Source organism: Pempheris klunzingeri, chromosome 3 (genome assembly GCF_042242105.1).
Source record: "Pempheris klunzingeri isolate RE-2024b chromosome 3, fPemKlu1.hap1, whole genome shotgun sequence".
In the NCBI taxonomy this organism is placed as follows: Eukaryota; Metazoa; Chordata; class Actinopteri; order Acropomatiformes; family Pempheridae; genus Pempheris; species Pempheris klunzingeri.
In genome coordinates this window covers 8598261-8742439 of record NC_092014.1, presented here as the reverse complement: position 1 = coordinate 8742439, position 144179 = coordinate 8598261, and the positions used below count along the sequence as shown (strand labels likewise).

The window sequence follows — 144179 nt, the reverse complement described above, 5'->3', positions numbered from 1 at the left end:
CCGGAGACTGAGATCCCTAATCTAAAGTCTGTTATTAAAATGATATCTTCTTTGCACATCATGACTCTTATAGTCATGGAAATCCAACTTTTTTACTAAAAAAAAGACTTAAAAAACATCACCCTCCCAACACTTTACACAGAGTATAACTTTTAATACAATCGCAAAAGAAAAAAAAGAGTAATATATATAGACGGACAGAAGCAGAAATGCATCCCTATCCATCTCAGATATCATTGCCTCAAGGTCATTCGCTACCTGTCAAAGGAAATTGCTTTCATTAACACATCATCATCACTTTTTCTGTTCTTCATTATATATTAATGATCATTTTTCAAATTTCTCATTATTTTCTTAATAACAAATTAGATTTTATATCGTCAGGTAAGGAAAAGAAAACCCTCAGATTTTCCTCCCAAAGTTGGAGATCAAATATGCACAGAAAGCTTGCATGTATTCAATGCCCTGCTGGATACATTTGAATCACAAATAACATCATAAATTTGCAAAGCACCAGGAAGCCAGGGATACACAATGAACCATTGATTGGAAGCTAAAATCCCTGAGACAACATTTGCATCTCAATAAAAAGCCCTTACATAGCAGGTTAGCGCCTCTGTCTATCTCAGCATGCACAACATCAAATGACAACAAATTGTTGACAAATAATTTGTCGACTAGAGTAGCAATTATAGAGACATATGCTCATAAACACTTCACAGAATGCTGCTTCTCTACATCGTTACAGTTTTTATTTCTTTTCTATGGCCTTTTCTGCAGCCTCAGTCTGGACAGATGAAGTATACCTGCCTAATTTACATCAGAATAAATTTAAGAATTGTGAAATGGAAAGAATAAAAGTAATAGTAGCCGTTCATGGATGCTGTCATTGCTCTCAGCGCACTGATAAAATTGAATAAAACTGAGAGAGGCATAAACATTAGCAGGAGGTGTTTTTTGATATTTGGAAAAGTAAATTTAACAACAAATGTATCACTTATACAAAGAGCTTCAAAGTAAGTGAGCAATATTTTAGGAAATATATTAAAATGTGAGCATCTTTTGTAATGCTGCATTTAACTTCTTGGGTCTGTCTCATCTTTCTTTATGGATTATGTATTAATTTAGTCTTGTTTTATACTTATTTGTTTCTTTTTTTGCCATAATATACATTGGTTGTCATTAGTTTTCTCCTGTAACTTAATGTCTTGTGTGTATTCATGCACAAAAACCAGAAACTGTAGAAACTAATCAGGATCCAGCAAGCAGTAAGAATTATTATGATGTGATTTATAACAAATTGATTTAAAACAACAGAAAAGTCTTCCACAGTGTCTCAAACCAGGTCCAGCAAGTCAAAGTAAAACATGATTTATTGTGAAGAACCTGTGCTGGATTTGATCATCACTTTGTCCTTAGCAACAATGTTTTCTCGTAGGAATGAGCGAATGAGTGTGCTGATGATAAAATATTAATATGTGTGGAAAGGTATGGCTTCCAACTCTCTCAAAGGAAACCGAGCACATGCTGCAGGGGCTTCATTTCAATGCCTGCCACTGCCATTGATTTAAGGCCCGGCGTCAGCAGAAGCCTCATTTAGGAAAGTCATCTGTCTCGCCTGCCTGGGCTCACTAAAAGGTTATTTAGCTGCCCGATGCTTAGTAGCATTAGATAGAGGCTACAGACGAGCACCGTTGTTATGTGTTTGTATTTGCTATTGATTGCCACGCTTGTTTGTGCAGAGCTGTTTTGCCGGTGCGTCCACCTCATGTGTCTGGAGGGAAGCGGGACACAAGGGCCTGATTGGATGATCAGCGTTAAACGGTAAATGCTGATGATGTCGCCCATTTGCAGGGGTTGGGTTCTGATGAGGACCGGAGTGGAAACGGCATATTGTTCTGGTGTGAGCTCATTACCGCTCTTATCTACAGCTGAGTTTTAAAATGACTTAAAATGTAAGAAAGGCATCGGTGGCTACCGAGAGGATCGCGTTAAATTATGCAGGAAGTAATACAGAAAATCCAGAGCCACAACAGGAAGGCATTAGTGTCAGATAGCACAAGGAAGGAATCCGTTCTCGTCTTCATTAATAAAGAAATATGTGCTGGCTGTCATAATACACTGAGTGCTAATGGATTAAGTTTTAAAGTCTCTCGAAAGTGTCATTTCTCAAAAGGCAGAGGAGGACTTTCACTCATTTTCATTCAGTAATTACTGCCTAGTGTGTCTTTTGCTGCAAGTAAAAAGGGAAAGCTGACAAACAGTTTACACATTAACCGGAGAATACTAACTTATAAAATATCTGTTTCAGTCAGAATCTGAACTATGCATGAACCTCTGCTACTAATTATAAATATTTAGATTCTGTCCTATAAAACAATGACAAAAAGTTTATGTAATGACTTTTCTTGAATGTAACTAGCCAATACCTGTGCACTAAAGCATGGATCTACAATCAAAGTCAAATGCTTTGCCTAAGTTAACATAAAGATTTGAGGCAGGTAAAACTGGCACTTTTCCATGAATGGAAAAACAGACATACCAACACCTTTATAGCTCACTAATGCACGATGCTCCTAATTTAACCTTAACATAAAAAGAAAAGTAACACCAACAGTTTATAGTTTTATTTAGTTAACTACCGGAGCTACAGCGTCGGTCTCAGTGAGAAGTGTTTCTGCTTTTAGTGGCACTGAGACCAACCTGGCAAATTCACTTTGATGGCAAACCTTTGGGGTGCTGAGCTTTTGTTCACTCACACGCAAAAATTATGTTTTTAGATTTCTGTTTGTGTAGGGATTAAACAGGGATATAACTTAATTAGTGAGCTGTATATACAGTATGTTGGACTTTATAGAGAGACAGTTTCACTGTTTCCGCCATTTACAGCCTTGAAGATGAAGATGATACGCCGAACAAATTCTGTTCCTCTCATCTAACTCTTGAACACAAAACAAATAAGCATACTTCATACAGTTGAACCATTCGTCTAACTGCAGCGTGTTGCTTTTTCTTTTCTTTTCTTTTTATAAATCAAGAAAAGCAATCTTCCACGGCTTGTTTAGTTAACCAATTGGATTCAATATACATGCATGTAAATTCATGTTGATGAACTCATAAAAATTCACCGTGAGTAGCAGATTCTTCTATTAGTGTAATCAAAATGATTTGAGCAAGTGTTATGATTAAAAAAAAAGGAACCCATTAACCTCCTTCATTTCCTCAGAAGTATCTGACACCACACATCATTTTAAAGTAATTGAAGTTCTGCAACTCAAGTGCAGGAAGGAGCCACCTGTGTCTAACGCGCTGTGGTGTGCAACAACTCATGTTAATACCAGCTATTTCCTCTTTTTTTTTTTTCAGCAGATAATCTGCAGACATGTAAACTGAATCAGTGAATATCATAACTTATACAGGATGTCAGTATTTTCATTGTGTGTTGCATTGTGGTGCTCTAGTTTCCAGGGATAGCACACACCAATTATTACATTCAGCGTTACTTTTGTAAGTGTTAAATCGGTCATATTAAATTTTTTTTTGTCTAAAAATGTCCCATGCTATCAGTACTTCTCTGCTTGCTGTTCATGCTGTTATGATATTTTTTCACTGGTGGGAGCTAATGATTAGTGCGCAGCTGAGACGCAGCTGCTGTATCAGGATTGCTCACTTGCCACCTCTCTGTAGAACTACTGAACGTCAAGATTATTTGCATGAACAACTCAGTTATTAGCAATTAGATAGATTAGACTAAAATCTGTTCTTGGACATAAGGAGATATTTCTAGTAGTCAAGCTGCACCTGAAACATTTATGAAAGCTTCTCCTGTGATTTTAGCTACCGCAGAGTATTGACAATTAAATGCTGAGTCCCTGTGGAGCTGGTGAGGTTTGTAGTTCAAGCTGCATGTTGTAATGACCCTCTTCGCTTTGCCCCATCAGCTATAGAATCTAATCAAAGACTAATCCGTCCCCCAGCATCCTGAAGGAGCAGGTGTACATTCATCTGTAAGTGAAATTAAGCCTCTTGTTAAACGCCTGCTGTATTTATCTTTTAATTAAATCCTGATAGATAGTTCTCAACATTAATATCACACGTGCAGTGCGTTTGCGCTTCAATTACTAAACCTGTGTGTCCTTGTTTAGCAGGGATAAGAGGTGTCCTATTATGGTACAATTCCTGCAAAGCTCGGATTTAACAGGCTTTTCTGATTTGAGAGGCTCTGTGTCTGCATGGACACTGAATGTGCATGCACATGCTCGCTGTTTTGACAAAGACATTTTCTTTGTGTCTCATTCTGGCAAACAAGTCAGTCAGTGTTGCACGTACTCAATGCCAATATCCAGATGGATACTGCACTTGGACGGGAACGCAGGCTGCATCATACAATCAGCTAATCACTTATTTTGCTAAATATGAAATGACTAATAGGATTAGATACCACAATGCACAATACAGCAAACACAGCAATAAAGTTATTAGTTGTTTTTAGGAGCGGCAATATGGATAAAGTCATCTAATCATAGTATCTCCTTTCATATTGTTGTATTGATATATTATACCAACCTTCCTGCCGTAAGGTTTCTTAGATAAAACACTGAAAAAAGCTGATGCGAGTCTGTTTTTGGATATTTCAGTAAACTAAATGCCAAACTACAGGTCTTGTGTTTATTTGTTTCCTGTTAACACTGTACACAGAGAGCTGTTGGAAAACAGAGTCAAATTCCTTGTATGCCAATAAATCTGACTCTGATTTTGAGTAGTTTTCCAATCGTGCTGTGTTTTCTGGTTGAGCATAATTTTGGTTAGCCAGGCATCAGAGAGGTAAGTAGCTGTCTGTAGTTGGGTTTAGGTTGAGGCTCGTGTCATGCTTGAACAGAACTAATTTGTACCACTGGAAATCATACAAAAGTGTTTACAGCTGCTCTATGCAGCTACATTCAAAGACGGAGCGAGAAATCAGTTGTCTTAGTAAGAAGGGGACAAGTGATATTATTTTAATATGAAGATAACAACACACATTTTCTTTTTCCTGTCTGTCCTGGAAGACATTCATAGTGTAGCACTCAGTTGTTCACATGAAAAGTGACAGAAATAGTTGTGTAAAAAAAAAAAGAGATTGTGAGAAACCCTGGCTCCTTTCTCATCTCCTGCAGAGATGGCCAATCATGGCGTGAAGTGAGTGTGAATGTAGGCTAGTCGGTTTTGGAACATTACAGAAATGGTCAGACTCCAATCCAACGTCGAAAGGGTGTGTGAAGAACCCCAACAAGCAGTTCTGTAGAAGGTGGCAGCTTAAGCATCACAGAAGTCGACAGGTTGGGGTTTGGTTAAGGTTAAGGTCCCCCTAAGGATAAATTAGAATACTTTTTTTGTTAATATGCTAAACATTACATCTGCTTAAGATCAGCATGTTAGCATTGTCATTATGAGCATGTTAGTGTGCTAATGTTAGCATTTAGCTCCAAGCACTACTGTGTATGTTTGCAGTGGTATTTGTGTGGCTGCACATGAATTACCATCATTTCTAGTTTGTATTCTGATTTAGTTACTATCCGTAAATTAACGGCTCTTAAATGCAATTTGTGTCCCCAAATGCTGCATGTGTATATTATAAAAGGTGGAAGGTAAGAGTGCTGGTACGTTTCTTATTCCAATTCAAGTAATCTACCTTTTACACTGAAGACATTTTGACATGTTACAGTAAGAAAAGCAAAGGTGTAAATAATAAAAAAAATGTATGATGGCTGAATTTCATTTTGAGGCAGCAGTTTCAGGGTTGTGGTATTGTTCATGTTGGCTCACTGTCACGCTGTCGGGGTTTACTGGGACACTTGAATAAAACGGAGCCTTTGTGAATGTTATTGCTAAAACCTGTGCTTTTCCTGCCTCGACAAGTCAAAATGTCTGCTGTGAAAAAAAGCCTGTGGCCCAACCGAAGTTGATTTCAAAATGTCAGAGAAAGCGCTTCAAGTGCCATTACTCAGCCTTGTTTTCCAGCTTTGTTTTGCACAGAACAGCTAAATCATCCTTCAAGTCCAATAAAAACAGAAGTAGCTGAATATTTACATCCAGCGATGTTCCATATTGAAGCCAGCACTGCAGATAGACGCTGACTTTGTTTTACTGCTGCTCTGTTCTGGAGGCGGATGTGGTTTGTGGTGGACAAGCCGTACCCTGCGACTTCCACTGATGGATCATGGGATAATAAGCTTAGTGACAGTTATGGGTTTAGGACGAGAGAAAGGGGGAAGGGACGGATCTGGGTTTTGATTGGTGGATGGAGGGGAAATCTTGTTTGTTTGTTTTTTTTTGCTTCCACATCTGACAGCCTTAAGTCTGTCATACCTTTAAAATAAGCAAATAATGATAAAACACTTCACACATGTGTGAATCAAAGTGTATCGAATTCACTTCAACATGAGTGAAAAACTGAAAAGGATGTTAGTCTGGCTGTGGCTCATTAGTTCATGTGGGACCAATGTTTTCCAAATGTATGAATATTTAATATTTTCAGCACTTGCTCAGTAAGAAAAAGTGTGAATTGAACGACTGTAATTAAGGATGTGTAATAAAGTACTTACAGAGCATGAAGTTTTTAACTGCAGACTTTGAATTGGTACCACCACTCTAACGATATTAGATGGCAGGAAATTTACAGTGGATCTGGAAATAGCTCACAATTAAAGTATCGTGGGAATAAATGAATTGGGCATGAAATTGTTCTGCAGTATATCAAAAGAACTGCTTTCAACTTGGAAGGGAGCCTTGGAGCCCCCCAACCCCCCCCCCCTTTTTTTTTAAGATACACTCAAAGATAAGAAGTAGTGTCATTTTTCATTTTTGCTGTTACAGACAGGAAGTGGGAAACAAGCAAGGAAGGAGAAATACGATAAAAGCAGGGAATCAGGGACAGTGAGGAAGATGCATCCACTGTGTGAGAAAGAGGAGAGGGGAGCTGGTGCAGGAGATGCTCACACTTTTGCTCATTAAAACACAGATGTGTGTCTGTCATAGAAATGGCTGCCTTCTAGAATTTGTAGGACAGATTTTTCTGTTGCTCACTCGTTCTGATGATTAATGTTCAGCTTTGACTAGTCCAGGTTTTTGGCCTTCATATATTCCATCGCATTTAAGCATCTGCTCTCTTTTTTTTTTTTCAAAAAAATAAATAACCAGGGATCTTTGAAAACCCAGGATGTTGTTTAACAACTCTTTCCACCATTTTAAAAGTATTTCCAGAACCCTTCGGATTAGAAAACAAGCAAGTTCGGTTTCTTATTCCAAGTAGCCGGAAACAACATCTCTTCTTGCTTGTTTCTGTCGACACAAGAAAAATAGAAACACAGTATTAACAGCGGCAGCTGATGGGAATCTAATGAGTTTTCAGGTATTTGGTTATATAGTATTGGTTATGTATGATATTGGACAAACATTTGTGATCTGATGATGATGTAGGGTCGAGGGATCAAAATGATCACAGTTCACTCTGACCACTGATGTCCACCTCATGGTAGCGCTATTGGTAAAATCAGTGGGTTCTCCAGAACCAGTGGCATTAATCTCCTATCGTGCAGCAGCTGGAATATTTTTTCAGCCAGATGGTGGAGGAAATACCTTCACAGTATTTTGTCAAATGACCTTTGTCAAAGATTGCCAGGCGTTTATATTTTGGAGAATTGGATGCTTAGCTCTGTGACTGGAATCTAATGGCATGAGAAGCACAAACTGGGCCAAGCTTTGACCATCTGCTCCTACAACTCAAACACTTCCTCCTGCAACAACAACGTGCAGATGTGGGAATGTGTGTGCAGACACTCGCGGCCCCTTACACCCTTAATGAAATTAGCGATGCTGGAGACCAGGGCCTCATGTCTTTGCAGTGGCCGTCGTTGCGTCAGTGGAAGTGGGCTCCTGTCAACAGATGGCTCACACAGCGGTTCAGACAGATTCATTTGTTCCCCTAAACAAAGTTGTCGCCATCAACCGCCGGACCGCTGACACCAGAACCCCATTAGTGTAGTTTAGTGGTCTGGGCGGGAGACTGAACGTGAACTGACACAGCAAAATGAGCAAAAGCAACATCCATCTGTTCTTTCCCTCTTGTGCCACAGTGAGCGCATCCATCTATCCTTTCATCCATCTACCCTGCTTTCCATTATTTATGAGACATTAGCTCTGTATGTAATTAATTGGTGCTGTTAATAGTGAATGCATCAAGTTAATGATTTTTAATTAAGGAGATGTTTTGGTGTTGTTGATTATGCCTACAGGGCACATATCTGCTGTGGTTTATGTAAACTGTCAAGCCCTCTTTTGTCTCCATTTAATGAGCTAAGTCATGGTTCATGCTGCCATACTGTAGGTAATACAGCACAAGGGTCTGTTTAATCCTGCAGCAACCGTTTATGTGTGAGTTATAAACCATTCATTTCCTAAACCCCTGAAAAGCCCTGTGATGTCTGGTCGCAGTGGCGTATGTCTCTATTTTTTTTCTCAGCGGGAACGCTCTGACCTTTTAGCAATAGACAACCAAATAAAGTCATGCACACAAACATCATGATGACTGTATTTCTGTTCCTTGCATCATCAGGGATAAATTCTCATTCTTCTGCCACAGATCAAAGACTCCTGTCAAATACAGTCACGTCCAGAGTCGATCTTTTTAACCTTTCAGACCTCGTAGCACAAGATAAGACAAGAATGGACCTGTATCCTAACAGCAAAGTATCAATTAGGCTGTTTTACATGAGATTAACCATTTCACATCTGCAGGTCTGTTAAGCTTAGAGTGCAGATCTGACCTGTTTTCCCTGGGCTTAACAGAGAAGCTGGATCATAGAGTAAGCTGTGGGCTTTTCATCTGTGTCTCTGTGCTGTAGCTCTGTGCCTGCCTGCCTTTTTTTTTTTTTCTTCCAGTGCAGCAGCAGTAGTAGTAGCAGCCTATATGAGGACAGTTGGTGCATATCAATCAGGACGCAGGGTGCTTTTCGATGAATACCACGTCCTTCTATCTCTCGCTGTCGTCGGTACGTGCAGATGCATCACAGGTCCAAAGAGAGAGACTTTGTTCCCGGTTGCTTCAAAAAAAAAAAAGAATTGAAGAGCAGGAAGAATACTATAATTTTGAGTTGATAATAGCGCTGTCAGCATGTGCAGAGTAAGTATTAAGTTAGCTGGTGCAAAAAGGCACCGTCGTGTTGGTAAATGATGGTTCTGCATGGCGGCGTGGTTGCGGCTGGGAAAAGTCAGTCAGCAGTTTCCAGAATGTTCTGTGGTGTTGGTCTGTGGAGGTGGATGCCTCGACTCCCACCACACCCTCATGTGTGTCTGCAGGACTGTTTGTCTTTCTAGCATTTGAGGAGCATCAATGTTTAACCCAAAGCCAGACATTTTCTTCAACCAAGTGAGACATACACATTTCTCTTTGCTCTGCTATGATGTTTAAACGTCTGACTCCGATTCTTGGATTTTGAACCCAAGTCTCTAAAATCGATCTATTTGTTCCTGGGAGGAGACTTGGGCCACAGACTTTAAGTAGAGGTGCAGACGTCATACATGTGGTCCGGTATGTGACTCAGCCGTGTTGCCAGCATGGTGGCGACTGTTTATGCCCAAAGTGGCGACCACAGTGGGAAACCTTTCCATCGCTTTTGTGTCTACGTGCGTCATTCAGAGCCCTGCATCATTTATGCTGCACCTCAAATGAGAGCCTTCTCGGGCTAAATAAAGGCTACTGAGTCTTATGTAACTTCGGGCCAAGTGTGCAATAACAGTACGCTGAGCAGAAAGAAGAGACACAACTTGTTCATGTTGTTCTGAAAATATCACAACAAGGGCGGCACTCTGACAGACGCCATGGCTGCACTCAGATAGGGGGTGATTTAACTTTAATTCTTGCAGTTTCACAGGAACAGCTGAGTCTCTTTTCACAGTGGTTTATCTGCTTGTACATCCCAACCAGAAAAACATGGAAATGTAAAAGAACATTTTGGGGTAAACTGGATTGTTGGTTGCTTAACAAATCCTGAGAAGCTGGACTCGTGATTAACTGAAGAGCGCATAATGATGCTAAATGCTGCTAAATGCTGCTCTATCTTGTCTCCTTTCAAAGTTAGCAGGGGTGTCAGTATCAGAGAAGCTAATGCTAAGTGAGTAGCCAATGGGCCTTTGAACAACAAATGTAGCTGCAGGATGCCGTTTTAATGTGTTAATTCTGTGAATGAGATAAATGAGGGGTAGCGGCCGGCAGAAAGCTGACCAGATCACACACACAACAATTATACCACTTAGCAAGAGAAAAGGCCAGGAAGCAAAATCTGAGGAGGGACACGCTAGCTGTTATATCCATGACATTATGGATATGAGGACACATTTCAAGGCATCAGGCCTCAGGACAGAAAATATATTAAAGGCTGATTTCAAAGCATGCGCAAATAGAGTTTAAGTTTAAATGAAATTGCCTTGTTTTCTCACATTGTTGCAACGTTTTTCACATTAAACAGCCTTTAGTTTTGCCTCTAGAAATATTTTTATTGTTCCTTTTATTTGTTACATTAAAGCTGCAGTAATCTTTTTATAATGAAGTTGGATCAAATGACTGTGTGTAATGTGAATGGGGTTGCGCCGACAAACCCACAGTTATCACCCAGCTACATCCTGCAGCTTTTCTGTTTTGGTTCAGTCTCACAGCTCTTATCAACGTTGTTTCCATCAGCAGCTTTACACTTCGTGCCCCGCACCAAACAGCAGCAGACAATCATTAGCTGCTGAAACAGAAACAGACTATTTTCTTGAAGAGTTGGAGGAGACCAAAAACGGAGCTAAAAGGAGAGTGAATATTGGTCAGGTGGTCAGAAACACAACTCGACATTCATGCTAATGCTGCTCTGTGTCTGCTCGATGTGTTATTGTTTACTAACATGCTTTGCCACAACAACTTTATATAGTGAGTATACGCCAAAGTTGTGTTTACAGTTTGTTCTACAGCCCCTAAATGGCGAAAAGAATCAATTCACATTCACAGATTTTCAACATCACACAAACCTACAACTTCACCTAATTTAAAGAGAAATTTATTGCAGCAACAAATACCGGAAGCAACACAGGGCTTCTGCAAAAAAACCTGAAAGTTTCTTTCAATATTTGTTACGGTCCAACCCACTTACTTTTGAGCTGTCCCTCCCTATACTGCTCAACGAGAAATACACCATCAAAATACCATTTCCCTGTGACTTTAAACTGTCACTTTAATCCGCTATCTCATTGTTGACACACTGTCTTCGGGCTTTGTTTCATCTTTTTTGCTGGTGCTCCTTTTCCTTTTTCTTCTTCCACTTAGTATACAGTATTTTTCTACATAACCTCACATGCACTTGAATCGGGGCAATTGCTTGCCTGTCCCGCTGTAATAACAGTGGTTAAGACAGAAAAACAGGCCCTTTTCACCCGCCCGCCTTTCAGTCACACGATCAAACATGGCTCCAGAGGATGTGGATGGGAGCAGCTCTGACAATACCACAGACACAAAGAACCGAACTAACAACTCTGCACTGTCACCGCCTGGCGCTGCCTCACGAGGACAATCTGGCTCTGAAAACTTCAGGAGGTCCCGGAATACGCTGTGCACCCCAAAAAAAACACCTTGATGACCTCTCAACTCCTGGAATAGGTTGCTGTCACCTGGCTGGTAATTACCTGCCAATCAGGGCAGTGGATGGACCTGCAAAGAAAAGGGGGTGGCAGTCAAAGATCAGGACCAGTCACAGGGATAGAGAGGGAGAAAGAAATATATGAGGAAGAAATCGAGGGTGAGGCACAGGAAAAAAAGCTGAGACTGAAAGGCTCATAATGAGGCCTGTGAAACAGACACAGCTGTCAGAGCAGCAGAGGGAGACGGAAACGGCCGGGCTGCTAACACACACCCTTGTTCCTGATCTATAGATGCCAATTTTGTGGCTTTTATCTGGGGATGCCATTGTGCTCCATTTTAGGTCTCTGATACTGTATGCCTGCTATTGTACAAGACAAACAGCAAGGGATAGAGCACTGCTCGCTGCTATCGAGCATACGATTACAAAGGAAAAGGGAATGTGGAAACGAGGACTGAAAACGGGGCTATGTCTTGAATAATGTTTTGCCACTATTTTTGGAAATATGAGATGTAATTATGAATGGTCACTGATGGTTAATTGATTAGATTATTTTTCCTTTTTACAGGGTTGTCAGTTTCTCTCCTTTGACACCCCGTTGATGTGAAGCAGCAGCACATTCTCTTCTTCTGTTGGATTCATTATTTAGGCCCAACCATCAATATTTCATGGCTCGTAGTTCCTGGAGTGTTGATCCCGACTGCACATCAACTTTGACTTTCAGGCACTGTCACTGAGTTTGTGTTTGCTTGTGAAGAAAATGGAAGCTCTCCGCAGCGTGTTTGAAATCGAGGTTTTTATGGCCACGTGCAGTGAATTTCTGTGTCAATACTGACTTTACTCGAACACGAGAATGTGATTTTTTGCAGAATAAGAACACTAAACAAAAAAAATACAAACAGGGGCTTTCGTGTTTGAAACTGTGGATTTGCTTTTCTTTCTACAAGTCAAACAAAAGTCTTCAAGGAAAGACTGACTCAGAATGTGCACTGTTATCCCCATTTTCAACTGATTATCAGGTCTTGCTTCTCTATGGTAGCGGCACACTTTTCATGCTTTTTAGTGTGGCTGTTTTAAACACTTATACCTCCATACATGGTCGAACAACTACTTAATTCAGGCGGTTCTTGGCCTTTAAGGCTTTCCGGATGCCAGATCTCGGCATTGTGGTTGGTAGTACTATGAGAAATGTTACACGTCTGGAAACCTACATATCACAGGAACAAAAATGGTTTCTTCTGTCTTGATGATTGTCAGGTTAACAGTGGAATTAATCTGTGTGTATATATGTATTACAAATTACGAATTACTGCAGTTTGTTGTTGAATATGTTGCAGACAGTTGGGGCCAAAGACCTACTTTTCTGGACCACCCAGTGTTTTTGCCAGAGGCCTCTGCGTCACCACGCCAGCTATGCCAGCGCAGTGGTCTCACTGAAATGAATTTTTTTTTTTTATGTCATCCACGAGGGCTCAGGGCTATCCCACGGCAAAATTAGAAGGTGCTTGAGGGGCTCTCTGGTCAACTTCCGAGCCCTAACAGCACTTTGTGAAATCAAAGCATTGAATTCATAGTGTCACAATGATGAAAATTATGGCAATGGAAATCCAAAGTCATAAAAGGGCATTTAAAAAGTATGGAAAGAGATGGCATGGACATATCTACATGTTCATTGGAGCAAGCAGTGCCTATTATTTTAATATATCAAGGTATGAATATGGAGGAATGCAGTTATGCTTTGTCATGTAATTTTGACTAAACACTGTGCCTTTCTACATACCGCACTTGGAGTCCTTCAGGGTGATTCCGCATGTGTTGTCATTTGAAGACGGTGAGGGTTCACCGCTCAGGGCTTGGAGTAGACACTGGAGCTGGCCCACACTCTCATAAGAGGGCAGCATTTTGCTCTCTGACCTCTTATTTTGGCAGAGAGAGCAGCTTCCTGTTTGCAGTGTTTTAAGGTGGACGGACAGGGAGCAGGTGGACAGACTGCAGACCGGTGACCTGTGACGGACTGTGGATACACCTGCTGAAGCTGCAGGCAAAACAGACTGAGAGGTTTAGTGGTACCGCACAGATGAATCTGAGTCAAAAAGAGCAGACATGAAATGAGAGAGAAAAAGGGCAACTGGAGCAGGAAGGCTGGAAGCACAAGAATTGATTCATTTCAGTGCAGTGCTGCAAATGAATAATTTCATACCAGTGTTACAATAGCCAAAGGCAATAACACTCTGGAGAGAATTAGCAACTATGAGGTTCATTTCACCTCCCAGTTAATCACTCATCACTTCAAAATCCTCTTCACTTGTGGAGGCTATTTTAATCAAATAACACATAAAAACAAGTGTCAGTAATGTTGAATTTCACCAAATCGCCACCAGTTTGGTAAGTGGCCATGTTTAATTCATAGTTTTCTCTAAATGATGTAGAGCACAGTGCTCTACATTACTCTGGACAAGCGCGGACTGCTTGAAATAATGAAGAGCCTCCTAATTGTCATTTCCTTCGTTTTAAGTCGGCAGCTCCTTGTTGAAAATCAGCCCGTGACAAATGATGACACTTCATTTTCAGGCTTTACAGGCTGTTTAGATCTTAGCACCATCTCACTCCGTCACTGCCACCTCTCCATCCTCTGCTTTGTTATTGTCCATCTCATTATGACTGCCGTTCCTCCTTCCTTGTTCTGCTCGGCTTGCCAGCTGACAAGTTGAACGTAATGGAGATGGGTAGGAAAGGCTCAGAGCATCGCCCCCGAGCACAGAGATGTGAAAAAACTGAATAACTGTGAGAATTATGGTAATAGATTCATTTGGACTTATGATAGTTTGAATTTGCTGCTTCTCTGTGCTCTTCTCCTTTTCATTTTTTCCCGTCCCCTCTGGCGGGATGCCAACAGGATATTGGAGATGGGTTGTTCTGGATATCAGCAACAGACAAGCAATGACTCATCGTGATTTGGAAGATGTACAAGAAAACATTATGAATCCATTTAGCCTCCATTCTCCTGAGTGTCTTTGTTTTTCCAAAAAAAAAAGTCCAGTGAGCTGATGGGCACTGAAGCATGAAATAATATTTTAACAATATATTGGAGCTGAGTGCTCTGTAATAAGCTTTGCCACTGAGTTTATGTAACAATCATTCACACAGAAGAGAATCCTGTGGCTATTTTCTCGAGATTGACTCGTGCCTCTCTTTAGGCCTTTAACGTTTTGGCACATGTCTTATATTAAGTCTACGCCTCCTTCGTCCAAGAAAAAGTATTCTCAGTCTCTGTCTGTCTACACACACACACACACACAATTACTCCTCATCTCCTCCTCTCTCTTCCTGTTTCTTCCCCATCTTCTCTTGCTTTCCCTCCCTCAGAGCCCTTGGGTGCTCATTTTTCAACAAGCTATAGTTTGCTGTGACCGGCTAGTGCGTCACACACACACACACACACAAAAACACACATCTACACATGCAGCCGCTGCAGAGTGTTTGCATTATGGATCTGGAGAGGAAAAACAGCAGTGGCGGATACCTGGAGGTAATCATCGGGAAATTAATTTGAAGCGATACGGGCGAGTGGCGATTGATTGTCTGCCTCCTGTGTCGCTGTGATGCCCACAGGAAGGCAGCCAGTGTTCATCTGAAGCACCTATACAATAAAAAAAAAAAACATACATGCACGTATATATGTCTCAGAGCTAAAACAGCCAGATGTGACGCATGAGAAATACTAATAGAGCCTCGCTGGAGCTTGAGGTGAAAATAAAAGCATGCCAGCTGACATACTACTCTCATTACATCAGGGAGGGCAGAACTCATGCCTCATGTTTCTGGATGGAAAGAAATAAGCAGGTAGAAAAGGTGGGAAGTGTGCTAGTCCGACTAATGGATAATTTAACACACATTTTGGCTTCGCATCTTTCGCCACTTTGTAGCAATACTTTGTAGAAATAGATTGCTCATTACAAGTGTCCGCAGCTTTGAAAATAAGCGCTGGATTAACATTATGAGCCGTGTTTATGGATCTTTGATTAATGATGCTCCTCCCCGGCCGTCTGCTCCCTAATGCAATATGTATGCATTGTTTTTCTTCCGTTTCCTCTGTGACTCTGAATGGACTGTAACTAATTATGCACGCAGCAAAATGAAAAATACAAACAGCTTTCGCGCGTTCAATTTGCATTAAATCAGGCTTTAATGTCACTTCATTTTAAGCTTGATAAAAAATCGGAACAAACGCGTCCTGCAAAGATCTGTTTTCCACGGGAGCTGTTTGTGTGAAAATTCAAACAGCTGTGTCTTCGCTTTGTTCCGAGAGACGAGGCCAACGTTGAATCGGAGTCAAGCTGGAGTGCTTCAGCTGAGCTCGGCTGAACCTCATTATAACTTTTCAATTAGAGGCTGATTGAAGTCTGGGGCGTCTGCAGAATCAGAAACTCTTCAACCAATCGGGGCCTTTTTAATCATTCCCTTTGGTTCAAGGGGAAACTATGAATGAGAGAGGGTAATGAATGGCCCCTGTGAACTGCAGCGCCAACCGAAAATAGGGCGCTGACTTGTGTTTTTGTTAGAGAGGTTAATGTTTCTGATAAATAGGGATTGTCCCGATGTTTTTTTTTTAAGATGCAACATTGTCAAAACACTCTCTTCCTCTACATGTCTGAAAATGATGAAACATCCCGCTCTCTATTCGTTTGGGAGATACCAGCAGCAGCAACAGCATCTTTCAGTCCTCCTGATTCCATCTGCTCTGGGCCTGCCTCGTCTCTGTCAAAATATGTGATTGGCCACCCCCGGCACCCTCCCTGCTACAATTAAAAAACTGATAGGTAGTTGCCTTGTTACGATCAGAACCTGTGTATGAAGTGAAAGTTAACATTTCTCGTTTTGTGTCTCTGTCTCACTCCTACGTCGGAGGGGTGTGGGGCCTTTTACATGTCTGTGTCTTGGGACCTATTGTCTGAAAATCTTTCCATGGCTGAAGAGCTATTTATTGATATTATTGCACAATTCGAATATTCGAAGTTGTTTATTTGGCATTCATTTATTACTCTGAATGAATATTTTAAGTATTGATACGGTACAGTTTATTATTATCTTTGAGAACCAGGGCTTTAAATGTGGGTCATTCTTTCCCAAATGTTACCCCCTCTTCTTTGCGTCTGTGCCCCAGTCTGCCCCCCCCTCCCATCCCCCACTGAAAAGTTTCTAAACCCCAACCTGCCAAGTTCAGTCTCCGACAAAAAGATTTAAGTTAGGATTGTGTGCTCTTTGAGAAACAGCAAAACAGTCAGAAACCAGGACACTGTTCTGCTTCCTCTGTGATACAGACATGATACAGCGTGTTTGGTGATGTCAACTCGTCTCATCTGTTGGCAGATCATCTCATCCCACTCACTGTCTGACTGACTGACATCCCTCTATTCTGCTTCCTGTCTCTTCGGTAGCAGCGGGCCACATGGGGAAATCTAGCACGTTTTTAAGGCCGAGTGTTTTGCTGTCACACGTGGGTGTTTTTCTTTTCTTTCACACAAACCACCTCCTCCGCTTCTCTCCCGCCCTCGCCTCATCTGAAAGAGTCGTCCTCCGGTGCAGTTGGTGTAAGAGCCCGGCTCAGACGACACAAGCCTGCCAACAGTCTGCCACAGATTCCTCCAATCCCTCTTCACAGTCGTCTTATCCCAGGCCTCATTATCCCAAGGCTCTGGCAGTCATCAGTTGCACAGCAAACGTCCACTGAATCCCCTCTGAACGGGCCCAGAGCATCTTCATTATGTTTCGAGCAAACTGATCGCATACATCACGGTCCGCTGGGGAGGCCCTTATGCATGTCTTATTTCACTGGGGTTTGAAGGAGTCCTCCCTGAGAGAAAAGAGAGAGAAGAGTCTATTTCTGTAAAACATCTGATATGCATTCATTTGCTCATTTGCTGTTTCTATGGTGAAACGAGCCTCTTTTCTTCCAGGATCTCTCTGTCTCCCTCCCTCTTTCTCTGTCTTCCGCACTCTCATTTCAAACATTAATCTTCACATTTCATACTTTGGGGCTTTGATCAGTTTTGTGTGGTGCACATCATCATGCAAGTCGTTTCATACAGCCGGGGGCTACCATCATTATTATCAATCAAAATACAGTCCGGGGTGTTGCAACACGCCAACGACCAGCCACAGTTTTCCTAATTACAGTATACATCACAAACAAAGTCCTGCAGGCTTCAAAAGGTGAGAGTGTGTGTACGGATGGTGCACTGTACAGTCTTTGTAAGTGGACGTGACCACTCAGGTGTCTCTTTGACGGTGTTTGAGGGCTTTCAGCTGCAGTTCAAACCCCCAACCCTTTATATTCTGCTGCCTCCGACGCTCTCAGCCTGCTCTCTGTTCTGACACGTTATGCCTGCCTGTGTTTGCCATCTTTCTCTCTTCTCATTCGCCGCTTTGAAGTCAAGCTTTCTCGACAGTTTGAGCTCTCCTACACTTGTCATTAGGAGCAGCACCCCCCACCCTCCCTACATGTCTCCTCTCACCCACGGGGAGTTTAAAGCCTCACCCAGCGACAAGCTGATCAACTCCCCGGGGGGGTAAAAAGTGAGATATTGATGTGACGCAAGCCTGTAGTGTCACAGTGGAGGAATGAAAGCAGCACAGGCTTCTTCTTCATTAGTGCCTAATTACATTTCCTGCTTATAGAGTGAGACTGCTCCTTTGATGTAACACTAATTAATTGAGATTTCAAAAAAAAAAAAGAAAGAAATTTCAACATCTCTTCAGTAGCTTTGGAGAAAGATTAGCAGAAGCACCGGAGTTATTATGGTTGTGATTATCTGCTCTCTAAAATACTATTTTAGCAATTAAAGTGATTATACAAAACGAGAACAATGAGAATCAATAATGATTACACAATGTTTCAGGGTAAATGACTTGTCTTGGAAGCTTTGTAATACCGCGGGAGAAATGCATCACGTCCTGCAGACTGACAGAAAGCCGTTTGGTAGCAGGAATAATGTAGCAGAAGTGCAGAGACTTCAGGTCACAGCGAGGTCATGAGAGGGTTGAGATAATTTATTGGCCTACTGATGCCCTTCTGTCATATCTGGTCCACAGGGATCACAGTGTCGTCATAACAAGCTGTTAGATGGAGCATGAAGGTTAGTTTTTGACCTTGACAAAACAATCTTTGCTCAAGGTGGCGTTACCGGCTTTTCCCAGGGCTGTCCACCACATCTCATGGCCTTTTTAGAGGTTTGTTCTGTATTGATGCGACTGTATGAGTTTAGGTGATGTGATATCAAATGGTATTATATAGGGGGAGACTGTAACCTCTGTGTGTGTTTTAGTTATTCTCTAATCCTTCTCTGATACTACAGAGCATCATAAGTCGCACGAGCTTGGGGAGAAGGTCTGATTTACTTTTCAATTATGAGCCGGGGAACTGTGCGTCAAGTATCAGTAATCCAAGTAATCAATGTCAATAAGGAGACAGCTTTTAAACAAAGGATTTAACATTTGTTTTATTAAATCCTTTGTTTAAAAGCTGTCTTAAACCATTCTCTCCATTAAATTGGATGGTTGAACAAACAGAAAACCACTTAAGATCTTTGAATATTGGTGCATCACTTAACGAGCCAACAGAACCATCGGATGTGAAGGGCCTCCCTGATATGTCTGTGACCTCTACTGACTCCTGGTCACTGACTTTTACTCTTCCCAAGTTGACATGGTGACTGTTTTCAGTCTGGCGTTCACAGACTCCACCTCAGTCTTTCTCGCAGTGGGGTCCTGACTTTCCAGCATGCTGCAACAGCAGACGTCTTAAATTCTCCAATGGTTTGAGCTAAGTGCTGAGCCTGTGACTTGAGGACTGTCTAGATGTCACATAAGGGAGTCACACTGAGATGCTCCTGGTGGTTCGCGGCAATTTAGCAGCGTCCTTCCCGGCTTAATGTCTGGATGGGATCCTCACTCTGTGCTTCCCCTGGACCTGCCAGTCCTCCTCCTCTCTGTCTCTCTTTGGAGGAATGTTCCTCACCACTGGTCTTTGTTGTTTTTAAGTCATGGGGAGAGTTAATTGAGGTTTTGAAATATTGGTCTGCTAGAGTGGGATCCCTGTCACTGTAGTCTACTTACACAATAGTGAATTGACTTAAAGGGACAGTTTGACATTTTGAGAAATCTGCTTATTTACCTTCTTGCTGAGAGTTCATGCTTTGTTTCATTTCTTTACTTCATACACCAACAGAAATGTTAAATTGTCAATTTGTGGTTTTAATGGGAGTTTCGAAGTATGACCTTTTGTATGCTAAGCTATGGCAATTGCGTACTTAACTCACAGGCAGGAGAGTGGTATCAATTTTCTCATCTAATCTCTGCAAGAAAGCAAACAAGCATATTTCTCAAAATGTCAAACTTTTCCTTTTTGTCAAGTTTTGTTACATGTTTTTAAAAAATGTGATGCTTTCCATGCCATTTGGATTTGGGAGCTCCTTTCGATGCCCTTCATTTAGCTGGCTGTGTTATCCCCTCTTCTGCTCGTCATCCTCTAATGGCCATTTGAGGGCTTGGGGTCATTCCAAATGCAGCCTCTTGCATCTTAATTAGGACCCAAAATTTCAATCACATCACTCAAACATCTCCTGTCGCTACCTGCTAATTACAGAATTGACTTTAAGATCCTGCTCATGGTCTATGACGCTCTTAATGGTCTGGCTCCAGATTATATATCTGACATGCTTCCAATTTGTCGACCCAACAGATTTCTCAGGTCACCAGACAGATGTCTCCTTCAAATTCCCAGAGCTCATTCTAAATCTGGCGATTGAACATTCAGTGTTTATGCACCTGAAGCCCAGAACAGCCTGCCTGCTCATTTGAGGTTTGCACAAACACTATCTGCACTAACATTTGCAGGAATATGTGTGTCATCTGCGTGTGTCTATGTCTGAACCTTTTTATTGTTTTATCACTGTGTAAGCCACTTTGATTTGCTTTTGTATGTGATTATGTTCTTCACATCAACACGTGTATGAAAAGATTCTAATCATACTGTTAGACTGCAACACTTGACAGAAGCCATTGGCAGACTTGTGTTGGTCGTAGGTTGGATGGAAGCGTTTCCTCCTGGGGAAAATTGTGATCATGATGAAAGCGTAACAACACGGCAGTCTTGGGAATTGCTGCTCTGCAATATTTTGCAGATGGTGAGTGTAATTAGTGTCCTGGTATTGAAGGCACTTGCAGTACGTGCTCCATTGCATCCTTCCTCTCTCTCTGTGGAAGGATTTTTAACCTAGATCAAATTAAGATTTTTTTCTGTTATTTCACTTTCTTGAATCTTGGTCCATCTAAGGTGAACTTGTGAATTATAATTCTGTTCTATTGCAACTTCTGTCTTATCTTCATAGTTTCAACCGTCAGTTCTATCAGTGATAATAGCATTATTCTCACCACATTGGTAATTACTGAGATTTGGTAAGAAACCCAAGCAGTAGGGCAAATGCTTGAATTGGAATAAAAAAGATGCTTGTACTCTGGACCATTTGAAATGGGTTTTGGACGATTGCTTTAAGTAATAAAGTCGGCTGCGATCTCACTGTATAAACTTGGAGTCTTTTAGAGCAGCTCATTAGTGTGTAGAGGGTCAATTACCGTCCTGGTTCTGTGTTGGAAAATATAAATAATTAATGAAACTAGCCACGCTGTGCCAGCTATGCATAAGTCTGACCCCATTCACACAAACGGACTCAAACACTGGAGGCTCGACAGGCTGCCGCTCAATGTGAACGTGACCTTCAGATAACATTGCGGCACTGCGCTGCGCGATTCAAGATTCAAAAGTCGTGCAGCGGTACGAAGTGGAGAAAATTTCCTCTGACGTGCAGGAGCGATAACCTGGAGATCTCCGGTCATGCTTGCTTTGATCCTGGAAGCAGAAAAAGCAGTTTAAACAAATGTGGAGGAAGCGGATCGTCACAGTCAATGGCTTCCTCATTCAGTATCCTATAACTTTAATTCTAAGGATTTAAAGTACGGCCGAGTTCAATCACTGAGTCAGAGGATCACTCAGATTTCAAACAAATCCCTGTGTTAGTCAAACGTGTTTGGAAGAGAAAGCAAAGAGAGACATTGTAGTCATCCCACCTACCAAATTCACAGGCAATGGCTGTAGTCACTAAATAACTTTAGTGAGTGCGTTATCATTACTGATGGGTTAAAATATGACACTAAAACCCAAGTTTAATAAGCTGGGAGTGTCCTTGAAAGGGTTAAAAGCTTTCAGCACAGGACACACATAGTTAGAGAATTATGCAGGAGGTCAGGGCATCAGGGACTCGAGTATTTTTTGTATCTCGGCTCCGTTGAGTCATAAGCGTGCTCCAAAAGGGTTTGTCATGCCCGATCTCTGCCTGCAGCACTCTCCTACTCAGGAGCTGTCAGCGGCAGCGTTTCCCTGCCAAGCCACAGCGGGCGAAGGCAGGCACAGGAAAGCACCAGCAACAACACACACAAACACAAACAGGAGCACACAGCTGCTTAAACATGAAAAAAATTAGCAAATACAACTGCATTTTTCTAGACTTCCCAGAAGTCCCAGAGATTTCTGTTCCAAATCCATGCGGACATTATAAATCTGCCTGTGAAATGCTCACACTCTGTCCTCTGTTGCAGAGAATTGACCGCGTAATTAGCACTGGAGGACGACACCACAGGTGAATTTGCTTACTCATCTTCTCTGCAGACAAATGGGAGCACACACCGTTGCACACCTTGTGCTCATCAGTTACCCAAGTGAGACAGGTGGTGCTGGATAGTCGGCGTGTATGCCCTCTCCATAGCAGTGTGTGCTGGCATCCTCCCCTGCCATACTCTCGCCGCCCACGCACAAGTGTTGCAGATGGGCTCTGGTGTAGCGTGAAGCTGAATGCTCCTTTACAGTCCTCCACGGTAGGAAAACACGCTTTCACTTTTCCAACTTTAAATCTGACACACTCAAGGTCACAGTACAAAGAAAGGGTGACTTATAAAACAGAATGCTTTGGGGAGCGGCTGAAACAGTCAGTACATGTATTAGACGATCAACAGAAAAGTAATTGGTTTGTCATTCCATCATCTCGCAGACAAAAATGACATTCACTTGTTCAAGCTTTTCTGTTTTTATATTGCAGTGAATTTGGTGAGTTTCAGTTTTAAGACAGAACTTTGAAACTGTGGGGTACATTTTTTACCTTTTTCAAAAGTTTTCTGTGCAAAAATATCAAGAAAATAGTAGATTGAATAATGAAAACAATCTTTAGTTACAGCTAGACCAGAGAAAACAAGCAATGAGAAGATTTGACCTTGGGCTTGAGGGAAAGTGTTGGAGAGAATTTTTCGCTCTTTTCTGACATCCTTATTCCTCCGGCAGTTTCAAACCAGTTCACAGCATAACTCATGTAACCTCAAGACTCGCGTGGCCTCGATGACGCTCAGCTGACGGCAATATGCAAACAACCAAACAAAGGTTAAAATACCTGTGACGGAAACAAAAAGCCTCTTGACTTTAAGAGTGAACCAACAAACCCAGTTTCCTTTGATTAGACCTGAGGAATACACTGGTTCAAAGATGACGCCATCATTAGATCAAACAGAAATCTTTAGATTGGTCTGCTACATTATTTTATACGTTTCTCTATAATTCAGTCCCACATGGATGGTAATTTATTGAGACTGAAATCATGGCTATAATTTAAAATAAATGTCTTGTGTTTGGGGGACCGTGGGATTGTCAGCGGTGTGAATAAATGACCCCTGCAGTTTTACCTCCTGCTGTCAAGTTCTTGATACAGAAGAGGTGGCAGTCAGGCATGAATCCCATCAGGGTAATCAAAGAGATCCAGCTGATCTGATCAGCCTCGTGTTCACCTGGCTGTGATTAACCACGCCTGATTTAAAGGGAGGAAAAAAAAGATGAATGAATATTTCTGCTTCTAGCTCTCTCACGCAGGATTATTGTACTCAAGAACGGTTCCGACACATCTCATTATGATACACAAGATGTGATTTGGTGCGCTGCTGAGCTGTGATCAAACGCAGGAATTCATTCAAATTGCCAATTTTGCCAATGACGAACGTGGCATTTCAATGGGGTTTTTGAGAACAGCAGCTTTTTGGATGCAAGACAAGTGTGAAGGAGAAAAAAAAGGTCAAGCTTGTCAAAATTCGCACTTTCGGCCACAAGGGGGGAGTTGAGTGAACGTGCTGACCTCACAGCCTCAAATGTATGTGCTTATCCAGAGGGCAACCGTCAAGATTAATGGCCGACATCAACATGAGCTCCCCGAAGGAAACAAAGGCATTCTGTGTGTGCGAGGATCAATTGTGAGCTGCAATACTGTAACTCCATTCAACTTCACCCAGTGACAGCAGGTTATGGCGATTAAGTGCTCCTTTATCAGTTCTCAGGCTACAACAAAGATCCAAAATGGGATTAAGCGGAAACGTGGAACGCTACCACTGCTAATGCCACGGCCCTTTGAGAATCTGCTGGCAGTGAGAAGAGCCACGATGCTGCAGGGCAGGATTACTGAACAAAGAGATGGAGGGATATAGAATGAGGTGTGGGAGCCCTCCCCTTCCCCTCCACCTCTCATCTTGACATCCAAACCTCTTCCCATACCATCAAATTCACCTCTGTTTTCCATCTCTCATGTCCGTGGCGTGTTGTTTGTTGCCAGATGAGTTAGAGCCGAGGGCAACGGCAGACGCGGTTGGCCTGAGTGGCGAGAGCAGGGACGTTCATTTATCAAGAGGAAGTGCAGTGCAATCGAGGCAGCAAGTGTAAGGTAGATAAATGGCTAATAAACCCAAGGACTGAGATGATTCATCACTCCGAGGATTAAGTTCATTAAAGGATCATCTATGGGATACATCAGTGCTTCCTGATCCAGATGATCTTGTTTGTTACAAAGATTTCTCTCCAAGAAAAATATATTTTGCAAGTCATGTCCTTCATATGAACACGGTAAAATCAAAATACGGCTGCAACTAAGGATTATTTACATTGTCCATTATTTGCCGTTTTCTTTCTTGCAGTAAAGTAAGTACTTTACTTTTAGTAGAATTTAGCAGAATATGCAAAGTATTTCATTTTTAAGCAACTTTGTACTTTTTACTTTTACATTTTAGGGGGAAATATTGTACTTTTTACTGCACTATTTTAATCTGACTGCTTAAGTTACTACGTACTTTTCAAGTCATAATTCTCTTCGCTCACTCTGAGACACATTTTATGTTAGAAGACATTTTTATTTTTCATGCTACATTTGATTTAATGTTTCACAGACTCATTTTAAGACATTGATTTTTAAGTTAATAATATCTGTCACAGGGCCAAATTTTCTGAAAAACAATTTCTCGTACTTACTTTTTAAGACCTCAAATTTAAGGCCCAAAAAATTTCAAAACAAGTTCTTTGATAGAAAAGAGAGAATTGGAGCCCTGCTTTGGAAAACAAACCTTTGAAAGGAAAAGTTTGAATCAGCTATTCAGAGAACAGTTAAAGCATGCATATAAGCATAATAATACAATAGTAATGATATATTCCTTATTCCAAACAGGGAGAATAGCAGCAAAGACGCTGTATATGTCATCATGCTCACCATGAGGAGAACCCACAGCACCCCAGGGTGCTCAGTGCCGACAGCCGAGAAGCCGCAAGGAGGTTACATGAAGTTTCGTGGAACAATCCAGGTATTACTGCTGCATTCTGCTGGTGCTTTACACATTTCATAAGGGATTCAGTGGCTTTCATCGTGGTCTCTGACTTTTGGAATAAATCAAACATAACATCATTTCCGGCCGCTGCCATCCACCTCTGAAACGTCTCCTGGCTCATCCCTAGCTTGTTAGCTAGTTAGCAACCATGAGCTAGCAACTACGATAACAAAAAGATGACACACAGCCAGCGATGAACTTCTGTTAATGTCAAAGCCTCTCATTGTCTGATACCAAGTTAACTAAAACAGATACTATTGATGCTTTATGGAACGGTTCTCTGCACGACATCAGCCTTACATGCATCACAATCACTGTAAATCAACGTCAATTCATGACCTTCATTTCCTTTTAAGACTTTTCTTAAGACTTTTTAAGAAGCTTTGGGAACCCTGTTAACAACATTGTGCAGGTAGCACTTCTGCACTTCTACTGAAGAGTACTTCACTGGTTTGGCATTACGCTCCAATAACACTGTGTCACGATGGACCGTTAAAAGGATCAGTCGACTTAGCCAGACCCTGACATATTTTTGTATTCCTCGTCAAAACCTGGTACTTACACTACCCACAATGCTACTAAACCACCAACTTTTTGGATCTGGTTGTGTTATGCTAATAGCAGCTAATGTAGCAGCAAGTAGCTGACCACATTTTTTTTTAGCTTTACACGCCCAACTGACACTATCAGGTCAGACAGATATCTGACAGTATCAGATGGAGGGAGAGCTGTTGTATGCAGTTGTACTCAGCAGGACCTTTAACTGGACTTTGATGTGTAAAATTGGTGCACTTCCCCTTAAAGTGTGATTTTAAATGCAGGACTTGTAATAGAATATTTTTACATTGTGGTATTGATACTTGTGATTATTTGTTCCTCCAAAGTCCTCGAGTTAGTTGATCCAATGTTTAGTCTGAAAAGTGATTGAAATTCAAATGTCTTGTCTCCAATCCAAATGGATTAAATCTGCAGGGACATAATACAGAGCAGCACATCCTCACATTGGAGAAGCTGAAGTCAAAATATTTGGTTGAAAAATGACCGAAATGATTAATCTTCTGTCAAATGTTGTCGCTGATTTATGTTCTATCAAACCACAAATTGTTTTGGCCCTTCATCATAAAATTTGCTGTAGCGTTAGGTGTTGCTGTGTGAAACCAGAAACACATTTGCGAACTAATATTCTGCTCCAAAACAACCCTCCCAAACTAGATTACCATCTTCCCCGACTGGTCAGTGGAGCAGAGCTGCTGCTTACGCAACACATGAGTGGAGCCTGGGAACAAACAGGCGCACAGGGTAACCTTGCCAACCAAAGTGGAAACTCCCCCACGCGTCCATTCATGTGAGGATGTACAACCCTCACCGCTTCCTCACAATACTGTTTATACTGCGAGTGCACACTGAGCTCTGAGGCCCGGCCAGAGACGAGCTATCGCTAGGCAACAGGCAGGAGGGAATCCGTAGCACAGCACCGGCTCTGTTGCTGCTGCTACAGTGAGCTGTATGGGCTCATGACAGATAACGGTCCGGATATAATTGACACTGACGAAAAAAACAAAAAAAACAACCCACAGAGGGTCACATTGGGATTGGTTGCCTTTGTGGTGCTTTAGACACAGAGAGCTGCATGAAAGAAAGATGTTTTGGTTTCAGTGAGGCTAAAATCACATCACATCAATTATCTTAACAAGTTGAAAAACAAGAATTTAATTTAGGACTAAATGGAAAAATACCATACTATCCTGTTTTCAGGATAATTTATTTTAATTTATTGGAAAAACACCGGTATTAAAAATAAGAGCTCCAAATCCTTTGTTTGCCTCTTCAGGCTACCTTGATTCATTTTTGTTTTGAGTGTCACACTGTGCTTAAAAAGCATTTAAAAGCTACAAAAACATAATAACAAAACTAGGAGGCAATTAGAGAACACCTGCCTCTAATTTACAATCTTCTAAATGTGTAACTAAAAAATAAACAATGTTTAATCTGCAGCTCGATGTGGATCTACATCAAACTGTACATAGTGAGACAGTTGTTGAATATTGGTGGCAGATGTTCCATTTAACTAAGGAGTACTTGTCCATGCGGGAAGAGTGAAAATGTGCAGAAAGTCACATCTTTAAATTGCTAATTTCCTCTGATTAATAGTCCAAAGATTCAGATTCATTTCTGTCATTTCCTCTCTTCTTATTGTGAGCTTTAGGTTTGTCAGATTTGATAAACTGTGTTTTCCATATGACTGTAAAGCAGCATTATTTAGCTTCACGCTAAAACAGAAACTTAACTGTTTCAGTATTAACAAATTAAAAACTGGAGCCATAGTATCGTGATTCTTTCCTGCTTTTCGAGTGTTGCTATCACAGTTCATATCACACTCAGTAAAGTTTTGAGAACCTGTTCAGACAGTTGGGACTTTATGCAACATATTTAAATAAACTTGAAATGGCAAACAGAAGTGAAAACATGACGTCCTTAGTGAGAAAATTAATGTGTAATCTGTAAAGTAAGACCACCGCTTTCTCAGACCAGGATAAGTAGGACCGTCATTGAGGCGAACACCTGTTCAACATGGAGAATCTAACCTGATCAACATCACCTGGTTTTACTGGTTATGAGGTTCGCTGTGATAAATTAGGCCTAGAGAACCTGCACTGTGATACATGTTAAAATTATTGCCTCGTGGATGTAATTAACCAAATAATTTGCTTTATTGAACATATAAGATGCCTTCACACAGGTAACAAAAACAGACGACTGATATGCTTGAAATGAAAAAAGAAAAACCCACATTTTATTGCACTTAAGTTATAAGAAAATAAAATTCTAAGTGAATCAAACAAATACACAATCCCTTTAAGGTTTTTTCTGTCTGTTTTCTTTTTTGCCAGGCAGTTTACATGAACTGAAAAAATAAAACACCTGCAACAAATCTGATTTCTCAAACCAGATCATAAATTAAAACAGAGGGAGAAAACAACGAGAGGAGATAGAGCAAGATTGTTTTCTTTTTTTTCTTTTTTAATATACAGTGTTATACCACTTTCACAGTTCAGCTTGAGTTGTGACTCTTGGAGATTGAGACGATTTTCGTTTGGCTACAATGTTTCTGTTCACGTTTGTTGCCTTTTTGTGTTTTTATTTTTCCCACTGACAGTCCATGAGGTCACGACCGCTGCAGAGCAGCCGCCCCGCTGACTTAACTGCAGCACATGTAACACTAAGACTCCTGGCAGCTCGACCTGTCAGTTGATGCTTGTGATGGTCTCCTCTGTTGCTTCAGACATCTTTGAATGGAACAACAATCACACACAGGTACGGACAGTTCTTTCATTCACGTGTTAAAAATCGATACATCTGCTAGTTTCTTTTCTTTGCCAGTCCACACAGCATTTGTACATTTCCCCAAAGAACAGGCTGAAAGAGCTTTGTCCCAAGGAATGTGTTTACAAGTTGCCCATTAACACGCTAACGCACTCACTCATGCACGCACACACACGCACGCCAACAGTGTACACCCCCTTGTTTCCTCTCTGCAGGCGATCCCGTCAGTATCTGTCGGACGCGCTCCCTCCTCTCAGCCTCGTAGAGGCACGTTTGGCTCAAGTTTCAGTGGCAAAAAAAACCAAAATAAAACAAATGTTGGATGTTATCTTTTGTCATCTTTTGTTTCAGTCCAAACAGAGAGTACAATTTGGAATTTTGCCTGGGACTAAAACGTCACAGCAAGTAAAAGTTCCCTCTCTCTCTCTCTCTTTTCCATTCATCTAGCAGCATAAATACAGTTTGGCCACTGGGGGAAAACAGAAGAGGGGAAGGGGCTGGGGGGGTTCAGGGGTATTAATCCACAGCGCTTAGAGCAAAGAAACCTTTACCTCCTCTCGTCACAGCACCGGCATTGAGGAAACCACCCCAGCTAGACTGAAAAATTCTGGACAGCATTGATGTTTATGTGGAAACTGAGCTCCAAACCCAGGTATGTAGAAAACAGAAAGGAAGAACAAACAACTCAAATAAAAAGACATAATGACAGCAAACCTAAACAGAGCAGCTTTCTAATACTGGGATTTGTTGCTGTTGGCAACCGCGAGGAAAGAAAAAAACAACAACAAAAGAGGAACCCCTTTCATATGATAAACCAAGAACATATTGAAATTCACAGTTGTGTTTGTGTGCGATATTGTAAAGAAATCAAACTACTGAAACCGAGTGAAGAACAATGAGAACGGAAATGTGAGTGACAAGAAACGAGCCTGATTACAGGCTGAACCCTCCGATCGCTTTTTTCTCTCCTCTACGACAAGCAGCTCTTTAGGTGTAACTGTGTGGAAATTTAGTTTAAAACATCTACCACCTTCCTCAATCTTTTCCGGTTGGCTGTTTGAGTGTATGTGTGTCTGAGCACGCACTGATGGGAGGGGATGTGTGTGTGTGTGTGTGTGTCTGTGAGAGGGGAGGAGGGGGGGGCAGGGGGTCTTTAAAAAATAATATATCTCTGTACATCTCAAAATCTGTCTCAGGCTTGAGCGTAACCAAGTCTCTGTGCGAAGCTGACCCCAAACCGAAAGGGTTGAAAGTCACTTCAAAAGAGTAAAGTCGTCATTTCATTCTTCCTCTCTTCTTTCTCCCAACCAATCGAGGGACAGACCGGTTGTGCCCCCCCACCTTGTTTCCAGCCCGATCCCCTCCGGCTCCACCTCTCACTGGTGGTGGTGGGGGGGGTTCAAAAGCAGGGGCTGAACACATGTGAGGGTCTGTGGCTCTGTCGGTAACATCTGCCCAAAGGGGGACGGGGAAGATAATGGTAGAGGACAGGACAGCCCACTGTTGGTGGTGGTGGTTGTAGATTTTGCGAGTGTGGGTGAAGAGTTCTGGGCTTCGGCCCTCCGGTTTCCAGGTGCCTCATCTCCCATTCCCTCTATTCCTTCCTCTCCGCGGTTCGCTCTCTTCGTCCTTCCCCACCTCGTCCCTTCTCACTTCATGTCCACGTCAAAGTCCAGCACCAGCAGCTTGGTCTCCTCTGTGCCGTTGCGGCTGCCCACCGCGCACACCAGCTTGGTGTTGGAGGCCCGGATGCGCCACACCACACCGCCGCTGCCGCCGCTCTCCAGAGTCACCAGGTTTCGGATGAACTCGCCCGTCTTCAGGTCCCACAGTTTAACTGTGCCATCGTCCGAGCTGGTGATGACAAAGTTCTTGTTGAACTGGAGGCACGTCACGGCGCTCTGGTGCTTGTGGGGACCTGAACACACAAAGAAACAGATGTTAGAGGGATGAGGAAAGGAGGAGAGGACAAGTCTTGGTGCTTTACCACTGCAGGAACTTTCCAGGACCCCTGGAACCTTTTACCTGCATTCCTACTACATGAACCGGGATCTGAATTCAGTTCCTCGGCCATATTTCCTGCCCTCAAAAAAGACCCTGCTGCAGGGGCAGAAGTTTCTGAACATCCAGGAAATAATCAGCGGAGGTGTAAGCAGCACTTAATGTCACTGATCAAACAAGGCTCAAGAATGCTACAACTTTAGTGAAAATTCTTTTAGTGAAAGTCCCAGTTTCTTTTTCCACAATCATGGTTCACTGTTACTGTTGCTTCTGCACCTGTTCAGGAGTTTTTTCTGTATATAAATCTCCTCAATTACTACAACCTCTGTACAACATTTATACAATTGAGATTTGTTTATATATAAGATTTAAAGTTGTGTTGGAGATGCAGATGCAGAAATTAATAGTTTCATGAGCTAAAACATTAACATTCAGGGGACAGGAGCAGATGTGCCGTTTCACACAGGAAGTGCCGTTTCTAATAAGTATGTCTGTTGCGTAGACCATCTTGCCATCCTCACAAGATGAGACGCTCACCTCTCCTAAAGTGTTTCATTGAGGAAACCCCCTCCTGGGTTTCTTTAGTTCCTGCTATAATTTAGTCAAAAAAGGCCATTTGTAATAAATAGTGGTGTAGTGGATGGGTGAATTTGGAATCAAAGAGTTGAGGCCTAAGAGCTCAGAGACAGAATGAAAGACTTAAAAAAAAATCTCTGTGAGATGAAGGGAAAATTCTGCTTTTATTCCTAAAGCTGCTGTGGGCGTAGGAAGGTCTTCCCACTGTAGGCAGGCTTTAGGACGAGCCACAGCAACGTGCCAGGACTCTGGCCTGTCACCGTCACGGAGGCTAAGCAGCTCCAGCTACACCTCCGCCTGGTGTGTGTTTGTGTGCCGGCAGCTGGCAGGAGGCCACGCTTAAAGTGAAGATGGCGGCTGTTCCTGCCTTCGTCGGGGTGACTTTATTTGTGACTGTATGCGTGCAGTGACTAAAGATTTCCCTAAGGGCTTGAAAATGATATCTTAATTAAATCAATTAGGGCGACACAAAACACAAACAAGCGCAGAATCAAGTGCTGGCAAATGAAGAGCTTTACACCGAGGTTGCTATAGCAGCTATTTTGTTCACACACATTTAATTTCTTTTCGCTTTCACAATCCATTTGTACAGAAAATATGTTGAAAATCTCATCGTCAACAGGCATTCACATCTTCTCCATTTGTGTCTATCGTTATGATCAAAGGCTGGGTTATTTACCCAAGTACACAATGCTGCACCAACCCCCAACAATGCCTCCCACTCTGCTCCCTCCCCTCACACCATCACCACAACAAAGCGGCCTGCTCCATCGTTACCTTTACTCTCTCCAGCTGACAGTGACAACCCTATTGTTGGCCTTTTGTCTTAACACACACTAATGAATGGCAGAAATTGTCCGCTGACCTAATTATCTGACCTACAAAGTTCCCCGGCCCTCATCCCTTCATGGTAGCCACCCCCTCTTCACAAGACACGCACATCCTCCCCCCTGTCGGCCTTATCCCTCCCTCTCTCTTCAGGCTCTCACTGGGGCATCCCTTTGTTCAGCCGGTGTGTGTGTTGGTGTTTGTGGGACCAGCATACAGGGTTGTAGTTTGCTAATGAGGGCATTTAGGGGTGGGGCACGGGTGGTTGCTACTGCTCCTATTCAGCAAAGGATTTCCAACTTCCTGTGAGGCACCGGTGCTGCTAATAGAGTCTGAACTATTCAAACTGACACAAAGGAAATGAGTGTGTAATCAGGACCAGCAGGCCCACAGGGTGTCTGCTCTGTACTGATGCACACACACTCTAACAAACAGGTAATTTAGCCTGGGTTTTAATTGGACTGTCAGTTTCAGGCTCAGTCCCATCTCGTGTTTTTTGTTGTTGTTCAAGGCTGGTGTTGCCATTTTTCTGCATTTAGTTGCATATTTACAGTTGAGTGTACATCTCCACGGTTCTGTAGTCTGCATAAACTCACCACTCTGTCGATCTACTTACACTAGAGCACAGCCAGGCTGACACTGTTGCAGAAAGTGAAATTTTGCCTACTGTAGTCCATTATTTATGTCCATGTGGTGACACTACAAACTAGTGACAGACTGAAAGAAGGGAAGGTAATTTATGGCCGAAGCCTCCACTCTTTGTCTGATGAACTCAAGTACCAAATACATGTTCCAGATGTATTCACTGGAACTGACTTTAAACTGGATGTTATTTAACTTCTATTATCTACATAAATGTGGACAGTATCTATCTAATACCTTTAGGTGATGTTTAATTTGCAGTTTTTGAAATCAAGTACCCCTTGACAACTGTATCCCCTGGAGTTAAAAATCCCTGACGTTTGATATCACATGTGAACTAGCCAACATGTCATCCAACGTGTTCGTACATAAATGATTAATTTATTGCCCTCTTATGTTGTGCTTTGATGTCTCTAGAAAAGCTCCAGATTCTGCAGAAGTAAGCAATTCCCATCTCCAGAAGACGCAGCGTAAAATCACACTTGTACCTTCATCTTGGGGTCGGCGATATGACCCAAAATTCTATTTTTCACTGACGATTGTTGACATTTGAGGTATATTTGAGGAATATTTAATATTGCATGGTTGTGCATCAACATTTATAGGCACCTTTTGTGTAACGTTCTACCAGAACTCTAACTCTGTGTTGTAACTAACTTATATTATAGCTCCTGCACTACGCTCCGTCATAGCAATGTTTAAACTTTAACATAGACACACTGCTGAGATGGTGGACTCACCTTGCAGTGTTTGCAGGCACTGGCCCGTCTTGATGTCCCAGATCTTGACAGTGGAGTCTGCGTTGCCTGAGACCAGGATGTTGTCTTTGAGCTCCATGCCGCTGGTGAGGGACTGATGCCCTGTTAGCGTGTGGATGCAGTTGCCCGTCTCCACGTCCCAGACCCTTATAGACGTGTCCAGTGAGCCACTCACCACGTGGATCCCATCGAACTAGAGGGCAGAGGGGATCACAAGTTCAGCCTCAGCACTTTTTTTACACTGATAGCAGACTGAATGTTGATGAAATTCATTTTAAAACAGGCTGAAAATCAAGTTGCCAACAGTTACTTTCACCTTAACAATCATGCCGTTGCTGTTGATACCTGTACAGCATACTTTTTTCTATTAAACTCACTAAAACGAATGAATTTCATTGATCTATGAAACTTTTCTTTTTGTTCCCACGTCTAATTAACAGTAGAGCACAAGCACTTTAAAAGCCTGATGATGCAGCGTGGTACAAAAAACGGTCTGTCAGTGCAGTGAACAGCCGCCTCTCTGAGGGTGATGGCACCAGATAAACTGCACTATAATCACGCAGAGTGGGTGAGAGGACATCTTAGAGGACAGAGGATCTGATATTTTTACAGAACAACCAACCAACAATACACACTCACACATGGGTGGAGAGGATGCACTAAACATTATGAGGAGTAGAAAAACAGTGATGTAGTCACATCGGATTGACTTGCTTGTGGATTGTTGTGCACCACAATGGCAAAGTTTCAAATAACTTTCAAATAACGATATCGATGAGGTTCGCTTTCCTAGAATCATGTTTACAGAGAAGACGGCTCTCGACCAAGCTGCACCCGCCTGAACTTAGCCTGGTTATAATAGTGGAGATTGACACGCCAAACTAATTAGTTCTTACGAAGAGATAATTTCCTCTTAAATATTTACACCCAGAAACTGCCAGGTGTAAAGGTTACAAACTGAACTAACTTATTACTATTTTTATTATTATTATTACGCCATTTGATGACATGAACAAAAAACACATTTGTGATATTTCCTTCTCATTCTAAACCACATGAATGAATCCAAACTGAAACACACTTGTATTATTGTGTGCTGATATAAAGGCTGGACCCGTATAATCTTGCATGGGAGCCTGAATGTGTGTCTGGGGCTGCTCACCTGTAATGAGTACACTCTGTTGGTGTGGCCCTGCAGCGTGTGGAGGCAGGTCTCCGTCTCGGGATCCCACACTTTGACCATGAAGTCATAGGCACCGCTGACCACCCGCCGCCCGTCGTACTGCACGCAGCGCACCGCCGCCACGTGGCCCATGAGGACGTGTAAACACTGACCTGTCTCAATGTCCCAGACGCGCAGAGTGGCGTCACGAGAGCCACTGACCACCCTAAGAGGAAACCGGAGAGACAAAGAGACGGCGAGTCAGGTTGGTGTAGCAGAGCACTGAGGTGATGTGTGGCACACATAGTTGAAACAGTTTTGAAATCGATAGAAGTCTTTCTATTGAGCCCTACTGTTCCACCGGAGGAATGTCTCCTGCTCTGTAAGATTACATTCAACACTTTCATTCACACACACATTCACACCTTGGCGGCTGCATTGACAGAATAATGAGGCAGGTATAACATTTTCTTTCACTCCTCTGACGAGTTACCTACAGCGTCACATTCACGTTCACACTTGAATGTACAAAAACACCCATTTAACTCAAACAGCCGCCCTGCAGCGGTGTCTTCACCCAGAATGGAAACCAAAAGAAATATTATAGGTTATAGAAAAGGAAACTCCCCTTAGGGACGATTGTTACTCAAGTTTTACACTTTTCATATTTTTACTGTGAGAAAAGTTTGTACCAAAGATATTATTTAATGTTTAAAATTCAGTTGAGGAAAACCTGGTCAATGATTGATTTAAACGGCTTTCTTTAATTTCCATCAGATTCCCGACTGTTCAATAAAGACATTCCTCTATATTATGAAATGATCTCTATCATGGGTATTAAGATAAAAAAAATAAAACCATGCTTTAAATACAAACAGCACATCCTCTTTATTTATAAAATGCCCCATGGCGCAGCAAAGATGGAAATCACCAACATGTTATTTAGTGTCTGCCTGTAGCTCACAGCATTTTCTCTGAGTGAGTAATCAAATGCTACACAAAAACCTTGGTGGGCCCTAAGGCGAAAAGAGCACTTTGAGTCTCCAGAGTGTAAAACTGAGTGAATGAGTGAGCAGCAGCTCACTTAAGACGGCTCACAGGGTCTATTTATTCACTATGAGACCACATGCTCACTTTCATAGAGATACTGTCCTCTTAGAGTGTTGCACAGATGCTCTTTTTGCTTGGTGGGATCGCTGTCAAGTCGGGTGTTTTGATTCTAATAATAACAGAGCATATGGGACATTAAAGGAATAGTTCTCAGTTTTTGTACGGCTTAAATAAATAAGAGATAACAAGTTATTTGGAGAGCTTTACAGGGGCTGGTTGGCAGATTTTATTACCTTTGGACAGAGCCAGTCTTTGTGCTAAACTAACGACAGCGTCATACTAATCATCTTCTTACATCTTTATGATGATTTATGATGACAAATAATCCTTTAGATTTATTTGTAAAGCTCACTACTTAACACATTCAGGGCTGTTACCAACAGTTACTTAAGTAAATAATGGGCAGAAGAAAATTCAACTCATCAGTTAATAAATTATTTCTTTTAGCACTACATCTATATGCTGAATTTGACTCATAAGAAAGTACAATACAAACTACAAAGGTGTTGCGGTTTTAAACAGGCGTGACGTTGAGATTTCCCCATACCTTTTCTCATGTAGGTGCATGCAGCGCACTGTTGAGGTATGCCCATAGAGGGTGTGGATACATTCTCCTGTCTCTGCGTTCCAGACCTTGAGTGTGCGATCAGTGGAGCCGCTGATAATAATGTTGTCTCTCATCTGGGATGACCACACGCCCCCTGTGTGGCCCACCAACGTGCGCAGACACTGAAAAGATCACAGAAGAAGAGGAGGACCTTGATGAGTATGTTCTCCACACAGCCACTCCAGACTTGACACGTAAGAAAAGTAACTTTGAGGACATCCAGGACGATTTCATTCATACATATTACATTTGAGTTTATAAAATCACTTTTGTGACTTTCCTCTCTTATGCTATTGCCTTGAGGGAAAAAAAGACAAGTAAGGTGACATTTCTGTGACCTTTTTAGAGGAAAGAGGGGCTCAGTCGTTCCATACCTGCTGCTGCTGTACTGGGACAAAATCCGTCCCTTAGCTTTTATAATTGCTTTTACTTATCTGTTGGAAAAGCCGGTGATTCGTTCTCTTTGCAGGAAAGGTTGACAGCTGTCTTCAATAAAGGAACGAGCCCATTCGTCCTCATTAGGGATGGTAGATTAACTATTGATTACAGCAGTTATGGAAATCTTTCTGATCAATTGAATTTGCGTCTCTACAGTTTGTCTCATTTGTCCCTCGATTTAATTATCCTAAATGCATTAAATTAAAAGTCTTTGGGGAGAGGAGCGAACTGTGGGAGAGGTCGGGTGGCGAGTGCTGCGGTTGTGTCAGGTTCAGAGTGGAGTGTGTTGTTGAAGTGTACAACATGTGACCCCCTGACTGCAGCTGATAAGCCGCTGAACAGTGAATGGAGGCGCAGGGCAAGAGGTTTTATTGCCGCGGGTGAAAGAGGAAGATGATGCTGTAGCCTGTCTTCCCCCTCGCTGCGCTGTGATAAAGAGAATCACTTCATTAACTGTGGGCCAATGTTGCATGGCATGGCATTATAATCAACCCAACTACGGAGTGAAAAAAGTCTGTCTTGTTTTATCACCATGGCCCTTTTCTTTGCTTTATACCACAGTGAAATGAAAAAAGTGGACTAAATTACACTTAATGGAAAAATATGGCAGAAACATGGCTACTTTGTGGAATACCGTGGTATATTATCAGGATTATTTATAACATTTAATATGTCCATAGTTGATAGTCTTCTGCAACTACAAGCCTTTAGTTATTGTGATGCATTATCTTCTCGTGAATTGAAGTCAGTGGTTGAGCTTCCAGGAAGAGGAATCAGAGAGTGTGATTAGAGCCTACTCAAACACTGTGTAGGAGGAGAGAATACCTGCAATGAACGGCTTAGTGCGTCTTTATCTGTCAGTGAAATAAACATTGAAACGGGGCCATCCCTGAGAGTGAAAGATTTGCATTCTTTAAATGAACCCGTGAAGGACCTTTTCATTTGATTTGCTTTATAGTTTCTATTCATTAAAAGAAAAACAGTGGGAGAGTGGGGAAGAACAGCAGTCACACAGCTCCAAAGCTCTGCTTCCTCTGAGCCGGAAATATCAGAAAATAAGAGTCAACAGGGCTGCAAGACTGCATGCAGCTAAACTACCTACATTACATGATAATCTCATCTTAAATATATTTTTTATTGATTTCCCAAGTTGACAGTAAAGAAAGAGAAGTACTTCTATCATGGCAATGGAAAATGCATGCTTCTGCTTGGCTGGCAGGAGTCGACTTAACATTAGCTCAAAAGTAGATCTGTTCGAGCAGTTTCTAAAGTTTGATTACGTTTTAAACGACCACAACATGAGCGGTGATGATACATGCTGTGAATGGTGAACAGCTAAACTAACCAACTGTTCAACCAAAAAACATTTTCAGCTTTTTTTTCAGTAGCAATTGTTATGTGCAACAATGTATTCCACGACATCCTGATAGATAAAGTAATGAATTTGGTGACAAGTTATTTTCTGTAGGGGAAACTTCAGCCAAGAAAGACCCCGAGTGCATATTTTGGCTGCTAACTCGGACCTGCTCGCAGCTTGTCAAACAGAAAAATGTGAGGAAAATCAGGCAGTTTAATCAAAACAGTGAGAATGAGGATGTCAACATGTGCAGACTTTTCCATTCCCTTAGCTGCTGATTTGATGAAGTGTATAATTCACTGTTTCACTTATATACTGACAGGCTGATGACATGACACGTATGCACAGATAAATACACTGTACAGAAAGGGGATTTATTATGGCGACACAAAGTTACAGCCTCTGCTGGGCATTCGCATGCAGCCGTGCATAAATGTTCGATAGCCTTCATCAATCTAATTTGACAGTTTAAGTAGTAATTTCCCCTATCTCTTCTCATCTTAATAGTCTTCCTGTTAAGTTCACAGCTCCAAAAGCAATCCAATCCAAAAGAGGAAAAGGTAAACTGGGCGTACATGCATCTAAAGCATCTGGCAGAGGACACCGCTCCCTGGATACGACAGCAGTCCACAGGTCTGCCATCTTAGATCTGCCTGACAGCTGAGACTGCTGCTGACAGGCGCCACCAAGGACATGCGCTGCTCTGTTAAGCACCAGCCTGCCACCTTTGAAGCAATGAGATGTGTGCTGCTGTTTGTGTGCGGAGGAGATTGACATCTTTCAGCGAAGCTGGAGGACATGCCAAGACAAAGGTCCATCAAGTAACAACAGAGCCTTCAAGTATCGTACAACCAACCACTTCCTCAGCAAGAAAAAAACCACCTCTCTGACACTCATCCAGGCCACAAAATGTGAACTTCAACAGATAAATCTTTTCATGCAATATTTTCACCACAATCAAATCCCCATCACCTGACACTAAGCATCAGCCCAGTTTTTTTTTTTTGCAGGTGTGGGGGCATTTACACGTTATGTGCTCATATAACAATTCCCTGATTGCCTCACAGCGAGGTTCGCTCCACTGTGTTTTATAAAACAAGATAAATCAAATCTAGCAGCTTCGGGTCTGTTGAACCTTTGGCAAGACTGCGCTGGAGTAACACTATCTGATGAATATGATGTTGGACATTTAAGAACTCTAAGCCAAGTCCAGGCAAATAATCCTGGATACTTTGTTTTCTGTGCTTAAAATGCCCTGTGAGTTTGAAAAATGCATGATTCACAAATAAACCTTAAAATTAAAAAAATAAGGATGCTGGACAGATTCATTAAAGCTTTGATAGAAACACCTGTTATAGTCTTGTCAGCACCATAACTGATGCACTATTTAGAGATGTGTTGGGGGTGCTGTGGGTAGAGAAAACACAAGATGCTTGAAAAGTGATGTAACGCCACTTGATTCGTCCCGCCATCGGGGAATCTGTTTGATCGCTCTAAATTGGACACAAGGTGTCTGAGGGAAAAGCATCACAGGGGAGGAGAAATTTTAACACACCTTTACCTCTGGCACAACTTGTCTATGCTGTGACCAATTCCTTTTTCCATCTTATCAATTTAAATCCTCTACATACAGTGCAAGCCGCCGGAGCTGCATTTCAAATCCCTCCTCTGAAGAAAAGGACAGATGTAGCTGCTGATCTCCGACTGTATGAGCCAATTTACCCATGTAGTCTGTGATCGTCCACCAAACTCATTGTTGATTTTCAGGGACTGCTTTTTCTGATGAATGAAAGGAGGACCAAAATCAAACGTACTATCTTTTCAGAGCATGTAGGTGCGAAGAAAAGAAAACCACATCTTCAGTCTAATGGCATCCAGCTTCAAAGGAAGAACGTTTAAAGACTATAAGGGTACCATGAGCCTCCTTTGAAGTTAAAAGATTTATGTGAAAGATTAAAGGCGCACCAAGGTCAAACAAATCACTTTTAAAAGGAAGGTTATGTAGTAGATATTTTCCTAACATTTTGGCTAATAAGAGGGACAAGAGGACAAGAGGAATGGATATTGGTACATGGAATGGGAGCCTCAAGAGACATTCAAGGGGCCATCGCAAATCTGTGTAACCCCTCGCAATCACTGATAACCACTTTACAGGCCTGCATCTCACAAAGAGACAGACAGCGAGAAAAACGCCCGCAATCAAGTCCTCAAACACGCTGGCAAAGACAATAAAGAATGTTGACAGTTGAGAGGAAAAACAAATGCAGGTACTGGTAATCCCATTGTATTTTTACTTTACAGTTCTACTGGCATCGACAGCCACTTCACCCGAAATGGTCGACTAGGCTTAATTGGCCATTCCTCTCAAGTGAGGGATTCTCTCTCTGGTGTTTAGAGCTAAGGAAGCAAAGAGATGAAATCCACAGCGGGGATGTGCTCTGAATACAGCACCCAAACAGAAACGGATTTAGGCTCATCTCTTCGTCACGACTAATGTAAACAAACAATTCTGAGTCGGATTAACGTTGTAGAAACCACAGACAATATACTGCATGTCTGTGATGCAACTCTGAATGCAGGGTGGTTTCATGAGAAGCAAGCTGAGCCTGCTGGTGTTGTGACTCATCGCAGACTTCCGCCACCGCAGCTGTAACAACCTGTCATCCAGATATAAGTCTTTGGGTGAAGGAGGGCCAAATTGTGCTCCATGCCTATCGAATGACCTTGGCGAGATCTGTTCAGATCAGCAAATGCTGTGACCGATATGTGTGTAATTACTTGTTGGCTGAGCACCAACTTTTACTATGTGTTACACTGAGTCTTTGCAGCAATAATAAAAAGCAAGCTCTCTGGTCCACTGTGTCCAAAAGGAAGTCAACTTACTGCAATGTGATCATGCAGAATATACGTTTCTGTACGAGCTATTCTTTGGAGGTTGTTTTTATTTTTTGTGATATGGAAAGGCAAGTTCACAGCCCAACCGTATCCCATTTATTTGCCAACTAAAAGTGAAAGGAAAAGAGAAATATGCAATTACAGATTCCAACACCAACGCATGAAAGCACTGTGACTTACAACAATCTCTGAACCTCTCTCCAACTCCACAGCACAACCACTGCCTTTCGTTTTAATAAACAGCGTAAAGCTGCAGCACAAGGCCTGTGAGGCTGTACCAGCTTCAGCAATGAATACTAACACGGCTTGCGGACATGTGCTGTGTAACAAGTCTGCAAAATGGCCAAATGTAAGGGAAGGGCATAGAGTGAGATAGTCTTTCCAGGATGTTTTTACACAACAGGGCAAATGTTACTAATCATTAACTATTAAGTTAGTGGGGCTGTTCACATACAGTTTGGGGTCAGAGAGGTTATGTTTTTATGTATAGCTATAGGACAGGAAGTAATTAAACCATTAAGCAATAATTTAGATGACCGTATCCTTCACTTCCCCATCAACAAGCCTGAAAAATTAATGAAGTTGCTTTAGCTGAGAACTTGTACTGCTTGCATCCACTGTCCACTGATGTCTGATAAAAGTGCAGAAGAAAGGGAAGCCATTAAGATCAAAGGAGAAGACAGGAAATTGAAAAGTAGTTATCCCATACCTTTCCCGTGATGGCTGACCAAACTTTCAGCGTGTTGTCGTCAGAACCGCTGACGATGCGGTTACCACAGAACTGGAGGCAGGTGATCACGTGGTCGTCATGACCTTTCAGCACCTTTAGATGGGACGCAGAAAGAGAAATGCAATGAGAAGGACATGGGGAACGAGTGGATGTGGAGTGATAAAGCAAATGGCAAGAACTGACTATGACATGTTTCTGGTTCTTTATACATCAAAGAGGAGATGAGAGCAAAATTGCTGAAGGTGTACACAACTCTTAAAGCAGAGCTGTATGCTGTGTCTGTGTGTGTAGTCTCTGCTGGTTAATATTGGGTCACAGGACTGCTAGCTCAGCAAACGACAGAGCACACTGCATATGCAAAGGAGTATGAAGAGCACAGTAACCGAATTTACATCAGCGGCGGCCTAAAACGACCCGAGGCTGTTTAAAAAGCATACAAGGCTCGTTAAGGATCAACTCTAGCATTCTGGTCTTGTTTTATGGGAAACTTTTGAACAGGAGAAAGACAAATTGGGCCCTTGGACAAGATAGTGAGATCATTCTGTGCTCCAGCTCAGTTATCATTAAACATGAGTGCTGCTGAGCATGGACCTGACCCATCACTGAACTTTCCATCAACTCCAAACCTCAGTCCTCTATTGACCCATGTTTTATGTGACTCAAAGCAATCTGATATCATATCTATAAGGTCAGCTAACCTGTGGTGAATTTAGGTTTGAAGTAAAAGCTACCTTGGGTGATTTGAGGTCCCCTCTCCTCCAGTTGGTGTCTATTCTGTGCTGCCTGATGTAGGCACTCTTCCAGGGGCTGTGGGTGAAGCCAGGCTTGACGATTTTCCTCTTCTTGGGGGGCAGAGGCTCATCGATGCCTATTAGGAGAGGAGGTGGAGGCAGATTGGACTCATGTTTTTCCCTTTTAAAAGTTTATTTCAAAAACCGGTACAGCTACATCTTAAAGCACAGCATCGACCACAGCGGTAGCCTCAGACTGCTCCCACTGGGTGACAGCATGTTGTCTGCCTCTCCGCATCTGTTACAAAGACTTAAGACTCACCTTCTTCCCTGCATTTCTCCCTCCACAGCAGGTTGTCTTCTGCCAAGATGCGCCAGTAGCGACACGTCTGGGCTGCTTGGAGGAGGTCCTTCGGTTCCAGGAATGACAGCACATACAAAGCCAGCTGTTGAAAGACAAGGACAAGGAATGTGAGAGGTGTAAATGGAAAAGGAGACTCAAAAAGGGCCCATTATTCACAGTACAAACACCTCATGGAGTACGACTTAAAGTCTGAAGTAACTAAACCACAATAACAAAAAGGAACAGCTGAGAAAACACACTTACTGAACAAACTATGTGCACAGCATTAACACCATGAATCTAACTGACAAGGGCAGACAATGGTATTACCATAGAATTCAATCAACATTTCTATTGAAGCCGAACAAAAATATACAATAGGAGCTTCATGCAGCAGGTAATAATGCCAGGACTATGTTTGTTAAGCCAAAGCCTGCATATAAAGACACAAAACATGGTATAATGAGCATAAATCTGGACCCCTGAGCAACAGGAACAAAACACACTATGGTTTGCTGTCTGTTCAAACATTCAAACAGGCATATAGTCGGACAAATCTCTCAAACACACAATATCTGTTGCAACTGCGAAACAATGTGGTGGATTAACCATTAGGTTAAGTGATTGCTCTGTATCATCATAAAAAGGGTAAGGATTATGGGTTCATTTTGCAGGATGAGGTGTAACCCACTGTGCAAATATTGTTCTTTTATTATATCGCAGTAATCCCAGATGATAATGAACCACAGCACACTGTGTGACAAATTCAAGAGTGGAGTCATGAACATCAGGATGGAGTCCAATGTCGAATGTCAAAGCCGCTCTAATAACCAGGGAGCAGGTCTCAAAGATATTTTTGACTGGTTTGTAAAGTTAAGCTTGTCTTAATTTTGCCCTTAGATCTAGTCTAATGTTGGGCTGCAACTAACGATTATTTTCGTCATGGATTAATCTACCTATTAGTTTCTTGATTAATCATTTTATCATCTATAAAATGTCAGAAACTAACGCCACATGCCTGTAATTAGTTCTCACAGCCTAAGGGGATCTATTCATATCGCTCCAGCTTCCTATTATCTAAGAGTCAAAAAAAGTCAGCCATGTTTTGGGCAAAAAAAGCCTTAATTTATCCAGAATTCATTGCAAATAAATTCTACTTAAGCGGTTTCAGGCGACAGATAAGTTTAGATCTGAAATTTGACCGACTGAGATTTAAACCAAGGTCAAAATCAGGATCTGATTTCAACCTGGATCTCAATATCTTTATACCTTCATAAAAAGTTCTGCAATGCTCCATTCCTCCAAGATTTGGAGGCGTTATGTTGTTAAATATCAAACTTTATCCCGTCGAGTTTAAATAAGACTGAGGGTCATTATGAAGGGCGGTCCTTTTTTGGTACTTAACATTCAAGAGGATTTTACAGGACGGTTCTAGGTTTATTTCAAATCACTTGCCCCAGACAAAACCCACAAACGCTGACATACCTCCATCACCTGAAAGCCCATCTAAGCCAGTGGTCACTACCGGGCTTGATGGTATTCTAAAAGTTTTTATGAATGGACGCCAAGTCAGTGATTGCTTTTTAAGCCTGACACACCATCTTCTGCAGATTCTCTTCATAGTTTCAATTTCAGCTGTATCTATAGTGCTGCCACAGGGATTGTCCTGTTAAAATGACTTGACAGTCCCACCCAATATATATCCAGCAGCTCTAACAGAGAGGAGAGATGGGACTATCAGAAGTCGTCAGAAGGAACAGGATATAAAAAAAAAAGAGAGAGACAGAAGAAAAGAGGGGCCTGTGTCTTGGTGACAACACACACAGTGCTCTCGAGTATTTGGCTTTGGAGCAAATGGTGTTGACATCTTGAAATCTTGCATCCTATTGCCTCACTCTATGCTACCCCCCCTTCATTGTAACACCTGCCAGACAGAGACAAGGTGTTAAGTATTTGATCAGCTACATCAGATACGCTGGATTGAGGCTGTTTCGTAACAATCCCTTATGTGATCTTATCATCAGTGTGGCACTTCAGATTGTTTGTGTTGTCAGTTATGATGCAGCGAAAACACAAGACACCCACTATGGATGCTGTTAAATGATGTGAAGGAAGACTGCGACAGGATATGAGCTGGAGAGGAAGCCTCGCCTCTGTCGAGTATGTTTGTTCAAAAACAATGTCTACCGCGTTTGCTCTCAGCTGCAATGTTGTGAAGTGCCAGCAGAAAGGGGGATTCGGGAACTCACCTCTTTGGGCAGCAGGGAGATGAAGTCTCGCTGAAACTGCGGCTCGATCACCTGCATCATATGCTTGACTTGTGTGGGCTCACAGCTGTCAATCAACTCATCCAGCGCCAGCAGCTTCTCTGGGCCAGTCCAGCTCTGGAACACAAAGCACAGAAGAGCCGGTTGAGTCAACTCAAGACGACATTGAGGAGGCCTGACCCTCCTGAAGATGCACCCTCTAGTTTGTCAGTCAACATTACACATTATCATTGCAACAAATGATTGCTGATGTGGAGCAACAGCTGGTGTCAATGACGAGAAGGTGTAGTAACTAGTGAGCTGCATGGGTTCTCAGCCATGTAAGATACCTTCGAGCTAAACAAATTACATTTTCTGATCACTAAAGTTTCCAGTTTACCACGGACATCCATGAGATTGTGGACAGGTATTTATTTTGCTGCTACCGACCACAAGTATTTAAAAAAACATGTTTCAGAAGCACTAGGTTCACTTGCTTTGCAAATTTAAACACAGCATCGCATTCCTACTGTAAATTCACAGTCTGTACTCTCTGTATGCTCTTTGTACTCAAGAGGTTCTCAAAATAAAAAAGTACAAATGCATCTTTGGAGGTTGGCCATCACAGGTGGTAATACACTAGTTGAACACTGTCAGCAGAATATTCATTACACCTCTAAATCTGGACCGCCACACCCAGCACAGCTGTAAACATAGAGTGTTAACTGAAAACCTAGCAGGAGGCCATTATGGTCTGATTGTGTCAGTCTGTTGTCGTCCAACTAGATGCCGTAGTGTGCTTGTGTAAGCACTTATTTTACTTTGATTGTAGCGTCTTGGAAACAAACTGCCTTTTGCAGTGTGTCTGCAACATGTTAATGGTCCCTACGTGACCTCCGCAGCAGCACAGAGTTGCTTGAGGCCCCTGCCTATTTCTAGCAGCCAACACATTAGTGGAAAAGTTGCACATGAGGAACCAGACTCCATTAACAACATTATAGCTCTTTGGGGTTATTTCTTCTGTTTGAACATTCATTTGTTTAACGCTGGCTGCTGAAAAACACTGCACTGCCGTAGTTTTTTCCTATGCGGAGCGCTGAAATCTAACAATGATTACAGACTACGAGGCAGGATGGAAAATCTGGCACACGCAAACCACCTGTAATTTGGCAGCTGAAAGCTTTAGCCAGAGGTGGTTCTGGAGGTAATCAGGGGGTTCAGAGAGCTCCTCCCTGCCATTGGGAGGACCACGCAACAGCTACTTATGTGTTACATCAATTTCCTACCATAGATTATCTGTATTTTTTGTTTAAACTGTGTCCTAAATGTTACAGGTTCACAATTTCCACCATGAGATGGACATATTTTGTTTTAACAGCTATTATCTAACCTGTAGTTTGTTATCTATTCATATATTTGCATGGCAATATTTGATATTCAATGATGAGGGCTTGTGTTATTTTAAATATTTTTTCTCAAATTTGGTACAGGAATAAACAATTGCATTTTCCCAAAGAACTTGCAAAATGTAGAATATTTGAAAAATGTAAGACTTTCATTGTTCCCTATGGGGCTGTAAACATTGCAGAATATTGTTGAATAATGTATCTCAAACTTCTGAGGAGCCAAATGTGTTTCGAGGAGTTTCCAGGATAAATTCTAGTCATTAACTGTAGTTGGTAAACTATTTCCCCCTCAGCATGTCAGGCCTACTTCTGCTTCAATTACTGGTTTCTTACAATTTACCTGCATTTCTGTCAACAATCCCTCCAGAACAGCTGTGAAACAAACCAGAAGCCTGTACTATGTAGCCAATTCAACATGTCCAGGACTTTTCATTATCTGGCTTCTATAAGCCCAACAACCGCAGCACGACAGTAGTTATCAGCTCAGTAAGTCAACCTGGGGTTTCTAGTTATGAGTGTGTCCACATATATGGGGCAGTGTGTGCAGCATAACACCATTTGCAAACATGGACAAGCGAATGCATAAATAAACAGGCCAATGATAACACAGAAATATCATTAGGGCATGTGTAGATCTAATTATAATTGCATTTGTGTATTCCATTGAATTTTGTTGCTTTGATGTATAGACCAATTTTAGCCTTATATTAGCTGCTACCTTGGCAGTGTCAAGCGGACATGGGAACAAATAAAAAATAAATTAAAAAAATTTATTCAAAGCAGATCACATCTTATAAATACAACAAGTACACATGCTTCAATCAGTTTAGATTTGATAGCATCCAACAGAATTTTTTTTTTTAATGAGAATCATCAGGGTTGTCGGCCACTGAACACTGAGCCCTCATATGAACTGTATTCTCTAAAATCTGAAGATATTTTCAGCACAGCAGACACACGAGTGCTTTATGTATTTATGCACAAGAAACAGCATCGAAACTTCATTGATTATTCAAATGTGCAGACACGCCGACGGGATCGGTCAGGATCTAATGTGATTCATTCTAAGAGAATTGATTGTTTAGTAGGTGGTGCTTTTATAGTGTTGATCCATCTATCTCAAACATAACCTGGTGTGCAGCAGCATGCCATGGCGATGTACCCTGGTACGAAGTGACCCACTGAAAACCCAGGGTTAAACCTTACCTTACCTCGCTAACCTCAAATCCTGCTTCATAGGCGTCTGGAGTTAACACCTGGGATCACAGTGCTGATACTTGAACATGCAGGGAATTCAGGCTGGCTCACTGATGCACAAGTGCTATTCTTTTGATCAGCTTATCATTTTGACGGGCTGCTGATAAAATACTTCAAACATGCATGGAAAAGAGCCTGCTGAAAAACTCCTACTTAACTTCATAAAGGCTGAATTCTTTTGCCTTCAAAAATGCTGCATGCAAAACACAGATTGCTGAACTACAAAGACACTAAAGAGACCATTCTTTTATTTTTATGCCTGTTGTAATAATTGCCTGTGTCTTGTTGTTTAGATAAAGAGCAGTAGTAAATATGTGTTATTGAACTGTATTTAAAATGATAACAAAATAAGGTGTCAAGTCAGATGTGCCTAAATGCTGGTTTTCTAAAAAGTTGGGCATTTTGGGGGCAAAAACATTTCTTGTAGGTACAGTATGTTCCTTTGTAGTTGTGCTCATTCTCTAATAGGAGCTACAGGCTTGGACTGGACTGGGGAATGTACAGAATGTAAGTTTGAGGTTTTGCTGCCTGTAGCCTTTGCTGCCAGATTAAAGACAGTCGACTGGGGCAGGTCAGGCCTGCGGACTAATATACGTAGAATAAACACTGAGGTGTTACAGGTTCGCCCAGCTACTCAAGATAATGAGTTTAAGCTCTCTTAGGTAATGAAAGCCATGGCAACCTATTATATAGGAAATCAGAGAGACCCTGTCAAAGAAAATGTGTTTAAATTACATCCTATTTCCAAAAGGCCTGAAATCATTAAGAGCTGAAGTTGAACATGAATGAAATGGATCTATTATGTTGCTCAACTATAGTATTTAGAAATTAATACAGTATTACCTTATGTCTAATAATCACTGAGGTAATTAAATCTAGATAGAATTATGAAACGTCTATTCCAAGTTTGCAAATCATGGACATAAACTGACCTTTTCAGAAAACCCACATCTGCATTACTCTCCTTGGATAATGTAGTAAAAATAAATGACCTGTTAATAAAAAGCTCAGGTTATTATTTTAAAGGATGACTGAAGTCAACATCTGTTTAACTTAATACAGACCATAAGTCTACAGTAGGAACATGATATTTTAACTGCTTTTTAGTCTGAACAGGTACGGCTAATTCCAATTCCACGCTACAATGCCTATGGTAATGTGGTGGGCCAGAACAACAAGGCACCAATTATCTCTGAGATTAAGTGAACATTGATTGGGCACAACATCTGCTTTTTGATGAGCTTTTGCTTGAGGGTTCGGAGTCGTCTATATTGGGCGGGGGGGGGACAAAGAAGAAGGAAAACTCCGCCGTGCTCACCTGAAATGTTCGGAGCCATTCTTGGAGACCCGTGGGTGGCTGAATTGAGGTGATGCGCCGTCTCTGCTGCCCCTGACCGTTGGCTGTTCTGATGTGGCCAAATGTGGTGGGTGTGGCTGGACATGGGACAATTCCTGTCGGGCTGCGATTAACAAGGAAAGAAGAAAAAAAAAAACGTATAACTGGATAATAATGAGATCTTCACAGGCAGTCTACTACAGACATTAGAGAGAGGACAAGAAGTACAATACAAAAAAGTATAAAAACATTACAGGGACATTACACACATAAAGGATACACTTAATGAGAACAATAATAAACTCATGAGAGCATTTAGTTGTTCCTGGATTCGTTTTGCTGCAAGTTTTGCAGATTTCTCCACTAATAACTCTTTAGAAAACAGACATAACACAAAAGATGGTCCCATGGTCCCTGAAGCAGCAACTTAAATATTTAAAGCTGTACTTTAAACTGAAAGCATTTTGCTTATCATTGATTTGATTTACAAAAAAAAGCCACAGCTGGAAGCATGTATATTCTACAAGGCAAAATCAAATAAAAATAAAGCTTTCTTTTTATGGTATGCTAATTTCCAGAATTAACCCCGTTATTTATTTATTCATATATTTTATTAAGGACAGTTTATAACCAAGTGAACAGGTGTGTTGGCAGAAAAATAAGGATAAATCTCTTATTTACACAGCCAAAAAGTCGTTTATATTCTTCAGGGCCAATAGCTCTAATATTCTGGCATCATTTAAATACAGCCATAGTTTACATATAATAATAACTCAATTTGCAAATGTAAGTAAAATATAAACTTCATCTATTCATCCTGGCTTCAGAACAATAAGGATGTTTTTTGCCCTCATCACACACTCTGTAGTTTCAAACTGAACGTTATCCTGTTGGTCACAAAGGGAGAGGCAAGAATGAATGACGTACAGTATCACAAAAAAAAACTAATATTGTCCCTAGAGTGCTTCCAAGATATACTGTTAACTCAGAGACTTCAAAGTATATAAAAACCCACATTTTTCTGTTCAACTCCAGACTCTCCCGTTGTGAAAACTGGTATGTAAAAAGCACCACAGAACTTCAAAGTGCCCTTATAATGTAAGGGCAGCAGGAGAAGCCATCCAGTGGGCACCCGTAATACTTCAGATTCTGCTTACTGGCAGTAAAATGGAAAGCTGGGGGTCCATTTCATTATTGATTTATTTTTAATGGGAATGGAAGCTGAGACAGACTCAGTTACATGGCAACATTTACAGCTAAGTGGCTGTGTTCAGTCTGAATTTTAATGTGGCTACATGTGAACACGTGCATTAAATATTCACGGTTAGAGAAACATCTGGGACTGCTGGCTGGATGCTACAGATACAATGTGATGTGAAGCATCATTCTGTTTGAAGACACATAGCATCTTTGTTCATATCCTTGATATTTTTTCCATATTTTATTTCATTGTAGGGTCATTTAATATGTGTATAGCACTACTAATAAGGAGATACGCCTCTTTAGAATGTAATTTCTACTGAAATCCTTTTGACCCTAAGGTGGGAAAACAGATGCTGAACACAATAGTAGAAGAAAAATAGCAGAAGGTGTGCCTAAGGGTGAAACCTAGGTTGCTTTACCTTGGATACTCTGGGCCTTTGCAGGGCTTTTTTCCTGAAGGGAAAGATCGGACCTCAGGGCCATGGTCCAACTTTCTCTTCATCTGAGAAAAAACAAAACAGGAAAGAAAAACGTTAGGAAAAGAAAACGCAGTGTATCACTGGGGGAAACTGTATTTTAAAACACAAAACAGAAACCTAATTATTACATTGTATCCTTCAGAGAAGTAAATAAAAATGTAAATGTGTGCCAAACAGCATTTGGGCGGAGGGGGCAGTTCTGGCATGTGTTAATCCATCTTTTTTTTTCTTTCCATTCTGATAACTCCCTTTAAAAAACAGACTCTAAGTCACTTTACTTTTAACTGAGACGCTGGCTCTTGCAAAGCAAATTTAAGGAAGGACATGGGTCATGGAAGTTAAAAGTTAAAAACAGGGGTGGAAGCAGAAAATTGCTTTTGCACATTACAGACGTAGTTAACAGTGTGTCTGAAATTCAACATATGAAACACCAACACCAGAGTCTTGCAACAGCTTTATGCAAATAGGAAATTAAACTTTAATGCGTAGGCTAGAGATTCAATGTGTTAACATGAGCCATAACAAAGCAGAGAGGCCTGACCTATCAGTAGATGAAGCAGCTCGACATTATGAGATTGTAGGACACAAAGCAGGTGCTTGTTAAACAATGCTGTGCTTTATTTTGATTATTATCCAGGTACATGGAGGAGCCACATGATGAGAGGTGTTCCTCGGGCAACCAGACATAATATCCAGAGTCACACATTCACACCCCAAACTTCAAGTGTGCAGCATGTTCATGCGCACAGAATAACCACAAAGCACAAAAATGTGTTCAGGGAGGGTACAGGGCACATTCTTTGGCACTGAAGGTTGATTCACACTGATACTTGCGACAGAAATACAGAGCAAGTCAGTTCTTCTATCGCTCTCTACCAACTGCATGTGCACACACCTAACCTACTGCGCAAACAAAGGAGCCTGTGTGAAGGCCTGGGCAAGCCAATTTTCTTCATCCCATGGCTGCCACTCTCCCTGGCAAGGCCTTTCACCACACATGCAAGTGATCACCATCTCACTGTCGGCCCCTCATGATTAACAAGCTAACTGAATAACTGAACACTGATTGTCTGGCCAAAATAAGATACACAATGTGACAGTCACTGGTCTTGTTTCTTGGTTAATTAGATATGTTTCGTGTTTAGGTGAAAGCTTAGCGAGATTTGATCATGGCCCTACAGCTCCAGCCTCAAACAAAGCCACTGATTCGAGAAAGAGACAAAAAGGCTGGTCTCTCAAGTCCGTCAGGATTTCACTTAAAATAAACTATATTGTAGGAGCCACCAGCAGTAATAAAAAGGGTATATTTTGACTAAAAATACATAGCAGCATGTAGCATGTTTTCACAAGGTTCTCTCACACTGCTTGTGGTGTAATACTCCATGTTTTGCACTTTCATTTGGAGTCAAAATACTTTGTCAACAGTTTGTCTACAGTTACAGTCACAACCTGTCCTGGAAAATTTGTTGCAGAAAATCCATCTGTCCTCCTGCGACTGTGGAAACTGTTAGTTAGTTGTACAGAGCAAGAACCACATTCAAAATGTAGTTCATTATAAGCAAACAATGCTTCACCGATGCATTTTTTGGTATGTTATTGTAGCACTGGTTGCTGCACAAGAAACCAGCACTGGACGTTTGACTCCATACTGTCTGGCTTCACAGTGGCGTGATTACATGTCTTCCCTCAGGATGTGTGTTTTTTGTTTATCACTATAATTTGGTGAGTGTGTGTTTGTCCTCTCAGTGTTTTTAGCCTCAGGCGCACATTTGAGCGTTGAGAACCACATGCAATATATCAAAACAATGTCAAACCAAGAAAAACAATTCAGAGAGGCTGAACGATGAGCAGGATATCAGCAAATACGCCAGTGCATTAGGTATTAAATACAGGATCCCTACCTCAGTATTTAATGTGGACTACAGAATTAATGCACGGAAACAACGGACACAAGCAAAGCCTGAGTTTATAGAGGCATGTGTACATGACTAGCACACTAACTTGCACTGCAGGTTAGGTGCCCCCTGGACATTTGGCTGTGATCTGACCATTGATTTGTGATCCTTTCCTCACAAGTCAGCTCCTGTGTGAGGTTGCAGAGAGGACCAAGGAAAGCCCCATACAAGTCCTGAGTAATTCATTATGGAAATGTGTAGAAAGGGCACTTGGAAATTTAATCTAAGTGGCAAAAAAAACATGTAAATGTAGTGCTAATGTTTTCAAATGCTAGGTGGGCATGTCGATTAAGTTCCAATTGTCTACATTTGAATTATGTCTGACAGCGTGTTTAATTGCTGAGGAAAATAAAGAGGAGTTTAAGATATTCCTCATCCAGCTCTTAAACCCTAACTGCCTTGTTCTTAACGCGGTGATCTCACTGCAATGGCAGTTCAGTAGCCAAGGAGAGCCAGGGTGTGTGTGTGTGTATGTGTAAGTGTGTGAGAGAAAAAGGGGGAGCGCTGGCTGGCTTTGAGTGTGTGCGCCTCTGTGTGTACATGTAAAAAAGAAAAAAACCCTCAAACTAAATGCGGGCGTGAAAAAAACAGCGTGTAACCAGCCTCTTCTTGTGTTTCAGCCTGGGAAAAGGTAACCAGAGAACGCAGTGTTTGTTAATCACTACTAATCAGTCCTCCCTCCTTCCTCCTGGCTTCCACTTCCTTCTCTGGCCAAAAGCACGACAGATGGATACACAGAGAGTTAATGATATTTTAAAGACAGCCATCGCTCTTACATAATGTGTTGATTCATTTCAACGGAGGCTACATCCTGCAGCATCAGTCACTTCAACAATCTTTTCTCATTTTTCAAACACTGTTTCAAGCAGCCATGAAACAGTTTCATCACGCCAATCAGCTTTGCTGGAGACGCACATACGCTTGCATCTGAGATCTTGCCATTTTCAAGAGAATTGGCGAGAAATAATAAGGACCAGAATTAAAATCAAACCAGCGGATGAGTTTGGACGCGTCTTTTAAATAAATCAGTTGTGGTGTTTCAGTTTCTGTCAGTACTATCCAAGAGTGGCATAAAAATCTTAAAGCTTTACGGTCTGACTTCAAAATCCAGATATCTCATTATGAGCAGATCCACAAAATGGATGAAGAATACAAATGAGGAACCAGTCAATTCAATAAACTATTGGCCATTGACTAAGAAAGACATTGTCACTCAATTATGAAGAATAATTGAGTGAAAGCTTCAACACTGCAGAGAAAAAGTGCACACAGCTACAAGGAAATAAAAACCCCATCGCAAGGGATTTTTTTAAAGACTAATTTTGAATGGCACCTGATTAACACGTTTGTTTACATTACGAACTCAGCACAACGGATTCCCTTTCATTCTTTTTGTCTCTACTCTCCATTTCCAACTAATAGGCAGCATCATTTTATGGCTGCCATCCAGCATAATACACCCAACATCCTTGAGGATATTCTACCTCACGCAGTCTGACACAGTGACCCATTATCTGTGGTTGAAGCCTGAGGCCAGTGCACAATGTCAGGGAATTGGCTACTCCAACAGGCAACAACAGACTGATCACATGCATGCATCTCAAGCAGTCACTTTGGTCAGTGCGAGATAACCACTGCTGCATAATGTAGAACCATGATAACCCTGCAAACTGGGGAGGTTTGGGAGGGGGAGACTGGCTGTTTTTGCTTAGTTATCTATATTAGTGAAAGTCTACATCTGTTAAATCAGAAAAAGGTAATGATATCAGGCATATATACGTGGTATTCATGTTATAAGCTCAAGCATCTATTAGGTTATGAGGGAGGGAGGACCACAGTTAATGTACAGGTGCAGGGAGCATCGAGCCAATACGGAGGTAAAATGGGATCTGATGCCATCCAGAAACGGGAAAATCAGTGTCTAACGCGGAAAAACGAACATATCCCCATCCTGAGCTTCGCAGAGTTAAATGACCATACAAGTGCCACAGCAGCAGCAGCAGCAGCAGCAGCAGCAACCCGTTTACAAACACAACGATTAGAGCGGAATCAGGTGCGGTGGCGTTTATTTACACGGCTGAAGTTAGTGTGAAGGAGAAGGATGCCAAACCGCGTCGTTTTAATGCAGCGCTAAGATAACATATAGGCCCCGGCAATTAAAGCGGCGTCTCTGGGGGTCTGCTTCGCTGCTGTTCATCCTCCGCAGTGGCCGCACAATCTGCCGGGAGAGGCGCGTCAAAGATAATGAGGGCGACAGAGCGAGTCAAACACTGAATAAATGGAGATGGAGATGTGCTGGAGGTTAATGCGGGCAGGAAATCCTACTCACTTTGTAGAAAATCATCTTTAAAGTGCCGTAGAACCCCATCCTTGTAATCCGGTGTTTTCCCCTTTCCTCTTCAGTGACAATCGGTGAAGTCCAAATCAGTGTGCGCGGTGGGGCGATAGCTCTGACAGTGTGAGGGCAGTGTACTCTCAGGTAAATCCGACGCCGTCTCTGATGTGAACATGCTCGGGCACGTCACCGGACGGGCGTGCATGCGGTAGATTCCCCCGGTAAAGGCATTTAGAGGAAAAAAAGGAAAAGAAAAAAAACAGAGAAAAAAGCTCCGCCGTGTCACGCCGACTTAAATGGGGCTCGGTCGGTGGGTGAACAATGCGATGCGACGATCCCGGAGGCGTGTGCGCCGCCGACCAGCCTCACCGAGCAGGGAGTGAACAGATGAGGGAGAAAGAGGGTGACACTCGGCAGAAAGGGGAGGAGTGGAGGGGAGCGCGTCAGAGCGCAGAGCAGTGCCCTCTTCCTCTTTACAGGCTGCACGACGGCTCCTCCGAGCAGGATCGGATTACAGCCTCCCCGGTGGAGGCGGCAGGAATGGTGCAGTCCACCGCTCAGCACTGTGCGCAGCGCATCCTCTGCGAGCGGGGGGACCGGGGATTTACGCGCAGCAGACGAGGCTGCACGCAGACCGGCAGGGGTACGCGCCTGTCCTTTCGCATCAAGGTGGAGCCCCACTTGTTGCACCACCTCATCCTACTGCGTTTATCTTTGCATAGAAGGAGGTATCCTCACTTTTAAAATGCTCTGCATCAACAGATCATATTGGAGATTATAGTCAAGCACCCAAATGTGCCTCCAAGTAAAGCCAATATGTGGTGGAAAGTAATGTGTACATTAGGTTTTTTCATTTTCTTTTATTCTAATGCTGCCTGTTCATCCTTTATGCTACTTTGTACTTTTATTCCGCTGCACTATAGGGGTCAATAATGTACAATATGTCACCTTAAGATTTTACAAACAGAACATGATATAATCAGTTTAAAAACATCAGGGCTGCAATGAATGATTATTCTTATTACCGATTTATCTGGCAAATACTTTTCCTATCAATTGATTGTTTTGTCTATAAAATGTTAGAAAATGGTGAAAAATGCTTCTCACAATTTACCATGGATGGAATTAAATTGCTTGCTTAGTCCGACCAACAGTCCAACCCCCCCAGATATTTAGTGTACAATCATGTAAGACAGAAAAACAGCACATTTTCACATTTGAGATACTGAAATGTCTGTTAGTATCAAAACTGCTGGTGTTTAGGTTTCTGTCAATTCACTAATAGATTAATTTCAGAAGTATCTTTACAGTGTGGTATTGCTGCTGTTATTCAAAATAAGTAAGTTATCTTATTACTTCTTCTACCACTGCATACATACATTGAACATGCTGAAGTGCTTCATTCAACGTTGTGAATGAATCCATGTCTGCTGCACCTGCTTATTTGCACACACATGGAACAGGCCGATATTTGCATTTCAGTAAGGCAGGTAATGGGTGATTGCACCCGCCCAGTTAACAACAATATACAACTGGCAGCTTTGGTTTAAAAATACATAAATGTTTATTGTAGCTGAATGTAAACTTTCACGATTCAACCTGCCTTTTCAAGGCGATTTGAGTTGTGTCATAAAAACCCATTTATCTTGTTTAGCCATGCAAGATAAATACACGAGAGGCTTTTTGTTTGATTAATTTGGACAAATTGAGAACAGAGAATATTAAACAGTGTCTCTGGCCAACTATGTTACATCACTGCGCTGCAGGGGAACAAACTGAAACACATCTCTGCATTAAACTGACCAGTCTCCATATATAAGCTAAAATAATTATCTTGTTTAAGCTCCTTAAATGTGATAATTTTGCGGTTTTACCTCTTTCATATCACTGTAAAATGAATATCTTTGGGTTAGGGACTGTTGAACAAAACAATACATTTGGAGACGTCATCTTGAGCTCTGGGAAACTGAAATAGACATTTTATAGGCCAAACGAATAATTGAGAAAACAATTGGCAGAGTAATCGATAATTAGAATTACTGTTAGTTGCAGCACTAATAAACTGACATTTATGGTAGTTTAAATTAAACTGTGAGCATGATCTTCTGGCGTTACACCATTTTCTCCTTGACGAGCGTTTTAGATATCCAGTTCTTACCGGTTTGGACCATGCCATTAGCTTCAATAGATCTTCGACATTTGCTACTCTTGACCTCACAAGACATAGGCATTAGATCATCGAAACAGGGGACACAATGAAGGGTCGTGGGAAGGGCTCTATTCACAGGTGACGGAGCATTGAGACCTGGCAGCCTGCCAGACACTCCCGGCTTACACCTGTAATTACCGACTGACCTGGCACAGGGGGGAATTTTAGAGCTTGTTACTGAGGGGAAAAAAACTTGGCAAGAGGACTTTTGGTAAAATCTGCCAGAGTAGAGTTATTTTGGGCTAGACAAAGAAATTTATGTAACGAGACGCTGCGAATTTTATAGCTTTTAGCGTGGTAATTTACCAAAGTAAATAAAAGCTAACCACATACAGTAATGAGCAGGATGTTATGAAAAGAAACGTCTGGGTGAATGTAGTAAATGATTTAAATTACGATCACTTGAGAGGACATGGCAGGTGTAAAGAGACTTGGCTAATCCTGCCGTTTTAGTCACTTTGTCACCATAGCACACTGAAAAGCATTCAAATCGGTGGACGTCTGGGCGCATCAGACAGCGCGCTTCCAGCTTTGTCTGTGTGTGTTTAAGGTGGCCCTCCTGAGAAAGGCCCTCTCGTAGCTCTCTGCCGGCTCAACCTTTACACAGCACATTGGAATGCTTGGCATGTGAGAGGAGTTGCACTGTGGCCTTTGAATAGGCCGTGGCCTCCTTTGTCGCTCTCCTTCTGCCAGTTAGTAAAGCATTAACGGGCCTACCCCCAGCCCCTGCCCCCCCCCCGATACTGACCTCCTGGTTATCAAAACCAAACTCCTGCTGGTCAGAAAAACGGTTTTCTCTCAAAGCAACATCATTTTTAACTATCTTGTTTTGTTATTATCAGCAAACAAACCATTTCAGCAAAAACCTTGTGGGGAAATGCAAATGCCCCTCATTTGACTGTGCACAAATAATTGACAATATCAGTGCCAAGGTTTCAGCATTCTCTCTCAACAGATACTCTACAAGCCTGCAGTTAGGTTGAGCATCCTTGGATGTGCTAAGATACAGGAGAAGGTGATTAATCAGTGGATGAGGACATTTGGCTGCACATAATGATCATTTTCTTTTAGTTTATTTAGTGATTAATAAACTGATTGTTTAATCTATAAAGAGTCAAGAATGATGATAAGAGTCGTTATATTGGTTATATCTTACCATCCAAGTATTCAAAGGTAGTTTGAAAGCAAGAAAATCCTCACATTTTGGGGAAAAAAAGTTTAATATTTTCACTTGATAAATGACTGATTAATTTAGAGCTGTAATGATCAGTTGATTAATCAACGGACAGAGAATTAATCTGCCACTATTAGCAATCTATTAATCATTATAATGGCAAAAACTCACTGGTTATAGCATATGGTTATGGCCAATGTGAAGATTTGCTTGTTTTCTTAGTTTTCTATGATAGTAATTTGAATCTTTGGACTTTGGACTGTAAACTGAATACATCAACTTGGCCAGTGAAAAGTTGCAACAGGGAATGTTAATCTGTGGACCCAGGAAAGTAATCAGCAGATTAACAGATTATGCCAGTAAAAGATAGGTGCAGCCCTAAATTTATTATCTGATTTGTCTAAACTGACGTTTTCTTTTCTAATTATAATCATTTGAGCTATTGGAAGGATGTGACAGGCCTGCTATTCTAGATCAACAGATGCTGGTGGGAAAACGCAGCACTACAGGAGAAAAGGGGCTTTCTTGAGCAAATGTTTAATGTGAGGTGGTGAACTTGAAGGAGGCAAATACTTCTTGGGCAGTGATGCATCACTAAACGAGGCCATGTCATTGTGCGATTGTCCTCTCTGGAGAAAAAAATGAGGACTAGGGGGTCTCCTCTCAATAGATTTTTCTAAAATGGTAAAGTGTGAGCCCCATTCCAGGCTGGACAGATGCAATGCGTGTGGGGGAGGTTTGATGAATAAGGAAACCATGGATCATGGCATTCTGCGAAGGATAATAATAGCATCATCTGCATGGTGTTGAATTAACATATCCTACAGCCACCCACGCGACTGAAACATTCAAGTTTGAAGAGGTCAGGTCAAGAAAGGAATTAAAGCAAGAGCCACCGGTATCTCCCTTGTGACATCAATGGGCTTCTTGGAAAATAAATGAAGATCAGAGGTCAGTATTTGCAATTATTGGCAATTATTTAGAAATTGGAGTTTCAAGCAGATGCACCATTTTGAATTATACACAAGCAGGAAAGCCTTAAGAAATGAATTAATAGGCAAAGAAATTGGCAAAAAGAACAAAAACAAAAACCAACAAAATTTAAAAGAGCCAGTGTCCAGTGTTTTTCACCCACATACAGGCAAACATGCACACACTAAAAGGGTTGTTTATCACTCACCAAACAGAATCTAAATAGGAATTTATGAATGTTAATGAATAATAGAACCAATGCACCCCGTCTATATTCCACAATAAGTTATAATATAAAATGGCAAAAAAAATGTATTGCATTTATGCAACCGTGGCCTGCCCACAAATACAAAAAAAAATCTATTTTCTGTGAGGTTTGCTTCAAGTTAACAATAAGCACAAGGCAGTAAAGCAGAAAAACAATAATGATGCAATGCAGAATAAAAGTGTGTCATTTCTTAAATGTAGAAGTTTCTATGTGGAACAGGAGGCTGTAGGCGTCTTTTACAGTCAGTTAACTACTGTATCTACAGAGTATCAACACATCCACTGTCAGCGATGGACTACTGGTTATGATTTGCAAAGTAGAATTCTATCAGTCAGTCAAAAAACATATATATATATATATATATATATATATATATATATATAAGTTTCCCTCCAACATGGAAGCTACAGAACAGTTTGGACTACAAAGATGAACCTCTACTGCATCTGTAGCAGAACTATGATCTCTTTGTTGTCTCTTGGCATCACACAACATTAGTAGGAATAACAGTCATCCTGTCTCCTTATTTAGTAATATACACTACTGAAATTGACCACAGAAACCTCAGCGAGGCAATGGAAGAACAAGAAGCTGATTTCCCCTTGGAAAATAAGTCAGTCTGGTGTGGGTGCTTAGGGAAGATATTGACTCTGTGGCCACAATATGTAAACCGACTTGAGGAAATCCCTGAACAATTCAATGAATAAATGTGTTTTTCAAAGCAAAGTTGACAATATAAAAACATTTCTTAATATACTGCCTTCTGATCGGCTTTCAAAACCACAATTCAGCCCTTTAAAATCTGCCATTCGAGTCATATAATATGTGTAAGACGTGGAAAAAATGTAAATGTCCAGTAAAAAAGAAAATTTTGTATCAGAATTACAGTTGTGACAGTAACGTTCAACCATGATAGTGGCAGCATGTTTTTTTGTTGTTTTTTAAAAAATGTTTGCAATTACACACACAATGTGAGGAGAATAATGTGCATATCTCCAAGACAACAGTTCTTCTTGGCAGGACTATAAGGACACGTGCTAAACATTTAGTTCTCCCTGAAGTCCTGCTGGGAAGAATTTCAGAAGTGGGGACAAAGAAAAACACTGCATCACTACTTTTTCCTCAAAGGGGTTAAATTTGTTGTGGCAGAGGTAATCAAGTCCAAGCAATCAATGACGGAATGTGTGTCTATCTGCATTTTAAAGACTTGGATAACGCTCTCAATCGTTATGTTGTCCGATCACAAGCATCACATCCAAATCCTAAGGACATCCGCAAAGTGCACAAAGCATACATCAGCCCAGTGGCACTAGCTTGCTGGAAACTGATGTAAGAAAAAGCTTCAAACGAAAAGCCTCCTTCATGCTGATCCTAAATGTAGCTGAAAAGTTGGGTAGAAAGAGCGGATGGCTCTGATTCAGTGAGCGACTTCTCTAAACTGCATCGCCTTACTCATTTGAAGGGCCTGTCCAAAGTCAAGTTCATTCATACAGCCCAAAATCCCAAGTTTGTCTCAGAAGCCTTTACAATCTGTCCAATGACACCCTCTATCCTTAGATCAATGATAGAGAAAGAAAAGAAAAAAAAACTCTAATAGGAAAAAATAAGGAAACCTTACTCTTCCATCATAAACAGGCATACAATAGACGCCATATGTACAGTGAAGATAGTAGTGGCAATGGTAGAATTGCTGGTTTGAATAGCATGCTATAATGCAACATGATGTAAAGACCGGGTGTAATAAATTCAGGACCTTCAAGAAAATACCTCTGGATACAAGAGGTGAAGATCTGAAATGAGCAAAAGTCAACATTTAGTCAGGACTCTAAAAGTTTAAAAACAGCTTTTGGGTCTTCAGAAGTGGAGTTATGACATTTTTCTCTCAGTCAAATAGCTTCTCTAAAAATCTTATATACTATAAGATAAGTACCTCAGGAGGAGGTCACATTCTGATGTAAAATTGTACAGGAAAAATATCACCATAGAGGTTTAAACATTTTCCTCCATTTCTAATCCTTTTCCCATGATAGGCCAATCTAGCTTTGCATTTGGATGCAGCTTGAGCTGTCATATCTCATTCAGAAATGAAAGAGGGTTATGGAAATGTGTGTGATGAGCCAGGTGAAACTTGGCCAGGACTGGCATAAACATTTACACAGAAACGAATAAACCTCTTTAATCATCCAGAATTACCACTCTGCATCCCTGATGAAGCAGAGCGAGCCAAATTGTGCCTGCTGGGTGTTGCCTGTCATCTGTAGATCCCTAAATATGCTCGAGAAGGTGGTGGGAAACCATGTGGGGGCACTCTGACGGTGACTTGGTCGCATGCCTTGACCTAAACTCACTACAGGAACTCGTGCATCACACTGCCTTTCATAGTTCATCCTCTCTTGTGATACTGATCTCATCTGGAACACCATCTACCCATACAACCCTTTATCTCTCTGATAAAGCAGTAATTTGCATGTTTGCTGTTCCAAATAAGGGTTTCAAAAAGAGTACATGCCTGAGTGACCCCTGAACTGAGATTTTACCTTCATCTAACTGGATCAGAGGATGCTATTTAACACATCGTCTGTTACAGGTAATGAAAATGTAATATTGTATATTGTTCAATCACCCTTCTTTTAACCTCATATCTCATTAGCCATTGTAAGGGGCATGGTTCTATGGATGGCCATGTCCATCTGTCAGATCGTCAACTTTGATCCAGACTGAAATATCTCAACAACTATCAGAACCATTGTCATGATTTGTTTTTGTCGACATTCACGGTCCCCAGAGGATGTGACCTAATGACTTAGGTGATCTTTTGAATTTTCTTCTAGTGTCACCAGCAGGGCAAAATTTTTTTCATTTATCCAGTAAAATATCTATCCAATGGATTGCCATTAAATTTAGTACAGATGGTCACTGTTCTCAGATGATGTAACCTAATAACTTTGATGATCCTCTGGTGCCATCATAAGGTCTATGTTTGAGGCTTTGACTAAAATGTCTCGCAAAAAAACAGACTTTCATGGCAAGACAAATGACAATGAATATGGTCAACATAAACCTTTTAGGACCGTCACAGTGAGCATGCTGATGTCAACATTAAGTTTGAAATAGCACTGTGCCCAAATTCAGCCTCACATGGCTGTGGACTCGTTATATTCAATAACAATGATGATATGTGATCTATTAAAAAATATATGTTTATGATCCAAAATAACACATGTACCTTTGCATACTCTGTATAATTAAAAGTGGCGTGTACTGTATGTTAAGCACTTCTAATCTGAACTTCCCAGAGGTGTTCAAGTATAGTACACACAACACGGTGCCTAAGCTTATGGTATGATGGAAGAGGAGCTCTACGTTTAAAATTAGTCCAAAGTTGCCAGTGGCACTACTAATAATACTAATATGAACTCTCACTGAGTCTCCTCTGCCAGCAGCCTCAATGAGAACAGGAAGCAGAGAAGTCAGAGGGTTTGGAGGGAAATGAAGCCATCCATCTCAACAAAGTTCCTCAAAATGTTTCCTTCAAAACCAACAAGTTTTACTGCTAGGAAAAGATCATAAACTTCAGTACAGGACAGACTTAGTGTCTTTCTCAACATAACACAGTGAGGAACAAGAGGGCAGCGAGTGCATGGCGGTACCCCCTTAACTGATAAGATCAATGAAAGGATAGTTTTCAACTTTTAGAATGACGAAGTTCAAGAAAAAGGAAGACAGGAGGGAAAATGATCAGAGATGGCTATGAAAGCAATTCTGTTGTGAGGATGAGGTACTGTAGCTGTTGTCTCTGCCTTTTCTAAAGAATAAACTAAGGTGGATCCTACTGACAGGTGAGACTGACTAATGAGGTCATCTGGAAAGAATGAAGGTAGAACATCTTACAAGTTTGCTTGGTTTAAGTTAAAAACACAGCTCCCATTTTGCCAGCTTGATTCTCCTATTTCTGTCAGTTGGCCAAAGTAGAGAGGTGTCACAAATGACATATATTTGATTAGAGTGAAATATGTGACTCGCATTTTGATATAGAAATCTCATTTCCAGAAAGTGAAGGGCACATTTGATCTTGTTTAGATGTGTCCACTGGCTGTGCTTTGAAAGCCAAGGCTCTTGTCTTAAGTGTTCGGGATTATTGTTATCTCTGATTGACCACCAGTAGAGTGGGTGATATCGACCTTCTTAGTACATGACATGACTGTTACCAACTGCCATGTCAGATGGCACAAAGTGAAACTCACATAAAGGCTATTTTTCAGAACAGAAATCAAAAAGGCAGCACATGAAAGTTCAAACATCTTTGTATTTGGGTGTATGTTGGCGAAGATGAATGATGCAACAAGTCCAACCACAGACTATTGTAATTATGAAGATATTGTAAATACAGGTTTAACGTGTTAAAAAGCATAAATGTGAATTACAAAAATAAAGATTTAAAGAACCAGTTTTAAATCATTTTTGTTCCTAATTAAAGATTGAATAGTGCAACGGGTTCATTAATTAGCACATTTAATGATAATCTTATCATTTTTAAATAATTTTTGCGTCATTTAAAAGCAGCTTAAATGAAAAAATCAGTTTAATGGATTTGATCAAATGTAGCCTTCATCATTGTAAAATGTGTAGCAAATATATATTGTAAAAATATTGCTTAAAAAAAATCTTTAAATAAAGAGACTCTTCATTCTCCTACGATGTGAAAATCGAAGGGTAAATGCATTCAAACAAATAGCCCAAATAGTCATAGGCATTTGTTTCATATATTTGCCATCAGATCTTTGTCAGTGGTGTACAGAGAATAAGTAATGGCAAATAATTGTGTCTTGTATCCCTCCACATTAACAGACTCTTAAAAGCATCATGAACTGTGAACAGACATGGAGCAATTATTTAACAAAACAGCCCAAGGCAAACTGAAAATTGCTTGAGGAGAAAGAACGCACCAGAAGATCATAAGTAATGCAATGATTTGGTTCATGAAGTACAGTGTGCTGTGGGATCATATTTACATGTTTAATCTGCCATTCTGGAAGGACTGAAGATCAAGTAGCATTTTTGGCTGAAGCGATGTGAGTCAATATGAAAAGTAATCTGGGCTGATATTTTTTATGTAATATGAGGAAAAGAGTGAATATCATTGTTCTGAAGAAGACTGACCATGACACAACACAGTAAAGGCATAATACTGAGCGAACCGAGGCAATCTTTAGCGTATGGTTAGGTGGATGATAGGGGTGCCGAAAGAAATGTGTCTCCCAAGATTTAAAAGGCTACATGGAATGACATAGGTCAAGGGTCATAAATGTTTCATTTCAGGGAGGGCAGAGGAGCAGTTAACCTTGGATGGACCTTTCAAGCATGTTTGTTTCACTCCCACACACAGACACACACACTTGATGCCACTGCTGTGGTCGTAGACAGAAGAGGCCTACTGTAAGTAATAATGCAGAGATAAGACAATGTGCAGGTTAAAGACTTCTGCTACAAGACTTTTCAGCAGCAAGTATGAGGAAAAATATCTGTCAACTCTTAATTAAAGAAGGCTCAACAATAGATAAGAGAAATCTACTGAACATAGCCAATGAACAGTCCGCGAAACAGGAGGCCTTTGTCTTCAAACAAAATAAAACCCACCAGGGAAAAAGCACAGAACTGTTTAACTTTGCAAGTGTAAATGGACTAGGGAGGTCTGCAGTAATGATTGGTAAGGCTGATGTTGTCGGTGGCTGCCATATGTCCATTGAATCTTGAGGTGGAAATCTGTCTGGCTGTGAGGGGAGGCAGCATGGGGCCTCTGAGGAGCTACATCCCATGCTGGGCAACATGGAGACAGACGGAGGACAGAGGAAAAACTCAGCTGCTGCCAAAAGGAAATCTTGAATGGTGGGACATGTATTTCATGAGAAATGTGTCTGGCACACTTTGTGTTCATCAAATCTCCTCTAACAAAGTCAAACTAAAGTCAGACTGCAACCTCCCGTTATTGACACATCTAACTGGGTTGTCACATCCCTCATATATCAAAAGCTTAACTGCTTTAGTTAGATAAATTGTTGAACTCGAATGTTTAGCTGGGTTTTAGAGAGCATTATCAAGCAGCCGTTGCCAGCGTAACCCTCAAAAAAAGGGTACACACTGGGAGCAGTGGTTATGTGTCACTGATTCGATTCAGACTTTGCTGCAGTCTCTTTCTCCTCCCTGCCTCCGACTCATACAGCTTCTGACACGTACTCCGAGAGCACTCCTACACACTGTAATACACAGAAGACGCCGCTCTTTTACTTCCTATCTTGCAGAGAATGAATACGGGGAGAAGCGTATATGAGGTCATTTGGAAAAGCACCTTCAGGAGCTGGAGTTTGTGTGTTTTTGTTGATCTGTTCGCTCATGTGTAGTGCTTTATGCCATGCATAATGGATACAAGAATTCCCCACGTGCTGTGCAACAGGAAAATACTAGTGCAGTGATACAGCAGGAAGCAGAGTGCAAGTCTTGGACATTAGATGATTTTTATATACTTTGCCAGAAAGTTGGTAGGTAGAGCAGAGTTTCATCCAGTGTTATCGTTTAAAACATTGATGCACTTTGACACACTTAATTCAAAATAGTCACAGCCATGTCCAGCGATACTGTCTATGCCCTCATACTGTCTGTAAAGTGGACAGTTTTTCTGATAAACAGAAGACAAACGGGTTTCTGCACCAGTTGCTCCACATACTTCAGAAGAAATCAAAGATTAAAAATGGGTGTTATCGAAATAAAGCAGGGCAGGAAAATGACTGCAGAGTCAACCATCATGACCTTAAAGAGATATTCTTTATTCTCACGCTGCTCACAATATTATAAATTGAATGAATTACAGAATATTTTAAAACTTGAGTCTCGTCTCACTGGCTGAGTTTAAACTTTAAAATTCAAATCTATGTTGTGGTGCCTGGGGTTGTCTCTGATGCCTTATGTGCCTTTGTTTATGTGCTTATGTTTTTTGTCTGTATTTGTCCTTTTTGTTTTGTGAGACGGTACTCCTGTCTCTATTGCAAAAGGCTCGGCTTGACTTCAATTAGACTACCTGATTGAATTGAAAGTTTATATATATATATATATATATATATATATATATATATATATATATATATATATATATATATATAGACACACACACACACACACACACACACACACACACACTATGCAATACTACAGATTGCCTGAAATGACAAAGAACAATCATTCTGTCGGTGCTTTCAGTTTAAGGTCAGGGGTGTTGTATTAACTCCAAGATATCTGTGTATTTACCATAGAGGTCAAGCTGTAACACATTCTTACATGTAAATTTTCACCTCGTGGCAGGAAGTGTATTGTTAGTTCAAGCTGCCAATTGTCCTGCTCCATTCTCCAAAACTTGTCATTCATCTTGATGAGCTGTCTCGTTGAAACGACATCTAGCCTGAGGGGAAGTTAACCAGCATCCATAAAGCTACTGCAGGCATCTAAGCAGCGGATGGCAGGAAAAAAATGCAACCATGCAGAGCAACAGTTGTCCACTGAAATATGTTTAAGTGATACGTACAAACATAACCCAACAATCAGAGAGCTAGCTGTCTTCTCTTTAACTCTAAAAATCTAAGAGCTGTTATAACTCAGTTTGCCACATAACCTTCAGCTGCTTGTGTTGGGTTGATGGTTGTCACTTCTTTTTTTATGTGGAGCCAGTTGACACGTCATGCTGTCACTTCTTTTACTTCACTTCTCAAAACCTTTCCAACTAAACCTGCGCAGCCAACTGGCCAGTCAATGAAATGAGCACAAGAGTGGAAAATGGAAGTGAGGTTGGAACAACATCCCAAAAATAGACTTCCCTCAGCACACACTGTCATACTCTCACACCGCAACGGCATGCAAGGCTTTAATGTTTTCAACTGAGAAACCATGCCACCACCTTTATGGGGTGTTGGCCTGCATTTCAAATATAGTGGGACACAACTTGGGGGTCAGTTTAGCTCAGAGAGGGGAAAGCAGAGTGAACTGTACAAGCACAGCAACCAGAGAAGGTTTTCCAAACCTCAACTCCAACTCAACAAAATGTAATCTCTGCATTGGAGCAGACATTTGGGTGGGTGTTGACACAACTTATTTCATCCATTCAGAGAAGCTGAAAATGGTATCTTGTGAAATTCAAAAATTGATAAAGTACAGTAGTTTTGAGTTGCACTGACCGTTCATGAACCCTCAGCTGAACTCCAGCAGAGGACGTTTTAAGTCAAAGGGTATCATAGCTTTCAGTCACTTTCTATTTCCTCTGCCTATGTTTTATGACCTTTGAGTCAAATGCAACCTGAAATTCAAGATTTCAAATGTCAGGCAAGTCAAAATGATGTAGCTGCTTAAAACTGGGTTTACTGACAAGTCTTGATGTTTCGCTCCTCATTTCAGTTTTCCCCTGACATTTTTTTCCAGAGGGTTTGCAGTGATCTGCATGGCTGTTTTACTTTCTCTTTTAAACTGAGTAGGTAGGTATGTTTGGGGCTAAAATTAGTTCATTAAAAAGAGTGAATGAACAGTCTGACAATGTTTTCATTATTGACGGAAAAAACCTACTGCAGCCGTTAATCTTTTGAAATAATGTAACGAATATATACTTTGATTTCAAAAAGGCTAAGCAGTTTCAAAAATCAACTTGAAACTAGTCTTTGGAAAACAAACGCAGCAAACAGAGCATTTGTTGGAGACTATTTTCAGATGCAGATTTAGTACGCTAATGAGAGTGTATGTGGGATCGACGGAAAATAAACTTTAGTGCCTGTGTTCATCACAATGAAGAGAAATGTCAACCAGTGCATCAGTTTGGCTAACTGATGTTTTCTGCACAACAATATGAGGTGAACAGCACAGAAGAATAAACAATATATATAATAAGCTTTGAATACACCGGTTAGTAACAGTATAGGTTGTTAGTTACATATATGTTTGTTTTGTGTCTGATGGAGGAAAATATAGAATACCACAAGACTTAACGAAAAGATCATGTGTGTAGTGCAGCTGTGTAGTGCTTATAATCTGCAGCCTGACTCTTGTTTCTCCTCAGCACACCATCTAATGATCAATATTTCTGATAAGCCCAAAAGATATCATTAGCAAAACCTTCACCAATTCGGTTCATGTATGAGAGGCGGGCTCACCACACCAAATCAGCCATGACCCTATAGATGACCTTTAAATTTCACAATAGGCAGCCCACAATAGCGGCCATGTGCCTCGTGGTTTAATCTCCACAGCCCATCTGCTGCTGCTGCTGCCTGTGAGTTGAATCTGGGAGAGGAGAGGGAGTGCCCAGCTTCCCTCTGAAGCTCATGGGTGTCTGTCTCACTACATCCTGTGGGACAGCTGTATGTTAATGTGCACAAGAGGCCGGGGACAGCAGCAGTCACTGGGATTGCCAGGCAGACACAGAACAAGGACCCCCTTCTCAGTGGGTAGCCAAAGGCATGAACTTGGCAGATTAGACATTCAGGAAACAAATAAGGCTCCATCAAAGACAAGCATCCGATATCAACAACAACAACAACACATAAGCCTGCAGAGAGAGCACAAAAAAAAGAAAAAGGAAAAAAAAAATCTGTCTAAGTGATGAGACTGAAGAAATCTGCCAGCCTCCTTGTGAATTTCCTCCATTTGGAAAAGAAATACCCGCTGTAATTAGGATTGACAACTTCAAGTTGAGAAATCTCTTAACTTCCTCTTTCCTCAAGAGTCCTTATATACTAAAAGAATTTGCAGAATGAAGATTGTCAGTTTTTTATGGCTAAAATCAAGAGGAATTAATTTCTAGTCTAATACTACTGCGAGTGTTGGCTCTATTTTTCCCTGAGAATCAAGAAATAGCGGCCTGGCAGTCAGTGCCAGCTGATGTCAGATATCTCAGGTAGGAACAGCACACTAAAATGTTGATGCTTCAGGAAAATCTAATCAATAATTCAAGGCCAGGCAAGTAGGAGATCTGATCTTGACGCGACGATGACGAAGGACAGACAGGGGCGTGGGCAGCAGTGGAGGACCCCGCTGCTGGGCCCCCCCCCTCTATCTGTAAACTGTTGCCTGGCAACAGGATTCGCTCTCCCTGGCCTCCAGGCTGCAGTGTGCTGCCTCTGGCCTCATCCAGGGATAAGGCTCTTGTTTGCTATTAGAGTCAACCAATTCTGGCAATGGATGCAGGGTTTGCCATTCAGTAATGAATTCTGCAAAGGCCGCTAATGAAGGCTTCAATTTCAGGAGAATGAGCCTAGTTTTACCGCAAAATGTGATACAAAATCATGTAGCAGGGTTGGGCGTCTACCTGGAATTTCTTGCATAGAGTATTATTATAATTTGTCACTCACCTCTCTTAGCTAACAATGCCATGAGCATCAGGCCACGAGCATCAGGCCACAGCCACAACAGGCTATCAAACAATCATCTTCAAAAAGGAAACAGACCAACCTCTAGAGTTTTCCTTTTCCCCTCCTGTATTGGCCATGCCATCTGTCTCTGATGCACTCAGTGACGATGTTGCTTAATTGTTATGCAGGGGAGATGTGCTTACAATAAATGGATTGTTACCAAGCATCCAGCCAGTCTCTGAAATCACCATGTCATCTGTGTTTCTCATGTTCTGTGCTCAAAGACAGGATGAAGACAAATGCATCACTAGTTGGTAAAATGGTTTACACGATATTTACTAGAAGATAGAGGCTAACAGATGTAAAATAGAAAGTAAGTGTGGTTAGACCACAAGGGAAGACATCCTGTCACTGGGGCTGAGAGGGAAAGTAGACAGAGATGCAACTTTCAGGGTTGCACGCTTTGCTAACAACACTCACATCAATAATTCCTCAACATGCAGCCCGTACTCTACTTGACATCAAAATACACTAAAGCACAAGCCATCTTAATGAAAGAATGTTGTTTTTAATTATGAAAGGTGCTGAGCCACTCAGAAATTCAAATGTGAATACACCTGACATTACTACAGCAAAGCAACAAAGTTATTTTTGTGACCGAAATGGGTCGGAGCAAACTGGGCTGTCACTGTTTACCAATTGGACTTAGCACAAAAGGATGTGAGCTCTTATTATTCGTAAGTGCAAGTAAAATATTTTTTTCCTCAGAGGTGCAAAAATTCCAAAAGCATTTTTGAAGACAGGCTTGAAGTCTACAACAGACATACTGTACACGGGGACCTCGATTTCAGTGATGTAACAGACTCCTCAGACATCAGCACTCTGAATTAACAGCCATGTCCCAAACTGCTCTCTGAAGTTTGAACTGCGCTCATGTTGGCTACTAGGCTGAAATAGGTGCAAACCAGTGGGTCTCCGCGAGAAGCTCAACAGAGAACAACTGACTGGTAGCCAGTCCGAGCTGGACAAATTACACGAATATCTTTCACATTTACAATCTATTTAGTAGAAATGTTCCTCTTCTTGTTTCCCTTGACAGTGTTTTCTTGCTTAACTGGAATGAAGAGACTGTAATGAAAAAAGGAACTGTTTGTACTAAAATGCATTTTAAATGTGGAGGATATCCATGTGATTAGTCTAAGTTAGAGAGCTAAAGGCTCCCATTAGTTTCACATAAACCTCTGACCAGCATGGACAGGAGGAATGAGTACTGTAAGTAAAACCTGTTACACTGCCCATATGGGCACCTGACATGAAAAATATGTAAACCTTTCCTTTACTTATCTACAACATGGAAAATTACTTTTTACTGCCTTCATTAAGTCTCATAAATATACATTGGCCTTAAATAACATTTTATAATACTAGAAGACCACCAGAGATATACACATAGGCAGTATTTACCATTTGCATAAATACAGAAATATTAAAACAAATAAACAAAAAAAAAAGATCTATGTGGCACGTGTCTATAGTTAGACACGTGCCACATTGATCGTTTTTTTGGCAGTGGTGCCCAAGTGTGACTCCACACCTCACCACGTATTTTTACAGGCACACTAGTATTCCAGTTATGTGCCAAATCTAGGATGTTTATACTGAACACAGATTATTCATCTCTGTTTACATGACTACAAGACTATCCAGGTATCTCGGGCTATTATCTGCTATCTCTGCAGGCAAGTCTTGATGACTCCTGAACATGCCCGCAGTTTTCCGCAATGCTGCATTCCGCAATTTCAGCTGTTTTATTTTTTTAATCTTGAGTAATCCTTTTTAATGTATGAATGTAACCACATTTATCCTCCTTTGTAATATCTATGGTATAAAACACATACTGTGAAATTGAATCCCATGCTTACCTTCCAGAAAAGGTTTTACAACATGTTTTCTGTTTTACAGTTTGTTACAGGTCCATAAATTGTCTAAAATGTTATAAAGGCCTGGCAGCGATAGGCTCAGTAAAATCTTTATCAAATATTACAACATAAATTTGTATTCTGGCAAAAGGTGTTAAGAGAACTCACATTCACTCAAAAAGTTGGACAGCAAAGTATTTTGTAACTTAAATAAAGAACTAAATAAAGTCTGAGAACAACTGGCATGCAGTGGGTTTACATTAAAGAATGATGTCTCTGATGTAAACCAACATAAAAGTGACATTTTCATATCCATCTGTGGGCATAAAAAAGAAGGTCAGTCCTTAGCTTGCAAATTCTTCTCTTTCTAGACGTGGAGAGAACCGGAGAGTGAACCGGGTAGCCAGCGCTGACTTGGCAGGTGCATCTACAGCTGGCTAAGGGGGTGGAGCAGCAGCGCAACCTGGCCACAAGGCTCTTTGGCGTCCCCGTGGGGTCCCACTCTCCCACGCTCATCACAAATTAAAGAGGCCAATCGGGCCAAATCAGCACTTTCTCTTACCCACTGTAGCATGCTGATGTAGTAAGGAGGTGTAAGGGAGGCCATGAGAAGATAAGGGGAGATGAAGCATGAAGTGCACATGTGGGTACTGTGAGCCTTAAGCAACTCCAGGATAACTTCATCACCACTGACTTTGTTAAACCCACTGACTTTGTTAAATCTAATATGCATGAGAACTTCTCAAAAGGACTTCACGATGTGGCTGAAGAGGCCTCCCATTTGACATCCTTCTGGTGTTCAGGAAATCACGACAATGTTTATGGGTGAATTATCCTGTCATATAACAATATGGGGAAACTATGCCATCTCATCTTGCATATATTCATTGTCACTCAAATAACTACCCCAAAATAGCAGTTAATACTATTTCAAATCCACCATCAACAGCTGGCAACTGACATTGAAGGTTAACAGGATTCTTGGGTTTTTTACAACGACTTAAACGCAGGTGTTGAGATTCTCAATTGCAGATGGTGCCGGAGATCAAGTTTGTGAAGTACAAATATTTGGTCATTTTAATTAGTAAACACTGCTAGATAGGAGGTGGAAATTAAAGGGAAATTTAACAGATTTTCAAGATTATTTCACTGCATTAGTCATTAATATTCCATGTAAGTTTTACACATAATGATGGTCCAATTGGGATTGTTAGGGCTGATACCCCTCAATAGCAGTACTATGGAGCAATGTTTTTATGAGTAGGTCCCGGCCAACAACGGCAAGAAAGACGAAGAAGAATGAGGAAGGAGATGCATGCAGGGCGCTTATTAGATCTCGAGGATATTACATTGTGTGTTTTGGTAAGAAACACAGAATATAAACATAACTTTTCTTTGTTTACAAGAAAACTCCACAGGACACCTTTAAAAGAGTACTCTGCCAATTTAGCATTACACTCCTTTAACATTGTCAAACTCGTAATGGACAGTTTATTTTGCTTGTAGCGGCTACTGTAGCCTTGAGCAGCTAGCCTCAAGCAGAGATGTGGAGCAGGCTACAGGTCTGGTAAGTTGACTTTTTAACTCCACATCCCCAGATTTTATTCATTTTCGACTTCAGCCCAAACTGACATCCCTTCAGGCAATTTTTGGACCTTGTGCAGCTCCCTCTGGAGTCAAAACAGGATTAATACAATGATTTTCACATATGCAGACCTGTGAACAATCGTTGATGAGCCAAATCTAAATCTAATATCAGAATCAATTGATCCACTAAATGTAACTTAGTGGTTTCTTCTCTCAAATATTTCTCTTACCAAATGCTCCAGGAAAGAGGAAAGAGACCCTGAAAACTACTAATTTGCTGCTATACTCACTGCTGTACTGTGAATATTTTACGGAGAGAAATGATTCATTACAATATATTCCATAGAGAGGCAGGAGTCAGAAAATCAAATGCCTGCCCCTAAAAGTTAACTTGTAACTTGTAATTCAGGGGTTACTTTAATTTGGCTGAACTTGAAGTCTGTCCCCAATGCAGTAATGTTTTTCCACAGGACTTATGGTAAACAAGTGGGAGGGGAAACAAGCGCAGTAATGAGACTGTGCTAATTACATCAGGGCTCCATTTAAATGAAAGGCTGCGGATGTTGCTGTCCAGTTTGGAGACGTACTTGGAAAATCTAATGTAGCCATGGAATCCCTGTCATTGTCATCCATCACAGTAATGTAACAGACTACTGACACACTGCAGCTGAGATCACAAACAAAGCTCACAGGACCAACCTGGTCTGTGTCCATGCATCTGTGCATCTTTGTGTGTGTATGTATGTTTGTTTGTTTGTGAAGAGCCGATCATTGATTTCCCATTTTGTATTAGTAAATTAATCCCTACAATGTGCCCTCCCCTGCCTCATCAGAGAAGGGGATATTGATTGCTTTGTTATAGTGCCTTAAGGAGGCCATGAATTGCTAATCAAAATCCAAATTCTGCAGGGAACTGCATCGGGGATGCAGAACAAACAGAGCTAAACTGTTCGGGGACTGGGGAAAAGTGTGGTAGAGTCACAAGTTGTGACCTTGTATAATTTGTTTTTGCCGGTTTTAAAATCCAGGAATTTAAAGCTGGGATTTTAAATTAGACATTTTGCTCATTTTCAGGTTCACTGTTGTGTTTGGGCACTATTATTTACATTATTTTCATCATACTGCATATTGTTCCTTTCACCACAATCTCTACACTCAGTTTTAGCTTGACAAAAAGTTTTCAAAACTTTCTTAATGTAACAAAAGAATGAAATGACTTTTGCCCTAGATAAATTCAAACACAAATCTCTTCATGCTCAAACTAGGGGAAAAAAAAAAAAAAAGATCATCATCATTATCTATTGTTTTTGAATTGATTATTATTGTATTTGTTCAAAAAAATGTCATTAAATTTGACCAAATCCCTACAAAATGCCATAGAATTGCTAATTGAATCTGACCAACACTTGGAACCAACACTTGGAAAACTTAAGATATGTATACTATGATATAGAACAAATAAAATATTTTTCCTTCAAACATTACCAAAAAAGTGTGCAATCGCCTGCTGACTCCTGACTACAGTAAAAGTTACATCTAAACGAATTTGCTTTTACATAAAAGAAACGTGTTATTAATCGCAGATTTTGTTGTTTCTCACAAAACAACATCTAAGCTCTGTGGGCACTGTTGTCATATTAATATACTATAAACTGACATATCACACAGTCTGAATGTTGTTCCGGCAGAACATTAAATAAAAAAAATGTGGTATAAAAAAAAAAAGGTGATATAGTCCTTCTGGTGTGACACTAAATGCCACCCGCCTGTCTGATGCCTGAGCCCTCTGAGATGATAACCCTCCAAAAAACACTGGAGTGTTTGAAGTGCTGCTTTAACACACATACACACACATGCACACACACACACACCATCCACTTGCTCCTCCTCCATTGTTATCCCTTCAGGAAGAAAAATAGTTTACTTGCATGTTGAGATAAAGTATCTACATTTTGACATATACAGTGAGGTGGTTGGCTGAATACAAGAATCAATATGAGATGCTGAAATAAGATTCTTTATACGTGAACAATGCTTTTACTCAACGTGAGGTCAAAGCTGTCCCGATCAGTATAGTACCAAGAATACCTATGGGGATAAATACTGTCAAGCTGGAAAAGGAGCTTCTTTTTCTTCCAGTGGACGCCAATGCACAGTGAGATGGATGAGAGATCAACAGGGAAATCTGTGGTTTATGCTTTCTGTGTAGCGTGATGTGACCTCAACATGAATGCAGATGCACTGCTTGGCAGCTCGGCTTTTTTAAGCCTTTCATGCTTGTAGACACCTGGCAGAACTGAGAAATGTTGACACCTCCATGGAGCTGTAGGAAACGTGTCTGTAAATGTGATACTGAACATCTTGTTTCAATTGATAAATTCAAGAATATTGGAATATTGGAAAGTTAAATATAGAGGCTGAAATAAGGACTTAGGGAAGATAAATTAAAAAGTGCATTACAAGGCATAACTTACATACATAACTTAAGTTTTTGAGACTACTGAATTCACAAAAGGATGTAACTGAAGCTCATAACTGTGCCATTTAAACCAAAATTACGAGTTTTAGAAAGGGAGCAATACGTTTATGAATATATTGGGATTTTCATCTAGATTTAATCTCCTTATCCAAATACTAAGATACTATGCATGCGATATGAACTGCATTTCTATCTTTGGATCCTGAGGCATTATGGAGTTTCATGTCCTTTTTAATATTAAAACACGAATAAAATCGTGGATTTTCTTGAGTACCAAACACAAATAATGAGCCCTGAATAATATGCATGAAACCTGGACAGTCTAATCTTCCCCATCTCATGACAAACTAACAATGTTTACCTGTCAAAACAGTCAAGCGCTAACTAATCATATTTTCCTCTAAGAAGAAATTAAGCACATTTGTTTGTAATAGACACGACATATCGGAGAAACCCTCGGCTTTACAAAATAATTACTTTGATCTAAGAAAACAAGTGACAATGTTGGTCTTCAATGTGTAGTTATTAGTTGATATAACCATTACATTAAGTAGGAAATGAGATGCTCTTTTGACTCTCTTCTGTGGAAACACTTGTGCAATAGCCTGGGCCTGTGACCTAATGACAGCCTTTTCTATGGCCTGGAAAGCTTGCAGTGAGTCAGAAGCACAGGGGGAAAAAAAAGATGAGATGAAGAGTTTGTCCTCTCACTGCTGTGGAAACGTCGGGGTATGCTGATGTTGCACCAGGTCCATAATTATCCCCGAACCACTTCATGCGTGTCCAGTCGTGATACTGTCAGCTACTTTGTATTTTGTGACTTCCGCCCCATCAAACTCAGCAAACACGAGGCTGATAGCTGCCACTATCCACTAACACTTCCAGATCCCAGCGAAGTGACTGAGGGCTAAACTATGAAGCTAAACATTTCATTAATTAAACAATATTATGCCAGGGAGATCATCGTAGACCAATAAATGTACAGCCCACAAGTCAAAAGTACCTGCAGGATTTTCCCTGCCTATCTGATTCAAAGGCGAGCCGCTAGTGTTTATGAATTAATTAAAATGAATTAATTTATCATTGAGGTGAATAGGTGCCACATGCACATTTAACAAGGTTACTTTCCCAAACAGAAGACACAAAAGAGCACAGAAGAGTAAATCATGTCTACAGTTGTGTTGACTCATCAGGGAGAACATTAAATAAGAAAAACTGATCTACAGGAGAACAAATATTTGAAAGCAATACAGAACATCAGACAGCCTTATTGTGGCTGCATTTTACGGACAAATTGGTGTCTGAAAAGAAGGAAATTAAGTATTTGAGGCTCAAATTTTCCTGGGGGATCCCAGACTCCACACACCGCAACAAACCTTACACACTAAAGAGATCTAAAAGGCTCTCAAGCCTTCGTCACCTAAAAACCTAAAAAACCTAAACCTGTGTGCTTGGATGAGCCAGTTATGGCACAGCTACTGAAAGTTTACCTGGTATTTTAAAAGAACACAAAAATACGTACAAAGACACTAATTGCTGCTGTCATGAAAATTGATTTATCCTCTGTCTGGTCTCAAGAAACCTATTAGACAATTTCACTCTTAAGCAAGTGCCAAATTATTAATTGAAACACAAATATTGAATCTAATTGAAACACAGCTGGCGTGTTATTTCTTAGATTGCTGCTTCAAATTTAAGTTGTTGTCTAACCAAAACTTTAACAAAAGCTATTGATCTGTTTGCACAGACTGTCTTGAGAATGGCTTCCCAAGGATTTTCCTGTAGAATTACCATTGCATTAATCCTGCCGAGATGTGCAACAGTGTAAGAGCTTCTTCAGACTCTTAATGTAGAATTGAGTGCTGCACTCATAGTCGTCATAACAACCTGAACATTTATTGAAGCTCTTAGCCGGGAGTGTCTGCATGTGGAAAATGAGTGAAGGGGAGAGTTGGTGCTTGAGAGACAGCAGATGTGTGTCTGCGGAACGCGTGAACTGCTTATAAATACACACTTCTGCAAACGGTAGAGATAGAGATTTGGGGGGGGGGGGGGGAGCAGGAGGTGTACAGTCTTCAGGCACAAAAGATGTGATTGGGAAGTGTCCATGATATCCCAAAACTAAAACATGGCAACAGAGAGCAACAAGACAACAGCTGATTCAAAAATAACTGAAGCGAGCAACATAAAGCATTCCTCTAACACCTCTGGTTGGTAAAACCTTTGTCAAAGCAAGAGAAATTAAATGCACAGACTGCGAATACAGACATAGCCATAACGGACAAACCCTGTTAGCTGTGTAATCATATGGGGAAGGTCCTGGGTGACACCGAGCTTCACACAGCCTCAGAGATCATTTAACTTTTAGTTCATGCTGCCCCCTAGAGGTAACACAACAGCACTTTGAATCACTGCAGAGAAAACACTTCAAACACCGTGAGGAGCACAGACAGACTATCTTTTTTTTCTGTCTGTGCATGAAATGATGGAAATGTTATAGATGGATATAAATAGTGTTACATAATCAAAAGAAGAGATTTTGTTTTTCTTACCTGTGTGTTCATGGTGTTCCATAACAGGACAGCAGGACAGAGGGGAGAAAAAAAAGAAATTTCTGTTAGTGGAAGGCTCTTTATTAGACCAAAGAACAACATATAAGCAGGTTGAATGGGCGGAGAAGTGCTATGATCACTCTACTAACTCACTCTCTGGTTTAGAAAATGGATGGGTGGACAGATAAAACCTTACACACAGTAGTGACCAAAAATAATTTGGGGAAGACTCACTGTTGAAGAACATTGGTATGGACAGTTTTAATTAATTGGTACAGAGGAAAAGTCCATACGCAAACTCATTTTTCAGTTTTTGGAGCACTACAAGCAGAAATCAATTGAACTCATTGTTCAGGAGACAACAGAAGTATCAGAGTGAGATGTCAAATTAAAGTTAAAACGAAGCCAAAAAGTCTGCATTGCTGAATAAAATGATTTAAAAAAATGTCTTTGTGTGGTGTGGGTGAACTGACCTTCAATAGTGTTGTTGGTATTAACTAAAAACGCTGAATGACAACACAATCAGGAGTGGGCAAGAGGATTTCACATTTTTAAATAGCTTGTGAGCATCTGTCAAGGTTTTCCTCAGCAGCTTTTGATCTAACTGGTGAGCTCACACAGAAAAAGTAAAACCCTTCACCCTGTGAAATTGAATATTTAAGCTCCACAACTGTAGGTTCAAGAGCCTCCATCAGTGGAAAAAAAGATGTAAAGATGTAAATGAATAGTGATAAATAATGTTGAGGGAAGAGAGTTGGATGCACAGTATGTACAGTATCAGAAAATCATTTCAAGGGAATGCTTTTGAAGTTGCTCAAATGTTTGTATGGAGAAAAAGGACCAACTGTTTGGCCTTCTGTGAGGACGACTAGCAAGGACTACAGGAGGGCGGGATTCACAGCTCTGTTTGTTGTGGGTGTCTGATGTAATGTTGTCTAGGTGATGAAGCAATTCTCTTTTGGTTCATAGAAATCGATTTTGGTTTCTTAGTTTCTCTACCAATTGAACAGGCCTGCATCAGCTGAAACACTATCAGCACCGAGCCCTTTACTGCACAAAAGAAAAGTAAAAGCAATTCCTGCGTTTGTCTAAAGGGGAACAAACCAGAGCTGAAACAGTAAAGAAGAGTGATAGTGTGCAGTTGTTAGTCCGAAAGCAAAATGTGAAAACTACAACTCCCACGCACAAGTCACAGAGGTCTACATGCTGTGAGAAGACAGAGGCGTCAAGTCACAGGAATGAAACTGCAATTATTTTCCCACCTTTTTTCGACTTCACTCTCACATGTTTCACTCGTTTTTATTCATTCATTTTAAGATTAAACACAATGAAAAACCTCAAACGAAAATGTTGTAATATGCTGTAAATGATCAAAAAGTGCTGCAATCATTCCAAACATTTTCTCAAAGAACACTCTAAAAACTGCCTTTTCAAATTTATTCATTCTAACATTAATGGCCAACACGCTGTTTATGTTAGCATTGCTTCATACAAAATGATCCACTTGATCAACTCGGCCACTATAAGGTTCATTGGCTGTACAGCATCAGCAACTCAAGGGTCACCCCTGATGTCCACGGGATGCTGCTCTGTCGCGGTAAACATGTTACGTCATGTGTGTGTCATGCTTGAAACGTCCAGTAGAAGCATTTCAGAAGCAGACTGTCTTAAACTACTCCGCTCTTCAGCATTTCTAATATCGTTTAGTAACTCTAAACAAACTAACTTGTATCAAAGTTTTTGTTTCACAATAATCTGAAAACATATTTCCAGCTCATTCATTATCTATGTGGACACAGATCCTTCTCTGGCTGCACTTCACTCATTCTAATTACAGCACGCACCAGCCCGTCTTCCACCACTCACAATGTTTTGTGGAACTTAAATGTAATGGCAAAAGAACAATATTGAGAGAGTCACTATCTAAACTACTGGGTCCAAATACTGAATTCATGCCATCAAACTTAAATGAGAAAAGTGGAATGCACTGATATTAAAAAAAAAAAAAAAAATGTATTCATTAATTATCTTTGCTGTATTTAAAAATACATTAATGACAAAGGTCACAGCATGTTAGACTATGTGGTCATCACTGAGATGTGTGTCTTTATGTATATTTTCATGCCTTTGTCAGCCAATTTTCAAAAATCAAAATAAGGAAGCAGAAAATAAGTAATTCAAACAAGATAAAGTTTTATAATCAATCATTGCCAGTGTTGGAGAAATGCTCAGTGAGAGGGAGCCTTCTGTACCGAGACTGAATGACTCAATTTAGTCAAGACAATAAGTGAGGAGAGAGGGTGTCGATTCTGCTCCTCGGAGATAAGACCAGGAGTCATCTTTCCTAACGGAGGGAAAAATTTCACGAATGAATGAATGAAAGGGAAGGCTGCACACAGCCATCCTCCAATCCACAGAGGGCAACTGAAAGGGAGCCATGATTTCCACTTCATTGTACCGTTAATGGCAGAAAGGAGCGCTATGTCCTTGAAAGACTAGAGAGACACATGTGTATACACATGCATTTTCCTCTCGCCATCCATTCACGAAGATGAAACTCTCCCACTAACAAAGGTATGAACTGTGGGAGCAAGAGAGCTTTAACTGATTCAACTACTGCAGCAACAAAACTCCTCCAAGCAAATGTTATAAGACAGCATCGAGTACAACACTGGTGATTCTCTAAGATCCTGGTTTTAGGTGATACTTTAGGTATACGTCTGCCATATTTTGATGTGATGTTTGTGCACTGACAGTGGAGGTGGATACAATATTCCAGCACACAGACACCAAAGGGAGATGGTCAACACTCTATTAATAGTCATCTGAGTCACCACATTTACATTAATAGGAGCACAGTTACTACACATCGCATCCACCTCCTCAATGCAAAAAGGTCTCGATGTTCTGAATAATAAAATGGAGAAAGTCAAAAGAGCGCAAGACTAATTTAATTTAAAGTTAGAGTCACCATTTTGAAGCTTTTCATGCCGTGTGGGTAGATAGTAACAAGAAAAGAAAGAATCTGGGGAAGTAGTGATTGGCATTCACACTGACTACAGCACTGCGTCAGAAAATGCAGCTTCCTCATTAATTTCAATGAGCCCTACACCTTGATACTCTGGGTTACTTAGAGAGCTAAGCAGATGCAGGGTCATGTGACACAATGCCACATTGTCCAGCAGCACACTGCACTACACGGCCAATCAAGTACTGCATGTGCAAGCGTATGTTCCCAGTAGATTACTCTGTAACATCAGCAGCATTAATTCCCCTGTTTACCTTGCAAACATGACCGAGGATCTGATGACGGCTGCCATGATAGCTTTCCTGAGTGTAAAATTCAGCCTTGCAGTATTAAAAACACCTGTGCAGTGTTTTGGCATGTGATAAGCCTTCAAAGTCATGGATGTACTTCTCAAACGAAACCGCTTGGATCATATTTCATTTTCTCACCGGTACCTGTAGCAACGCAGCCCCTTGTGGTTTTTTAACAGAGAGCTATTTTTGGTGTGAACACGGCCTTACTTGTCAGACCTGGAGGTATAGTACACCAGAGCCAAGGTCATTTATAAACTGCACAAATTATAAATATGGATGTCACGGCCCCTACCTGGCAGTCATCCATCATCTCTCACACTATACATGCCGCTAATCAATGTCAGATGATGAGCCGGGTACAGTATCTCACACAGATGTACAGTACAGTCCTGCGGCTGTTGGGCCGACCATATTCAGAAATGATATCATGTTCATTTTTGATGCACATGTCATTATTTTGCTCTGCAATCAATCCGATAAACATCAATTCATCCCGCTGGCTGTAACACTGCTAAACTCCTGAGTTGGTCACTACGACACTTTTATTACATTTACTATATTGCTGCACAGCCTGTGTACATTACAGTGTCTTAATTTTACCATTAGCCTTCTGTACAACAATGTGTCCTCTTTGTCCTGCTGCCTTGATGGTATTGAACAAATACAGCTTCAACACCAGTGGAAGTGCCCTGCATCAGTGCAATATTATCGTAAGTTACATTTTTCTTCTTTTCCATCCTTTCTAGTCTTTTCAAAAGCTCTCTGATCGTTTCACCCAGTTAGAGGCCTTGCATTCTGCAGAGGGTGTAATCCTCTTGTTGCTGAGCAAGTGTTTAAATTTCTGCTCAGCCTCAGAACAACAGACCTATGCACATGCATACACTCAGCCACAAAGCCTTGTCATCCTGCCATTCAAGTAACAAAGAGATACTTGACACTCCATCAGCTGCAGGTGAATACTAAGAGGAGGAAAGCTCAAGGTTTTTTTGTCTTAGTCAATATGAAGAGCTTTTGGGGTGTACAGGGCGTTTCAACAAAGTAAAGCTGCTGTAAAAACAGACTTGACTTTGAGTGGGCTTTCATTTCATTTTTTTTTTTTATTTCTATTAATATGGTGCGACAATACCTCTGTTGATTTTAGAGATACTTGACTTTTGTTTCTACTTTTACTGTTTGACAAACAGAGCAGACAGACCGAGGGACAACAGTCAGTGAGACATTGCGTAAATGAAAAGACGCTGGGTTACACTGCAGTATCAAGGTCATCTGGGTGGGTCAATTATGTCCATGATTGTTGTCACCTTTGAAACCATAGAGGTCCTATATCAGGGGTGTCCAAACTACGGCCCGCGGGCCAACTGCGGCCCATGGTCCAATTTTCATTGGCCCGCAGGAAATTCTAAAAATGTATTGGAATACAGCCCACACATGGAACTTGCGTTGGACTGTATTGTACTTCTCAGTCTCACCGCTAGGTGGAGTAACTGTCTTGAACAAGCTTCTCTATAAAATGAGTAATCGAAGAAGAAATTTGCTACAGGTGACCCAAAATGGCGGGATTAAGGACGTAAGAGAGCAAGTGAGTGTAGAAAGTTTCAGACACGGTGTGCGATGAGAGCACAGCTAATAACTAATGAAGATCACTTTTGCATTACGGAGGAGCTGCTTGATCTTAGCAGTCTAAAGAGCACCACGACGGGTGAGGATGTTTTTGAAGCTGTGCCAGATGCAGTTGGCATGATGGGACTTAAATGGGACGAGCTGTGTGGAGGTACAACGGATGGGGCTCCAGCTGGGACAAGGGAGCGCAAAGGAATGGCCTCTACAGTGTCCGGCTAGGGGCAAGAAAGTGGAGGTAAGGCTGTTAATTCGAGCACCAGGGCTCTAGCACAGATTATTTCAAGCTTCCCTCTCTGATGCTGGTGGTTGGCATTTTTAGTGGGTCTCATTGATCACCTTAACACACTGAACAAGAGCCTACAAGGCAAAGACCAGCTTGTACCACAACTAATAAATGAAGGCCCACTAATGGAAAGGTGTTTTTTTTTTTTTCTTGAATCATATTCAGTTATCAAGCAGAATTTACCTACATTTGATTGATTTTGCCAACTTTAATCCACTAGAGGTGAGGCAATATACATCACCTCTAGTGGATTAAAGTTAGCAATATAGCTCACTTCTAGTGAGTGGCCCAGCCCTTTGTATGTTTTTCTGTACGTGGCCCTCTGGGAAAACCCCTGTCCTATATGATCCACGGCTTTGATTCATGTAAAGCCACAGTATTTTTAAAGAGAAAGGTCTCCAACTTATTTCCTTAGTACAAAAGGAAATAAAACAAAGTTGTCTCAACGAAATAGATATACAGTAAGGAAATCCATTGAGATTCAAATAAAATTTCCAGTTTTCCAGTTGAATTTTTCTCTATTTCTGTCCATTCAGGGATTGAGGGAGACTCTTAATTCAGCCATATCCTAGTTGCTGCTTTTTCTTTTTTTTTTTTTTTTTTTAACAGCCTGCTAGTAGAATTTGTAATCAATATCTATCCTGCTTTTGCAGCTCAATTGGCACGTTTCCCAAACATATTAACACTGAAATTAAAGTCAAGCTCTGAGGTGATTATTGATCTGATCTCTGATCTCTTGTCTACCCAGTAAGATGAAATATTACAACACTCCCAAAACACATCATGTAAATGAACCACACAGATATATTACCACACATTCTCCAACACTGATTCTGTTCAGGTCTGTTGCTTTGTAACTTTAAATGTTTCACATAAAATGTTTTTCCAGGTGAATTCTCTTCACATATTTGAGCATAGATAGGTTGATTGTGTCCTACATATGTACTAAATATATGAGTTATTAAACAATTACAAGTACAGTAAATATTATGCTACATACTCTGTTAAATTGATGTTGACTTCTTTCTCCCTCTCTTCCACATACACTGCAGAAAGACAAACACTAATTCTAAAGATGAGTACATCCTGGAAAGTACATCCTGTTAGTTTGACCTTTATATGCATCGATGAGTATGCCAATCAGACTCCTTCTTCTCTAGCCAGTAGTTTTAATATTCTTAATCAGAGTAATTGAAGGTATCTGAAGGAATCTTGTTTCCCTAAATTATAAGTTTCTGTGAGCTGAAAGGTATCAAAACCTTCATTAAAAGGATGTTATACGGTATGAAGTGTTGCCCGTATTAGTCCAGTGTCTACCGTCCTATTCAGCTACAATGAGTTTTATGTCATATGCCACTTAAGGTAATATTTATGCATTTCTTTCAAATTTCAGGTCGTTGAGTTCTTTATAGCAGATGTTTAGAGGGAGTGCAATCCACTTAAGTCATTTTGTCTCAAGGTTTCTTTTGAAAAATTTGTTTTTTTCTCCCATTACAGAATGTAGAGGTGTCATTTGATTTTGTTCCAAGTCCCTCCATTTGCATCACACTTATGATCACACCACCAAAACCAGAAAGCGCAAACACTTTACTTTTTCTGATATTGAAAAGATGTTAATTCAGTTTGTTGGGTTGCAACTGCCTACCAATCAAAATGTCATTCAAGATTCAAACTTTGGTAAATAGCATTCACATTACCAATAACTTTTACACTGCATAACAAAATCAAGATGAAATAACAAACAAAACTAACAGTGTCTAATGTCTGCTTTTGTGTGGTAAAGGAAGAAGTCACAGAGAGCGTCCAGAGAGCTCTGCAGTCCAACAGAAGTGCACTTCAAAAGCAGGGAGACCACACACTGCGACTCAGACAGCAGGGTTCAAACACAGATTAGACAAACTATGCAGACGGCCGCATCAGTTACAGCCAGTCAGCTATCCATTCACAGGCTGTCTTTACTGATGACTAGATTATAGCAAGCAGGACACAGTGAAAGGCACGGGGGCGGCTTGTTGAAGGTCAGCGCTGAGAAATGCTGACACTAAGACAGGAGAACTAAGATGGGAGGAAAGGACTGGACACAGTGACTCAGGGGGTCACATTTCTGGAAGGAAATCTCTGGAGGAAAGTGGGGTGGAGCTGCAGATTGTTAAGAAAAAATGACACCAAAGAACATAACGTTACATCGATCATGATCAGTGGGGACACTTTATATCAAAAACAACAAATGCATATAATTCTATATACATATTTTAATATATAAATATATAAAACATATGGCTGTGACAATAATACCATGGTCTATCATGGTACTACTGCCTTTTAACAGTGCTGCTGAGTGCTGCTGAGCGGCTCTGCGAACAACATTACTGCTGTCAGCGGTAAACAGGGATGCTAGCAGCAACTAATGGTGGGAATAGAAGGAAATAGAAACTCACCGTCAACTGGCATGTCACTTAGAGCTGCTCAGTGAGCGCAGTGAGGGGGGCAGCATTTACTTACCCGGTGAGATATAAACGGTTAATTAGCCGAGTGACATGTGGTGGAGGCTAAAGTGGAGGCAAAGCCAAGAGTGGATATCAGATTTGGGGTTCTGGCTGCCACTGTCACCTCACCTGTGAGGGGGAGAGAACGAGAGCCACCCTCTCCCAGGTGGGGTGCCTCTCGTGGTCAGTTGAGCTGACCTATGTTATGCGCTTTGTAGGAAATAAGCCCTTCATGGCAGATGTAAAGGTTAAACCGCCAAACGGCTGGATACGTTTCACTTTCACCACAGTAAGAAAAAAAAAAAGAAATTATACTGTCACAGCCCAGCTAGTGTTAAATTATGTAACAAAATGTGTGTGCAATGCAGCACAACTGAGATGAATAATTTAACTGGGCAAGTAATGTAGGTGTTCAAGGTTTCATTTTGCTTCGCATCTTCATTCAAAAGACAGTGTTTAGGAGCTGTGACAGTTTCCTACAGGAAGAGTGTCACATCACACAATCTTACAGTATCAATAACAGCGTGGGAAATGTCAGTGCCTTCAGGCAGCCCTGCAGCAGCTGGGAGCACATCGCTATCCAGTATTCTCTGCATGTAAAGCACCACAACAGTATAACACTATACACCCCAAGCTTGAACTCAGGAGGTATTTAGATCAGGCTTAAGTTCAGCGATCACATGCAATGTCAAAATGCAAAGATCTCTCAGTCATTAACAGCTATAGGGGGGCTGTATGAGTAAATATTCAGAGGGTTATCGCAACATTTTATTCAAAGAAATTATTCATAAATTAATCTACTTTTCACAAAATATTAGAAGACCCAGCAAGATAGATTTCAAAGTAGAGCAGACTTTTCAACAGATCAATCCCAGTCTTTAGGTGCCATAGTTATGAGTCTCCACTGAAATCGGGGGTAAATAGAGCCGTTTGGCTGATTGGGGTGCTGGTTAGCTTGTTGACTGGATCCGTGTGCTCCCTGGAATGGGACTGCTTCTCAGAATAGCCGATAGCAGATGCCTTCCTCCCCTCTGTGTTATTTGGAGCCCAAGGGCAATGGAATCCAACCTCCTGCAGTGTACTGTGGTGTGGTCCTTACTTCAGGACTGAGAGAGCGGCTTGAAGTTCGGTGGACGAAAACAGCCGTCTCTCTGCATATGCTGAACAAAAGGGGTCAAATGCATCAAGGTAACATCGTTGGAAGACTCTTTTTTGCGAGCAAAGGAAGTTTAATGCAGTAAACATACTACAGAAACCTGTCCGATCAGCACCTATGTTCAGTCTGTAAATTAGGGCTACTTTCATTATAGTGACAAATAAACAATTTCTCACAATTTCGTAAAGCCCAATGTGATGTCATCACATCTCTTTTCCAACCAGCCGTCTAAAACCCAAAGAGATTCAGTTTAGTGTCACGTAAAACGAATGAAAGCTGAAATCCTCACAACTTAGAACATACAATTGAAGAATGGCAGCCATTTTACTTAAAATATCACTTCATTGAAAATAGTTGCAGATTCTGCCAATCAACTAGTTGATTAATCGACTCATTTGCCACTAAGACCATTCTAAACCAACAAAATAACTAGACCGCGTTTTCATGATTGGTAAACTCTCTCCCCGTGTGTCTCCACAGTCAAACACTTCAATAGGAACACAAAACTAAGAGAAGAATCTCACTTCAGCTTCACACCAACTTCACTCCAGTGAGTTACAATGTATTGCATCAGTAACGGAGGAGAGAAAAAAAAGGTAGAACTTCAAAAGATTAATTAGCTTCTTGTCCTGTCAAACACAATATTCTGCATTTGACTGTCAAAAATCAGGAGAAAAATGGTTAAAAGGTCTGAGTGATGGTGTTTATGAGGCAGAATGATGCTATCTGGGGGGCCTTACTTTCTTTATAGTAGTTATCTACAGAGACGGACATTAGTGAAAGCAGCTGCCCCTCTGGAGCAGCAAGCTTGTTTAAAGTGAAGCACTGACTGCTGCTGAACTATGAAGAATATCAGTACGAACAGCGACATTAATGCACCAAATAGACGTTAAAAATACATTTACTGAGCATATACTGGAGACACGGAGATTAATTTATTTAGATTTAATAGTGCTTGATAAAGACCACATAAAAATCTGCATCGTTGATGTTTTTAGTATGTTAATCTGGTGCATGCACTGTGCAAATTTAGTTTTTCCTGTGGTGATTGCTTATTAATTCCTGCTGTGGCTATTTTTTAGGATTCCACCTCATTCTAAAATTGTATTGCTTATGAATTTAGCTAATATTACTTTCAGATTACTTGGTTTACTGATACAGCAACACTGTTTTGTGATTTAATTTGACAAGCTACTCAAGTCTAACTTTCACTAAAATGGCAATGTGAAAACATTGACATAGGCTGCATTTTTGCAAAACAACTTAAAATATGTAACAAAAAGGAAGAGCAGGAAAGTCAAGGCGATCACTGTGATGCTAGAATTAACCTAGCAGAATCCAAACAGAATTAGCTGTGGTGGTTCAAGGTTTTTGTGATGGAAAACAGTTGTTTTTGAAATATGAATAGTCAAACAACACTTGAGACGCTAAAGATCATCTGACTTGGTAGTAGAAGGATCAGGAGCCATATCGTATCGCCCAAGTTGTCATGCAACAGACAGGGGAGACAACTCAAATTGAAAGTGAATACGAAAGTCCTCTGTGTATCCAGGCATATGGTCTCAAAAATAGATGGTAAAAAAAACAGTGCATTTAAATAGTGACAGATGGCTGCTTGATGTCTCTTTATGCATGTGCCATTATGATAGCATGATTCACTAAAAATATGCAAAAGTATTTACTAATTAACTGATAAAACTCTCTTAATTAACCAGTTGACAGTAGAAACAGTAGAAAGGGGGAAAGACCTGTGACAAGATCCCCGGGGTGGATACATATGCATCTCAGACCAATGGACCACCAGGGTGACTACAGCTCAGTCAAACTGACAGACTAAGAGAAGCAAATGAAGCACGAAAACCTAAACAAAGAAAAAACATAAAATTATAGTAACTGTGTGGCTCTAATTGACATGTCTGTAGACAAGACCACAGGAGATTGTGAGCCTCAAGTCAAACTCGCTAAAGAAAGTTGCAACACACCCACGACACCTGCTCAAACAGCAAATGCATCGTGCTGAGAGCTGTTGATATAGACATAGCTGCTCTGGGCAAGTCCAGATCACCTTACTCAACAGGCCTGCAGCGCAGGGTGTGGTGGGTGAGAAAAGTAATACCACAACTAAAATGTCCTGCTGTTAATGTTCTATATCTTGATCTGCTATCTCTTGCAACAGCTGGATACCCATTCTGGCTCCCGGAAATACAGCGGCTTCTCCTGGGCATGTTTTAATTGGAAATTTAACCCCAGACTATTTTTATCAAGACAGTATGAGACGTTTTGGGGTTGCTGTAGATCTCACTTCAAGTTTCTCAAGAGACATTATAGATGCGACAAACGAAAAACGCAAAAAATGGCAGAATGAGAAAGCAGATGAACTCCATGGTAGACTTCCATGAATAAGCAATACAACAGAAAGTTAAAGAATACAAAATATGTATTTGATAGTATAGTTTGTTCCCTCTGAAGACATAGTCTCAGGCGACTCTGGGAAATGCCAGCTATGCCATTCACCGGAGACAGCTGCCACATGCACATAAAGGCCCACGTGGCTTCCTGAACAATCCCATGAACCGGCCATGCGGGAGCTTCCATTTAGTTCATCCAGCAAAACAGACCGTGTCAACAACCTTAAAGCTCAAGTTCCTTCTCTTAAGTCTTGCATTTCCTCACTTGCTTTCCTTTTAAACAATAAAAGCAAATATTCAAAAATAAAAAACGTTCAGCACAAACACAGATGCCTTTGCTTTTCTGTGCAAACAAAAGTGCATATTTTTCTGACAATATCTAAGGCCCTTTCATGTGGGGGTACCACTGGCATACAGATGGCAGAATTTAACAACTTGACTCAAGGCCTAGCATAAGCCTAACTGAATTTTACTCCAGGTATTTTTGTTTAAAACTCAAACTAATTTTCATCCCACTGGAGAGAGAGAGGATGAGGCCATCTCTTCACTGCTGTTTTTAAGAAAACTGCATGTAAAGTTTGTTCACCATGATGGTGTAGAAGCCATAATTTAAATATAATTACGTAAATGAAAAGTCAATATCTCAACTACTATCCTTTCACCACAAAAACAAACAAGACAGAGTTTACATAAATACAAAGGTTAGAATGCTAATATGCTCACAAGGACAATGATAACATGCTGAAGCTAAAATGCTAAAGCTATGCTGATCACCATCTCAGCATTACATGATTTGCTAATTAGCAATAAGACGAAAAGCACAGTAGAGGCTGATGGGAATGTCATTATTACTGCAGGTGTGTGTTCATAAATGAGAGTGGACAAATTGAATTTTTGCCTTGATAATTGCAACATTTCCACCAAGGGGGATGTGACTGTGTACTAATTTTTATGGCAATCTAACCAACAGTTGTTGAGTCATTTCACTCTGGTGATCTGACTTTTTCTCTTGTGCCATAATGACGTTCAGAGTCATTAGGATTCATCATCTGAGAAAAATGCCTGTACAAAATGTCAGAGCAGTCCATCCAGTAGCTGTTGAGATATTTCAATTTGGACCAACACTGCCATCCATGGAGCCATGCTAGACAAAGGACAGCACAAATCTTGGAACTAAAGACAATTTGGGTTTGATGATAAATGAGGTTATGACACATGAACACATGAAATTACACTGGCTGTGCATGGAGATGCAATTAGGGATCAACAACCTATATTCAATAGAGGTGTAACACAAACAAAAATAAATAAATAAATCTGTGTTGCCTTGCATTGCTACAGAAATTTTGGACATTTTTAGCCTGTGGCTGGTAAACTGGAAAAACCTCCTGCTGCGGTCCGTCTCGGCTTATCGTTTGAACCTACTGTTTAACTACTGCATAAACAGCAGCACTAATTAAAACGAAATCACCATAATAGCCCCTTTGTCTCAAAAAGCTGGTCAACACAACAGCTAGCTTTGATCTGAGTGAAAACCAAGAATGGAAAAAGGACAAGCCAACACTCCCCTGTCATTGCGACAGCTACCCTTATTTCTATTTTAGTCTTTGCGTGATATTTCACAACCGGTCTCCACACTCAATCTATCTCCACTTTTTCCCCCTGCAGATTGGAGGTTGATAACTGCCTTTCTTGCCATTGCTGATGGCATTAAGGAAACACTATCAGCACCACTGCAATTCAGAAGCCAATTGCAGCCATAAAAAACAAAAAAAAACTGTTGGTGCCCCCTTCTCCAAGATGTCGTCTGTTTAATATCTCAATTAACTTGTCAGGCTTTTAAGTAAAGTATCTGTTAAATTGTGCTTACAGTCCCCACTAGCAGTTGGGGTAAACCAACGAATTACAAGCAAGAAAAATGCTGACCATATGATAGAAAGACCAGATGAGTATCTCAACACTGTGTAACCAAACTGAGGTCTTTACATGGAAACAGCAGTACAATATTGCATCTCCTAAAGTCTTGTTGAGTTGTCCTGGATCTTTTCTTTTATATGTGGAAAATATTTTTACATTTTCAGAAAAATGTGTTTTGAATAATTTACAATTTAGAGGAAACAATGAAGTGACAAAAGTGCTATACGTATTTCAAAATAAATTAATTAATCTGGTATTTGTTCATTTGACAAATAATTTATTTACCATAGCATTTGAGAATTTTATCTTTTGATTGATTTCAGTTTTGGTAAGATATGATTTACTGTGAAACAAATATTTTTATCGGTTAAAATGTGAAGATTAAACAATTCTGTGAATGTGTCTTACAACTGGCCTTGTGCATTAAACTGCCAGGGACAAAAGAGGGATTATGTCTTTCAAAAACTGCCCTGGGTGCCCTGATCCCGTTTGAGAAGAATCTTACTTGATGAGTTTTACTTATTTCCAAGTCACATTGCACATAATGCTGTATTATTACAGGAATGTGAAAGGGGACTATTAATGCACGTAGTGTTACAGCTCCTACCAAGGCGACCTAATTTGCTGTCAAAGAGGAAGAAATCACTCGTGTCAAAGTTAGAGCAAGTTGTAGGTTGAAAGAGTTTCAAAGCATCAGCCACTCTCTAGCACAGAGGAATTGCAAATTGTCATGCAAACATACGTTGCAATTAATAAAACAAGACCAAGATTTGTTGTAAACATTTGTTCAAGAAGGCATTTATGTTAAATCATCATCTGTCACAAATCAAATGGCGAGAACTCCTTCGTTGGCTATGGTGGATAGCACTGACAAGTATTTGTTTACAACAATATACTATATATTAAAAATAATACACCCCATCGATAACAATTATCTATTAGCTTGAATATTTGAGATATTAATTAATCCACGTATTTAATGTAAAAAGTAACTACTTGTTCATCTAAAAACATAACCTAAAAATAGGCTCATTGGCGACGGCCTTTTTAAGGTTATATGTTGGTGTCTGCCGCCTGCCATGGGTGGAGTCGCGGAAAGCGAATTTTGTAGCTATGAGCATATGAAAGCGATTGAAGTTAATCTGACAAGACGGCAAATCCATCTTGTATCATCACAGGCATTTTAGCCTATTCCTATCTATTCTTAACAATACCACTTGAGCAATACAAAATGTAAAATCTATTAATATTAAAGATCAAATAAGTCAAATTGTTAAAACAATATGTTATGTTCATTTTCAATGAAAAAAGAGCTGACTGCAAAAGCTTTGTGGTGGAGTAACTTTACAGTAGTGTGACTGATTTTGAAATTCAGCAGTACTAACAAAGGTTAATTAGATAGTAAAAGTGTAAACGTGAATGGTACGATATGCTTACAAAACAAAGAAATGATAAGTCGAAAAGAATGAAAGTAGCCAAGAATGTTTCAATAGTTACACAAAACAACAAGGTGAAAGGGGGCAAGTGTGTAGGATGACCTTTGACATTATTGGGTTCTGTGGCTCAACCAAACCCCAAACAGTAAGACTGGCCTAATGCGTACAACACTCACCCGTCTGCGACAGAAAGGCAAACCCTGAGCAATGATGTTGATGCTAAATATCTTGAGTACTTTCTGAGGGGGTAACGATTCCGTGGCAATGTCCTTGGGGTCTGCCAGGTTGAGTGGCTGTTTCTCCAGCGGGACATGCAAAGTCTTCTCTTTCCCACAGGCAACATTTGGCATCTTTCTCCGAGCACTAGATGATGAGAAACGGGGAATAGGGCAATGCCGCAGCATTGCAAAAAAGGCTGTCTACTGGATCATATCCCAGAAGGAGTTCCGAAAACTGGCCGACTTGTCGCAAGCAGGTAACTTTTCTTAAACGAATGTAGTATCTTCCTTGTGTAGACGGATCAATAATGCGCTGCCTGAGCCTCTGCACCTACCTACTAAGAACTCATCTCCCTGCTGACTGGCACCCTTTAAAATATCTCTTGGGTGTGAGGTCACTGTTGCGCCCAAGCCAGCCGGTGCAGCTGCTGTCAGGGCCTGAAAAGAGGATGGACCAACTCAGCCTCTCCCCCCTCAGACAGGCACTGTGGAATCTGCTCTCATGACCCCCTCGGTGGTGGAATGTGTATCAGCAGTCATCCGACGCAGCATACGTGTCCAGGGAGCTTCCTCATTGTGGCCATTCTCTGCCCCCCCCCCTCTGGTCATCCCAACTTAGTGGCCTACATCACTGAGCCCAGTTAACTTTACTGTCGGCATACGACAAAACAACAGATTACTATAGCCTCATCTGAATCACATTAGTCAACCAAAGTGATGAAGCTAGGATTGATATGTGCAAACCATCTCTGACTCTTCCATGAACCAAGATGTTCAGGAATGTCAGGAACTCTGTCAGCAAAGAGGCTGAGGATATTTCAGGAGACGATCACACAGTAGTTCAATGTTAGTATGTGTGACGCATGCACTTAAACAAGGATTCACTTGAACAAGTGTCAAGAGGGATGGGCTTTTAGGTCTATTAAAGTGTCTTCATATTCAACTACAAAGAGAGAAGCAGCACAGGATGTTGGACTTTATCAATTAAACCAGGCACAACGAGGCACTAATGACAGAGGAGTCATTGGTGCATAGGCGCAACAAGTGGTGCAACAGCAGGGAGTTGAGAAAAGATGTGTTTGCCGTTTTTGCTGATCCCCACAGAAAATTAATATGCAATAGAAAACAGCTGACACTGAATATGTATAAATCCACAAATTGAGCAATTGGCAAGGGACAATCTTCCCTATGCGCATTTAAATGTCGGAACACATGGTAACAAACAGATCTGCAGGGCTTAACCTCTCTTCTATTCTCACATCCTCCATTGTTTGAGGAGGATTACAGTGCCTAAACATCTATCAGGCTACACTGAGGGCCCTGACAGTCAGGACGACAGTCGTCCATTGGACGCCATTGACTAACGCCCACAGTTTTTACAGTATGTTCAGCACAAGTTGGCACCTTTTCGACAGCTGTTCAACCAATTGGACATGTTGAACTAACAGCAAAGGTTGTTGGTGAGACAGCAGTCCCTGACTGAAATAAGTGATTTCACTCATTTAGTGTTAAATACCACATTATGACAACACCAGTGCCAATCAAGACAAAAGTTTATAGACTTTCAGGTGCAACTTTGAATCACATATGTCCACTTACATATGTGCACTTACAGTTTGAAGACCATTAGAGCGATAATGTACTAAATATGGTGATAAAACACACTAGGAAAATACTTTATCCTTTTACAAACAGCTTGGACTGAGCACTGATTCACTCACATATGGTTGGTGCAAGCTAAACAATGAACTCTTTCATCTGGAGCTGGCTCAAGATCCCAACAAAATAGGAAACACAGGCTTGAATTTGCCCAGCTTGTGGGCTTTGATGGAAGCTAATGGTAAACAGAGCTAACATTCATAGGACAGAAACGTAATGTGTCCTTACCTTAACAAAAGTGGTGAATACACATGCATGTCAGCCGTCAATGAACTATAATTCCAGCGAGTTAAAATGTGCAACTTCTTACAGACATCTATTGGACTTTGTTGGTCTTTAGGTGTGTGTCAGGGCTCTAACTCACCTCTGTCACAATCATTTCATTTTCTCTTTCCCTGTTTACAAACCATATTTGACAATGGTCCACAGGCATTGTAAAATAACCAGTGAGGCACATTTGAACGGCTGCTTGTTTCTGACATGGCCTAGGACATGTAGAGGTTACTTGAGCTTTCGGACTAATCTTAGGCCATAACGCTATGTGACAGACTCACTGCTCCAGTCTGCTACAACGTGATCAGCCAAAAGTAACTCGTTAAATAGCAAGCCATGTAAGCATATTTCCCTCTGGATCCTCTGTAATGTTTGTCACCAATTATTGGAAGACCATTTTCCTTTAACATTATCTAATATGCCATTTTCCATCAAATAATTCAGGAAATGCCATGTAATGGAACATGTTGTTGATGTTGTTGTATTTCTGTTTGTTCTTCCATGGCCAAGAAAACCAAACTTAACAAACTCCGGTGGAAAAAGGTTCCTGGAGGTCTTGAAAACGTTCCCACAATCAGATGCTCTAACAGTAGAAAAGCAGCTAGTCCTCCTATGGCAGATTTGGATTATGAAGCTACAAAGGCAGACAGAAACATGCAGCCGCATTGAGCTTTACAATAATCAAAGACTACCCAAACGCAGAGAATCAACGTCAGGAATAAAACCACTGAGTACTAATGATTTACCATAAACTTTTTATGGTCACAACAATACTATTGTACAAGCTGAGAACTTGCCCATAAAGTACACAAACAAAGAAGTTACAGGGGTGAATGTCTGCTCTCTTTTAATACTGCACCCCAGTATTACTGCCTGGTCATTGGGTTTGCAACCCCTGATAAGAAATCCCAGGACTGCTGAAGTGCCAGAGGTCAAGAATGTTTGGCTTCTAGTAACTCAGTACACTTATAAATCAATCCAAGCTGTACAGAGGAACTGAGATGAGAGGGTATAGCTGCAGAAATCACAGGGGGACACTGTAGGCCTCGCCTGTGTAATATAATGCTATCAAAAATGCCATGATGGTAACAAATGCTGTAGCATAAACCTGCAATGAGCATTTTCTTTTCTCTCCAATCCAGTGTAAAGTTGGGAAAACATAGCATTTAGATTAAAGCGTATTAAAGTTATTTAGACTATAGAACAGGCAGAACATTTCTTCTTTTACTAGTCTCAGTGAAACATTTTACAGTTGCAAATGAACTGCACTGAAATTCTTCCACACTAGTCCTGCTGGTTCACTGCTGCAAGTATTACTCATACCTCATCAGTGCAGCTCTGGAGAGCGTGAGGTGACTTTGTGAATAGAAAACCTTTTTGTAGACTCATTACGATGAAATGTGATGAAGAAAATCTAGTCCTATGGCACCTTAATGACAGCAGCCTTTCAATTTAGAGAAGGGATAATACAACTGAAGTGCATGTTTTGCATCTGTGAAAGGACAATGCTGTGCACCACCCAACATGCAGTTTGGTGTGGTTTATGAAATTTAAATATCCATATAGGGAATACATGTAGAGCAAAGGATTTTAGTGCAAAAAATGTTGGCTTTCATCCTCATTCCTACTCATGTCTCTACATCAGCAAACAATGAAGCAGCAACCTCTGCCAAACACCAGAGGCATTACTAGAAAAACACAAACACTCAAATGCTCATTCACTTTCACTCACTGCTGGACAGTGTCCATGGGAGACAAGCTACAGTTCATTCCTGGTTAAAGGCTGTGGTGCAGTCTGAGCACAGCCTCATCAAACACCCACAACCTGTGGCTCATGGATAATTGTATGGACATGACTTTCAGAACACTGCCTCCCTCTGGTGTCACAGACTGGGACAACAGAGCTGCACTGCAAAATTCCCCACAACATCCTGTCAAACGCAGGTTTTCACAAGACATTTCGAGAATCCGTTGACATATCAGCATAATCCCTAAATTCTACGAAGTATCTGTGCTTGGAACCTGATGAAAACCATAACCCTTTTTTCTTGAGAACATTATGACTGAATTGCAAATTAGAGCTGAACAATGCAATTAACCTCATTAAAAATTTTAGCATCCACTACTAAACTTGACAAGCGTTGACAGGGTTCAAACATGACTGCCACTGCAGACAATGACAACAGACAACATCCAAGTACAGTGTAATTCTCTGCTCTTTGGAGGGGCAAATCCTTTTGGTCCATGTTTCTTTGTCGTTACCTTCTAAAGCAGAAAAGGCTGCTGACAAAAAAAAAAAAAAAACACGCTGAGCTTGCAAGAGAGGTGGGCACACAAACACACACGTGTGACAACAGAAGAGCTCTCTTTTACCACACAAGCAGATCCTCACTAATTTGGAGACCTGGTTTGTTTCTGAAGTACTTTTTGAGCAAAGCCTACCCAAGGCAATTATATAAGTGGCAATTATATAAGTCTAAACAACGGGTGATTTTGACATCAATTAGCGCAACACTTAAAACAAAGAGCTGGTTAAAGAAGTCCTATCTCAGCACCCAGGCGGCACAGAAGAAACTCAGCAGCTGCGTCTGCGGCATGACTGGACGACCCACAAAAGTGCAAGCAAGTGAGAAGTAACTTCTGCAGGTTGGTTGGGGCATATACACACATAGTGGGTTAATCTGTTGGCAAAGTTCCCATGACAGTATATATGACAAAGAAACTGGCTTGTAGGAAGCTTGGAAGTTGTGAGTAATTTTTTATAGTATACATAGTGTATTATAGTTTATATTTTGACATTTGACTTTGAGTGACTTTATTGATGATGATATAGACATTTATTGTGTCAGTTTGTTGAATGCAGCAATTGTGATAAATAATAACCACCAAAAATAAAAAGATTTTAATTTCAGCCATAATTTTGAAGCCTTAACAAATTTAGAGGGGAAAAAAACGACAGGTAAAGAGAGACTGCTGAGCAATGATCAATTCAGATGGTCAACGGAAATGTATCAGTTTATAATGGGGGCTTCCGTAAAAAGAATTTGTCGTCAGTACATATTGGTAATGACTCAAACTAGTTGCTTTCATGTGGGAAGATGAAAACACTGTTTCTTTGTGGCTCATCTCTGCCTGTATGACAAGGCCAGTGTGTGGGAGACGCCACCTACAATAAGCAGGCTGCCTTTTCTTTGGAAAAACATTTAATTAGTGGCAACGAATGGTAACACGTGTGTGTGTGTGTGTGTGTGTGTGAGAGAGAGTGAGTGCGTGTACATATGGAGCTTTGCATGTACTGCAAACTATCCAAGTTTGCTACAGTAAAATCAATTTGGCTGCTCATTTCCATCTCAAACATTGTTCACATATCAAACAGCCTGCTCTACACTGCAGGTTACCGTACAGCGGCATCAGTCCGCAGAGGGTCATACTCCTGCATGTCAGAGACACATTCCTCAATGCCATGAGGTTTTCTGCTCCTATGGCTGTAGCAACAGAGCAGGAACACCAGAACGAATAACATTATTCCAGCCTTGTAGAAGTCACAGTGTCCTCGAAGCCATTAACCCACACACACTAGGATGAGCGGCTGTCCTCCCTCTTTAAACGTCCTTTCATCACTGCTCACAAAGTAAAAGGCATTTTCATGTGGGCCTCAGGAGAGAAATGGTCAGCCTTGAAAATCTGATAAGACTTGACAAAAAGAGAAGAAGCAAGGACATTTGAGCAGCTTTGGATGATACAAACTGATTTTGCACTCACCCCACAATATTAATTCATATCTATTCTCCTTTTCGAGATAATTCAATGATTTATTCAGCCAGTGTTTATCAATGTAACACTGACCCTTGCCCTGCCTCTTTGCCATATCATGGCGCTGCAGATCCATTTGCCATTAAAACGTCTGTGATGAGTCATTATGAGGCATCCAATCCAGTATGATCACATAATGCCTTTGTCATTAGTCATGACTGATATGTAAAAATGAATTCTACGATGGACAGGCAGCGGTGAACAGTATGGAGCCTTAAATGGGCATAATGAAGTACGTTCTTGTTTATTCATATCCCACATTTAATCATCTATGGCAGTTTAATCTAACTTAATTCAATTTTAAGACTCAAAGATTTGGTTTTGGTTTGGGAGTAAATGTGTAGAACGCTCGCTCCCCTGCCGCGTAATAAAATCTGTCATCCTTAATTTCAGAAATAAAAGTAGAACAGTAAAACGCGTTTAGTTTCTACACTTGGGCAACAAATAACAAACTGCACCTGCAAAATATCAACAACTGCTACTTCTGATTGAACATGCTTCATGTAGAGTTATAGGAATACAGAATATTGGAACACATGCATCAAATTTCTCATTTTTCTACGGCCCAACAAATGAAAGGAAACATGTTTGCTAACTTTAATTTTTAGACACTTACTACACAACATTATTCCACTGTGACTAAATCACAGTATGTGATTGTGGGGGTGTGGGCTGGTTTTGAGCTCAGCTGCAACGGAGAGAGGTGCAGGGCTGGCCCAGGAGATGGCGTGGGAGAGAGGTAAGTAGCACCAGCGCACCTGGAAACAGGTGCAGTAAATTACCTCTCTCCCTATTTAAGGAGTTGCACGCCGGGACCCGAAAGGAGGAGAAGACACACGGCCAGAGCAGGAGCTAGCGGCCAGAACTATTGTTAATACAAAAATAAACAAGTTAACTGTGTACCGAGTCCGGCCTGATCTGTGTGTGCTGGCAGAACCCACAGAGCTAAGATCTCATGTTACACTGGTGTCTTCTCCTCCTTTCGGGTCCCGGCGTGCAACTCCTTAAATAGGGAGAGAGGTAATTTACTGCACCTGTTTCCAGGTGCGCTGGTGCTACTTACCTCTCTCCCACGCCATCTCCTGGGCCAGCCCTGCACCTCTCTCCGTTGCAGCTGAGCTCAGAACCAGCCCACACCCCCACAGTGATGTTATTCATATTAAAAACATAACAGCTCTTGTATTGTTGCCGTTTTTAACAATTTTCAGTGAACAAATACTCCACTTTTTCAAACTTTTTGTTATAACTTTTAACACGTACCTGGAAAACAACATCAGACATTTTTTCCACCTGCTAATGTCAAATAACCTGACTTCCCAGGGACTAATGCATATGGCACAGTATACGGATATCAACACCTGCTTCAGCCAAACAGCTACAAGCCTCATGCTAACCCAACACCATATATTCTGTCAGTCGGCACGTGAAAATGTCATGCGATGCATGCCCTTTTAGCACCTCTGAATAGAAAGGCATCTGCTCAAAACGTAAATCTGAATAAAATTTCAATTCATCTCAAGAGTATCTTTGCTCATTTGGCCAGCAGGGATGTTAAAGCACAGCTTTAACACTGATTGACGAAACTCTTTACGAATTTAAAAAGGTTAAATGATGAGCATGACCCCAAGTATCACCCTGTTGGCACAGGGTCAAAAGACAAGCGTGTCAAGTAAGAGGAGGAGGTGAACCATCTAATTCTGGTGACCTGAGTCTACAGCACCTGGAGCACGGCAACACAATCTGTCTCTGCAGGAACATGCACGGAAAAATCAACATCATCATAATATACGTTTTTACAGCACTGCTTCTACTTTAAAAATGTAATTTTTTGTGCTCATACACTTCTGCCACACATACAGTGCATGTTTATATCACCTAACCACACATGGACCAACACATTCTTGGTCCACACATGGGTACTGATCCCCTACTGCAACCCTGGTGTCCCTTGTTTGACACAGGCATACTGCAGCTGTCAAAACGCACATATCAGAGTTCGCAAGTCTGAATAGATACGCTATATGGGAACGTACACATGACCTTTAGATTTACAGGAAGGTAATCTATCTTCTTCTGAGACTACTACTACTACTATTACGTTTTTGAAAGCCTCGTTTTAAAAAGTATACAAGTATAAACAAATATTAGGTTTTACTTTTAGTGAATAGATCCACCACAGATCTTGAATTTCATTCAATCATATTCATTCAAATTCGGGTTAAACAAACCACCACAGAATTTTTTTACTCAATCACTCATCAACAGATTCAGGATATTCAGGCTTTTATCTGTGAGAGGAGCTGAAATTTGAGTGTACAAGTAATTTTCAAGCAGAAATTGTATGCAAATGACCAAATTCCAGCTTTTCTATGTTGTATATTACTGTAAACTAAAATGTACTATAAGGTTTTGGACAGTTGGCAGTACTTCTTAACATTTTTAACTATTTATTGTTTATTTTAATCTGTCCTGTTTCAAGATCTGTATCTGTTTGACTTTTAACTTTTTTGATCATAACGAAATTAATTCTGTTGCTTGATTTTTATTCCTTCCTTTTTTACATTCTGTAGTGCATTTCTGGACCCATGCTGTTTGGGGAGTGCTTTAGAAGTAAAAGTCTTCTGTAATTTGTATATATGGAATCTGGGGACAAATCCAATCTAATCACTCGCTTTTTAGGTTTGAAAATGTGTGTCACAAATTCCAGTATGCTGGAAAAATAGAAGTCAGATTTGTAGGACACAACGACCCAACAGCAGTACCTGACTTTTGCAACAATGAAATAGTAATTTGGTCAGGAAATGGTAAAGAAATGATTAACAAAGGTTTCGCTAATCTAAGTTTTACATTTGTCCCTTGAACTGTCATTAAATGTTAATCTACTCTTTCTTCACCACTCCTAATTCCAAGCATACAAGACCCACAGCTGAACAAAATGTGTAAATTCAAGATCAAAGCCAGCTGGCCCGCTATGGTGACTAAGACCCTGACAAACCTATCTGACAGCTGTGTCAAATGGTGAGAGGCACACAGGAGCAGATTCAGAATAACTACTATATTTAGGCCAATATAAGCAAGGGCAATATCTCCATCAAAGGCTCACACACATGCACACATATATATAACATCACTCCATATTGAAATCACAGGTCTGACATAATACAGGAAACAACTGCGCCAGTAAAGAGATAGACACATGCTCTTGAACAGGAGTAAGAAAACTTCACTGGCGTGCAGCTTCCTATTGTCAGATGGGTGCGGACTGAGCTGTATGTCGGTCATGAGACTACACCGCCGATGACAAATCTGTCATTACTGACTCTTGAGATGAGTGTATCATCTGTCTGTCCACTTTGTTGCCTCTGGTGTGCTACTGAGAATATCAATCAATCAATCAATCTTTATTTATATAGCGCCAATTCATAACAGCGTTATCTCATGACGCTTTACATAAAGAGCAGGTCAAGACCAAACTCTTTAATTAAGAGAGACCCAACGATTCAGGAATTCAAATTTAAGGATTCAAGAATCCCCACATGAGCAAGCGACAGATATTATATTAGGCAACAGTGGCATATCCGATAGCATGAAGCATTGTTTATGTAAGTGTTGTTCATTTCCTTCATAATGCAGATATCTGCCTCTAGTATATTTTAGAGAACATAGCAAATGTGGCTAAAAAGAAACAGCCAAATACTGGACTGAAGGGGCTGATGCTGCTACAGACTTGAATTTATATAAATACAACAAATGCAAAATATATTTGATAGTTTAACTGAAACAAGCACTGATGGGATGGTTTTTATTCTTAACAGATTCATCACCATCTGCTGAAATGATCCTGATACTCGTGTGTTACAACAGGCTGTTAAAAACAATGGAGTCTACAGGACAAACAGCACCATGATGGCATTGTCTAAATTATCTCCCAAGATTTATGTGCTTTTTGGGGCTAAATATATACACATGTATGACATATCCACAATAAGACAATATTTAGATGTCAGCCATTTGAATCTATTGGTTTTCTCCTGTCAAAATCTATGTCGGTGCATTGCGAACACACTGCAAATTATGATAATCATCCCTAGCCTCTAGATAATGTCTTGGCCAACTCCATTTCCTCCTTTTAAATACAGGTGTTGTGAAGGCCACCAAACACACTCAGCAAACAGTCATGCCATCAGTCATCACTGAAACACGAGACACCAGCATCAACATCCAAACAGTGGTGCTGTGCTACAGCACATCAAAGCCCTTTGAACCGAGCACATTAATTCTGTTACAGAGGAAAGATCTGACAATCTGTTACACTTGCCCTTTGAACATCAAGCGCTACACCATTTCCAGCCACAACTGTCACTCATCATGCCAGCGATCAGTCAGTAAGCGATGAACGTGCTTGGAGTTTTAACATGTCCTAAAACAGACATCTGTACATTCTATACATGAACTAAGACTTTACGAGGAAGCTGTTAAGCTATACTTATTTCATACTGTCACTCCTCCATCAAAAGCTGCATAGCAAAATGGTGCTGGAATACAGAATGTGATTAAAGTGGATGGAGAAAGGCTACCCTCTGAGACTGATTACTCATCATTAATCTGTTTTTCCAATCATTTGCTTTACTGACTCTGGAGATAAATAATACAAGTCAGCATTTATCCATTTATGAGTTTGCTTGAGTTTTGGAGTTGATGATAGTGGTGTGATGTGCTTCATGTCATATTATATTATATATTTCCATTCAAAATGTTGTGATACATTTCATCTTCCCATTCAGTGAAGTAAACGTGATTGGAAAACATCTGCACAAGTGTCTTAGTGAGGTGTCGGTCCACAGTGAGCTACCTTAACAGCTTCAGGGCTACTTTGGATAGATTCTTCTTGCCTCGTTTTATGTCTCATGTATTAGCATTATATCTCAGTCACAGTTGAAAGCAAAATTATCCCTTAAAAATGAATATTTGTTGATGTTTGAAAACCTAGAAGTTCATTTAACAACACTTGCCCTGAAATGAAGGCATTTCTAAAATCCTGAAAGTCTGTTCCAAGCACGTAGAAGAAGAGTAGCCAGCAGCTGTAATTTAAGAGCTGGTTAAAAATCTTTTTTTATCATGCACTGGACAGATGGGTCTTGGTAGTAGTGGAGAGTGCTGTCTAACATCTCCCATGGGTGTTTCGTTGGGTTGAAATCTAGATCCTGCTGCTCAGTCCAGGCCTAAGTTAGTCCCCTCACACTGCTGATCATTAGCTCATATTCACTCACTAAGTCAGGTTTTTAGTCTGACTTTGCCATCTGTCAGTGTGTCTGCTTTTTAAAATATAAAATGTAGTTTCAACATCCCAGATTTGGTCACTGTCTGTTGAATGGCACACTGAGAGACTGTGCGGTGCAGTGACACATTTATGCCAAAAGAGGGAGCTGCTGTTTTAAATATGAACCATTTACAGCCAGCGCAATACATCATGGGGAGCTTTTACAGTAGTGATGTGATGATAACAAACTGCCTGTGAGCAACTTGTCATGAAACTGCTGTGTCTGCTGCAGGAGTATCCTAAAGGGTCAGTTCACCCCAAATCACACATTTTCTCAGTTAGACCACAGTCAAGCCATACAAATGGTATACGTTTCGTTTGTCCATCTCTAACATATCTGACTACATCCCAATACAATGGAGGTGAATGGAATTTTATTTGTGGGGCCCTTAGTGTTGAAAAACGACATCTAAAAACTTGAGCAGCGAATTCTCTTCCAGAAACAGAGTTCTCCGTTACCTCTGGAAGATTCAGAGCTCTTTGTAAACTGTTTACATAGGGACTATTTTTTCGATAGATGGTACGGTAGTTCCAATGAAAACTGTTAAACAAACAGCAGCTGTGCTTACCTTCTTGTTGGAAGAGCTTTGGTGTGTACAACCCGAGTCCAGGTTGTTATTGGGGGCAGACACATTGTTCCTGAGAGAGGGAGACCGCAGCCCTTCCTCCCCTTCTCCTTCCTCCTCCTCCTCTTCCTCCCTCCCACTCTCCGCCGAATGTTCAAAGTCATCGCTGTCTTGGTCCATCTCTTCCTCATCCTCATCCTCCTCCTCTTCCTCCTCGCCCTCTTCCCTCTCCTCTTCCTCCCTTCCCTGCTCCTCCCCTCCCTCTGTCCTCTCCTCCGCCTCCTCCTCCTCTTGGTGACTGCTGCTGTTGTTGTTCTCCTCCTCTTCCTCCTCCTCCTCGTCCTCTTCGCCCAGTGGCTGGCCTCGCAGCCGCCTCTGCTCTGCCCCCCACATCCATCGGGGCCCTTTCTCTCCTCCGTTCACCTCGTTTGGAGGGCCTTCCTCATCGTCTTCTCCTTCCTCGTCTCCCCGAGGGCCGTTGCTGGTTCCTGATTCATTTGGCGCCCATGGTTGTTCTCTCTCGCCATCAACCTGCGACGCCTCAGGCTGTGAAGCGCCAGACAAAAAAAAAATGCCTCAGAGGAAGAAAGGTCTGATGAAAGATTACATTTGCTGAAGCTATACTTGCAGAGTACAGTTGCTCCTTCTTGGTTGCCACAGTGCAGGTCTTAAGCAAATTTGCACAATTGTAAGTTACTAATCCAATTTAGGCCTATAGGTTTATATTTCAAATCCTTCCATGTGACTACAATATCGTTTATTGGATGTCAGCTGGTCTTACCCTCTGCTGCAGCTGCTCTTCCTCCTCTACTACCCGGTTCATGTGCTCATCCTCATCACCGTCCTCTGCCGCCTGCTGAGGTGCCCGGGCCGTGGAGGAGGCGTTACCTCGCACTGCCGGACCCCCCGGCCCCCGACTCCGCCTGCTGCTGCTGCCCCCCGACAGCAGATCCTGGTTCATTTCCAAAAGCCAGCTTGCTACCTCCTGGACCTTCGCTAGGCTGTCTGAGGAGGAGAAGGCCTTGGCATTCTGCAAAGACACACACACACACAAAAGGACAAAAGACACAGATGATCAGCATAAGTGCATTGTGTTCTTCTGTCCACACTCAGTGTGTGTTTCTGAGGCAAAAATCAAACAACTGCTAAAGAGAAAGATTAGGACTCCCACTGGATACAATTCAACATACAGAAACGCATGCTTATTGCTTATTTCCTCCAACACAAAGAGTGAATATTCATATTCTATTCTTGCCTCTGAGTTAAAATAATTAAACATTTGCTCTTGGTGCCTCACTGTTGCTGCTCAGCAGCAGACAAGGAAAAAAAGGTGGGAGTGATTGTGTTTGGCTTCAGATCACACAGCGTTGGATGGGCAAAAAAGCCTTGAGAGCTACTAGTGTTCCAGCTTCAAACAAAGCCAATAAACAAAGTCCAATCTGTCAAATACAAAAGCAAAACATGACTTAAATGTACCACAAGCTAGTCCAACAATTGTCCTTAAGATTTGTGTAGTCTACGAGCTTCGGAAAAATGAAAGACATGTTTATCTTTGCAGCACATAGCTCGCCTCTGAAATGTCTCGGACTATATGTAGAATTGAAGGACAGGCACCAGAGCTTTATCTACAATGAGACAGCTTCTCCCTCTGACGCTGTGGCACAGACGCAGCATGCAGACAAGAATCAACTCTAGCAACACTGCTAATCTGCAAGCATCAAAGCATCGAGTTCCTTGGGCTGACGTTTCTGTCAGTCTATATGTTCCTGCACTTACAGGTGCTTAAGTGTCAATTACCTGCCAGTGGTTTAATTACATGCGTTGCAGCATCATACATGCAAAGAGTGACAGGTGATGAGGTGAGGATATAAAAAGGAACAGCCATGTTTAGTCATAGAGCTTTAACCCCAGTGTTACATTTACTGCAACAACTGTCATTCTGCTTTTTTTCCACCAGAAAAAAGTGTTGTGTGGTTACATGAGTTTATAGCAACTCCTGTGTGCGTGACATGTTCATCTTCGTTCACCAAGCTTTTCTTCAAGCATGTGCAAATTTTATAAAACTGTTTTTAATACAAAACTGAGTTGTTACAATTGGATAATGAAAGAGATCAAGAAACAGTATTGGGGACTGGGCAAATCAGGCCAATACTAGAGCCATTCACTAATATCAGTATCAGATTGTTGCAAACTACACAGGGCACACACCTTTAGTACATAAACGATTACATGCTGACAGACGAACTAATAAATTTGTATTTTAAAATCCCAAACATTTGGCTGGCATTTGCCGACTAAAGTTAAATCATCAGTGTTCAGTATTCTGTATAGTGACAACGCTGTCAGCAGGGCCATTATCACAGTTGTTGAACAAAAACAACCAAACAAAGAGCTCCCACACAAAAGACTACGTAAAAGCCCCCGCTTCATATCTCATGTGTTTCCCGTAATGTTTTCCAAATTGGGCCCCTTGGATTTCAAGTATAGAATTATAAAAAAAAAAAAAAAAAGAAATGTTATAAAAATAACATGTTCCTCTACTGGCAGCAGTGATTAATTGCTGTTCTATTCAATTCCACCCTCCCAAATCTGCAGTTGCATTCCCTTAAGATATAAATTCTGGATGAATCTCACACCCGTGCAAACCTCTCTGCAGCATTACTGGGCAGCTCTAAAATTCAAATGCTACCACAAATGGAGTTTCCTTATCTACATTAAGGGTCTAAGGATAGTGGGTTCTGTATTTTGTACAGCCCTCTGAGGCAAATTCATGACATGGGGTCTATATAAATATAACTGACTTCACTCTTTCAGACATCTGGCAAAGCTACCAAACAGGAAACTAATTCTCAGATGTCACTGTCATTACCAATCCATCTGGATTTAAAACAGTAACAACGCCACGCCGACACACGATATCACTGACCTGACTAAATCGTTGCATCTATGGTCTTATTTATATGGTTACATGGAGGACAACTGTTTGTTGTTGGCCTGCGCTGTTAACATGCACTCAAGTGTATGATTCTACTAAAAGCCATTTCTCTCAAAGCAAGCACTGGAACATCCCCGTCCAAAGATGGTCAATTTTGAAAATACACAAGCATGCAGGGAATGTATTAAATCTGCATTCACTAGCAGCTCTGTGGTTTTCCACACACACAAAAACTGTCTGCACCATAGCGTTGAACGTCCAGTCTTTTCAGTTGATCAGTCAAAACAGCCTAGTTATAAATCACTAGGATTCAATGCTGTAAATCAATTTTTGTTTTTTAAATGGAGTGAAAACTTTTTAAACACACATCTAAATCTGAAACAAAGACAAACTCAAACACAAAACTTTAACTTTAAGTACACAAAAGCAAATCAGCCTGATACACACATTCTATCATACTGACTTTCAAGTGGTAAGAAGGGCTTATGCTTATGAGGTATGACTCCCAGATTTATCAGGTCCAAGTGGTAGTGGGCTGAGTAGACAGGATGCAAAGCAGCTCCATTCTGAAGGCTTCAAATTATCAATGACTTTCAACAATAAATGTGAAGCTGTAGGACGAGTTGTAAGATATACGTACTAGAGAGGATCTTCTTTTTTCAAGGGCACCAACAATGCATGCAAATAAATAACAGATACTCTGCCATAAAGTCATAAAAAAGTCCATCAACTGCAGTGTAACGCGAGGCAGTTAAGACAACATTATAGCTGAGCACATATACTTCCTGTCACATAACTCTGCACACTGTGATTTAAGCCTATGATGGTCGTGCTATAACATTTCTGAGAGTGGCCAACAGTAAATAGAAAAGAGGTCTTCCATACCCCATTATTGCAGCCAACACAAAAAGGGGTATTTGGCAAGAATTTCTCATTCTAATCCTTAATTAGTAAACAATTCTTTCTGGTTTTGAACTCTTATTGTCTTGATTTATACGCTAGCTGCATATGGTAGTTGACCATTAGGCACATGAAGTCAGAGGTTCCCTGCTGGTCACACACATTATTGAGAAGGGGTTTATTTTTGTCTGCTGAATTGAACATAATCTTGACTAATGCAGCTTTAAAAAGGTGCCAATGGGCCTTTTAAATGCCCACATGAGGTCTCTGGCTAATCTTAACTGTGACAAATTAAGGATCAGCTATGCAGACTGCAGTAGTAAAAAATCTCCTCGATGCGCTACATACGAGATGGGGAAATATTTCTGGGAGGCTCGTGTACTTAATCTGCCTCAGTGAAAACCATTGCTTTGACCTTGAAGAAAAAGTCAGTGGTCCCTTTGTAAGGCTTCTCCCCGTCTTTGCTGCATGGCCCTGGTGCTGTGGTGGGAAGCATTAGACCTATCTCAGATTGCACAGCCCCCCTCGGGACCGCCAGTTCATTGCTGTGAGCTCAGAGGAGGAAAGCTATGAATAGCTAAAGTTGTTCCCTGCCTTTTACCGGAATGACTGAGGTTCCGTAATTAGTTTCCTAAACACAGCATGAAATTTGTTTGTTGCTGTTGTTGTTTAAACAATTGTAAGCAGTGCAAACAGGATGAGAGATTGACGCACAATTTAAAGCAGGACAAATGTAACTAGGTTTTGACTCGTTTACTGGCAAAGATCTTTACTGTTCTTGTTCAGTGATAACCCAAAACAGATTTTTTTTCTGAGGATGTTGTTATCATTTACTCATCAACTGGATAGCTCAAATGTTCCTCTAAATGGCAGGCAGAAAATCGTTTCAGAATAGCAACTCGGTGCAAATATGGAAATAGTTCTTCTGCTGAAGCTTATGAAGTTGCTGAATTGGTGTTTAGGGGCAGCTACCACATGGACAAATGTAATTCCAGCAACATGTGTAGTGAACAAAGACTTGCCACATTTAGTATTGCATAAGCAACTTTCATTCAACAGTCTCTATTCTTAGTCCTACAAGAGCTATGAAGCAGACAAAAATAGATTTGGGAGGCTGTGGGGAGGGCAGGTGCGAATTTGTGTCTCCTGAAGCAGGTGGGTGACACAGGTGACCAGGAGAGAGAAAGCCTCTGAGAGCAAACACAGAAAATTAGATCTGAGATTTTTTTTTTTTTTTCCCTTCAAGTTGTGGGATTATGATCACAAAGAGATGAGCTTGGTTCACCTCCAAACACACCACTTAGTCAAATGTTTTAATTATTCAACTACTTCTTCTACTACTGATCACATTATCTTGGTTGCAGTAAACTATCATGATTACATGAAGATAATTAAGGTGTTTATAAATATTTTATATTAACAGTGAATCGAATAAATGTTTAATGAGAAAGGAGTCATGCTTACTAACAAATCCATGGAGCATTAATACCAACTCTTCATGCTAGCATCATTCAGCTCACTGTTTTGCTTTCCCAGAATACAACCTCTCATCGCTCTCGTTTTTAGACATAACAGGCAGCTATTTTCAGAAGAAAAAAAAGGCCAAACAATACAAAGACTAGATTAGTGAATACCTGGTGAACACAGTGGAGCATTCAGCAGGTAAAAAGCAAGATATTTCCATCAGGAGTTGGTGGAGGCCAGAAAAAAACAAAAAAAAAGTGTATAAATATTGTTGTAATTGTCTGGTGACCAAAAACACAATCTCCAAATGAAAGCTTAAGTTTCCTCTCTTGGATGTGCACACAGGCAACTATTTGCTGACATGAACACAATAATAATTTATAAGAAAGGCACCGATATGTCAGTTTTATCCACTGCAACCAAACGGCAGAAAATAAATGAATCGTTTTATGGCTTTCAGCTTCGACAGAACATCTTTAGTCGCGTCTTTAAGCATGGTTACCATATAACCATATAAATGGTTAGTGGGCAAAAGACTTTCTTTTTTCTTAAAATAACAAGAGCTTTTTCGACCAGACTTGATATTGCGTGTCAAGCAGCAGCAACATACATCCAGAGAGTCCCTGGTGTGGCCGCTGATGGAGGGGGAGGGGGTGGGGGGGTGTTCTTCGGTGGGTGATGCCAAGTTGGCACTTCACAGATAAAGCCACAGCTGTGACACACAGGCATTACTTTAGCCTTGGGCACAGACTCAACTTGTGGCACTTCAGCAACAGTGTGCTTCACTTGGATTTAGACAGACTTCTCTACATGGTGTGATGGTGGGCAACAGGTATGAATTCATTTTCTTTGTGCACCATCAGAGCCCAATTTACAGCTGTCATGTTTTGAATGCAAATGACAGATGATTTAAAACATTGAGAAACTATGTATATTGACTAATACAGTGTCGGCCTAAAATGTCTAGTACTGATCAGCCTACAGAAGACAAGCTCTCAATTTTGCCATTTAAAACTGGCAGAACTCCCTACATAACGCCCTATTAATCATGTGATTCCCCCGCTTTAAGTTGCATGCCAGCAAATACCCATTTCATTTAAGTTGGTTGAGAAAGCAATGCTTTGAGGGTAAAGAGAAATGAGAGTTTCTGTTCAGTTAATGATAATTTGGTCAGACATTTACGAAGCAGTTTTGAAAGTTGCGCTAAAACTAAAATGTCACAATTTGTTGAAGAAACAGAACAAAATGTATATCTGTCACCATAGCAGTTTCCAGTAAAGGGCTTTTTTTTGTCACTTTGGGAGTGAAGAATCATTTTTCTTATTCCAGTAACTGAGGTATAACTGTACACTGAAATCATGTTGGCCAAAATAACTGTGTTCTACTGATATGTGCTCATCTGTGAATCAGTGACGTCCGAGTTGAGGGCTGAAGATATGAGGACATTAAGATACCCCACTTTTTATGAGACGATTCTGTGCTTGATGCTTAAGTGTGACCATGATTTCCAGATTTGAAAAGATGAAATACGGCTTTAACAAAAGCCTCAATCGTTTCAAGGTTGAGGGATGCAGCTAGCATATAATCCCTGTTGACAATAAGGAAACAAAATTGACTGAACACGACCAAATGGCAGCAATAAATCACACCAGTGTGACCTTAATAGAACAGTGGGAGAGAGTGGAGAAAATATGGGGTGTTCACAAAGCACATGGTAACAGATACAGATTGAGCAGCAGATGTGTAGAGGTTCCACTTGGATTTTCAGACATTAACAGTGGGATATTAGTGAGACCTGAACAACCCAATATTAGGGTTTTAAAGCTGACGGACACATACTGACACCTCATACCTGCAACGTGCGACACAAAACTAATAAAAGTCAACGAGGATTTTGACTTTTACAATTATAAATTCTTTGAGGTAACAAATGTAATATTAGGAACCATGTTCCAGTATTCCCGTGAGGTCAAGAAATTCTATAAATACACTGCGTTTGCTGAAACTTTTGTGTCTCCGATTCAACGCAGAAGCTATTAATCGATGGCTCTATTTAGAGCTGGTGCCATGTGATGTCTCGGAGGAAGAAAGTGAAACCTCAATCCCTGAGCTGCTTGACAGAGAGAGAGACAACATTTTTCCACATTCATTTCACAGTTAAGCACTTCATTCTGTGACAATGCTTTCTCTGGAAAACAATGAATTGTGTTCAACATAAAAGTGACATTAAAGTTTTGTCTATAAGCACTACGCCTCCTCTAAAACTGTCACTCATTATCTCTTTTTCATTTGAATTGTTGCCATGCAACAGCCCAATAACACCACAACATTTTCCTTTGTGGATTTCTATCATTACTCATGGGGGCATAAATCTTCTCAGGAACTAAGAGAATCAATCTCCTCTACTGTGAGAGTGGCCTAATGCCAGGAGGACTCTGGAAGGGACTTAAAATCCCAGTCAGTGCCAGCCAACTATTAAAAACAGCCATGTGCATAACAAACAATGAAACAGAGGGAACCCTAGAAGCCATAGCCATGAGACAGAAGCTTGTGTTAGAGCAAAGTCACACTCTGGCACGAGCACAAGCACTCAGGCACGCGCGCACACACACACACACACACACACACACACTCTTGTTTGGCTTTCTATTTCTTCCATTAGGAAAAGCTTTTTCTCCAATTGATGAGGGGCAGCAATCACTGAACCACAGGCAGTCTGAAGGCATCCATTTAAATGACTCTGCAAGCTGAAAGCAAGTCCACTGTTGTCAAGGCAGCAAGACAACCATTAAATCACCTGGTTCCATTAAAGAATCAATTACTGTGCTGCTCTCCCTGGTAGCACAGTTCATATACCTGAGAAATTGTTTCGGACAACCAAAGCGGATAAACAAGGGCGCTGTACTTCACACGTGGTGCTTTCTGCAACATGCTGTCAGGCCCCATATGTTTCCTGCATTGCACATGGCTGATAACACATAAAAGGCTCACAGCTGGCTGATCAGGAGGCATGGAGACAGAGATGTGGCTGTGTCAGTGCGCACTGACGCATTGTTACCTTTGTTTGAGGTGGGCAGCCAGTGGCCAGTCGCTGCAGCTGTTCTGAAGTATGGCTTGAGAAGAGATCTGAGCAGCAAGCTGTGCGGCCCAGTCTCTTCATCAGAGAGGAGATGATGCTGCAGCCACAGCCACACATCGACTTGCTTATTAGTAGCCTGACTGCTCTGGGGTTAGAAGATGGGTGGGAAAAAAAGAGAAAAGCAGCAAACTGCAGCCACTTTCTGATCCTTGTTAGATTCCCTGAGTTGTCCTCACAGCCTTTTCTGTAATGTATTCCACATGGTGCTGATCCACAGGTACTCCGTCACTGACATCAGGCTGGTTTTAACTACAGTCAACATGATACAGATGCCGACGCTCACCTTAATCCAAAGTGAGGGCACTTGAGTTGGGAAGTACAGTTTGTCGGTCCATTTCCCTCGTGATTGCTTCCCACTTACTCCACTCCCTCTGTTGTACTTCTGTCTCTGCACAGCACACACCTCCTGCTGTAGCTCCCTCTGTTTGCCACATCCACAAAACACCTTCTTCTGATACTGCACATAAAACTCGGGATGCAACGTCTGCCACTACTCCCTTCTGTCTCCCACAATTTCCATCCGTTTCTTTCCACTCCCACCACTGCCTTCTGCTGCTGTGCAATGAGGATGCTATCCCCGTCAATGCTGCTGCCACCACTGTACACCCCCCCACCACCACCACCACCACCAGCGGTAAACCACTCAGACTGAGCTCCTCCAACTTGCCGATAAAAGTGCTTCCCTCATATGACACTGGAGCTCCTGGTTTTTCCGTTAATTGAGGAAGCAGTGGACAGAGTATTATAAGAAATCCAAGCCACACTGCAGGCACCAGAAGGACTGATAAGCAGGATACATTCTGGATGCAGTGGGGGAGGGGTCCAGGGTAATCATTTAGGACACAATAACAGTGCCAGAGACAGGAATATTATGGAAATAATCTGTCACTGCAGTCAAGATGCTGCTGATGACTGCAGTAATAATCAGTTAAACAAAATGACCACATTAAAGGCTGAAACAGTCACACGATATGATGATCAAGGAGAAGTGAAGAGGCAAGTGGAAAATACACATTCTGAAATTTGCAGCTATTGAAATCTATCTACTCTATTTACAGTTATTAAGCTGTTATTAGAGCAACTGGATGAAATAGATACATACATACAGCCTGCATGTCTGTGATTAGTGCCAGTTCAAACATCAGCAGTAAAAGTGCATCCTTGTGTGTCAACATCTGTCCCAGCCTCACAGATGAGACCTGATCACCTGATGAGACAAGGGACGACATGAACATCATTCAGTGCAGACGCTAATGGTTACCAGAGCTAATGGAGCCGCGGGGCCTTAGGAGGGAGAAACAGCGAGTGGGAGGAGCAGTAATAACGGCAAGGCGAAGATAGGTTGACAAAAACTAAGAATGGGGCGTCTGTTAAAGGAACGGCAGCAGCTTGCTATTAATAGCAGACACATAATGACATTAAATGGCTATTCAACATTATTCTTTGCCATCACCACCAACACAAAGAGAATGAAAAATGGTGAAGGCTTTGTGGAAGCTGCAAACTACTAAACATTTTGTCCACGCATGACTAAAAGAAGCAAATGTCTTTTTTAGAATTATAAATAAACAGTGAATTGATGAGGAGGCACAAGAATCTACAGGAACATCAAAATAAGAATATATATATTGATAGTTTCAAATTTCTTGAAATATGGCAATAATGTTATGGTTTAAAGCTGCAACAACTAGTTGATGAACTGATTTATTGATCAACAGAAATTTAATTGGCAGCGTTTTTACAAATTGTTTGTTTCATTTTTGCAAGTCATTAAAAATTTCAAACATGTGATAGCCAGCTTGTCAGAAGTGAGGAGCCGATGCGTTTAGAGTTTAAATGTATCACAGAGGCTGACTTTGCCAAGAGTATATATATTACAAACCACTTTATCAATGAAGTCTCAGAGGTCCTCTAAACTTTAAAATGCAAAACAGTGGCAGAACTTTGATTCAAACCACGCAGGTGGCATATGTAATTCTCTCTCTGCTGGTATACATCCCTTGTAAGAGCAGCATCACCATCATCTACCACTCATCCCGTTATTGATTTAAATTTAACAGCTTGAGTGCTTTTGTAGTCCAGGTTTATTTGCACCAAAAAGCCAATGAACCAACAGTACAAACATTAGCAGTGACTAGCTAGCAACGTATTGAGGGACCTTGAGAGTAAGTGGAGTGTGCCTGCTTAATTGACAGCGCAGAACCCAACTGATCTCCTCCAGTTTTTTTGTCATTATTTTCCACCACCGTGGTCCTTTTTCCTTTCATCTCTGTACCATTACGAAGCGGAAACATGAAACCTCGGGATAAGTGCAACATTTTTCAATCAAATTGAAGCTTTCTAAGTCGTGCAGACCAGCCTCATCTCAGTGCTCAGACCAATTTTCGGTCTAGTAACGTTGACTAATGTCTTTCATGTTTGAATACACCTTTAAGAGATCAATAAAAGTGTGTATTCACAGAGTGTACAAATGTATTTGTGGGCGACTATACATCCTGTTCAGTGTTCTGTGTACTGGCTGTTTTAAATTGCGCAGAGATCCACTCTAAAGGTGACTGCCATTACTCTCTTTTAGGTAGGTATTGCAAAAATGACACAGAACTGTTATTGCTCCATTCGGTTATTTGGGTGAAGTGCATCATGCTCTGGTGTGCAGCTGTGGCCGACTGCCAATTGCGCTCAAAATAAAAGGTGTTGGGAAGGGTAATAATGAAGCACTTAAAGCTATTCTCCGTGCTCACTCACAGGCACATCTTTGTGCTGTTGTTAGGAGGTGCTACTAAAGGTGACACCTCACTGTGATTCATTGCAACAGAGATTTCCTGAAACACCGGGTTGCCATCTTCCTGGAACAAACAGCACATCAGGAGAGAAATGGAGCACAGCAAACACAGAGACCACTATCCACAATCATCAGAAACAATCTATATAGAAAGGTGTAACACTGTCAAACTGGAACAAGGACAAAGGGGTTGTACTGAAGAAGTGCAGCCGTCACATAATGTGTGCAGCATCTAACATTAAGGCCATGCAGTGACAAAACATCTCTCAACAGCTCTCTTAAATCAGATTGTTCCACATGCAAAAATATCATGTTTATGGTTTTTGTTCTTTTCTTGGCCCAGACAGAAAGACAGGGCAGGGTGAAAGGGTGCCCTATTCATTATTTATGAATATTGCTTTTCACTGTGTCAGCTCACTGCTTCAGTATTGATCCATAAAGCTGAGACTCACTGCACCATAGGAGAGGGTTTCAGAGGAAGACGTAATGACACAAGGCTTACATGCAGCCGATATAGTGGGACAACTAAACTGTCAGATAACATGGCATGAATTTCACTGAATTATTTGTCCTGCAAAAAAAAAAAGATACTGTATAGTAGGCCCACACAATTACAATTCAGCACTGCATTAACTGAACAAAAGCTTTACTGATCAATACTGTGATCCATGTTGTTTGTTGTACTCAAGGAGAAGAATCAGGCATTGGCAGCTGTTAGTTTTACAAGAAGTGCGAGATGCAATTTAATGCTATTGCCACTGCCATCTCCACGAAATGATTTCATAGTGCAATGACTGACTTTATTAACTGGATTACAAATTAAAAAGAAAAAAATTAATTTAAAAAGTTAAAAAATAAAATAGGTTCAGACGTGCATGTCAACGGTTGATGTAAAACATAACCTGAACACAGCCTGAAGGCCGAGGCAGTTTCCACCAATCCTGGATGATAACTGGACTCATCTCACCACAAATGATCACAGGGCGGCTCAAAAAAGAAAAAAGAAAAGCTGTGTCAGTGTTGTTTCATTTTCCCGTGTCGACTGAAATGAGGCGTCATTACACCACATGCCAATCCCTTAATGTGGCCCACAAGATCACCACGTTTATGACCTTTATTTAACCTTCTTTGATGTATTTCATGATGAAAAAGGAAAAATATTTTTCCATCTGTATTCAGGCCTTTTCAACTGCATATCAGCTGACAGAAAAGGGGGATTTGGTGAATATTAAATGTGTCTCAGTGTGTCAGAGGTCTATGTTAACGCTACAGTATTCTCTGTAAAAATTTAGTGATGATCATTAACTGAAGTGTAACTTTTGTCCATGCTTTCCCATATGTAAATGGCTAGTGCAAGCAAATGTTTTTAAACTTACTCACTTCTTTAATAAAAGCATTCAAGCATGTATAATGTGCTCCCATTCTCAGCAGTCGGGTTGAACTATGTAGATCAAGTAGAAAATACTGCAGCACTACCACAACTAGACCAATAATCATTTCCTGAACTTCCTAAACTTTGACTCAAAGTCAAGCACTTCACCCTTAATTATTCTCCTCTGAAACCTCTTGCTATTATTCTTCATTACTGACAGAACATTTTATTAAATGGCCTTTCAGCAATGACAAATTACTTATGAGCCTCTTCCCAGACTGCACAACTATATTGAGATGCACCACTTTTTCTCTCACCTGAAAACCAAGTCCCTGATATGGGCTGACCTGATACCAGTGCACTTCTTTATCACCAGTTTAGACACCATATACATAGATATATTAAACTAATGGGGATATTAACTACTTAAAATGGGTTGCAAAACCTCTTTGACTGCTATGACTTATTTATATGATTAGAGCTTATGCTATAAAAAGAAAAGACAGGGAAACAGGATAAATATATTGTGGTTTCTTTTTGTCTTTCTTTCAAATAAAATCGTAAACACTGATAAAATAACCTGTGGATATTGCCCATCCTGAAAATGAAACCAGTTCTGTCACAAAATCATATTGTTACAGGTCCTGGTGCCAATATAAAGTACTTATTTAAGAGCCAAATACTTCTTTCTTTTCTGCAAAAAAAAAGAGAAAAAAAAAACATTTAACTGCCTCTGTCAATTAAGTCAATTGTGCTGCGACTGCTGACTATTGAGTAAATCTAAAGCCTGGTCTTCATTGAGAAGACCGATAAAGATCAAGCTGTTAAAGGTAGACGTATTAAGGTAGACTGTTGTGACCAATGTCTTATGGACAGAGCTTAGAGACTACAAACTCCCCAAACAAAACACAACCATGAACATAATCACCACCTCACCACACTAAAAGTGGTGACTCTCTATGAAAAAGCAATAAGATTTGGGCATGCTGACAATTATCACACATTTGCCAATTGATTAACCACTGAAATAATTTAACATGGCGCCATTAATCTCTTCAAACCAATTAGTGGTTGATACCTTTAAGTGGGCTTGCAAATTATGTCCTCAATTATCCTGAAGCCGCAAGATTTTGTTGCACTGAAATAAAAAAAAAAAAACCCAGATGAGGTCAGATAGTGACTGTGCACCCCACTGTTTGCATCCTGTCATATAAAGGCAATTTATCCAATTTCAGTTGGAAAGATTAAGATTAATTAAACATTAAACCAATGACACCGATTTGTGTTTGAATTAAACTAAAGGATCCTCAACATGCCCACATGGCTGAGCTTGCAGACAGACGATTTTCTCTGAGTAGGCTGCACTCTAGTGGGCAAACAGTGAAAACTCAAGCAGGACTGCAAGTAACATCAGTCACTGAGGAAAAGGCAGACTGTGGATTAATTCTCACTACCTGAGACTATTTAAAAGCATCAGCGTGTTCTTATTCATATTGTACATGTTAGCTTGTAAGGTTGATTGTTATTGGTTAAATTTGGGATGTGCAGGGTTCCTATCTCCCTTTTCCAAATTCAATTTCAAGCACTTTTAAAGCCTTTTCAAGGTTTTGCAGCACTTTACTGCTGTGGTAAATCAAACATGTTCAAATCAATTAGGCTTATTATAATTCTTTATCTAAAGATTCAGTCAGATAGCAATTTATTATATTGAGGCAATTAGAATTCCAAGCAGTTTAAAAGCACTTTCTTCAAAAGCACTTTTCAAACCTTTTTCAGGTTTTCAGCACCCAACCAACCCTGCATGTGATGAGGTGCTAACCATCTCTCTTAATACAATTAAATATAGTAATAATACATACATAATAAATCATCACTATATTACATGAGAAAAGGAACTCTCACAGGACGAGGCCAAAGCAAAAAGCAGTCCAGTAAAGTCTGAACTTCCTGTCTCTCCACCATAAGGACAAAGTTAGGTTTCCTGTTTTCAGCAGGATCTCAAAAGCATGAATGACTTAGAAAGCGTTAACCACACCCCTCGAAGGACGGCACAGACCCTCTCATCACCCATCTTTTCCTGTTGCACTTTTAATTTTTCAGTACAGCACAGAGCTGCCTCAAAGCATAGCGATGAAAAACAGCTGATGTGATCACAGCTGATGAGCAATAAGAAAAACATAACATGACAGCTGTAAGAAGTTACTTCTTATCTTCTGTGTCCATCATCTCTTCTTGGGAGGAAAGTCTTTACAAAGTCCACATAACCGTACATCACTGGTTAACTACATTTAGAGAGCCTGAAGCCAGTGGGGCTGACTAATGACCTCCTGTCAGAAGGTCATGTCTTATTTTAAGATGCTGACCCATTTGGCTCACAGTGAGAATGGCTGTTCTTCTTTAGAGTATACAATATGACCATTTGTTTTAAAAAAAAAGATACACGTGGCACCTCATTTCCTCTTGGTTCTTATCTGCTGCAGACTGTTTACCTCAGTGAAGTTTTACTTCCATTTTCCATAGATAATCAATGGCAATGTATGTCCAAATTTAAAATAACAGAATCAATGCAGTCAAAGTACTTAAGACTTTTAGAATTTCTGAAATGTGCATCAGCAGCGATTTTCTACTGCCCCCAGTTATCCTCCATTATCAATTGTGTGCACACTCATTTGTGGAGCAGGCAAAAGGCTGTTCTGAATTATTTACAGAGAAAGAGTGGGTGAGAGGTGTGGGACTAATTAGGGAGTGACACAGAGGATGGCTAAATCTCAGTTCCTTTCAAAAGTCTGCTTAGGAAGCAGTTTCAAATTCAAATTTCAAAAAAGGGACCTTTTCAAGAAATGACAGCGATGCACTTCTGAGTAGGGATACTGAAATTCACTGCTCCTGTGTTACTCAGCGTTCAATCTAAAGATCTAAACGACCACGTAAATATCAAAAGTAGTTTGGTTTCAAGATTAAAGATTAAATATTTGTAATTTCTCTCTTTCGCAGCAGTACAGCACTCCATTTCTCACACAAATTCAGCATTTGTGGCATATGAGTGTTAAGCACCAGGATATAGCACTGGGACACAAATAGAGAAGTTGCACTTGGATGAAAATTCAATCCCAAAACCATCATCCTGAATTATTCAAACTCAATATCAAATTTCCTTTATCCGGTCCCTGAGACCGGGGTAACAGTTTTAGTGGGAAGACAATGTTAACATTTTGACATTTGAGTGCCAGTCCACACTTTAAAAATGCAGCAGCGAGCCAAGCAAGGCACTGCTATGTGCTATCAATTTACCTTTAATTCACTGGCGCGTGCCTCGGATGAATAATTCAAGACTTGCACCACACTCAAGGCTTTAAAGAAGACTCCCCCTTACAGCCATGAGCGCTGAATACACCATAAACACATTAACTGTGTGCATTTGGCTCCACAGGCATCAACCTCAAGGTACACTGTGATGTATTTGCAACCTCACCTTATAAAAATGTGGGTTACTGTGTCATAAAAACATAATTTTAAGTAATGCAAATAGATAGTTAGTCAAGTTTGCCAATAAACAATGCTTCCAAAAATTTAAATGATCCCTAATAATAAGAGCATAAAGCTACAAACCAAAAACAGCTATTTAATATCAATTGGCAGCAGCGCTCCCTGACCAACACACACACACACACACACACACAAGATGCCTCTGAAGGAATTCACCTCCCGTTTCTTCACAACAACTCCAACAACTTCCACTGTGTCTCGTGCGCAAGTGTGAAAGGTCTGCATCCTGTCTGAGATGCTGACAATGAAACACAGGGTGGGGGCCTTCCGTACAGCCACTCCAGCAATCATTTTCTTGTCCTCCTAGATCTCTGTGCCACTTTTGCCCCCACTCCATTAGATGACGCATGGCTTATGCATCCTCAAAAAGGGAGCTGAGGTAGACTATGCACCCTGATGTACAAATCAGACATTAAGGGCAACCGTAGCTTCATTGTTTCACTTTCTGTTATAAAATAAAACGCCAATATTTTAAACAAGAACAAAGGTCAAGGACCACACAGTGAAGGATAGACAGGCAAGGAATGACTACACTGGGACTGTGATATCAGGGTCATGTGATGTTACATGTGGGGCTGAAACAAATGGTTAATCATTTAGTCATATGACAGAAAATTAATCTGAGAGTGACTGGATGATTGATTTACTGATTTGCTTTTTCCTATATATGTTATAATTCAGTGCAAACTGAATATCTTTGGGTTCTGTACTGTTGCTTGGACAAAACAAGCAATTTGAATACAGAACTTTGGGCTCTGAGGATTAGTGAATAGGCATTATTTCACAATTTTCTGACATTTTGTACTTGATTAACCAAGACAATAATCTGCAGATTAGTTGGTGATGAAAATAAGACGTGACAGCCATAGTCATAGTAAGCCTGCATCAGGTTACTTCTGTACTGTATACTACTACTATACTCTGCTGTAATACTCCCTGATGTAAACGTTGAAACAAAATGCCTTTCATCTGCAATGACATGTGGTTGTGCAGTTTGGAATAAACTGTAAAAGAAGACTGTACACCAGCCTTGAGCTGTGAGAGCTTACACTAGTGTAAAACACTGTAGACCTTTCTGGTATCCATTTATAAAACTTAAACAGTCATAATGTTAACTGCTCATTTCTCTGGTCTTGAATGTCCTTTTCTATTATCATTTTATATACGTTTGCTATTGTATGATGATAAATCCTTCAGTAACATTAAAACCAGTGCTTACTATAGGTTGAGAACTTATTCATGGCGGTAGAGGAGTGGGAATGAATGTACTTGATAACAGACCCTTACATGGAAAATGTGTTGCTAGGAAACAACCGGGTTCAAGCTTTCATCCTATCCGCTGCTGACAACATTAAGATTGTTCGCGACAGCATGAGTGAAAGTGTGAAACTGTAAAACGGTCGATATATACAGCAAAGAGACTTTACTACGCGCATATTTGCCAGGCAACTTTCTATTGCCTTTTCAAAGGAAGAGTAATATCCTTGTTTGCTTTGTTCGCCGTTTGTATTCCAAGTTTTATTTTCTGAAAACAAAGCTTGTGAGCAAAATGCTGTTCACGGACCGCGACGTCCAAACAAAGATTTAGATACACTGTGATACACCAAAGAGCTATTTAGATGGCTTCTTTGTCCTGTACAAACACCACATGTGTACTCTCGCCCATTCAAAAACAACCACAAATCTCGCTGCATCCCTGCATGTAACCCTATGCGATAAGCACTGCACTGAGCACAAGTCAAAGACACACAAAAACTTCCTGACCCCTGAGAAGTTCACACAGTGGCAGTGTTTACTTACAGTTCTCTCTGTCTGTCTTTGTTCAGGCCACAATTGGTCTTCTCCACTCCAGATCCCACTCTAAGGGTCGATTCTTTCTGTGAACAAAGAGGGAAAAAGAGCTGTCAGTGCAGAAATCTCAGAGGTCATCGAAGAGTTAACAGGCCATGGGGCCGTCTGGAATATGAGAGGAGAAAGCGGGAGGGCCGCAGAAATGAGATAAGGATGCAGGGATTTCAGTTCATTCTCCAAAGCCCAGACAGAATATGCCAGCTCTTCAATGGTTTTGCCAAAGAAACTACAAGAGAACAATTTAACAACCTGGCACAACATACAACACCTGCATCAGCATGTAACAGTGAGTCACCGCCACAGATGCGTCATTTCTTCCTCTGTCTCATTGTATGTGAACAGGGGGCAGCTGCTGGCAAACCAGTGCGCAGCTAATAGCATTACCATCACGGTGCAGCTTTGCGAATTTAAAGCAGAAACTTGAGTTCTTCTCACTTTTTGTGCATGGAATAGGGATGTCTGATCATGTTTTTTATTCCATTACACAATTCTAATGCATTTGCATTAGACATCCACTGATTCCAAATCGGATAAAATACTTGTATGTATCTAAATGTTGGTTAGATATTTAAAAACACTGACTTTACAGCTGTAGCCAACTGAATCTGACACACCTTATTTTTCACAATCTTCTTCATTCATGGAGTGGCGGCCCTGATTCGTATCGGTTATGTTTCATTACTGGTATGATATGAATGAGTTTAATTAGAACTGGCGAGATGCTATTTGCTTCAGAGAACACAGATCACTTATACAGGACGCCAAAAATTCACCCCCTGAATAACCATAATGTAGGTGATGCTATCAAAGCAGAAAAGTAAATAAAACTTACATTCCTTCTTTTTGGTGATTTGCGTATTGACAAAATAAGAGCCAACTGAACACACGGAGTGAGATAAGCAAAAGGTAAAATGTGATTTCAGTAGCACAATGTTAAGCTTGAAACACCTGTCACCTCTGGATACAATCTCTTTCTGACCACAAAAGCCTTAGTCTATACCAGTAGGGCTGCTAGAGCTATTCCCTGCCATCCCTATAACCCAATCCATATGTTCAACTGTTTAAATTCTCAACCTTAAATCAACACTGCACAAATCCTCCAATAGTGGATAGCTTATATCTGTCCCGTTGGGTATAATTTGCTCCACACCAGGTCAAACACAGATAAAGGTGTTCTAATATGAGAAATGGAGCTGCTGGTTTTGAGCAGCTGCCTACAAACATAATTAGGTCCACTAGGCTCCGCAGCAGTGCCAAAGAGCTGGCCTGTGAGGAGAGAATAGGATTTCTAAGTCGACGTAAACAAAACTGGATATGGACATTGGGTTCTGGGAAATGAGCAGATGCCCAGACAAGCTATCCAGCTGTTGGATATCTGATAACCGTGAGACAGAAAAAGATGGACAACAGACTGAAATCCTCACAATTCAGGATTCTTACATAGGATTTATTTGCAATGAAGCGCAGAGCTCAAGTTGAAAAGTTCATTGTGTAACAATGTTGCATGAAGCAACCAGTGGTTGTTTCCAGATGTGGTGCGAGAAGTTAGGTACTGACCGTGACAAGATTATTTTTAGACATGGTACAAGGCTTTCAAAACTGAATGTAAACTATAATTCAAAAGTCAAAACAGTAAAAAAATACAAAACACTTATGATGATATTCATAAAACACTTACTGTAAACTAAAAAGGAGATTCAATGCTTGATTCAGTAAGAAACTAATACATGGAGACCATCATTTGCTGTGTTTTGAAATAAGGCATTTTTATTTGCCTGACATGTTATGTGTGGCTTTACCTTCTAGAGACACCATGATCAAGCTTTTTTGACCGGGTCCCGATTCACATCTTTCAACACTGGGTATCTGCTGATACAGAACCCAATCCTATACCTAAAAGGTTGATTAAACATGTATCTGACGCACTGAAATATTCGGCCTACTTTATTTTCATAACCCACTTGATCCAAATGCTTGTTGAAAAAGTTGAAAAGCTTATAAGAATGAAAGTGGGCAGCGGCGCAGCTACAGTGGACAAAACAGTTTTTATTTGACCGATACTGATCAATTAATATCTATATGTATATATAGATAGATCTATCTATCCATCTATCTATCTATATCTATAAATAAACATATAAATCATTAGGATGTGCTCAGGATGAAAGTATTAACTCATTAATGCAACAAATATCACATTAAGCACAATACAGAAAAAAAGAAAAACAAGGGAGCACAACATATGAAACACACAGTCACTCTGCTGACTGGTCAACACACACAACAATGAAGTTATGAGTGTTGTAAAACACTTGTTGTAAAGTGTAAAATGTTCTTGTGCAGTGTCCTGAAGTTGCGGCTAGGATGCTTTCCATGTGGCCATATTGTTCCCACATCAGTTCCAGACAGGGATTTTTAATGCATGTCATGTTTCCTGTCTGTATCTATTCTGTCACTATCTGATAATGGCAAAATACCAAAGAATTAGTCTTCTAAAAAAAATGTCTTCCAAAATGAATAGAGAAAAAAAAACCTGACAGTATAACGTATAAGCTTTTTGTGATATAGGGGCTTTTCTACTCTACCCCACTCTGTGAGCTGCATATCAACCGACTCCTGTGTCCAGAAGCAAAATAAAAAGGCCACCACCGCTTTCTAGGAAGCCTTCTGGATGTTTCCCTGAGGCTTTTGACTGAGGCAAAGAGAGAGGTTACGGATGCCTGCAACTTCAGTCTGGGTCAGCTGGGCCTGGATGTGCCAAATAAAATGAGTCCACATGGAGGAATGCAACTGCAGTGTTTCCTGGACTCCGTTCAGTGCGAGTTACTCTGGTCAGAATATGAGAGAAGCACCGAGTTATGCAACTGTTATGAACAAAATCATTGCTCTCATCCAGAATGTGTTCACTCTGAGTAGAGAAGAGAAGTTGTAAGACAAGCTGCAAGTATCTCAGCTTGTATGTGCCCTTATGTGTGGATTCATTTAGACGACACAGCAGTGATTTGACTGTCTTCCATTGGTCTGATGTAATGAATCAAATTTGAGTAAATGTCAGTATTAAACCTAATGAACGTCCTTTCCTCTTCGTTCAACGTGATGTCATTTACATAACAAAATTCATAACATTGTCATTATGATATGACAAATTAGCTAATAACAAAAGTTATATAAGAAACCTAACTTGGAGCCTGCTAAATAACTTGAGTTACACAAGCATAATAGCATGCTTGATGACATTAATGCATTACTGCCCCCTCAGTATAGTTTTCCCTTTCTTTTGTTAACTGCGGCTGAACCTCTTACAACACCGCTAATGTAAGAAAAAGGTTAAAAAAATTTCCATGATGTACAATGATAAAAAAGTTCATTGTACATCAAAAAGAAGAGCTCTTTGGTCCATAATGAACAGTTAACATTATTTCTGAAATGCATAACTAATAGCAGAATGCTTAATATTTTGGGGTGGCTGATCCAATTTTATATCACACAATAGATATAACAGCAACTGCAATTAATCCATAAAAACTTAATATACCAAACATAATACATACTGTAGACTATACACTGTTATTCCAACATAATCTGACAACCCTGAGAAGTGTTACAAGTACGGTTGGGCAATTTGAAGGTATAAACTGTGCAATGTAGAGATGTGTCCACCAGTACAGATTTGGCAAGTGGAGGAGAGTTAAATTGTGAACAGAGCAGGAAGAGACTTGAAGCCAGGCTGGTATTTTAGATTTACTTGCATCTGTTAACTTCAAAACCTGTAACACACGAATTATTTCTCTCATTTAAAATCTTAATGCTTCCATTTTGATAAAAAAAAAAGTTCTTTTACTGTTTATAGTCTTGTTTTTAACTCAAGTATTGTCTCATCTGTTTTTCTTTGTATGCAAATTTCAAATCAAAGAAAAATAATAAAATTAAGGTAATTAGCTATTTAATTTACAGATCACTTACTGTACCTAGAAAAATACAGTTACCGTGATCTAAAAGTACATATACCGTGATAAAATACTTTGGCCATATATCACCCACTCCTACTTACAAGAATGTCCTTAATTCCTGTTGCAGGTGTGAGGTGTCTAGTTGATGTGTTCTCACACAGCAGCGTTGCTAAAACAGGACTTGTCTTGTCACATTGGACAGATGCTTAAGACATGACTCATTCTGAAGTCTGAACTTTTGCTTTTTAGTTCCAGGCTCTGTGGTCAAGATGAGAGCTTGATTCAGGCTTTTAACTTGAACGATAACTACAGTCTGAAAATGGGAATGATATGCAAGTTTCTGCATGTAGCTATGTAGGTATGATGTACTAGTGAGAAGCAAATAAGGTTTTTTTTTTGTTTTAAAAACAGAGCCAAAAAGGTGAATCTTCAAATTATCAACAATCACCTTGATTACTACAGAGTATCAACTTTGCTCATGTGGAAACGAATGTCTTCCTTTCAATATGTCAGCTGAGACGGGTCCAGCTCTGCCAAAATCAGGGAACTGTCTGCAGCAGCTGCAAACTAGCAAGTAGTACAGTGAGAAAGAAAGACACTTCATAAATCACTGCTGGAATGTAGCCTCATTTCCTCTCCGACCCCACCTTCTCAACAGCTTCTTCCTCCAATTCCAGGAGCTTTCTACACCAGACAACTGAGACCTGACCATCACAATCATGACACAATCTGCAGCTGTGAGTCTCAGCAGTTTAAAAAAAAAAAGGAAGAGCATTATTTCCCTGCAGCAAACTAGCTCCCATATCAGTGATGTAGAGCAGGCGTTACAAAGCAAAACAAAAGCTAACGAGGAGGCAGAGTTAACAGTAAAATCATACATGTTTGTGGCAGGTTGTTAATTTGGAGTTGATTAATCTTACTGCAAATGAAAATCATTTCAGAGCTTTGCAGACATCTGCTCTCGTCCTTTAAAGTTTCCATTACAAGTTTGAGAAATACGCTCAGTTATATTCGGCACTATTGGTGGTGCTTTTTTTTAAGTTTTATTATTAATAACAATGACAGATGACGATGATCATGAAAGATGCATGGTAATGGTAACGATGACAATGACAATTTATCGAGGTGCAGTCTTTTTATTGATGTTGCCCTTGAAATATACCGACACTGAAGCTGATGAGACATTTTCACCACTCTCTTTGATTAAAGGTGCTTACTGTCGTCTGAATGAACCTCAAACCTCTGATATTGTACGTCAGAGGTGCTGTAGCTACAGACAAACACACACATCAACAGGCCAGACCAGGTCAATGTGGCCCCTAAATACAGTACTGTGCAAAGGTTTAAAGGCATGGGTGAAGAAATGCTGTAAAGTAAGAATGCTGTCAAAAACATAAAATGTAATTGTTTATTTTTAGCAATTTAACAACTGACCTGCGGAGTTCCTTCAAAAACTGTGTGCAAGTATGCTTAGAAGAACTGATGCTGTTTTGAAGGCAAAGGGTGGTCACACCAAACTTCGATTTGATGAATCTTCTGTTTGCTCACTTTGCATTTTGTAAATTGATAAAAACAATTCAATTTTATATTTTTGAAAGCATTCTTAAATTTACAGCATTTTTCCCACCTGCCTAAAACTTTTGCACAGTATTTAAATTATTGAAATGACTGACTTTTTTTCTTATACAACAAAATCTGATTTGATATTGTGCAAGTTGCATCACAACAGCATTCAGTCGGCAAATATGATAGAGCCAAAGTGAACAATGATCCTAGTGAAAGTCTGAAAAGCTTGCGCTCTCTGTACGAATGTATTAAAGTGACCTTTGGTGAAAATACTGTCCATGCTACTTCTACCAGTGGATGTTCATTAATTATAAACTGGATTCACATGGTACTTTTTTTTTTTTATTAAATACTCATGGTACATTTGGCAGGATTTATCTGGCTCCCGATAACATGGAAGACTTGTTTATATAATAGTCTTTTTTTCACTTGAGACAGTGTGTGCCACAAAAATCCTCAGACGGACAAAGATGTTCGTGGCGAGCAAGAGTTTCCTCCCAGAGGAAATCATGAGGAACCTGAGCAGGCAGGTGCTGCTACCATGGAAACACTGATAAGCCAACAGATGCCTTTTAGAGTACTGGGGTATTTTGATAATGCAAAAACACAAAGCGGCCATACATCGCCCATTACGTTTGTGGGTGTTATGCATACATGATTTAAGGGATGCTCAAATCCAAAAGAATCAGAATTAGGGATATTAAAATTTATGTTGCGTCATTGTTATAAATCAAATAATTGAAACCTAATTTCTTAAGTTGAAAGTGTTCGTTATTGCATTTATCTAGTGCTTCCATAGCTTCCAAACACAGGCCCATAAATCAAAGTGTATGGCTCTGAAGCCAACAGTTCACATCACTACTGTAGCTGTGTGGAGCATTTGATCTTTATAAGTGCTATGATCGTTCAAAGAGTCGGCATCCAGGCAGTAAGACAGGTTGTAATCAATCATTGATCCTAGTCAAACACACCACTGATTACAAAAACAAGTGATGGATACCACGGAGGAACGTTTAAATCATTTAGAGAAGCAATTGCAAAAAGTGGTCACTTATGCAGGATCTCTAAAGCAGAAACACTGTGTGCCAATTTAAAAAAAAAAAAGGAACCATTTTCTACAGGCCAAAGGTACAACCTGTGACCCAAAGTGTTGCCACACCACCAAAACTCATTAAAAATGACAAAAACTTGATACCTCGATTAATATGGTAACAATAATTGCCAGGTGTTCAAAATTACACATTTAAAAGTTAAAACATCAGTGTCCGATTCAGTGAAATATGCATTTATGATTGCTATTGTCAAAGAAGAAATATAAGACCCCTCCTTTGCCATAGGCCATAAGACTCCTACCTGAAAAATACCAACAAGTTACACATTCCATTCCGTTTTTGTTCCACGAGTACATACAAATCCTGCGAGGTAACAATTCAATTCAAGTGTACATTTGATACATACAAGCCTGAGGCTCTACAGAACAATGGAAATTGCAGCAAAAGAGGTACTAGAGGGAAAGAAACACTGGAAATGTTAGCAACCAAACAAGAGTCGCAGAAACAGTTTCCTACGAGACACAGAAGGGGCCAAACCTGTCAGTCGAGGCACTGCGTAGGGGCTCTGGAAAAGCTTGCCGGTGCTTGGGGGTACAGCGTGTTATCTGCAGCTCTGCAGACCTTCTCTTTGAAGTGATGCTGAGCCACCGACTGAGCCAGGGGCAGTGAAGGTGGAAGGTGGGAGGCTAGAGAAAATGTAGAGAAAGCAACTAAGGTGAGAAAACAACTGTGAGATACAAAAAAGGTACAGGAACAGAAGAGAAATAAACAAAGCAAGCCTGTTAACTTCCATCTTGTAATTTCGAAAAAATGCACCTCAGAGATCGTTTGTAGCAGCTTTGTTTGGAGCGGAACAGGTCACGCAGCACGCACGTCATTGTTTTTTCTCTATTTTTATGTCTTGTTTAGGGAGGCCAGCTTATAGGGAGTAATGAAGAAAGCATATGGTGGCCATGTGTTGCAGAGCGATTGGTGGAATCAGGAGAGCTTGTGCAAGGGACACAATCAGATTGCAAAAGTGAGGAAAGTGACTTGACAGACCGTTTTGTCTGCTCCTTCTGTTCAGTGGAACTCTCCCTCAAGGATTATCCTCTCTAATAGACTTAAAGGCACTTTAACTGAGCTGCCAGCTGCCTGCGTTCCCGGCGGAAAGCCACCCAGGTCAAGTCTGAGGGAGGATATCCTACCATGACAATGCAACACATTCCTATAGTGCTTCTAATTCTTTATCACACCAAAATAATATGTTATTGAACTTTGGGCTGAAGAACTGGGTAAAATGCAGTTTGTGGAATGAAGAACACGAGTGCAGAGCCCAACTTAAACATGCCCGTTCAGAACCAGACTGACTGCGAACATTTTTGGTATAGTGCGAATTAAAATTTCACCTGGTTGCATTCATGCTCGTACATGATGATCCATTGGCGCTAGGTACCATACGCACAACGTGTGATGAGCATGTATATTGTCGCATACAATTCGAACAATCCATTTTCCATCCAAGAGCTATAGCTGCTTAGTTTAAAAACCAAAATGAAGAGAGAGAAAGGGAGGCTTGTGGAGAGGGTCGGACACAGAGAGGTTCTAACTCAGATGCCACAGGTGATGACAGTTCAGCAGGGAGAGACCGACGGAGCCAGTGAAGAAAAAAGCTATAGCTATAGCTCGTGGCAGAGAAACTTCAAATTCAATCTTTACATCAATACAAAACAAGGTTATAAAAAAAAAAACTATTCATCAGCATGCAAGGTCATAGATTAATACCATGTAGTACTAAAACAAGCGAGCAACCAAATCATGTGCTGATACAACCAACTGAGAAAGTTGATAGCACCAGTGCTAACACTGGGAACGTTGGTCTAGAGCCCTGAGAATGGGCCGATTGCTTGGCCTACAGCACTGCCACTGCCAGCTTTGTCAAGAGGCGCTCATCCGAATAAATGTTTCCTTAACCCTTACAGCTTGCTATTTGGAACCAGGCTATTTCCAGGAACAAAAGTGCTCATTCTGAAAGCTATATCGCTGATGCTTGAAATGTTTGAGTTTGCTACAATATAACATCTACAGCCTCTCTTTCTTCATCTGGTCTTGTACTGTGGTGAGCGACAGAGAGTGAGCTGTACCCAGCATGCAGTTCAGCGGAGTGACAGTTAGCAGGGGTCCTCTCTACTGCTTCTGCTGGTGGTACTGCACTACTAATAAATAGATCTGAAAAGCTCGCACTGCACTTCCTTTGGGTCCTCAGCAGCACACCCCGACTGTGAACGGTTTTAGAGAAAATTGAAGGAAAGACGTATATATAGACAGTCAAAGACTCCTTCCATTTTGGTTAGATGAATCAACAAAAAGAAATATCGGTATCAAAGCCAGTGAGCCAGAGAAATCAGAGCACAACACATCCATGCATTTTGGGTGCGTGTGTGTCTACCTAAAGCTGCCAATTTGGGATCAATTTACACACGATGCGTTTTTAAGCAACAGTAAGTGTGGCCCAACCTACTTTAATTTTGATAAACAGTAAATAATTCATCCAGAAGAGAGAATGTGGGCCAGAGAAATGTGATCTACATAACTTCGCCCACAAATCAATGCACTAATACAGATAGATCTCTTAAATAACTGTGATGCTACAGATAATTTTTCTGCTTTTCAGCAAACCCACAGAAACACAATCTCACTCAATCAACAATCAGTTAACCTGTAGAAGACAACAAAACGTATTACCAACAAGTACCATCACAGCAAATATAAACCCTGGTTTGTTGAACGTGTAAAGGTTTTTCTTGTAAGTCATCTGACAGGGTCCTCTTGGACCATGAGACGGTGGGGAACCTCTGACCAGGCGTGTAAGAGAAGCCCCCCATTCACAAAGACAGCCGTTTCCATGCCAACAGGACCTCTGCTGGGAGAGGCCTCCTTTCAAATGGTTTTCATCCTGCACCTCTGCTGCAGGCTCAGAGAAGGACTGGTGGGCATTTGGGAGCAAATGAGTTGTGGGTGGCAGTGAAGAGATGCAATTGTGTTAAGGGAAGATGGAAAAGGTCTGAGCCGAGAGTCGCTCTGCCGTGTGACAGGAAATCACACCAAGGCTGAAGACGGCTCTGTGTACTGGGAGCTACTTATATCCATTTCACACCAACACTGTGATGTAAAAACCCATCAACGCCGTCAGTCTGAATGCATTAGGGCTGCAAACAATGGGTTTCAATACTGATGCCAACTACTGATTAATTTTAGCCAGAATGACCAAATATATATGATGATACAATATAAATTAGTCAGAGATTTTGTTATCCCATTGTAACCGTAGCTTTAATATCTCCAGTTGTATTAGATGCTTGAATAACTGTTATAAATTAATGAGCAGAACTGCTTGAGGTACTATTGGATTTGCAGAAGCTATGATCGGTACAATAATGTATCAAATGACAATGTGAAAGGGGACCCTCCTAGTGATGAGTGTACAGAGAAATATCACCTGAATCTGCAGCTCCCCTTTGCATAACAGAGTTTGATAGTAAGTGTCCGGCCTACAGCTTAACCGTCTTGGTTCACTTTCACCGCTCTCATAGTGTCACTTTTGGCTGCAACAGTTAGCTGAACCTACTCGGCACCAAGCAGCAGACAGACAAAGTAAACACTTAGCTGGTGATCGTATGGAGCATTTACAAGCTAAAAAGCCGAATACATCCCTAAACAGTTGGTACAGACTAAAAGCTGCTGCTCCTTCCTACAACCCACTGCCCTCAACTGCACTATTTTTCAATTTGATTCAAAGCCACAAATCTGAAATGAATTCAGTGAAAACTTCTGTCAAAAAAAGAAGAAAAAAAAGGATACAGCTGAGTTTTTGTACAGCCCACCCTTTTAGTATGGGTGGGTGATACATCTGTGTCATAGTCATCACTGGTGGGATTTGTGTGCCACAACATGAATTATGCAATGCCATCATTAATGTGATAAATCAATAATTCTAAAAATGAATGCATTTCATTTTCTTCAAAAGTTCAGTTGTGGTAATACATGTCCATGTACAGTTTATACTGCGTTGCAAATCAAAAAAAAGTACAACATATTCGTTACAATCCTTGCTGATAATCATTAGTGTTTCCCCTTCCACTATATTGGGAGAGTGCCTACCCATTGGACCCCTTGGACCCATCCGCCGTCCCGTTATCTACATCTACAGGAAAATATGAGTAAAAGGACACTGAAACTGATAAAAATGTGATTGTCCAGCACCAAAAACAATGTACAAACACTCTCTCCTTGGACAGGATAAAGAGAGACTCACCTCCTGTGATTTAACTTGGTTTTGAGAGTCTACATGACAGTCTGCCAGTTCTGAACTATAATTTATCCACTATTGTTTTTGTCCCGAACCGACTTCCTCTCGTCTCCACACTATGTCACACAGCGTTCACACTATAGCCCACATCAAACCAATATGCCTGGGAGATTCCTCCCCGTGTTCATTAACCAACTCAGAGCTACATGGCATAGCACTGAATTATTAACATGCTCCTTGTGCCTCACAGATACAGAACAGAGAGCCATTCACAACTGCAGAGCTCACCCACGCTCTGCTGTAGTTGCCTGTAGATCTCCAGTAAACCCTGAGACAAACTCGTTAAGAAAGCAAATTAAAAGGAGCACAGATCAGAAAATACCATCACATGATCGACGACAGCATTACAGACGTGGTGAAATTGGGAAACAGGGAAAGCATGAAATAAAGCAAAAGAAAAATCTAAATTTGGAGATATGCGGTTCATGAGTGCAAGTGGAGCATAGAATATGAGAGTGCTGGATAACAGCAGGGCAATACATTAGAAGTTTCTGGAAAATTATCACAGGAAAATTAATGTCTGGAGGTGTGAAGGCAGACACATTTTAACTTCCACAGAAAGAAAGAAAGACCTTTAAATAAAATTCAATTTGTGGCTGAAAATTAACCTCATGATGCAACAATATTACCCCCAACTGCCTTTGCAGTAACCACTACAGTAGACTGCATATCACAACAATGTTTATTTTATCCAGTATTACTAAATTTTACACTTGTAGCCACATCTCCCACACCTTTAAAATGAGAGATAGAAGCCATAATGCCACTGAGGGTAAAGTTAATGTTAGCATTAGCATGCATCCCTTGCAAAAAGCAATAGCTAAAACGAGGACTGTCAACCCCGGGCCACAAAACATCTGATATCAAGTCTACGATCAAGGATGTGATGATACGATTCAGGAAAAGGACAGAATAATTGGTGTGTAACTTTATAAGACCATTACTTTTGCAGCGGTTACCTTAAACTTAGCTCGACATTTCTGTGCTGCATCTCTCCTCATTCCTCTCTGTAAAAATCCTGGCTAATAGCAGTCAAACAAAATCTGCGGAGTCCAAAACCACTTCATATTTACTATATAGCTCACTGTAGTTAACCATGGACCTTTTTAAAAAAAAAAAGGAAGTGTCCATGGCAACTGCATCACTTTCTGCTAACAAGCTCACAATGCCGCAAAATGAGGACAACTAATACGCATCCAAAATCTTACAACGGCAAACTACAGTGTTTATTATATAAGGAGTAATGAATGTGCGACGAAAAACATGGTGAGTTTGGACACGGCAATGAGATGTGTGAGGGGACTTGAGAGACTACTCGCCTGAAGAGGAGGTAAATAAGACCAAAGGCCGAACATGTGTGTTATAATATCCAAACATTTGACCCAGTTACAGCCCAACCTTAACCTAAGCTCCTTGATGGTGTTCACTGTTGTGGCTCCAAAGACCTACTTTTTAAAAAAAAAACAGTTCATGAGATTTCCTGTAAATGGGAGACCCCTCTCACTCTCTCTCTCTCTCTTTCTCTCTTCAAGGTGACTCAAACCTCCCCACAGAAAAGCCCTTTAATTTCCTCTTTCATTGATCTCACTCTCTCAAGTACACACACACACACACGCACACACACACACACACACACACACCTGGAATTTTGTGAAGCCTGTTCTTGTAATCTCTTTGATTCTCCTCTTCATGCTTATGATAACTGTTTTATTTCCTTTCCCATTCCCCCGTTCACTAACACCTCTAAGTCCCAACACTCACTAAACTTCTTCCACTTGCTCCGTCTCTCTGTCTTTTTCTTTCCACCGATCGCTCCACGCTTTAGATATCCTCTCTCCTCCACACTTATCCATCTGTCCTCAACAACCCCATAATTGTCTGAATTCATTAAATTTGATGGAAAAATTATTCAGGAAGCTGAGGAAAAAAATGGCACATGTTGAACGAGACTGACTCAAATAACACTTCCCACTTTCAGCCTCTCCTCCAAGTCAAACTCTGCAGCTAAAACATTCATTTACCACTTGAAAATCTAACTACCTTTTTAACCACACACAGTAACACTGGCTTGTTCCCTTTCTCTCTCTATTTGTTGGAAGTCCTCAAACTCATCTTGACCAGTAGACCTAATGTATGCTCTCAATCACTTCTCTTCTCTTTCCTCTAAACTGGGGCTACTCATCAAATCATGAATCATGTCATGAATCACTCATTATCCAGATGTCCCAGTATCTTTAACCAAACAGTGTTTTAGGTCCCTAAAGGCCTTGGCGGACTGCCCACTCTCATCAGACTGCACTCACTGCGTTACCAAAGCACTCCACTTCAACACAGGAGCAGTCATGTTGCTAGGTGCGCATCCTGTGTCGACATGTTAAAATCCGAAAGGACACAGTAAGCTCACTATTGGTGAGTCCAGGGAACGCATCCCATTTTTCCCTCTTAATGCTACACTGTGAGCAACACATCTGTGTTGAAAGCAGCAGAGCTAGTTAGCTGTGCTAGAGCTGTGGTGTGGCTAACAGCGCTAATAGCCATTGAAGCTAACAGAGCTAACGGAGCTAACAGCTAAACACGCAACAGGACAGAGTTTCTATTCAGGGGAGTATGAAGCTTTCACAGTGAACAGCAGTAAAATGTAACAACACAAATTGGTGTGCATGCATTAAGGAACTGACAGTCAGATCCATGGAAAAGAGACATGAAGGATGTAATTCGTCACACTTTTCTATAAAAACTTAATTCTGAGTTAAAATGTCCTCAACATCACCTTATACATAGGACATCAGTTGAGGAGGCCGTCCTTCATGTGGCCCAGGTCACATACGTGTACACACTGCTATAAGACTGGTCTCATGCGGCCAAGACCACCTCTGAATGTGGTCTGAGTGATTGGATCTCAATACGTCCCTGATGTTTCTTAGGTGCATTCACACCCGTAATTAGAGCTGTCCACTTGAGATCAGATCGCCCAAGACACTTGTAAAAGCCAGGTGTGAACGGAGCCATAGAGTCAATAAGAGAGAAGAGCAGTACAGGTGGTTTTAGTCAACTTTGCTAACATTCAGAAGCAGAGCCAAGGGTAGTTTGTTTAGGTATATTTCAAGACAACACTGATTATAAAAGGTTTATAGCCTGCCATGTAGTTATCCTGTGTTTCTGTGTGTACAGTAAAGCAGCTAAAAAAAAAAAAAAAAAGAAGTGTATTGATCCCATAAAATGAGATGACTCAATTTAGACTTTAACTAATGATTCAAATCATTGACATTTAGGGGGAAGCGCTAGTTGCCAGTTCTCTTCTTTGCTGTCTGTCTCTTCCATCGTCAGTCAATAAAAGGAAGAAAACACCAAGAAAAGATTCTTCAAAAAAAAGAAAATGGGCATCAACAGTTGACAAATCCAAAAAAAAAAAAAACTTTTAAGTGGTTGCTCTTTCCCCATTTCCCTAATAGCCCAAGATTACATGATCTGTTTCATAACTGGGTTTCCATTCAGAGTTATGCGGTTGCCTAAAGGGAATATCTTATCAGCTAAGCTCCACAAAATTGTTCATTAGCAATTATTAGTTTCGCATAAGCATGAAGGTTACAAATGTGCTTTTATTTTATTTTCTTTTTTTTAAAACAGCTTCTAAAAGCAGTCGTTTCTCTCAGAATGTATGTTACCTGAAACTCTCTCCTCTATTGACATCCTTGATAACCAAACTCACTTGTACCGCCTTCATATTTTGTCAATACGTCTTTGAGGATGGAAAATGTCACTGTCCATATGAGACAGTTTTAGAAAGGCCCTGGGGTCAGTTTCACAGCAACAGTTAGGAGTGTGGGAATGTGAAGCTTTCTGCAAACAAAGGAAAGGATACCCCTCATCTCTCACTCTCCAAGGCCTTGCAGCAATAATCACAGCCAGAAAGTGGTATTTCATCACATTGATCCATGTGAACTAAGAAGTGAAGAAAAGTACTGCCATTCTTGCTTCAATATTCCTTTATTAGTCCTAAAATATTCCTTTATTAGTCCTAAAATATTCCTTTATTAGTCCCATGATGGGGAAATTTTAATGTACTTGTATTCTCATTTATATTACCTCGACTGTAGAGATGAAGAACACAAACATCACACAGCGTCATGCAGTGAACTAAAAGGGTGAGGTAATTGCTCATGGTGTTAACAATTTCAAAAAGGAATACAGAGGGCATTTTGGCTCTAAATAATAGCTGTGGGTAATAAAAAAACGGGTTTGTATACAGTAAACTGCCTCTTCCAACAGTAATTCAGAGGAGCTGCCACACTATTACAAAATGCCCAATTCATCAATGTCCTTTTGAAAATGTTGATATCTGCTTATTATTTGTCTAGTTCCCCTGTTCTAGAGTCTGGCTTTTTAATGGTGTGGCATTGAGCTTCACAACAGAAGCCATGCAATTTGTAATCAGTCCTTAATCTTGGAAGATCCACACTGTAAAGAATTCATCGCATCAGGATGTAGAACCATCAATTAGCAGACCATGACCAACAGTACTGAGTAATGATGAGTTTGCTTGCCCCGAGGACACAAAGTATGAAAGGGTTTATATTAAACAGCAGAAAGTGGCCACACTTGATATACTTTAGATTCCCAGATATAAGTCTAAATTAACCGATTTTTCACACTAAAACAAAAATCCCCAAAGTTGTGATCACTTAACAACCTTACTGATATTTAGCCTTACTCTATAGTTTGTCTTCAATGTGCTTTTGATACATTGCCACTTCTTCAAGTAAACTGAACACACTGAACTCCAGAAAACAAAGCAGTCCCCTTCTGTTGGCTCTGAATCAAATAAACAGAATAATTTCCACAGACTGTGACTAACAGGTTGTCCACAATGGACCTCTTCTGTTAGAACATGTTTACATATATGGCATATTACTAGAGACAAAGTTAGATTCCATATTCATAAATAACTCATTTGATACCTTACAATAAGAATACCGATATATTGCAACAAATTTTTTTCCTTTGGATAAATAGTTAAGTGATAGGTTGTTTGAGCCGATAAATTCAACAATAAACATACCAGATATCCAGTATTAATTGGAAACCTGCAAATGTTTCTGGCAGTCCTGACTACGTTATCTGTTACACAGATTCCTCCCAAAGCATCTTTTGACTCGTCAGGTAGAGAATTTTAAATCCACCTCCTCAGCCAAGATGACCACTTCTGTTCCCATGACAAGAAACAGCAGTTTCTCAGCGAGAGGACTCACAATTAGCCAATCGGAGCCGATTGGCGACTTGTCTTTAAGCAATGTCAGTTCATTTTACAAAGACAGCATGTCTTCTCAATATCTCTTAACATCATAGGTTATTTCTGCCTCACTTCTTTACATTATTAAAACCCCAGTGAAACCAATTTATTGGCCAAGCATCGGTTTCGACTTAAAATGATGCCAGATCAAGGCGGATACGTTGGTCTCTTGTGATTAGTTATGGAAAATTTCATCCCCCCTTCCTGACATTAATCAGTTAGAGTTGAGCCAGACTGAAGATGGAGATCAGAGTGTAACAAGTTAACAGTTCAGTCTGATATCTGTCTAATAACCAAATGCAAACCAATAAAACAGCAACAGTAAAAACAAACCTTTAAGCCTCCCATGTTTAACTTTTTTCACACTGAACCAGTGAGTTGTTGATTTCACAAGATGGGTCTGCATTAAACACCTCATACATAAAGTTGTCTTAAATTATCTCTTGAGGAGGTAAATAGCAACATATCTGTCTATTGATTGTATGTAAACAGTTGGATTCTGTGGTCAGGCTCTCTGTACTTTCTGAACGGGTCCTGTGCAAACAGAGAAGCGCCTTCATAGTTGCACTTTTGTATGTGTGATATAAAACGTTTCTACAATTTCTCGCCCTGAGGATGTTGTGTCAAGACAAGAGGCTTATCTGCTCTGGTCCTCAAAGACGCTGCCCCAAATACAAAAGACAACTGACAGAGAAAGCACGAGCTATTACCCTTTCCTTTTCTCACTTCCCTCTTATCACAGCTTTCACACTGATCAAGGTAACAAACATTTTACTGTGCTGTTCCTGTCACATGAAAAAACACACGTCACAGTATCTAACAGTGCAGCACTGCACATATATCCCACATTTATTGAAATGTAGAATTGAGGGGTCATGAAAATTTTTCACCCAAAGCAGACAACACAGAGGCTAACTTCAATGAATTAATATTTGGGTACAGTCTGGTTATTGTGAGTTTTTCCAGCAAGTTCTTTGTTTGTCATCACAGCCCATGACAACACATAGATAAATGAGTTCACTTAATGTTATCTAGTTAAAGGCAAATTTTGTCCCTAATCTTGGACACTGGTCTTTGGCCTTGTCTGACCTTGGGTGAGGTCAAGGGAATGCAGTTAACTAGCAGGTAGGGCCGAGAAGCAGCAATATTAATACAAGCCACTTGTCTACGACTTCATTCGCCCTGACATGGTGATGCAAGTTAAACCTGTGTTAGCTGGGCATCCAAAAGTCAACATGTGCCATTTGACCTAACTTCACAGGTCTTGTTGGTATAACATGGGTTGGACACTGATGTTTAAATTGAATTTGACTGCCTTCGAGGCAAGAAAAACAGTGCATGAGAAAGATCTGTGTGGTCAATAAGAGGACCAGGGTGTGGACAGAAAAGAAACTGAAACTTTATTTGGTACTTATGGAATGTGAAGCTGATTTTTAGCAGTATTGCGTGATAAACAGTTCTAGACTTAAATCGTGTGAATGCATGCCCACAGACTTGGCTAACCTCAGATGTGAAGGGATGGTGTCAAACTCAAGTTCAAAGTGAGTGCACGGTCATACTACATATGTTATGTATAACACATGTAAACATTACATCTTGGGAGCTGAAACCTTAATAAAACCTTCAGTTTGGAAAATGAATATGCTACCAGGAGTAAAATGATGAGAAATGACTTAATGATGATCTACATGTTGAAATTAAGTAAAAGTTTTACACCAGTAATACTGAGGAGAATTTGTGTTGTCATTTTGGTCTTTCAATAGTGAAGATAAGGAAAACAGACCAGAAAATCAAGAAATCAAACTGGGTTCATCCGCAACTCCTGTCAGCCAAGTCAGTACAGACATTACAGACTCTGTGAATGTCAAGATGTTGAAAGTGTGTCTGTACTGCCACAGATGGTCAGAAACCTGGCTGATGTCAGAATAATGTTTCCGCTGACAAAAGGCACCAGATTTCCAGGCTATGCTCCATGTCTATTTCCCAAACAGCATCAATACCAGGATGAGAACCGAGTGTTTATAAAATATCTTTCCCACTTATTCATATAAATAAGCCTAGACTACCTCTCAGTATAACATTGTACAATTCAAGAGCTCCACAAACAACAGCTTCCAAAAAACAATAAAGTTGAAGTTACAACCTTCATGAAGACAGGATTTATCTGAAGGCTGTTGTTGCGGACTGAATTAGTTTCATTAAGGTGTAACTAATAAAGTGATAAGTCAGTAAAGATAGGGAACAGATTGTTGGAGCTGTCTAACAATCAGCCAGTCGCCAATGTTACTTCATGATGTGCCCTCTTTGACAGGACAACAGTCGAACAACATCTGGATTTAGCTAAAGTTATATAAAAGTGAGGCGTAAGTTAACTTCGCAGGAGCTTCTGCTACCTTTTGGGAAGCAAAACCTTGATTAGCTGAGAAACGACGGAGCAGTTCCAACTCATGTGATTTGTTAGCTTTGATCAAGACAAATAAAAACTTCTATCAAGTTTGTGTTCATCACATCATTAACGTGTTGCATGCGGACTGAACTCCTCGCACCTCGCAGCTTTTGACTTTGTGCAGCTTCTTTTAAAAAAAACACACACAGTTACCAACGGAGTGAGCAAACACAAGCATCGAACTCGGTCTTTCCGCTTTAAATAATGCTGGAAACATGACAACACAGTGCATTCAGCCACCGTGAGCTCAGTCTGACAGTGTTAACTTTCTTTCAGATCGCCAACAAGCTCCACATCAACAGAAGTGCGTTAAGTTGGCTAGCGTTAGCAATGCTAACTCTGCTAGCTACCGAGCTACTCGTTAGCTGGCTAATGCTAGGCCCACTTCCACTGGTCCACTGCTACAATATTCCTCTGTTGTAATCTTGCACTTTGTAATTGTTTAGTGTGTTTACCTAAGAAATGTGGAGATGAACAAAGACAGCAGGCCTCTCCGGTGATTCCTTCGGGTCGTGAATCCAAAACCGAGATATCCTTTGGAGCTTGGTGGAGCTAACGCTACAGGGTCCGGTGAGCTTAAAAGCTCCTTCTTCGTTTCTTGGTTTCCCAGCAGCAGCAGCAGCAGCAGTCAGTGTGTCTTGCACCTAACTAGCACATTAGCTGAAGACCAGCTAACTAGCCTCTACAAGGCAGTCCACAAGCCAAGTTCGTGTGATGTTAGCTGGCTAGTAAAACACCGCTAACGTTAGCAGCTCTGTCAAATTCACGAGAGTGTTGGTCGACCCTTTCACTCTGTTCCTTCACTGGGCGACATATGATCCCGTCCGGCCTCTACAAGAGGGGAAAACACATCCACTGAGACAAACAGCGTGTAATATGCGGGCGATTTGCCGTCCACTGCCTCTCCAACAGCCGCCAGGTTTGTTCGTCTCCCAACTCTCCACCGACTGGAGAGAATGGATGTCACAGCATGATGATGTCACGGTTTTGTTTGCTAGTGGGCGCTGGAATGTGATGTCATAATATACTCCCGGATGACCTCCGAGTGAGGAAATTAATAGTAATCTTTGTGTCTGTCTAGTTATACTATAACACCTTTAACAGCCGTCTTTAAATGGTGCTTATGATGTTAAAAATTCACTTTAAATTCAAATCATATTTTTGCTGTAAAATTGCACCTGTGAAATAAATGAGTGAGTCATTCTGGTTCATTCATTCTGGTTCAGGTAGGCTACAATTAATATTTACATGAATAAAAACATTACTGGGGTCTATGTCTTTGTGATATTTTATTTGAAGTTTTGAATGTGCTTATCATATTTTTAATGGTAACTAGGCTACTAATTCAAGTGGTTTGTGGTTCAAATTTTGAATGTCTTTATAGCCAATATGTGTTTTTATTAAATAATACAGATTATACATGCAGCATACAGATGCAACAGCCAAAGAGGGGAATAATAAGTCACCATAAGTTAATTGTAAGCATACATGTGTCCATTATCATTAAACAAATCAGATGCAAGATTGATAGCGGTTTAATGAGAACTATATTTGTTTACAAAATATCACTTCCATGTCAATGGTTAATGCTGTTTTTCCAAAATAATACCCATGTTTACTATTTTCCCTAGGTGTTTTTTTCCTAATTTATTTTGTAATCATGCCAAAATAAAAAAAAAACAGCATTATAGTTGCATTTTCAGGTTAAAATGTAACCTGACTTTACATGCTTTTCAGTATTCTTATTAATCTATTTTATTTCAGTATATACATTGTATGCATCCCTTTTGCCTTCATTTTACTTTTTAACATTCTAATTATAATAAAATGTGAATATAAATGCATTTTGATCAGTTAAGTTTTGAGGGGAAAAGCATGGGAGGGGAGAGACTCCAAATCCACATTTGCATGGTGTGTCAGAAACCATGCCCAATGAAAACCTGCACCCAATTCTTTTCCAGCATATTGAGCCTCATTTATTCATAGGCAAAAAAAGCAAGTTGTCATGGATTAGTTTGCTGCTGCTGCTGCTGCTGCTGCTCAAGTTGGCCCTACTGTGCCAGCCATGGTTAGCTTTGGCTCATGGTCATTTTCATGCCCTGTATCTGGATCCTCCAGGGAGAGTCTGAAACCCTGAGATATCACTAAGCACCAAATATGTGATCCTGAGAAGTGTGGAATTGAGACTGGCATCTGGTCAATGAAGACTGAAAAGCAGACCCTGGAAACAAAAGACGACTGTAAATATCCTCACTTTGTTACTAAATACTCTCTATAGCTGCATGCTTTTATGGAAACTGCTCCTGTTGGTGACTCTTCACAAAAAGCAGAACTCTTGGCTGGAGTTTTTCATCGGTGTCATCTCTCTACGTGCAGTTTTGGTTGTGTTGTTGGTGAAACTAAACACCAAAATATA

At 40.7% G+C, this 144179-nt stretch overlaps 1 protein-coding gene across 3 annotated transcripts; it reads right to left on the bottom strand.

Annotated features, from left to right (window-relative positions):
• Positions 1 to 28154: 28154 nt before the first annotated feature.
• Positions 28155 to 142701, bottom strand: fbxw7 (F-box and WD repeat domain containing 7). Of its 3 annotated transcripts, XM_070856413.1 has the most exons (15): positions 142219 to 142701; positions 130217 to 130365; positions 123061 to 123137; positions 105904 to 106152; positions 105126 to 105668; positions 50758 to 50840; positions 49118 to 49259; positions 45140 to 45274; positions 42870 to 42993; positions 42548 to 42684; positions 41796 to 41909; positions 36337 to 36518; positions 34680 to 34905; positions 33500 to 33710; positions 28155 to 30630 (listed from the first exon to the last, which is right to left on the bottom strand). In XM_070856413.1, the coding sequence occupies exons 4-15, from the start codon at positions 106081 to 106083 to the stop codon at positions 30362 to 30364; spliced, it is 2346 nt and encodes a 781-aa protein (XP_070712514.1). In that variant the 5' UTR covers positions 106084 to 106152; positions 123061 to 123137; positions 130217 to 130365; positions 142219 to 142701; the 3' UTR covers positions 28155 to 30361. The 3 variants fall into 3 exon arrangements, with proteins under 3 accessions (XP_070712514.1, XP_070712515.1, XP_070712513.1); XM_070856414.1 differs by lacking the exon at positions 130217 to 130365; XM_070856412.1 differs by lacking the exons at positions 123061 to 123137; positions 130217 to 130365; positions 142219 to 142701 and adding an exon at positions 113480 to 113617.
• Between the last annotated feature and the right edge of the window lie 1478 nt (positions 142702 to 144179).

Excerpts from the sequence above, each read along its gene's own strand:
- fbxw7 (XM_070856412.1), bottom strand. The coding sequence starts at position 113,617 with ATGTGTGGCTGTGGCTGCAGCATCATCTCCTCTCTGATGAAGAGACTG. Across the intron at positions 106,153-113,479 it reads GCTGCCCACCTCAAACAAAG|AATGCCAAGGCCTTCTCCTC; the intron begins GTAACAATGCGT and ends GTGTCTTTGCAG. Across the intron at positions 49,260-50,757 it reads AAAGGCCCAGAGTATCCAAG|CCCGACAGGAATTGTCCCAT; the intron begins GTAAAGCAACCT and ends TGTTAATCGCAG.